This window comes from Vicugna pacos, chromosome 7 (assembly GCF_048564905.1).
Source record: "Vicugna pacos chromosome 7, VicPac4, whole genome shotgun sequence".
In the NCBI taxonomy this organism is placed as follows: Eukaryota; Metazoa; Chordata; class Mammalia; order Artiodactyla; family Camelidae; genus Vicugna; species Vicugna pacos.
In genome coordinates this window covers 43,830,701-43,960,289 of record NC_132993.1, presented here as the reverse complement: position 1 = coordinate 43,960,289, position 129,589 = coordinate 43,830,701, and the positions used below count along the sequence as shown (strand labels likewise).

At 42.7% G+C, this 129,589-nt stretch overlaps 1 long non-coding RNA gene and 1 pseudogene across 1 annotated transcript; both read left to right on the top strand.

Annotated features, from left to right (window-relative positions):
- The first annotated feature begins 9,504 nt into the window (after window positions 1–9,504).
- On the top strand, window positions 9,505–128,559 carry LOC102534476 (uncharacterized). Its single transcript, XR_012074710.1, has 3 exons — window positions 9,505–9,588; window positions 10,114–10,228; window positions 128,467–128,559. It is a non-coding gene; the product is annotated as an uncharacterized lncRNA (long non-coding RNA).
- Window positions 78,271–79,647, top strand: LOC116276548 (large ribosomal subunit protein uL4 pseudogene; annotated as a pseudogene).
- Window positions 128,560–129,589: the final 1,030 nt, after the last annotated feature.

Genomic DNA, 129,589 nt, shown 5'->3' with positions numbered 1-129,589 from the left:
GCTTCCATGCTTCCTCTCCTCCTCTGCCCTCTGTGCTCTCTGTGCAGTGAATTACTAATACAAATACAGATAATGAAATTTCTGATCCCAGCCTGCAAAGCAGACGCACATTCTGGAAGGTATCTGGGGAAAATGGATAGGTTCTCTTGATCTTGTTGCTTTATCCAGACAAGGAAACGAAGTGGGGAAAGTAATTACAGGGACATGTCTTTGAAGGTAGAATGAGTGGCACTGACAGGATTTCTTTTCAGAGGATCTTGTAGAGATGCTGTTTTCTTGTTAATACCAATAGGTATTTCCCTGGAAATAGAATTTACTTATTAAGATGTGTGTTCAGCAGATGGGACGCTGTCCATAGGAAGCGGAACAGGTTCAGTCCTTATGGCTTCAGAACGGAGTGGGTCGAGGGGAAGATGAAGTGTGCCCCCAGGAGGGGGACATCCCCCAGGGAAGCCATGATAGTCTAAATCCTAGAGGCAGGAGGAAAGCAAATTTGCATCTTTTGGTAAATCACTGCTCCTGAATACTCAGGAGCCACCAGTTTCTTACAGCAGATGCCTGACTTTGCTGGGCACCTGGAGGTGGTGGCTCAGTGGCCCTGATTAGGTGGCACTAATATCAGGAAATCTCCAGAATATGTTCCTATTAGCTATTAGAAATCTCCCTGGAGAAAAGAGTTGAAAAGCAACTTTTAATTGGGAACTTTTCAGGGTAACATTTTCTTATACCTATCCCTGCAGTGGACCGAAAGTTAATACTCTGGTAAGTAAGCAACTAGAAGTAAGCCCCATATTTTCTTAAACAATCAAATGAATAAACAATGAGGTTTTAATCGTCAGCATGCTATTTAACTTATGGCATAATGTGAACAACTTTGGTTCCACAAATGCATGTCAACTCTTTATTTCTTTCTCAGTAATCTTTGATTTTTACCTATTGTTGACCTTTTACCATATGTCATGTAGTAAATGCCAATTCTGTTTGTCTGAATAGGTTTTGAAACAACCCAAGTTTGTACTGACAGCTTGTATGAAAAGAACAAATATTTGCTTTATATTTCATGTAAATACGTGCATGCTGTCAAACAAGATGACGGGCTTAAAGAGGCTAAGATTTCGCCTTTCATGGCTCACTAAGGGACAGCTAATATATATCAGAAATAATTTTAGATGTGGAACTGCAGTGTGGAAAGTACAGATCTCCCACTGCTTGAAATGACATTTGTAGGAAAAAAAATTAGCTGGAAAAGATTGTGAAATGTTTATTTTCTCATATTGCTTAAAATATGCTGAGAGTTGAATAAAAAAAGAGAAATGGTTTGGAAGGCTGTTCTAACAGCTATGACTCTATTGGAAAGAGTTTAGTGGTATTGTAACAGTTTAAGTAGAGATATATAAAATGATATAACTTTACATTAGAACAGGGTTAAGTAAAAAAAGGGGATAGCATTATTTTAGATAAAGTAGGTTTGATTCCTTGAAATTACTGGTACTAAGGAAGTCATTGGGCAATAGCTGGGATGTTTGCTTTCTTTCAATTCATTCGTGGCTTATCCTTTATAGTCCATAATGAGGTAGGTAGGGGTACACTCTTACAGCTGCAGTTTTGTGGCGAAGGGTGAATGAAAGAAAATTTCCCTTAAAACTGAAGACAATGTTCATCCTAACGGTGCTGTGGAGGTTTAAGCTGGTATATGAAATTTGTTCACAGATAGAATGGATACCAATCTGAATATGGAATATTCATTATGTACCATATTGCTGCTGCTTGGACTCAGGCCGCCTGCCATTTTAGGTGGGATCGTGGACTGATTTCCCCCCCCCCCCCCGACTCTTTTCCTGTTTCCCGAATGGTGCCTGCTGTGCAATATCACTGGGATGTGTCAGCCACGGAGCTACCTTACTGGTGTGACTTTTGTCCCCACTTTCCTTTATCCAGCGCAGAATTAACTGTTTGGGTACCGCCATCTGCCTTAAACAACACTTCATAACACAGAAAGAGAATTTTAATAAGCCCTCCAAGGGATCTGCTGCCATTTTCAGAGGGAAGACTTCCTACAAAGGAAGTGCATGGAAACTCCCAAGAGAAAGCTGCTGAAAACACCCCCGGTGAGAGGAACCGGTGTCATCCCATTTTATTGTCTACCTGTCAGCATGGTCCTTGCGTGCTTCTGACAGGCTGCTCTTTTCTCTTGTAGCCAGTGCTGCTTAATGTCATTTTCTTGGTTGAACATCTTTATTTCTGACTTGTTATAAACCATTAACTAGTTTCCAGCTTTCAGTGTCCTGGCCACTTTTGACTAGTAAGTCATTTAGCATAACAAGGTTTCCCTTTATCTGCTTGTGAAAGAAGATCTCTACATGAAATGATCAATGTTCCAATTTTTATGAATCCTAGCAGATAGGAAGTGCCTGTCATGGGATGCAAGGCATCTTTTCTGAAGCATATTCTAGTTCACATAATAGAACTTGACAGACACACTAGGTAACCATGACAGTGTTTGTAGAAGGCTTCAAACAGTTTAGGTGAAAAGCAGAACATTTTACAAATATACTTTCTTGTGATGGTTTCAAAGAGAGATAACATTGTTTTTAATTAGATTTCCTAGATGAAATGTTTTCAAACATAAAATCCTTTAAACATCTTTTGAAAAGCATTCAGTAGTTTAACAGTTGTCAATCTCTATAAACATGCTGAGTTATGGGGAGCATTGCTAAAATGAAGACTGGCTGCTTTGGACATTGATGTTAAAAATAATATATACAGACATGTGTCTTGATGACATGCTGCTAGAAAGAACTTAGAAAGTTATATTAGAACATTAGAAAGAACTTAGACTTTAGTCTGCTTTTGCAGAAAGCTACACACACGTGAAATTAGTGTAACTAAAGCCATAGATAATCTTCTTAAAATACTCCGTATTATGCAAGTTTTAAAAGTATGTTTTTGAAAAAAATACAGTTAAATATTATGAGCAAATCTATAAATGAAACATTATAATATTTAAATCCTAAATAGGACTATTTATTGATTCTTGCCTAATTGATGGGTTAAGGAGATTTAAAAACTCAGTTACTAACCGAGCAATTCCACTTCTAGGACTCTGTCTCAGTGAGATAGTTGGGCAAGCACGTAGCCTATCTGTTCAGTGTATGTGGCATTGTTTTTTTAATTGTGAAAAATCTAAGAAAGCTTAACAATCTATTAATAAGGGGATGAATAAATGAGCCATGGTACCTTTATAAAATGGAATGCTATATTGTTTAGCAAACAAACTAGGTTTGTATATGCTGGTGTGGGGAATGTCTTTGATACATTGTTGAGTGAGAAAAGCAAATTGCACCCCGGGATGCAGCGTGTGATACCATTTTTGAGGGTAGGGGGAACTCTCTCTCCCCACCTCCTCCATCTTTGTATGAGCATAGGACACAGTCTGGAAGGACCCACACCTCTGGGTGTGAAGAAATGTAGGAAATTAGAAGGAAGACCCGATCTTTGGTTTTCTATACCTCCATATTGCTTGAGTAGGTTCTCTAATGTTTATAGACACCATGAGTTCACTTGAAAATCTGATTAAATAATTTAAAAAGGAAATTTCACAGCAGGGAAAGCATAGGCTGAAGAGACATACACATAGCTACTTGAGATTTCTAACAAAGAAGCATGGCGTCCTTCCATTCAGTTAGCTCTGGCACTTGGACCATTTGTGTCTCTCTACGTATTTTAACAACAGAACCTCAATATCTGCTACTCGTGCTGTCAACCCCAAGTCAGTGTCATTCTGGGCAGCAGCAGTGGTCCTCAGTTGTTTTCTTAGTGCTGTATTTCAAGTCAGCTCATAAATTATTAATAGTACATGTGTAGGTCAGAGACACACTAACCCTGACAATCATTCCGTAATATTCTCTCTTTGGCATCAGAAGAGAAGAGAACGGAGTAATCAATATGCAACATCAGAGGTACATTTCACACAGATATGGTGTATGCACTTAGAAAAAAAGAGTCAGATCTTTACAAAAACCTGTCAGCCTGGCATTAATCTTGTATTATGAATAATGTGGCTATCTATGAATCTTTAATATTTTTTAAATGATGAAATTGTATGGTATGCTCTACCAAAGCAAATTTGATAAAATGTGAGAATAGTTTGATCAATGAAGATGTTGATATACATGAATAAAAAAATTTAAACCTAGCTCATTAAAGCAGAAAAAGTCACAGCTATATTTTGACCTCAGGGTCAGTTTTCAGCCCCAGTACATTTAGTTCTGTCATTATCCATAATGCCTAGAAATTATTTAAACAAGTTATAAAATAATTGTTTGGTTAAAACCATCACCCCACTAAACAAGGAGCTCTGGTAACACACCACTGAGAACCAATGTGGTGCTGGCTCTTAACTTACAACTAAAGCTGTATTTGAAAATTCCTAACAAACATGCAGATGAATGTTTCATACATCAGATACAGCAGTGCTTGAGAAAGATTACGAATCCAGTGGCTAGTTAGATATACTGTTATACTCATTTTTTTTCTCATGAAGTAATCCTGGAGTAATTTGGTCCAGGTTTAATTGTCAGTGAAAGGAAGAAAAGTAGATCAAGAACTTTGATGACAAAATTTGCCTAATGAAGAGATTTTAATCAGTCCTTGTTGAACTGAAGATAAAAATATAGTTTGTTTCTACAGATTTGAGGAGAATTAACATGTATCTGATTGTTAATATTTGATTCTTGTTTAATTATTTATGATATCAAGGAATGAATCTGTCAAGTAAATAATGAAATGCATACATGCAGCATATGTAATTAGGTTAGGGGCATAAATCCAAAGTGTTCACTTTATAGTTGTCAGTGTACAATTTATTAATAATGAGAAATGTGTTAAGAAAATTCTTAACACAGTCTACCTCGTTAGTGTGGATTATAGCAATTGTTGGTCGAAGAAGAGGAGGAGGAGGAAGAGAGGATGAAGAGGCTTCATTTTCTTGTGCTTTAATTGCTTAAAAATATTAGAGAATTAGAGCACATTTTTTTTTCTGTTTAGAAGTGTCTGATTTGAACAAATGAGTTGTGGGCTTAAATATACGATGAAATGGGATAATTCCATATTGAAAAAAATCCAGGTGTCAGGCTTTCTAATCACTAAATAATTATTTAAGGGGGAAAATTCAAATGGACATTTGTGAACAGAAAACCTACGTTTATGATTGAGCTGTCAGAGTCTAATCTTAAAATGTGACTTTCAATCACTGCGATGGTGAGAAGATGGCAAGCAATGCATTGTCAAGTGCACTCTCCCATTTCTCCTTTCTTCACCTCCTAAAAACGCATGGGAGAGAGAAACACCTTACCAGGTACATTCCTTGTACCCTGGTTTTGCCTGGGCTGCTGGGACAGGTGCTGAAACAGGGATTCGAGGAGAGCTTTACCTGCGAGTGGGGCTTGATGGTACATAGTGCTAGTGGGCTTTCTGGATTTGATGGGCTGGAGGCTGGAGGACAAGCTCTGTGCCCCTGAGGATATCATGGGAATCCTGCCCCTGCAGGGACCTGGCTGGGTGGGCGCCACCAACTGTGTATTAAGGAATTTGACTTGATAATCTGGTTAGGCTCAGTTCTGTCCTTCATGTTAATCATTAATAGCATGCTGTGGTAGAAAGGGCAGTCAGCCAGAAAACAAGATAATGAGATCCTACACTACCACTAACTAGCTTGGGAACTTCCAGAAAATTCTTTAAACTCTTTCTTCACTTATCAAATTAGAGGGCTGTAATTCTGGCTTTAATGGTCTACGATTATGATCTACAGAGATGATGTTGAAATACATCCGATTCTGTGCTAACAGTGCCATGAGCTTCTTGGGGAAAAAAAGGGGAGAAAGGTAGCATTAATATATGAACATTCATCATCCGACTGGCTTATAGAGGCACTGTCATAGAGGCAGTTATACATTTATAAGAAGATGGAAGATATGATCACAAAAGGAAATCCATGTATTATTTTAGTAAATGATATGAATCTAACTATAGCCACCGCTTAAGAACTTTTTTTGCCTCAGATATATAAAAATTAAAAGGACTCGAAGGCCTATTTAGGATAAGGAAGTGACGTTACAAAGCAAAGAAGGTATGTTGCAATTTTCCTACCTGCCCTGATTAAAAGAGGGGAATGGTTATTTAACAGGTTTATCTTCAAAAGCTTCTGTGATTTACTGACTTTCAAAAGGGTAATATTCTGATGGCGAGTAATTCAGTTATCAAATAATTTACTAAATCAAAGTAATTATTTGCTATCCTCCTGATCTTAATTCTCAGATGTCTACAAACTAAAGAATTTAGGGCAAAAATGACTTAATTTAGTCAAGCATTATTATTGAAAAGGAAAATTCCTATATGGAGTCCATTATACGGCTCATTATTTAGGAAAAATACGAAAAAGTAAAAATGATTTTACCACCCTCTAAGAAAATTACCCATTGAATTGAGCCAATCAATTTACTATTGACTAAATCAATGAACACTATTTTTTGGGAACACATATTTTATAGAAAAGACCAATATAAGAATAATCTAAATATGACTATTTCTGACTTTCAAATGATAAACTGTAAGCTGCAAAGAGACACTTTCAGTTACCTACCCCAAAATCTTCCCTTCTTCCTTGGGAATCACACCCTTCTCCCCAGATTCTTAAGAAAAATATATATATTTTTTAATCCAATAAGCTTTGGGGTTGTTTGTATGCAGGAACAGGTGACTGGGAGATTGACTAAAATTCAACTTTTGTTTTGATATTGCCTGTTTTATTCCCTGTCTCCCCCCTCACATACCTCCAATATAACTCAGGGGTTAATCCTGATTAATTAGCAGTAGTGATAACCTCATCTCCATTGCCAGTGAAAGTTTAGAAACAGGCATGTGACCCAGTTCTGGCCAAAAAAAAAAAATGAGAAAAAATCCTCTGAGGGGTCTTCTGGTATCACTTCCCCACTCTTAAGAAGAAATATAGTTAAGACTAGTCCCACTTTTCTGGCTGGACTTTACCATGTCTTCAAGTGATGCCTGGAACTATGGCTGCCATTTTGAGACCTTGAGGAGAACTAGCTAAGGCCAAGGTCAGTAAGTTGAGGATGGAGGAGTGGAAAGAAGAGAAGAACCTGAGTCCTTGAGAACATTAAACATGAATTAATCAACCCCAGCATCTGCCACCTTGAGACTTCCTACAGGAGATCCAACATGTGCCTTGTTGTCTAAGCCAGTAGAGGCAGGTTTGCTATTATTTACATCAAAGTTATCCTAACAAAAACAAGAGGTGAAAAAAGCTTTATTTTATTGCCTCTAAGAGAACAGCTCATGCTTAAGCTGGGAGTGAGCTTTATTATACACTTTGCTGACAATATTTATAACCCATTTTACTTGTTTGCATAATAATATTTAAGTCCTCTGCTATTTGGACATGTACAGTATTTTTAGAATACTAGGTATCAAATACAAAGCATATGCTAAATATTACTGAGAACAAATACTAGATAACTCAACACTGTGTTGCTAAATGTGAGGAATGGGAAAGGCTTCTTGCAAGAAGTGGTATTTAATCTGGACCTTGAAAAGTTGGAGATGAGGTTCAAGGGCATTCTAGAGAATGTGGGCACCCAGTGTGTTAAAGTGTGTGTCACAAGAGAGGAAGTGCAACAGTGTGATTTGGGGGTATATAATGGTAGACACATAAGGCTGAAACTGCTTAGGCACAGATTGTGGATTGTCTTGGGTGTCTTGTTAAGGAGTTTGGGCTTCCTTTCCTCAGTGGTGGGAAACATTGGAGATATTTGGGCTGGTCATCACTCACTGATTCTAGATGAATTGTTAAGGCATATAGTATATATTTTACATAGTTTTTTTTGCATATTTTAATGAAAAGTGTGCATGACTTTAATGAAACAATAAACATCAATTTTCTATTCTAATTTGGATTCTTTGTTTTAAAGCAATTGCCAAGGGAAACAAGTAAATGACTGGTTAAGTAGTCATTGTTTTCCAAAATGTTCAAAACCAGATGCAAGTTCTCCACAGAGACTACTTGAAGGCCAGTAAACAACATTTCAAAGGCAGTCAAGCTCAGACAGCCGAATGTGCACGTGTGAGACAGTTAGATGGAGGGTCTGGTGCTCTGGGAGAGAAAATATGCCTTGCCTGTGTGGGCAAAAAGATGTCTTGATGAAAAAGGAGTTGGGGAAAAGCTGCTTAGAGCCTTGACAATGAATGAGGTTGGAGGTGCATGCCCAGGAAGAGAATGTAGAAGTGTGAGGTTCCATTTGAAGTTCCCGGGAGCAGAAGCTCTTCAGCCATTTTACTGATGAAGAAACGCAGAGACAGCAGGGAAGAGATATGAATAAACTTCTGGAGTTTTCATTTGTTAACTTCTTTATATTTTCTCTTCTTCCAAAAAAGAATGAACCTTAAATATAACTCTGAATAAATATGAAGCAGTATGATGTCACTGCTGGTAGAGATAGGACTAAAAATTGACTTTCCTCAACTTCAGCCCTCACATTAATTGTACTAAACCTTGCAAATCTGTCTCTGAAGAGAGCAGCTTTGCTGCTGGTTACCAGGTGGTGGACACGGTGTGACATACCCAGAGTCAAGATATTGTCCAGCAAGGAAGCATTTCCCAGAACCCCCCAGTAGCTGTCCCCCCACCTGGTGAGCAATAGGGTTGTTGTGGCAAAAACAATCTCAGTGAAGCAATTGGAATAAGGTTTTTGCGTAATAGGCCCTCAGTAGATGTTTACTATTATTGTTTTTGTTACTGCTGTTGTTACTATTAATACAAATGACCTTCTGACTCCTCAGAATTTCACAAGAAGTCCACATGGAATAGCCACAGCTGTCACAAGGCAAGAGGTGACTTCTTGCCAGGGTGTGAGTCCTCCTCTCTTTCTTTGCGTCAAAGCAAGGAGAGGCTCTGTAAGGACTGCTTTTCCTTGTGCACAGGACTTGCCCCCACTCCCATACAGACTGCTGAGCTAGGCCAAGGGTTAGGAAGGGCGTTCTGCACGGTGACCCAATAACGTCCTGGTGGCAGCGGGACCTCAAGGCCTGGGGAACAGGGCGCAGTACATCCCGTCCTTGCTCTACGAGCGAAAGTGGGGCGCTGGGGATGCTCTCATTAGATTTAATCACTATAGGCGTAGCGGTCAGGCCCAGTGAGGTCTAACCTCTTCCATCAGGGTTCAAGGTTAGGAATCCTACACAGAGTATACTCTTTTTCTGGTATTTCCATACGTTAATTCGATGCCAGTTTAGAGGCAGGGCACTTGCTTAACGTCCACGAGCGAACATTGTAAGACGAGCAGTTCCCACCCGCCCCCACCCGGTCCCAGCAGGGCTCGGCGGCAGGAGGCGCGGGGGGGGGGGCGCAGGCGGCGCTGCTCCGGGAGGGGGCGGCGCTGCGCGGGGGGGCGCGGGGGGCGCGGGGAGGGGGCGGCGCTGCGCGGGGCCCCGCCCGCGGCCGGCGGCCTCGCGGAGGCAGGCGGCTGAGACGCGCGCGCCATTTGCATTTGCCCGCAGTCATTTTTATCCGCGGAGGTAATGAAGTTGTCAGCGGCTCCCCGAGTGTGGCAGAGCCTGATATTCAAATGGGCTTGCCGGGCGCGGGCCCCCCGCCCCCAGCGTCCCGCGAGTCCCCGGATGAGCGCGGCTCCCCGTTTCCCCCTGATAGCCGCCGGCTTTGTCTGCGGCCGGCCCGCACCCGCTCCCGCTCCCGCTCGATTCTCTCTTTCTTCCCCCGAGGCTTTGTCTCTGTCTCCTCCTCGCACCCCTCCCGCTTCGTGTCCCTGGGAAGACTCAGCCTCAGACACCAGCCACCCGACCCGGGCTGACTGCCCGGGACCTGGCAAACCCCGCTGACTGCGCATTTGGGGAGGTTAGTGGCAACCCAGGCCGCCACCCTCACCCTGAGCGCTGTCCCTGCTCCTTTTCCCTTCCCCCAGCTAGCCCTCGTTCTCCTCTTCACCTCCATCTCCAAGAAAGAGGACCTGACACCGACAGTATCGCTTCGGCCTAAAGTCGTTCTTTTCCCCTTTCTGAATGCTTATTTGTGGTCCTTTTTAGGATTGTCGAACCCAAAACAGATCCACCCACTGAGGCGGCGGAGAAAAAGCGGTTCGGCGGGTGCAGCACTCAGGAAATGAGGTGGCAAGCTAGACACACACCTACTTTGAGACAGGTAGTTGACGGGGCATAGTGAACATTTAAACTGCTGGGATCCCATTTCCTCTGTAGCTGGGCGGTCCACCAGGGCGGCCACTGGATGCGTGTGGCTATTGAGCACTTGAAATTTGGCTGGTCCAAATGGAGATGTGCTGTAGGTGTGAAATACAGACTGGATTGTGATGACTTTGGAAAAGAAGAGTGTAAACTGCCTTATTGATCATTTGAGAATATTGATGGGCTATTTAAATGATAGTATTTTATACACACACACACACACACACACACACACACACACACAGAGATAAAATATACTATTAAAATCTATTAGGTCTATTTCTTTTTACCTTTAAAAAAAAAGTGGCTATAAAGAACATTTAAAAAGATGCCCGTGGCTCAGAAAGTATTTATGTTGGACAGTTCTAGTCTAGAGGTTTTAAGAGCAGGGAGCTTTCCTCTTAACCCTTTCACCTTAGTCTTGCAGGTGATTTGGAACCCAGTAGGGAGAGAGGAAGATTCTTGGATCTTAAGCATCAAATGCCCAGGCAGATAATTAGGAAGTAATTGGGATTATAGTGAAAACCTTGACGACACTGAGTGGAAGCAGTGGCTTAGATTGCCTTTGTTCCCTGTAAAGACAGACTCGCGTTCCTACCACAGTCGTGCCATAGTTCCACGGTCTAACCGTCCGTGTGTGAAGTTGGGCCTCTAGGAGGGTTTTGTGCCTTTTAGGAGTTATTTGTCGCACACTCAACTTGCTGACATGCCGTTTAGAAGAGTGAATACTGCGTATGCACTGTAACAGCTACTTCATAAGTATTTTGGTGTCCATTGTTCCTCAGCATGCACAGGGCTCCCGAAGTATGCATTGACACGATACGCTGCCAATGATCCGGGCCTGGGGGTGTCCCCGAGGGTGCATCGACTCCACACACGGCCACGGCTCCTACAGGGCTTTTATGGCACAGCTTGCCAATGATCCGTGCATTAAAGACTCCCGGAGTACTCATTGACACGATAGACTGGAGTTGTTTGGGTCTACCGTGCCGATGATCCGGGGATAATTGCGGTGTCTTAAGCGCTTTCATTGAGATCAAAGTGCTCCCGGTCCTAAAGGCAGAACCAGAACTGCCCCAGTTAAGCCCCACTGTGACGTCCTGTGTGGAGTGTGTGGATCTTTGACCTCTTGTGTCTTGACACTGCCACGTTGCTAATCTTTGCGGATGTTTTAACTGAGGCAAATGAGTTAGCAGTTTTTTTTTTTTTCAAAAGTACTTTTTGTAATTCAATACCTGGATTGAGGATCCAAGTGCTGATGGTTTCATCTGGTTAATAATAAGCTAAAGACCTTGGGAAGGTCATATTTAAGGTGGAAAAAGTGGTTTAGAGAGAATAAGATTGGGAGATGTATATTAGTTTGAGAGACTTAATATGCAATAAATAACCTCAGTCCTGAAAACAGAAGAGTTGGCTAAACTGAAATAAAACAAGAAGGTGGTAAGAAGATGGAAGACACTTTTATAAATCATAAAAGTAACATTCAGTAAAATGATTCAAACACTACAGAAAAAATGTATGAAAAATAATTCTCCTATCTCTTCTCTACTATACCATCCACTGTTGCAATCTCTGTTAATATTTTTTGTATATTCTTTTAGTAATTTTTATATATATGCAAAGACATGTATCTATTCTTTGTTTACACAAATGGATAATACCAAATATTACTCTCCAGTGCCTTGTATTTTGAACTAATAATAATATATTGAATGTCTCTCCTTCTTAGTGCATTTAAATTTGTTGTACCCTTTGTAATGATTGCATAGAATTCCAGGATCTGGATGTAACAGTTTAAAAATGTATGTTACTTCAACCATCACTGCAATGAGTATCTGTATAAATTTGCAGATTTGTGCAAATATGTTCACAGGATAAATTCTTAGTAGTGAAAATGCTGAGACTAAGAGAGATACATTTAAAATGCTGGTATATATTGCCAAGTTGATAACCAGAAAGACTGTACTGCCTTATACTCCAGCTAACAGTATGTGTGCCTATTTCCCCACTCCAGGCCAACTCAGTGTTTTACTGGGATTATTCGAATATGTGTGAGTGGATTTTTCCCCTATGTTCCCTGTGATAAATGCAGTGAAGTGAGGAAGTCAGACTACAAAGTAGGAAGTCTTGTTAATCAAGATAAAAAACGATTGCTCCACAAAACACACTGAGATCAGTTGAGTTTTGGTAATGTATTATCAATGTGGGAGAAATGAAGTTAGATCACATTAATTCATCATTCAACCAATATTTGTTGAGAAGTTATAAGTGACTTCTCCACTGGATTGTAAGCCCCTTGAGAGCTAAACCTTTGTCTTTTTAATATCTATGGCTTCCACAGAATCATGGAATGGGGCCTGGCCTAAAGTTTATTTTTTTTAATTGTTGTTGGTTTGTTTCTTTTAATTTGTCCATTTGTTGTCTACGATATACCTGGGTCTACCTGAGGCTCGATTTTCAAGACGACTTTTTATTTTTAATTGGAGGACAGTCAGTTACACTGTGCCAGTTTCTGGTGTACAGCATAGTGTCCCAGAAGATGACTAACATTTAATTCTTGTTCCCATCAGCTCACAGTGGGAGAGACAGTGGGATGTAAAGCAGTCTGAAAATTCACATAGTATGGGCAGAGTGAACATGAGCGACTAACTGTGATGGAGTTTCCAGACCAACTGGGAGGGACTTCTAGACAGACAAAGTCACAATAATGGGGTGGAGCTTTGTGGACGTGCTGGTGAGAATGGCTCACAGGGAGTGTGTTGGGAGAAAAGAGACCAGAAGGAGAGGCACCACCTACTTACAAGGAGGCATTGAGTCAGGCGTCCAGTCAGGCATCCTGGAGCATCAAGGGAGAGACACATAGGGAAGGAATGAGGTTCTCATGTAGGCTCTGTATCTGAATTATAGTGGGGCATTCTGAAGTCATGGGGATCCTGTAGCTTTAAAGTGCCTCATTTGTAAAATGGGATGTATAGGCTAGATAATTTCTAATATTTTTATTAGTTCTAAAATTCTATGGCCTTTGAACTATAGGCCTTGAACTTGCCTGTAGGGACTTTATCCTCTGTTCTGTGTGCCAAGAAGCAGTGTGTGATATCTTGGAGTGCTCATTTAAGATGGTAGTTAATGACTGGTTATAATTTTCTGGAACTAACTGCCATGGACACCCACTGTGATCTCTAACTCTGTAAGCACTTCTCCCCTCCCTCAAAAAAAAAAAAAGATACCAATGAGAATGAAGAAGAAAACAAAACAATAGCAGGCAGTATAAATCTTTTGATAATTACTCTTCATATGAAACTAAATCCTATCTTCACTGAAAATTGCACAGACATTGCTTAAATGGTTTCTCTAAAGTATATTGCAGAGTTGGATGTCAAGTGTCCTGTTTCTTGGGATTCATATGCTGAATGAATTTCATCAGATTTGATAAGCATGCCTTCTATGTCCTTGTCTGTGGCAGAGGGAAACATTTTGATTGAGGCTGAAGAGAGAGAGAACCCTGTGGCCTATTGATTAGAGACCTTCCTCCAAGCTGCCACCAGTACTCTTTGAGGATTACCCAGCCCATCTTGGCCCAAAGAATGAGGGAGTTGATTTAGGTCTGTGCTGACTTCCAGATGACCTTTATGTAATTCCCTCAATTCTTAGGCTCAGGGTATTCTAAGTTTTATTGGAGGCTATCTAGAAGCAAATAAAATAAACACAAGCAGACTTCTCATGGGATCAAACATATGCCATGATAACAACTCTTTTGACCACTGACTCATCTAAGATGAGGGATTTTGGTGAAATTACAAATTATTGAAGAAGGATGTTTTGCCAGCCCTATTAGTCACTGTTCAGAGCCTTGACTTCTGCAAATGCAAACAAGAGATCTGGGAGGCTCTGCAGAGACCTCACAGAGTCAAGCCATCTGCCACACATGTTGATATTGGAGATTTCCAAAATAGCTTCCTATGAGATCATCTCACATGTGGAATCCATGTCAGTGACTTCCAAGGGGGACTCCTGACTGATACCAATTTGATATTTTCATTGGCATGGAGCAAGGCCTGGACACTGAGAATAAATTTTTAATTTTCTCAGAAATCAAACAGCAGCACAAGGTTGTTGAGAGATGAAGAGAAAGATTTTTATTGCCTGGGTGAGCAGGTGCCAATCTCAAATCATTATCAGGACTTCAGAGACATGGAATCCTTGTTCAGATAGCAGAGTCTTTCATTGGTGATCCACTCCCAGATTCATGTAGAAGCGTAAAGATTGTTTTGGAAGAACAGTCATTGTGAGAAAGTACGTCCCTCAACCAGCATGAAGTAGAGCAACTGGCAGAACATGTCATGTCGGGTGGCAGGAAGCTGAAGTATTTCTACACCAGTGAAGACCAGGCGATCCAAAAGTACCCATCTGGGGGCCATGGGCACCAGGTGAAAGCAATGTTGGTTGTTCATCCCTCACTGGTATGGCATCACTCTAAAATTTTTTCATGGCCATTTACCGAGATTATTGAGACTCCCTTCACGGTAGTTGTATAGTTGATATTTCTGGAGCTATATTGTGATTGTGGAGTTTGGCTCCTTTTAGGGGAAGCACAAAATTACATCATTCAAAATTAGTTTCCAGAAATTCTTACGTGCTTATGATGTAGCAGAGTAACTAGACTGTATCTAGGTGTGCAGCAAGAACTGATCAAATAATTATTGAAGAGGGAAGGAATGAGCCAATGCTAGATAAACAATAAAAAGGTAACAATTGTTTTTATCTAGTAGAATAATACATATGTATGTAGTGCATTGAGTATATAAGAGAGAAATTTATCTTAGACTAGTCACTGGTCACAAGAGTTGTTATCGTGGCATGTGTTTGATCCCATGAGCAGTCTGCAATTTTTAAACATGTGGGTGATAGGACCTAACTACTTGTCACTAAAAGTTGAAAGAAGAGGAAAAACAATTAGAAAAAGAGATCAATTTCTAGGCATTCACATCCTTTGAAAACTCCAATTATAGGAAGATATCTCAAAGTGGACAGCATTTAAGTCTAGACATGCCATCAATTGACTTGAAATCTTGAATTTCTTAATAAGTCACTCATACCTAGTGACCTGTACTGGTGTCTCAATACTTCAAGCCTGTGAAGCTCCTAATACTGAAGTGAAAACTGAGGAGGGAAAGAAAAGCCAGTAGAAACTTGAAAAAGTCATTCCAAATTTATGAAAAAATCATATTGTCAGGATTAAACAGAGAAGTTCCAAAAAGAATCAGATTTTTTTTCACCTTAGAAAGCATATATGGCATCTTCAGTAAATGAAATTTGGACTGCACACGGAAGATTGAATTCCTCTAAGAGTCATCTGACTGTGGAAGACAGATCTCCCATACTTCACACCATGCAGCTGCAGAGAATTTAGTGTCATACCCCAGAATTGTTTTCCTGTCATAAAATGTAAGCCATCTTGAGGGTAAAACCTAGACGATAAGTTTCATTTGGCACTAACATTTTAACATCAGATCTTAAGGGGCCACCAAAGCTACAAGATAGAGAAAGCAATTCTTAATGGCCAATGTAGCTGCTTTAAGAAGCACTAGATATTTCTACATCACCTGGTAAATTCAGAGATAGTGTCTCTTTTTTGCAGGTTGAAATGTTCTGTGATTGAATATGTTACTGTAATAGTTTTCAAAGTGGAGTTAGCAGGCGAAATGTAACAAGATGCTTGTTAAATTTTAAAGGCAAATTCCTCTACCCCTGAATCAGCAATAAAACCTTCCAGGGTGATTCTGAACTGCATCCAGCTTTGAGACCCCTCCCTGTTGTTAGGGTCGCAGTGAATGGTGTGATCTAAAGTTACTGGTTGATTCCTTTTAAGTATTGGAAGTTATACATTAGATGAAATAGGCATGGTTAAAAATATTTATTTTAAAAATAAAAACAGCTTTATTATTTTTCTTAGTAGAAAAATGGTGTATGCTCATTATAAAAAAATCAAATAATGTTGGGAAATATAAAGAAAAATTATTTTATATACTCTTTTTAGATTAGTGGTTCTAACTTTAAAAGTTACATTTGTTACAAATATTTTTTATTTGTCATTTGTCCTTTTTTTTTTTAATTACAGAGGTTTTCTCTTTTTTTAAAATGAAATAAAATTTATCAGGTTTCCCCCTTTTAATTTCTGGCCTTTGACTCATGATAAGAAAGACTGTCATTTTCCCTGGATAATAAAAATCTTCATCTTTTTTCCCCCTTTACTTTATGGTTCTAATTTTTATATTTAAATTGTTGATCCCTCTGGAATTTAACTCAGTATAAAGAATGAGGCAGGCATCCAGCTCTGTGTGTTTTTTCCAAATGGCTAGCTACTTTTTTTTGAGATCATTTCTTGAATAATTTATCTTATTGCCACTGATATAAAATGCCACTTTTATTATGTACTAAATGTCCATATACACTGTCTGGGCTCTACCGTGGTCATTTGATCAGTCTGCATTTTTGTGCCAGGACCACATATTTTAATATCTCATTACTATTTGTTTTTAGAATTTCCCTGGCTTTCTTTATTCTTCCAGATGAACTTTAGAATCATTTTTCAAAGATTCATAAAAAATCCTGTTGGAATTTTTGTTAGAATTGCACTTATAGATTAATTTGGGTGAGAGAATTGGCTTCTTCACAGTTCTGAGTCTTATGTGAGAATGAGACATGATTTCCGAATTGCTCAAGCCTTTGTTTGAATGTCCCTTTGTGTGTGTGTGTGTCACAAACAGATTTTGCTTGTTTCCTGTAAAGTTTGTTTCTGGGTATTTTATAGGGTTTTGTTGGTTTTATGATTAACCATATGATTCTTAGGTATGTGCTTGAACAAGCTACCCTCTGGCATAGAATGTAAGCTTGGAGCTGGATTGCTGTTTTAGGGAGTTGGTATGCAGTAGAAGCCTGTGTTTTGGAGACAGACCCAAGTGGATCTTTGTTATAACTTCCAGATTGCCATGACGCTTTGGGTAGAGTCTCCTCTCTAAGCTTCTTTTCCTCATCTGTAAAAGAGAAACCTTGCAGGGATTTGTAAGCATCAGTGATGATACGCGAATCACCTAACGTAGGGCTTGGCACTTGCTGAGTCATCAGCTGTGGAAGCTGTTTGAGGTCCAGGTTTATTGCAAAATTCCTTACAAGGCTGAGATTCCTTGAGGCTTTCAAAAATGTATTTGTATCCAGCAGATTTTTAAATGATGCTCTGAATAAAAGCACTGTTCTAATAGCCTTCTCTCCCCACCCTGCTCTTCCCATGATAGAAATAGTTGATGTGAATAAGAGATCTCATCCCATGACGGTCTAGTTCTGAGCATCATCACTGCTGAAAGGTTTAGTCTCAGCCACATCACAATGGGAAGCCTGGTTATTTCTTCTTACATTGTTAATTAATGGTTGCTGAGGGAATTTGGGGAGGGGCTTCCATGTGTTAATGGCTTAGAAAAATAAATCTGAAGTGCACAGACCATTTGGAGTACCCAGTTAGGAATGATTTGCCACATCTAGGAGAGCCTAAAGAAGGCTTTCGCAAACATGGGCATTCAGCTAACCCAGTAGTTAGCCCCACATTCTTAATGGCATAATCACCAACATAACTGATTCAGCATAATGGCCTTTTAATACTGAAACAATTACTTTGGATAATAAAATAACACTTTTAATTTGCTTGACACCAAATTCGACCTATGTGGATCATCTGATGGTGAGGTGAGGGGAAGGAGAGTCTGTTGAGTTCTAAATACATTATAAAGCGATAACACTTGAAACATAAAAAAAAAAAGCGGTAACACATAATGTGCACAATGTACTGCAGGCCTGAGATGCTGTAGATGGCTTAGTGGGAAAGTAAAACAGTGATCAGAGTGTGCTGTTGCTTTGGAATTTAACAGATACTTCATAATTTATGTATTGATTTCCACAAATTTCCTTTGGAAGAAATAGTTAAACCTTGAAGTTGATGCACTTTGATTAAATTTGTTCATTTGATCACCTACTGGAGGAAGTGCTGTGGCAGATGCAATCAGCAATTTTTTGCTGAGTAAAAAGTATTGCTGTGTCCTGGGAGGAAAATGAAAACTAATTCATTGCTCCATCGTAGTAATATCTTTACATCTATCTTCTGGATGTTGTAAACTATATTCTGTTTTTTTTTAAATTGAATTATTTAAAATTTCATCAGTGTTTTCAAATTCTTTTGGGAAGCAGGTGAGTTTTAAATCCCAAATAATTTAAAAGCCTCCACGTATGTACTTCCTAACTGGGTGACCAAGGCAGCCACCTGCATTTTTGATCTCATGGTTTGTTGGTGTCGGCCAGGACTCTTGTTTTGTTTCATTTGGAAGAAATACTGGGACCAAGCTTGTGAGGCTCATGCCGTGTGCTAACAGGGATTCCAGCCAACTTCATCTGTTGTCTGATTTCAACGCACCTATTGCATAGCTGATTGAAATCTGACAATTAATTCCTTTCAGCTGTATCTCTCATTAAAAGGAAATGCTCTCTCGGAAATACTAGGAGTTATCAGTCATCTACACCTTAGCAAATGTGAATTTGTAACAGATTTCTTAAAAATAAGTTAAGAAGATATGAATACATATGCTAAGGAAAAGAGTGACATTAGTCAGTAGCTAAAATAATCTACCAATTACAGTTAAGGACAAGATATTTTGTAAAATCCTTTCTTGATAGCAGATTTTGATGTGTTGGAGATGGGTTCATGTTAGGTATATACTTTTATATGTTAATCTTGTTTTCTGTTTAACGTTATATCTACCCCTCAAATGGCTGTATACTGCTCCAATGAATGGCTTCACCAGAATTATTTTTCTGTTCTACTGTTAGACAAGTATATCTTACAGTTTATTGAAAGATGCTTTTAGGCCTGTGAACTACCTTTTTTTTTTTTTTAAATGGAAGTACTGAGGATTGAACCCAGGATCTCATGCTTGTGAAAAAAAATTAAGCATGCATTCTACCACTGAGCTATACCTGCCCCTCATGAACTACCTTTTTATAAATGTCTTTGTTTCCTTTTTTCCCTTTTTCCATCTGGATCTTTAAATGTTGGGCTTTCCTTCTCTGAGATGTCCTTGTATGTACAAACACTCATCATTGCTAAGTGGCCCTCTTGCCTTTTCTGGACTGAGGGCTGCAGGTTAAGTGTCCTGGATGAGTGCTGTGTAAAGTGTCATCTGTGGACCAGTGCCTGTCTTGGACTGTTTGCTGCTGGTCCACAATGAGACAATATGGAAACCGAGAGGAAATTTAGAATGAAAACCTTCCTAGTGATTTGACATTGCTACACCATCCAAGAAGTAGTCAGAGGATGGTCTTAGAGGCTTATATAGAGCAGGCTGGGTTACGAGTCGTGTGGTGGAATTCTGTCAGCACACTAGAACTCTTTATCAGTCCATGCAGTTTGGATAAAACAAACAAAACAAGCAAACAAACCAGCCCTTCACTTTGGACAGGCTGAGAAGCACTGTCGTGGGTCAGAGTGGAGAATGTGAGCACACAGGGCCTTGGAGTTCCATAAACTCTCGTAGAGGAGGGTACAGCCCAGTAAAAGACAGACTTGGTTCAGATCCCAGTTCTGCCCCTTATTTGTTCTGAGACTTTCGACAAATGACAAACACTTTGTGCCTTGGTTTCCTTATCTGTAAAAACAAGAGTAACAATAGAATTAACTTCATAATAACTTCGTAACTTCGCACATTGCCTGGCATGTGTCATACCATGTGCTCAATAAATGAAAGCGTCCATCATTATGTCACTAACTAGCACTCGAAGCAGAAATTTCTGGAAGGATTGATCTCTTTGTGCATTGTTGTAGCAAACACACGGCTCTCAAATGAAGCAGCACCCCTCCTCCCACTCCTCTCCTTTTTGTCAGCCTGTCTGTGATCCCAGAGCTGTTTGTGTTTATTTTCTACAGAGGGTGGGGCCACATCTCTTGCAGGGCAGCCTGGATCAGAGCTGACAGGCCAGGAAATCACAGACCCTTCCGAGCTCATCTCCGTTCCTTCCTGCACTGTCACCAGCTTATCAAAAGCTCTGAGTGTTTATCTTACCTTTGCCAGATGTCCATCTGTTCGCGATTGTTCTGAGTTTTACTGCCTTGTCCTGTTTACAGTCCTCATTGGGCACACAATAGCCCTGTGGTGGTACCAGGTTGAGAAATGTATCCATGACGTATCCATCTGCAGGGACACCAGGATCTGGTGGGTCTCTAGTTCTGCTGCTCCTGTTGACCCACCGTACACCCTGCATGCTTGATGCAGCAGGAGAGCTGAAAGAGGGTCAGGATTGATTTCGGCGATGTGGAGTCTTATCTTGGCTCTGCCACTTATGATCTTGGAGCCCCAGCATCCTCATCTGTAAAATGGGGCCATAACACCAAGCTCACCATGCAGCTGTGGTGACTGAATGAGATAGCTTTTAAAATGTGTTCTGATGCACATAATAAATACAACTTACCTCCCATCCTCCCAGCATTGGATTCCTTTTCTCTTCCCACTTTGGGCTGTGCTGAATGTATAAGGCATCGCACAAAGTGAATCCCTCACTGGAACACATGGTCATAAAGGCAGATACTTGTCTGTTTTTTTTTTTTAAATTGCTCTGTGTCCAAGTTATAGAACAACGCCTGGAGACAGTGGTTGCTCACTTAAGACTTGTTGAACAAATTAATTAAAGTGAATTATACAGTCACATTCCCTGCTGTCTCTTTTAGGATACTTTCAGCTCTGAGTAACAGAAAACCTTGACTCAACTTGCTAAACCAGTGAGGACATCTGTTATTTCCTATAACTAGAAGTTTAGAAGTAGAGAGATTCTGTGGATGGTTAATTTGATGGCTCGCTAAAATCGTGCCTGGCCCAGGTCCTTCTCATCTCTCTGCTCTGTTGTTTTCAACGTAGTTGATCTCATAGTCATAAATGGCTGCTGCAGCTCCAACACCACATGTAGACATAGTAACATCCAACAGAAATGGGGAGAGCCTCTCTCATCCTTGTATAACTTCGTACAGAAACCCGGAAACCTTCCAGCTGACTTTTGCCAGAAACCCTTAAGCTGACACTTGCTCACTTGCTCACACCACAACCAACCGCTGGGGATCAGTTAGGACTAATCCTGAGTTGTGTATGGAAGGGGTAGGTATCTGAACAGGTTCTGGCCTCTGCCAAAAAGGAAGAGCAGAGGGCAGCCAGCTGTGTCAGATATGCCTAATCTTTGGAGCCTCAGAAAAAAAAGTGATTAGGCAAAAATTAATTGAACAAGTGCATGAGCAAGTAAGTGTTTATGTCATATGCAAGTTAAGAACTGGGGCTAATAAGTGAAGAGAGAATTGCATGTTGAGGGTTGGAGGAATTTAGCCTGCCCAGCTGCCTGATTCAAGCACAAGTACGTTTAGGGTTGCCAAGTGGCTATGACAAAGGGGGCGCTTAAATGCAAGATGAAGTGGAACAGGATACATTTCACAGTGTTGCGGTGTCTCACGGATTAAGTTAGAGATGCAGACCCACCTTACTGTGGCAGTATGATTTCACTAGTGCATCCTCCATTTATTCAAATCGTGCACTCACTTGGCCAGGCTAGTATTTACTCTGGTATTTCCAAGGGAGAAATGGTTTGTGAAGAAAATGAATAGTCCAAGTAGGAGTATAGGAAAGGTGTTAACAAATTGTTTTTAATATCCTGGCATGTAAAACCTCATATGCAAATAATATTTATTTGTTTCTTTAAGGAGGTCCTTGGAACCTAGACTTGACACTCTTAATATGTTGTGGTGAAAGGCACTATATGCATTTGGAATTAACCAACCAGTACATTCTAAACTACTTTGTAATGCAAATTCTCTTTATTCAACCATTGCCCTCCCTGCAGTTAGGTTGGATTTGTGGGGTTTTCTTGTGTCCTCAAACCTCAAGAACTTATTGCTAATCAGAGCACAGGAAGCTAGCTACTGTGAAGGTCAGCTGTGGGCCCACATTGAGTGGAAGCCATAGAGGGCATAGAAGCCAAGTGTAAAAGCCTGGGCAGCAGGCTGCTTGTGTTCAAATCCTAGTCTGGCTAGGATCTTTGCTATCTGTGGGACTTTAGGTGAGTTGTACTCTCCATGTCTCAGTTTTCCCATCTGTAAATTGGGAATGATAGTGGTACCTACCTATAGTGTTGTTGAGATGAAGATATGAGTTAGTATATATAAAAGTTGTTATAACAGTACCAGGCTTACAGTAAATATGAAAATGTTTGCCATTTATCATCATATACAGAATATATGAATTCAGTAAGAACAGACTGAATCATATGTATTATGTTGTAAAGGGCAATATTTGACCAAGTACAAGTCACTTTCTTCCCAGGTCCCCTGAGATGCAACAGTTTCCTCAGTGCATGGGCAAATTGTGTCTAACGTGTCTTTGATAGACCAGCCATATTATAGCTGGGTAAATGTTTCTAGGAGTTGCAACAAATTTTAGTAAAATTACTGTTTCCTCTCAAGCAGTTTGCAGGGTTTTATTCCAGTGTATACTGATGGGCGTTCTCACTTTTGCCTCCCACTGAGTTAAATATAGTAGACATTGAATATACACTTCCAGCATTGAACTAAGATGAAAATTCTTGTTTAGGCTTGAACCTGGTTGACTTACTTTTGTTATCTGTTTAGAAATCATTGTTTCTTTGTTATGAGAGCCAAAAAAAAAAAAGCATTGAATAGAAACCTATTTAGACATTTTAAAGTAAAATTCTTCTGCTTGAATTATCTCAGAGATTAGGATGTGTCTGAATTTGCTGATGAATTGAGTCATCCTCTATTTGTGTTCTTGGATCTGGGACTCTAACGCTTTGCTAAGGCTGTTGATCTTATGCTGGTATATGAGTCATACTTGAGTTATTCTCCATATAGTTCTGAGTGGCTTGAAGCTTATAGGTAGTGGAGAGATGCTCTATCTCCTATATTCAAGCTGGGAGTCAAGGAAAAGAATTTGACTTCTGCTCAGTTCCTGGAATTCTTTCTACCCTTCCATGCAGCAGGGAGTTTTCTCATCTTAGGTTCTGGCTTAGTCTGCAATAGGAAATCAGTCACACGCAACACCATTTATGGTGCTTCTACACTGAACTTTCTGGGGAAAGCCAGGAGCTCAGAGTCTTAAGAAGACATTGGGATGGAGGCTCATTTCCAGCTCAGCATGGCTCTCTGACTATCTATGAATCAATCCTTTCATTGACCCTTTCCAGGGTGAATTTAAAAGCAGGGTACCCTTGAAGTCCTGCCTCCCAGGTCTAGTGCCCCTGTATTCTGATCTTATCTTCCTATCTGTTGTAGACCTTCCATGCTTTCCTAAGGTGCTTTTCACAAAATTAGTTGTCCTTTGTGTTTCTTTTCCTGAATGTTTGCAGGAATGAGTCAGATATCTCTTGTAACATATGAGCAGCTTGGAGGAAAATGCTGTTATTTTAAGAGCTAGCCAGGAATTCCTTTCAGGGAGGAGACTGTCTACCACCTTAGTGGAAGCATTTGGTTATGAAGATAAGGCCCCCAGGAGATAGTCTGGGCAGTCTGGAGCTAGGCTAAGAGATAGCAAATTGTTTTGTGGATGAAGTTTACAGGAATTTGGGAATGGGGAGGAGCACAGAAGAAAGAAGAGAGGAGAGGGATGAAGTAAGGGAGAAAGCAAGATGGCGGTAAATGATGGGACCCAATGAGAGACTTTTGAGGAAATAGAAAGTCTGCTCCACACGTATAGTTTATTGGAGTGGTGTTTGGCAGAAATCAAGTAAAAGGGGTCACCTTCAAGATCTGGGCTGTCATGGGGCAGCCATGAAAGATGAGAAACAGTGAGATCAAGAATTTATCCCAAGGAAGTCACTGGAGAGAGAGAAGTGACTGTGAGACTATAAACTCTCAGGAATTCTCAGAAATCTAGGAGAGAATATTGGACCTCCCACAGGATAATGGTTGGAGACATGAGCTGGTTTTTATTTAAATCTCAAAGGAAGGAGTGACCTTATCTGACAGCCTTGTTACATCTATCTGTACCAGGGACAAAAAGGTGTTTTAGAGTTAAAGAGTTTTTGGAATACTGCTACAGAGATGAATAAAACCTTAAAGTAAATTGTATGACTTATGTGTCTCATAAAAAGAAAAGCATATCAATAGCATTTTAAAAAATTATTTTAAAGGATTTCTTTATCCTAATGGATAGAGATTGTCTTTGGATAATATAAATATTCCAAAGATTTAATGAAGTTATGTGAAGCCATGTAGACATTAATTAGAGTTCTATAATTAGAATTATAGAGGCTTCCTACTGCAAAATAGAGGGCAATATGTTAATATTTCAGGTTTACTGTGCTGTTAGAACACAGTACCTGATGCATTTTCACATACCATGGCTTTAATAATTCTTTCTAAATAACCATCTTGATAGATATTTAATAGTTTTTTAATTAATGTTGGAGTAATTCCCATTTATATCTGTGCTCATCCCAGTCCTCCTCCTCTCACAAGTGAGCCGTCTGTCTGCTTCCTTGCACAGAGCCACCCGAACCCATCACGACACAGAATCCAATCAGAAAAGCAGCATAAAGATGAAAGGTCTTACCAATGAGAAGTGAACTTGCTAAAGTACACCTTTCAATGAATTTGGACAAAACTGAAAAATGTTGTTGATATCAGATCCTTAGGCTGATTACTGAAGCGTTCGATTTTTCAGTGTGTCAATTCATCACTGTCTACCTGGTTATATTTAACACTTTCTCCTGTTTCCAGCGTGTCTGCTGAGATAGGCAATCGCTGTCACATGATATCTGCCTCTCAGGAAGGTCAGTAGACCATTTGTGAGTCCGCGGTTTCTGTCCCCCAGCTGCCTTGATTCTTTCTCAGGTAGTGCTGACAGCGGATGGAGCCTCACTGTCTTGCAGGATCTAAAATATTAATAAGATTAGGGCTTTTATCCTTCAAACAGTTGAGTCTTTCCGTTTGAAGGCTCTGCAAAATGTCTAATCTTCTAATTTATAACACTGGCTCTCCAGGAAGACCTGCCACCACTTACAGGTACCCAAACCCCATTTTGTACCAGTGTCTTTTCTTTTCACTTTGTGGAAGTGCTGGTTCATATTTTAAATCACTCACATCTTTCAGAGACACTTGGATGAGTTTAATTCCATTTTGAGATGAGAGGTCTTGGGGTGCGTTTTAATAAATATTTGATGGGATGCTAGCCTTGGGGGTCATTCTCATTTACAAAATTAGAGATGGCATCTCTGAGGCCAGCTTAGCTCTGTGGAAGAAGCAATGTTTATAAATGCACAGTGCTCTCCTGCCTGGTGTCCCCTTTACTTTTCAGAACACAGTAGTTATCCACGGCTCCATTTTTTAGAAGTGCCAATTAAATTGCAGAATTCTGCTGTGTGATATCAATTAAATTAACCACTGTCTATTCAACAGACTTTTTTTTAATGGAAAGCAAAATTTACTTTTCTGCATATATCTGACAAAAATATATCATATGGTGTGCAATTTAGATCGTTTTAAAGGACAGTAAAGACATTTGTTTAGATATCCCATTGCAGTTGGGCAATGAGCATCAATTTTGTTAATTAAGAATTTTAGGCTCTGTAAATTTATAGTACAATTACAATTTACTTCTTATGGAAGAGGATCTTTACCCCATGCCACCATTAGCAAAATGTCCACTTTTTATTATTTGCTGACAATTTCAAAAGCAGATGAATTTTAGAGGAAGCGTTACCATTTCTTTTTTTTGCGTTGAAATTTCTCATTGACTGTCAATTGTTTGTCAGCACAATGCAACGTGAAGACTATTGACTTAAATCTTTCTTTTTCTTTTTCTTCTTTTTCCTTTTTTTTTTTTTTTGTTTTATTAAGAAAAAGCCAATTCATCAGGTAGAAAAGGACTGCCTTTTGCAGCCTCAGGTCCTGCCAGAGACAAATGACTGTAAAAATTTAAAATCAATCATTAACAGATTAGCTGTTGGTCCAAAGTAAATAGCAATCAGCTTATTAGGCATCAGGCAGAGTGAGATAAAGTGGAAGAGTTATTGAAAATGAGGATGTTGTCTGGGGCTCTGCTTTGGGGTAGCACACGAGGAGGCCATTTCTTTGCGACTCTAATTACAAATGGAAAACAAGGGAGTCGGCTGGATAAGTTGAGCCCCTGGTTGTGTTAAACAGAGTCCTGTGGTTTTCTGTTCTCTGTCGTGGCTTTATTCACCTTGATTAGCATGAGAGTTGGGTGTGCTCCCTGCTTGTCGTCTTTGCCTCCTAAGCAAGATCTGTCAACTCCTGTTCAGTCAACTCTGCAAAGCAGCCCAGACATTGCAGCTGAGATGCTTTCGTTTCAGGAACTGGACCTTCCTTTACCCCCTTTCACACTTAGTTCAGATCTCATTATTGGCTCAGTTGAGGTTGAGAAGCGAAAGGATGGTTCATTAGCTGCTTCCCTCTGGTTTCAGGTGTGAGCTACCCTTCGGCAGATGCCGCAGCAATGATTGCTGCAGGTAAGATCCACTGATGGGTGCTGACGTCAGCAGACGAAGGTCTGAGGAAAAATGGGATGTTTGTACAGTCACAAAGGATCTTTCTCAAGATATTTATTAATTACAAAGGAGAAACAGTAACTTTACAGTGCTGAAACCCAGCAGAGACCCTCTTAACCAAGTGATCAAGGGCAACATCTCTAGTAACAAGACAGTTTCCCCTACTCCCTACCCCCAAGATGACTGAGAAAGACACAACATCATTTTTGTGGTATTCTTACTAAAAATGCAAAACCTCACTCCCCATATGAAAAACACCAGACAAACCTATTCTGAAAGTGACTGACCAGTAATCTTCAAGAATGTCAAGGACATGAATGTTGAGGAAGACTAAGGCACTGTCATGAGTTTGAAGGGAGACAAAACATTGTGGGATTCTGGATTGGGTCCTAGAACAGAAAAAGGACTTTAGGAGGAAAACTGATGAAGTCCAAATAAATGTTAGCATTTGGGGAAGCTGGGAGAAGGGGATACATGAACTGTCTGTACTGTTTTTGTAACTTTTCTGTAAGTCTAAAGTTATTCCAAAATAAAAGTTTACATATAAAGAAGGAATGATGCACTGAAAGGAAAAAAGAATACTTGAGCTTCAGAAATTTCCACTGCAGAACCCAGCTTGTTGTCTGAGCCGGTTTTAACTTTTGTTCACAGTTGTGCTTCATTTTAGCCGAAGCTGGAGTGTTGTTTTCCCATTGATTTTAGTGGGAAAGAAAAATAAAACAACACTCTGTGTGTGGGGCCCCTATTTACAGTTTCTTATTATGAATGACACAGTACAGTTATTGTGTCATTGATAGGTGCAGTCACCGGGGTAGGCAGGGACAGTCTCAGTGTATGGAATGTTGGATTCTGCAATTTGTGTCACTTGGATTTCCAGTTTGTGTGATTTATATTACGTCGCTCATTCTCCTGGATCTGCAGGCTGGCTGGGGTCGGCTCTGCTACATCCTGTGGGCTTGGGTCTGCTCTGTCTTAGACCAAGGGGCTAACTGGGACTTAGTTTTCTCAAGATGATGGCAGAAGCACAAAGAGTGAGCCCCACCACACAAGCACATTGTAAGCCTCAGTCTGTGTCCTATCTAACATCTTCTTGGCCAAAGCAATTCACTTGGCTTTGCCCAAAGTCAAGGGGTGGAGAAGTCTGCTCTTGTCATGGAGGTTGGGGGGATAAAGTACATGTTTTGGTAATATGTCCAATCACTCACAACGCTTCTAGCCTTTGCTATCTTCACCATGTGGCTACTTCTGGCCTGCTCTATGGTATCCTCTTCCCTTGCTTAAGTGCAGATACTGAAAGACTGACCTGCCCCCACTGATACGATCAGTCTTCATGGGTGCTATGACTGCTTGGTGGCCTCCTTCCAATATGTTACAGTAAGAGTGGGGTCCCACAGCGTTGTTGCCTGAGCACTGTGGTGTTAAAGAAACGTATCGAGGCTCCTCTCTCAGTTCCTACACAGGTATTTAGACATGATCAGGTTAGCTGGGTCAGGTGGCTCCAGGTACCAGATACCACCAGTTGTCCAGGATTACCGCTACATCTGGCTCTCAGTCCTTCTTCTCAGACTGGCTGGCCCTGCCAAACCCCATCCCGTAGAATGAGTTCTCTCCTGCGGTTTCTCCATCTTTCCCCACAACTTGGCTTCTGATGTACTCCCCTCTCAAAACATGTATAAAATTGCCTGACCAACAGGTATAAAAAACTTTTCAAGTCTGTTGACTTGTTTGTATGGTTTTCCCCAGGAGGTTCCTTGGCTCCCCCAAATCAGTGGATGCAAATAGTTATTTGTCAGGAGACTTCGTCCTCTGTCCCAGACTACCAGTGTCTTGAAGCAGAGAGGGTAGCTTATGTATCTTCTTCCCATTTTAGCGAATTATGTATGACCCCAAGAAGTTTAAATGATCAAGTCATTTGTTCAGAGGAGCTAAACTTCTGCATCTTTCATAATCTGATCCAGCCACATTTCCAGCACTTTCTATCCACTCGATTTGGCCACTGTTCTCATAGAGTCACGTCACGTACTGCTCGTAACCATCGCCTTGCCTTGTCAGTGCCCAGGGTGCCCTCCTTTTCCTGCCTTCCATTCGCATCCTGCCTGACCTTCAGGGCTCCCCTAGAACCCACCTACTGCATGACACTTTCCCTGCTGCTTCTGTTTTAGGTTAGTTCTCCATTTTCCTGTGCTCTGCAGCGCATGTAGTCTCAACCAGAATTTGACCTTTGGTTATTCTTTGATTTTGTTTTTCTAGTTGCATACATAATATAACAACAAAATGACTTCAGGTAACTAGTTAGATTGTAATGTCTTTGTGGTCGAAACCCCTGCCCAACATGGCTTTTGTGTCCTTCCCAGCCAGGAATATGAATTTAAGCACACAATAGAAATTCAGAAAATTCACGATTAATTTCAAAATTTAAATGACAAAATTAATCCTTTGCTTTTTCCTAAGTTAAATAACAGACAAAAGCTAAGAAAGAGAATTTTAAAAGACCAGAAGAAATCATCTCAATATGGATATAAAATGTTTTTGAAGAAATAGTAGCTTTAAATTAGAAAGAAAGTCAGTACTTTGACAAGAAAGAAGACATTATTCACAAAGAAAAAGTTATTCTAGATTTATTTTTGGCAGATGATGAATCAGTACTAACTATTCTAAACTGTTATCTAAATGTAGTAATGGCTTCTATTTTCCCAGTATTTGTAGCTGAGTGAGGGCATGTTATCTCCTTCCATTTTATAGGAAGATAAGAAATCGAGGGTCAGAGCATGTATATACTTTGCCCAGTGTCACCAGCTGCTAAATGACAGAGCCAGGCCTAAGCTGTCTTCTGGCTTCAGGTCCAGGGTTCTTCCCACCACCCACGCTACGCTACAAATCTCTGCTCGTTAAGGAGGAATCCTTTCCTTCCCTCTCCTAGGGCTTTTGTGAAAGATCTATCACTCTGAAGATGAATTGAACTATCAGGTAAACATTTAAGGAAGGGGGAAGAACTAAGTTGGAGTGTAAGTGGATTCTGGTGTCGGTGGCTGCCTGGCATTATAACTGATGACACAATTATTTCCCATAACACGGAGCACCAATCACGGAATGGATGTAATAGACAGAAGCTCTTAAGTATTTACAGATTTGGATAAAGTGACCACCCTTCATTAATAAAGGCAGGTGCTGGAGTCTGCATTCCACTGTTAACTGGGAAGGTGTGAGGGTACTAAATTTCTGGTCCAGTCAACATTTAGGTCCTCTGTTACCCCTGTGACCTGCCTTTCTGGCCTCCCCTCCCCTCTGACTCCCTTTACTCAGCTTATTGTCCAGCTAAACTGGGATATCCAGGGTTCTCCAAACCCAGTCCTCCTTTTTTCTTCTGTCTCCCTGAGTTTGCACACCTCCAGCTCTAAGACCCAGCTCAAAAGCCGCCTCTTTCAGGAAGTGGCCCTGTTCTCCCGGCAGGAAGTGGTCTCTGCTTCTACACCCCCGAGCACTGTCTTTCCCTGCACTTCTCTTAAACGGTGATCATCAGGCAGTCGTGCACTGCCTTTATTAGAGCAACGCTTGTTTCTCTCTCCTTTATGACTGACTGGAAAACCTTAAAAGGTGGTTTATCAGACCCTAAGATAGAGCCTGGCACATGGCAGTCCTCCCTGTAAACACTGCTTGGGAAAACGACCAAATGAACAAATGAACCAATGTCTTATCTAGCCTGCTGGCTGGGGAGGCTGTTGGTGCATCTTTGAATCCTCCGCAGCACTGCTCTCAGTGCCTTACGTACAGCAGATGCTCAGTGTGTTTTTGTTGAAAGGAAAAAAAAAACCGTGTGAATGAACAAGGGAATAAAGAATGGATGAATAAATAAAGGATTGAATAAATGTCTGGGATACTGAGATGGAAAATCCAGGTGAACACAAGTCATATCAGATATCAGAGTTCCTTTAAAAAGATGAATAACATTTGAAACAAATGTGTGACATTCTAGATGTCAGAAGGCATCTTTTAAAATTTCTGCTCTTATTCAAAAATGTAAGAATAAGAAATGTGAATGCCTCTTCTCCCCCTAGTGACGGTAACACTGAGCGCAGTAAACCAATATTCCTTAGTCTGTGCTATTTTAAAGTGAAACATACCTTGGTGTTTCCTAGCATCTGATGTTTGCACTCTTTAAATAGGGCATTTAAAAATATGAAGTCAGAATCACTTATATCTTGATACACATCCAGGGCACGAGAAGCACATGGCGTTAAGCTTTCATCCAGGCTCACGCCCTCCCCTGCTCAGAGCCCTCCCAGCGTGTCCTGTTGCTGTGCTTCCCATTTCCTGGGGTGATGGTGATGTTGGCATCTCCTGTGTGGGTCACCTGTACCTTCCAGAGCCAGCCACAGTACCTGGCTTCTGACAGAAGGTGGGCAGCAGAACACCTGAGGGCTGACCCTGGTCCTCTCTCAGGTGGAACAGAGGGTGATGGTAACCATATCTTAGCTTTTCATAAAATGCTGATATCTTGGAATTTATTCCACATATTGTATTTTGTAATGTTTGAATACAAAATGTTCATATTATCAGTGTGATCGCTACTCTTTTTTTTTTAGAATGTGGAAAATAATTTTACCCAGAATATGCTTTTTCCTCTCTCCAAAAACTTTCCTGTGTTAGCAATTAAGGACATCCAATGGAAGAGGAAAATTAACCAAACTGAGGAATTCATTTAGTAAGTACTTGAAAATGTCCTGTCATTTTATCTTAAGACTCATTAAGGCAGAAAGAGAATTTTTAAAACGCTGGGTGTTGCACTGTTTCCCATGGATGTTCACTTATTTCAACAGTTGCACCAGATGTGAAAGTGACGTAGGGTTGGAGATCCTGTTTCTCTCCTTTTGAGAGGCTTCCCCAGGTGGTCAGCACATCTGCCTTTCTTCTGCAGTGTGCTGAATCAGAGCAGCATGTCCAGTAGAACTTTCTAAGATGATGGAAATGTTTGTTCTGTGTCTCCTCTGACTGGTATGGCAGCCACTAGCTATGTGTGGCCACTGAGCACTTGAAATGTGCCAGTGTGACTGAGGAACTGAATTTTAAATTTTATTGAAAATTAATGTGGCGAGTGCCTACAGTATTGGACAGGTCGGACTTAGAGCCTCGTGGCCCCTGGACCTGAGAAAGCATCAGAGGAAAGGGATCAGCTTCTATTCCCATTGTACTGGGGCAGCCTGGGGAACCTGCGGGCTTCGAAGACCACTTCCCTGCGCTGCTCAAGGCTGTCCCCAGCTGAGAGCAGTGAATGAGAGCAAGCAGGAAGAGCCAGGGTTTTGTCCACCTGCTTATGAGTTCAGTCTCGTTTGTCCAGCTTTTTATTTGAAGGCCACATGCTGACTATCAGTAACAACCTAGGGTTATAACAGTCCTGTCTATGCTGTTTTCAATTGTTTACAGCTTCTTTAATTCTCCATGATGATGACGAGTCTGCAGAGAATCTTTTTTTTTTTTTTTAAAGAACTGTTATCAAGCAGGGATTTCCCCGTAAAAGACTGGTTTCCAAATGAGATTCCTTCTACCACACAGCCCTTACCCCTGCTGCTCACACACACAGTTTTGTTGGGAGGGCGTCCCCGCCTCCCGCCCACCTTTTTGGTGAGTTGCCGTCACTTTGTTCTATGGGGTGGAGAATATTCATTCTCATATCGTAACTGGTGCCATTGCTGCCTGAACTTTATTGATATTCTGAAGCAAAACAACCGCTTACCCCTTTCCTAAAGGTTCTTGTTAATGAGGCCCACACTGGGGGCAAGGTGTTTGCATGAAGAAATAAGCCCACTAAATAAAAATTCTGTGAAGAGGTGAGGCTGGGAGAAAAGGCATACTTCTTCTTGATGCGGGGAGGGGGTGCCTTGGAGCCTCTCACAGAGCTTTATTCTCATGCATAAAGATGGAAATTAGGATGAAAAATAAGGAGAATTTGGTTTAGAGCAGCTGGTTTAAATTTGTGCTGCTTCCAGGCCCCTTAGCAGAACGCCAGCCATTTCCATGGGAGCACGGCGGTGTGGTTTCATTGTCCTTCTGCTCAGGAATAACAGCCCACAGCCCTCCTGCCCTCACCTTCAGATGCCACACGCATCCCAGCCCAACTTGCCACCAGCCTGGGCACCAGTAACAGCCGCTGCGACATCCGGGAGGACAGCATTGCAGGAATCGCGTGTTTGGGGGGAGGGGGTGGTAGTAATTACCAGCACATGATTATTTTATTTTGTCTGAATTATTTACAATGGAAGGAAGCAGTTGGGAGGGGAGGGGACGTTAGGGAGTGTGTTCAACCCCACTTGCATTGATTCTACCCAGAGTGAGAAGAACATACCTATTAAGAAGAAAAATCACTTCCTTTCCTTCCTCTCTTTCCCACCCCCAAGTCTTAGAAACAAATACATGATGCAAAGAGGGGCCCCGGGTGGCTGTGGGGAGGGACTTTTGTCCAGGACTTGTGCCATGATTGCAGGTGTGCACCTGCCGCAGCTGCCAGCGGTTCCCTTCTCTCCCTGCAGCTCTCATCTTGCACGTGGTGCGTAATGAACGCCACCATGTATGGATTTAAACCCCATTTAGAGATGTTCAGTTACAGAACCTGTGATCAGGAGAGTTGGGTTTTAATCCCAGAGGTACCATTCCCTTATTGTTTTATAAATTTAAGATTTATAGCTCTCCAGTCTCCAAAAGAACTTGTGGATGGTTTATGGAGGCGAACATAATGCACCGTTGGGATAAACAGAACAGAAGCCGCCTGAAGGAAGCAGAGCGGCTGTAGCAGCTGGGTGGCAGGATAGTGTTGGTTTGTGCTTCCATTCCTTCTCTGTCAAATAGGGAAAGCAAATCCACCTCCTGCTTGTGAGGCGATAGGTAGAGTGATGTTTGTGAGAAGAGGCGGCCACATCATTTTGGTCTAATATTGTGTTCTTCTATTAAGAAACCAAACAAAAATATCAATAGAGGCAGAGTGACTTCCTGACCAGACCCTACTGCACATCCCTAAAGAGAAACACCTGCCGGAGAGTGTGCCCCAGTACAATGAAGACGAGACCCTGGGGCCATGTCAGATTCCTGTGGCTACAAGTGTGTGTGGGAGCACCGCCTGAGAGAAAGGTGGTGGTTTTTATTTTTTCTTCTTTGAAGAGCTTTTGAATAAATGTTAAAATACTCACAAATTTCATAATATATGTGAGCTATAAAGCTTTGCAATACAATGATGGTCTCCATCCCACCCTCATTAAGAAATACATTGTTATTGCCACTGAGACTCCAAGAACACCCCTCTTACTCCAAGAGGTAACCACTATCATGATTTGGTGCACATCATCCTCCTGCTTTTAAAAAACAGGTTTTCCAGTGTTTGAATCATATGTAAATGGAATCATACAGATGTATTCTCCTATGAATTGCTTTGTTTACTCAATATTATATTTGTGAGACTTGTCCAAGTTGATATATGTAACATACTTTATTCATACTCACAATTGTTTGTTATTCTGTTGTATGAATACGCTAAGGCTTATTTATCCCTTCTCTTGTTAATGGCCATCTGAATCTCTCCCTTTTCTGTTATTACAAACCATGTTGCCATGAATATTCTAATCCAATAATTTAGTCTCTGGGTGCACAGGTCTAAGAATTTCTCCATTGTATATGCCCAAGGATAGCATCGCTAGCTCATAGGGAATGAGCATCTTCAACTGCGTTAGATGTTAGTGGTGGCCCAAGCTAACCCCCTACAACAGTGTTTAAGAAGGAACTCAAGAATTCAGATCAAATAAGGGTTGATTTAGCTGCTCTCAAATATCTGAGTGAAGAGAAAAGAGGGACTTCATGGCTGAGAGGAATCCACAGATGGTGATGATGGTTGTCATGATGATGGCATGACGAGGAAAACTGACCCCACTATGGTGCTGACTGTATGCCAGGCAGCATTCTGAACACCTCAAACCCAGGGACTTATTCCATCTTTACAATTACTCTGAGAGGTGTATACTATTATCCTCACCTACAGGTAAGGAAACTGAGGCAGAGAGAGGTTAAGTAACTTGTCCAAGTTATGGCTGGTTAATGTAGGATCTAGGATTTGAAGTGGTGCTCTGAACTCCACGCCTCATTTTAGCTGCTAACCTGTGAGTTCACTCTAGATGAGCCAGTAATAAGGGCAGCTTCGTGGCTGACGGGTGGTTGGCCACCCTGCCATTCAGAGAGTGGGACTTCCCTTTCCAGTCATACCCTCTTTCACAGTTCTCCCCAAGGAGAGTTTTGACTGTATTTAGATTTCATCAGAATTTAATTGTTAAGAAGCAAGAGAAAAGCAATTTTCCCTTGTGTAGCGTGGAATTTGGATGCCCTCTTTGGCTAATGTAAGAAAAAATGTGAGAAGGAAGTCTTAAATCAAAACACCCCAAATCTTGACCTAACATAGCCTCCCTGAAGTTGAGGCTATGGTTATTGGCATTTGACTAGATAAGAAGAGAAATAATTGTTCCTACTGGCCCATCCTCAGGGAGCTCGATGCTCAGTACTATAGTTTGTGTGGCAAAGTGATGGGGGAGGATATTGACTATTTCAAAAGCTGCTCAAAATGGCTAAAATATGACATAAAAATACTGTCATAAGGCATATAGGCATTGCTAATTTTTGTCATGAAAACATCAGCAGAAATGAAGAACCATACATAAATTCATAACTCAGGATCAATAAAGCTGTATTTTTGGGGCCAAATTATTCAAGTTAGTCTTTTACATGGTATCTTCAATCCTCAACTTCCCACTGTTCTTTGTCTGAACACAGACATTTGAATGGGGCAGAAAAGTGGTGTTACTAAAATGTAATACGTGGAATCTTTTTTTATGATCTGTCTTTAACAGTAAGCACATTGTCAAAGATGATTAATTGCAATGTTCTCAAGATAGTAATTTCTTTTTTTTTGTTTATTTGTTTAAAATAGGGATGTTCACATGAAAACCCAATACAAAGGCCAAATCATTGAACTCTTCCTAAGTCAAAGTAGGCATATTTTATGTTGAAATATGTCATTTTAATGCTGAAAGAAAAATTTGAAATATGTCATTTTAATGTTAAAAGAAAAAGAAGAGTGTCATTAAAGATTTGGCCTATGGAGTAAATTTCAAAATGGAACCAACACTGGTCCTGTAATGAGATGTAAATCGTAACCCTGACATTTATCTTCTCTTGGTGAGTTCCATTCCCTGTAGCCGCGCAGAGAGGAAAAGAAAATATTGGACCTGAGAGTAATAAAATGAATGCAGCAGGCTCCACATGTATGAATGACACTTTCTTCACAAAATGAGAGTAACTGGCAGGTCTATGTAGGACCCACTCCCTTTCTCTGAAAATATTCTGGACTTTTGGACTTGGACCAGTGTACTCTCTTGAATCTCACCAGTGGGAGGATCACGGGGCTTTGGGACAAATCCCTTAAAAAAGGCAGATATCTTGGGGAGTGTGAAGAAGCAGTGGGTCATTCATACATGAGTTGTGAATTGGATCATTCAGATAGTCTTCCTTTGGGAGCCAGCTGGGAGAGCCTACTTGGAGGCGTTCAGAGTTCTGAATTTGGGGGCTGAAATACTTGGAGAGAAGTGAGGGATGAGTGAGGCACAGAGGTGAGGGGTTTAGGGCAGCCATGCAGATACAGAGCTTGCTGGGAGAGATGGCAGCATTGTTGAGAAGCAGGTGAAGAAAGTGAGCTAGGAAGACGAGGTCAGCTTACTTAAAAAATGTGCCTGCATCATCTAAGTACCTGATTCCAGCTACTGTTGTTATTCCTCTTAGCATTAAATCAGTTTTTCTGAGCTACTGTGATAAACTACAATTAAAATTTTGTTTTTAATGGAAAAATGCATTCAAAATGTTGTAGATTGAATGACTGGCTCCAACACTTCACATCCTCACTTTAGCCTCATGTAGGCAGAGTGCCTTTTCCTACTCCTTGAATTGGGCTCATCCATAAAACTTATTTTGGCCAATCATGTAGGCAAATGTGTGCCAGTTCTAATCCTAGCCCTTAAGAGGCTTTGTCTTTTTCTACTTGCCTTCTTGTGCCTTTTTGCATTTCTGTTCTTTCTGTAAGAAGGGCTTTCTGTGAGTAGCTGCCTCCCTTTTAGCTGACCTGCAACTTGAAGCAGAGCTGGCATAAATTAGCTGACATCCAGCTGACTTGCAGATATGTGAGAATAAATGATAATTGTTTTAGGTCAATGAGCTCTGAGATGGTTTGTTATACAGCATGTTTGTGGCAGTAGCTAACCAACACATATGGTTCTAAAGAAGCCTCTTACAAGTGAACTCTTGGAATGTTAACCCATTAGAAAATTGGGATTTTCCTGCATTGCAATAAGATCATTATTCTCTTTTTAATGAGAATTTTGTCTACATTTTATTTAGTTACAGCCTAGTGACAGAACAAGAGCACAATTTTTACCCAATGAGACAAAGATTAACCAAGAGTGTATGCCTTGCATCTGTAGATAACCACTAATAGCTACTGGGTACAGCAGTGGTTTTCAAACAACTCTGTGATATTCTAGGGCCTCTAGGAGTTTTCACACAGACTGTCTTGGCATGGGAGTTCCCTCTCTCCCTCCTTCAGCTAGCTTCCCCTGCAGTAGAGCTAATTTTATTTGTTTTACATACTGGGCTTCTTTGTAAGATTCTGTCCAATTAAAAGGCTAAGATAAGTTTGAACACCTCCAGTGAACTCCTTCCTTTTCTTGGAACTCATGATTTTCCACACCTGTCCATGCTGTTCCTCTGCCTAGACTGCTCTAGGCAGTCCCCCCCATCCCCGCCCGCTCCGGGCTTCTCTGTAGAGAACTCCTGTTCATTCCTCAGTGCTCGTGGTGGTTTAAAAAAATATGTCCTTGAGTTCTTTGATAGTTTTTTCATCAAAGATGGAGCCTAATTGTCATCCCCTTAAGTGTGAGCCGTACTTAGCAACTTTAAAGGAATAGAATATGTAGAAAGTGATGGCATGCGATGTCCAAGGTAGGACCTCTGTGTCTCTCAGTTCCCTTGTTCCAGGGAAGCCCATCTGACGTTTCATGAGCACACTCAGGCAGCCCCATGGAAAGCACGCTGAGAGGAACTGAGTGCGGCCCCCTCCCAGCAGCCATGTGGATGATCTTGATTGCAACCTCATGAGAAACCTTGAGCTGGCCCACGAATGCCTGATGCATAGAAACTGTGCAAGAGAAAAATTTTGTTTTAAGCTGCTATGTTCTGGGAGTAATTTGTTATGCAGCAATCTATAAGCAATGCACTACTCAACGAAAAAGATTGTTTTCTGTGATTCTCTTCTGAAATACCTGAGTGAGTGTTCCCAATTTTCTTCTTTCTCATAGCCTTTAGTATATGCCTTGTTTGCAGAATTTACTTGATTGCATTGTCTATTTTCATATCTGTCTCCTGCATTGGGCTATGAGATATTTGTATTCTCAGGTGCCTGGCCAGTTCCTGGCATCTTATATATTGAATAAAGGACTAAAAAATAAATAAATAAATTGCCACAGTGCAAATCTGAAAAAAATCACTCAGAGAATCAGACAAAGGATAAAAATGTCATCTCTATCTCTGCCAGAATAATTCTTAGTTCTGACCAGAGATGATAAATAAACAGAAAAGTCCTCCAATGGAGTCAATGCTGTATTTTTTTCACAGCTTGTAAGCATATAAAGCAGTTCTCTGTGCTCTTGTTTTAGCAAATGATAGGTGTTCCTGTTCAGATAGAGTCACAGGATCTTTAAAAGACAAGGATCACTGTTTTGACTAGGTTTACAGGTGAACAAGTTGACAATCTATCACCATCCAAAACGAACTGTAGATTTGTGGCTTTGACCAAGTGTAACTTGAAGGTATATAATTTACCAAACTACAGGGGGTGTAGTTTTGAGAAGCCAGAGCTACAAGGCCACAGTGAAAATGGTGGAGGTGGTATCTGGTTAATTCCATGTGGACCCAGTGATTTGGGATGAGGATCTTCTGGGTATGTCAGACCACACAGGCCCTGAACAATTAGGTATTTAAAACTGAAATTTAATGATGCTGATGAGTTATGTTTTATTTGAATGATTATCTAAATATTAGCAGAAGAATATTCTGGAGCATCTGGAGGTCAATCCAGTAACTAAGAACTTCCATGTAGTTTCAGGTCCTGCGTTTGTGACTCAGCATAGCTCAAGTGGCCCCTCGAGTGACAGAGTTTAACTTCTCATGGACCACTTCTCAGACTGAGGTCTGCAGGCTTATAATTTCAAGGATCCACAAGTTCTTATATTTGGAAAACAGTGATAGAGACAATAAATGCTTCCTCTGAGGAGGGATTATTGATTTTTCATCCGTGTCGTCAAGGGGAGGTTTTATGAGGAGCTGGCATCTGAGCTGGCCCTCAAGGACAGGCCCTGGATGCTTTCTCTTAACAAGTGACATTGAGTGGTCCATTTAAACTGTCTGCCTGAGAAAATACCCTGCTTCCCTGGGCCATTCGTTATTTCCTGGTTATTCTTTGAGAGCCACTGTGTGTTAGTTATATTTAATTATAGTGTGGCCCAGGGAGCAGATGGATTGGACACACTGTGTGGAGGGCGGCACAGAGAAAAGGAAAGGGTGGGGCTTGAACAGGGAACAGGACAATTCAGGTTAACTGAAGTGCAGGGCAAATGCAGGCTACAGCCTAGGCTACAGTGCCGGCGAAGGTCTGTTGTGAGGGCCAGGGCTTAAGCGTGTGTACTTTTCCTGTAATTAGGCAAGGAAGGAGGACTTTATGCAGTTTTTTTGCAGGGATGGTTACTGTATATTGATAGGGATGACTGACAATATTGCAGCTAAACACAAATTCGTGATTATATTGTTGAACAACCATCTCAGCATCTTTAAAAAAATATTTTATAATTATTCTCTTAGAACCCTTGCTCATAGGTGAAGCTTTTGGGCATGTGGAGGATTTTCAATTCATGAGTCATCTTTGATCCTTATAGAAGACATAGAAGACATGTTTTGAGTATGTTACCCTCGCTTAAGGGGTGGACCTGGGCAGTCATGCTTAAATTGCATAACCATGCCCACTCGTACCTTCACCTGGCTGGTTAAATCAGCTGGGCACCAGACTGTGGGAGAACCTATCCAATGCCTGGGCTGAGCTACTCAGACTCTGCCTTAGAAGGATTTGAAATTTGAACATTGAGAAACTGAGTTTGTGAGATGAGGATGGTGCCAGAACTGTGTGCCAAGTTAAGCCATCTTGAAAGCAAGGGAAGCTTGCTGGACGAGAGACGTAAAGAAAGAAGAAGAAAAGTGTGGCAGAGATGAAATACATGGAGAGAGAAGAGAACCTTGGTTTCTGGTTTTTCCAGTTTTAGTTTGAGTTCTATTTGGCTTGCATGTGATTTGTTTCCTCTGTTTCCAGTCCTTTCACAGATTGCCTGTTGTATCTTTACAATAAAATCCTCTACACTTCAGCTAATTAGAGTGGGTTAATCTTTCTTTTATCCACACAGAACCTGTCTAAAATAATGCTGAATTTTCAAATGAAGCCATTGGTTCTCAAGAGACCATCAGGCTGAAAAAAGTAATGTCAGCTCACCGATTTAGGTACCAAACTGGCTTCCACCCATGAACAAAGAGGAAGACATGGATGCTTTGGTTTATTAGTGAGAGCTCTGGGAAACAAGTTGGCAAATGCAGCTTGATCTCTGCTTGATGAGATTCCACCTCTTGATGTGGCCGAGGATGGACCAAAGACCTCAGCAGTCACTGTGGTCTACACTGAACAAAGCTAAGAACATTTTGACAAAAAATCTGAGATGAGTAACCACAGTGACAACATATATATATATTATTTACCTTTAAGTTTCCATTCTTCTTTGTGAGTAACAAAATCTCACAGTTGAAGAAAAGCCACTGCCGTTCTTTCCAGTGTCTAGTGAAATCTAAAGATCTCTATACTAACTGCAAGATTTAATCAGGAGTGGGTAATATGCCTGTATGTACTATAATGAATTTCAGGTATTGCAACATGCAGAGGTTGTCAGGAATGAATTCCTGGGGTATGCAACTTGTAATTGAATATCTTTACATTTTAGTTCCACCTGTCATTTTTCTAATTCTATTCAAAGAATGTCTATCAAAAGCTATGCTTTAGTAGAAATGTGTGTCATTGGAAATTACTAACATCAAGATGTTGATAATTTGGAAAGCTTGATATTTTTCAGGGTTGTTGAAACTGTAGGAAGGACTTTCATCCTGATAAGTAATAAATCTAGTAAATATGAGGCAATGAGAAATACTATTTTAGGCAATGTCCTTTGAGATGGTGAGAATTTTTGTTTAGGTATACTTACAGCTGGAAATACCAGGGACTAAGCCAACAAGGGATGGATGGAGACCCCGGGAATCTGCTTTGCACTTTTTCCTTGAAGAAGCTTTGCCCTTCTGCTCTTTATCTGTCCATTTGTGGGACTTCTGTTCCTAATGGCAGCCTAATGAAGTTTTGCTTATCCTTCTCACGCTGGATTTCTTTGAGCATGGAAATTTTTCAGGGAACAACCAAACTGCCCCACAAAATGATACTGATATTATGGGATTGCATCAATAGCATTGGCTGTTTCATTTCCATTCACTTATCAGCCATATTTACTTCTCAGATATTTCCTTAACCGGAATTGACTGTACTATAATTGCCTATTTCTTTGGTCCATTGGCTGTTAACCTTGAAGTGACTAGGGTAGAGCTGGCGAGGCCTTCCCTGTCAGGCCTGACCTCTCACTATGCTGGAGAGAGCGCTGCCATGACAACGGCGACAGATGTCAGCTAAGCAATGTGCACCCTAGAAAGACTCCTGTATTGAGAAAATCGATCTTGTAATGGTGCCACGGAGCACATTCGCTGAACTGCCAAGTGTTCTAGGCTTAATCATTTATTTCATCTAGCAGAGAGAAGAAAACATAAAAGAAATGAAATGAATTTGACCTCTGTCTTTTGAGTGACTTTAGTGCTACACTGAATTCTAGCAAGTGCCTCTTATGAATTTTAAAAAATTACATTAGGAATAACATTTTGAAGTGAAATGACTCTTGTAATGCCAACCCTCCAGAAACATGTTATTTCAAATGTCAGATACATAATAGTCATTTGCTATTTTCTGTATATGTCCAGGGGTTAGCTCCGTCTTGGGTATGTTTCAGGCAAATTATTGTAAAGGAACCAGGAATGAAGCAGACCAGAGCATGCTGCGTTGGTTTTCTCCATTCTTCTTAGCATAAGGTGACTTCCTTTGTGCTGATTATCTCATATGGCGTCTCATACTGGCGGCTTCGAACCCCTCTCAATTTTACGATCCTCCAATAGCATGTTCCTGTCTCTGTCTCCAGAGTGGAGTTTGTCTCCCTGACAGTTAATCTTGGGACAGCCTTTCATCGCCTTGATAGGCTTGTCATTCATGCCTTGACACCTCTCATTCATCTGAGTTTGGCCTGCTGGATATGCAAATGATCTGAGGACCAAAAACCATAATCCTTCAGCCGTGATGGCCAGTACATCAATGTCACTATTCCTGGAACAACTATTCTGTTAGTAGCCAGGGAGTGGCGGAGGACTAAGCCAGGAGGTGCAGAATGCGCTTATGACCTTTTTTTGGGGTCCAGGTCAGAACTAGATTTAAAAAAAAGCAAACACCCAAACCAAGGCAAACTCCCCAAAGCCTAAAGATTGTAGACAAATCTCTTCGATAACCTTGCCCACGTAAATAAATATCATTGAGAGTGATTATAGTGAAAAGGATCTCTTAAGATTTTCAATGCGATATGTCTGTCTCTTGTGCTATGGGATATTTTATTGCATTTTTGCCCTCAAGTGGAGCTGACGGGAGCCAAGCTTGTAATTTAAATCAATAAGAACCCTTTACCATGGCCATAAAATACTTGGCTAAACCTTTGAAGTGGCCACAGTTGAATGCACAGTGAACACAGTATAAATGTTCCTTAAGATGTATTGTATGAGACCACTGCTAAAACAGCATTCAAAGGACCCGGCCTTAAGCATCTTCTGTGACTGAGGGGAGAGGGTCCTGACTGCATTTGATCATTTACATGCGCTGTTCGCGTTGCCGCGCTGCGCCACGCCACTCCACACATCACCCCCGTCGCAGCCTTCTGTTTTCTCTTCAGGCCTTTGCACCGTCTTGTTGGCGAGGTCTCTGGGATCTGAGTCCCCTTCTAAAACAATAATCCACCTCCGATATGCTGTTGTGTTGATCACTCTCATTCTTTTCCACCGTAGCTGGGAAAACAGAACAAAGGCTGGTTGTTTATACCCATCCAGGGAGCGCCGCACGGGTGTTTCAGCAAAGCTGGCTGAGCTGTGTGCTTTGTAGAAAACTGTAGACCCAGGGTGCAGTTTCCTTTGGAGAGGCTTGATTTCAGAGTGGAGTTCTTCTGAAAACTGTCAGACTTGAAAAGATAGTGTTTGCCTCCACTCTGTGCTTCCCTCTCTGCGCTCTGCCTGTCTCTTTCTCTGGCTCCTCCTTGCTGCCTTTGCCTCACCTTCATGTGGGTGGATGGATGGATGGATGGTTGGATGGACAGATGGCTGCTTCCATACGTTTGTCCTCGTCTATATCTCTGTCTCTGTCCCTCACTCTTTGTCTCTGTCTCTCTCTCTCTCTCAGATTCTAAAATCCGCTCTAATTCTGCAGTAACAGTGAATGGTAATCATGAGTTTGGAACGAGGCCTTTGGGTCACACTTGCTCATGCAGTGGCTTGGTAGTGTTGTGGTTTTGCCAAAGGCACAGGCTCAAACCCAGGGAGCAGTCATTCTCTTCCAGAATCATCAACTGAATAACTAACCTTCCTGTCTGCTACCTCACAGAAGCCACTCTTTCTTGGTGAGAAATCAAAGATAGGAGCCAGCATCAGCAGCCACTCTCTGCTGTATCTGATGGAATGCAACCTTCCCTGGAACTCAGGATGGGCCCGTGGCCCCAGTGGTTAAGGAGACAGGCACACACTCTGTGACCTCTCTTCTAGCAGTAGGCACTTTCTGAAGGGCCGTCTGGGTCTCTGGATCTGACTCCCCTCATGGGCCACGTGTACGAACATTTGCTGCAGGCATCTGGCCACATATTTTGCTGTGTAACCTTGGCAAACCCAACGTGGTTAGATGGCTCTGGACGTTTATAAAGTTGATATGTATCAGTGGCATTTAAAAATGTGTGTGAGGGTAAACCATCAGAGCTGAAATCAGATTTGGAGGAGATTCCAGTGATTCAGTGTTTAGAATTTGCTTGGGTTCTAGTCTGAACAAACTAAATGTAAAAAGTTTTTTTTTTTTTTTGAGACAGTCAGGGCCATTTTACTATGAACTTATGAACGGGTTATTAGATCATTTAAAAAATACTACAGGGAAAGACACATCTGGAGTAGAGAAAATCAGTCTGGCAAATGACAATAACTGTTGAAGCTGGGTGATGAGTAGAACGAGGGTTTATTATACTATTCTCTCTTTTTCCGCATGTTTTAAAACATCCTGTATTACAAAGTTAGAAAAAGTTAGCATGCCACCTCCAGATTGCATAGTCACCATATTTAATGAAATTTTATCTTTTTGGGCCTGAACTGTTTGCTCATTGGCCTTTTTACCTCGCATGTGAAAATCACCTTTCTATCATGGGACTCTCTGAATCTATATCCACTTGCCAACTTTGCAGCCTGAATGTCAACATTTGATGTGGGAATGTTTGCCTGCCTGCTCTTTCAAATTAGACTGTGTGGTCCTTAAAAACAGGATAGTTTCTTATCTTTTGGTGTTTCCTACCTAGGATCTCACAGTGTGAGGCCTGAAGTAGGCTGTTCTGTGCTGCGTTAACACCTCAAAACCTCAGGAATTTAATGCCATGAAAGTTCATTTTTTGTTCGTGTAAAGTCGGATGCGTGTTGGGCATCTCCTTTTGTCTTGTAGCTGTGCTCTCAGAAGCAGGTGGCCTTCAGGGAGACTAGCAGGGGAAGGAGGTGAAGGTGGCAGACTGGCTTCTGATTGCCTCAGCCTGGAAGTGACCCACAGAACTTTCCCCATGGCCGGTAGTCCGGAACTAGCCCACATGGCCTCCTAATAGCAAGAGAGGCTGGGAAATGGAAGGGAGCTCATATTTGGTGAGCATGCATTGTCCCTGTCACGAGGAGCTAAATGGTGTTTGTTGAAGCTGCTTCTTATCCCATATGCATAATTGCCTGGGCCAGAATCCGATGGCAGAGGTTCACCTAGGGTGACAAACGCAAAGGGCCTCAGAGACCACCTGGGGTGGAATGAGGCCGAGCTGCCCATCTGAGGCAGGAGCCAGGAGCTGTCAGGGGCCGAGCATCCCAGGCCAGGGGATCCCCATCTTTCTCCAGGACCACAGTGTCTTTCACGGCACTTCTGCTTCTCTCTGGGCCTTTGCTCCATTTTCTCTGTCTAGTAATGGGCTGCTCCTGATACCTTGTGGCGTTTTTCTCTCCAAGTGTCAGATTACATGTGGTTTTGGCTGGACATGGCCCTGGCTGGACTTCAGGCACCCTTTCAACTTCTGGCCAGTCTCATGGAATTCCTTTGTTCAGACTTCCAAGAGAGACATTCTAACTGATCCCAAGTTCTTTTTCCTCCACTACATCTTAGGTTCCATGTCATGGGTCACTGGGGAGCATTTAGGTCATTGGGATGGTCCAGCCCGCCATCATGGACTGGGAGTGGGGGCCTATGCCCCGTGTAGTGTATAATACACAGCCCCCCCGGGTGACCAGAGCTGTGAGTGGGGCAGGTTTCTTAGGAGAGGCTGTGGCACAGCAGCCTTACCGAGGCTGAGGTGAAGGGACTTGACTCTGCAGCGCCACCTTAGGGACGCTGGTCTGAGAGTCTCCGAAGGGCGGTGAATGGAGGGTGATATGGCTCTATTTGGCCCTTTAACAGGTCCCTGTGGCTCTGTCCCAGACAATGAGCTGGAGGGGCACATGGATGCAAAAGGAAAAACCAGTTAGGAAGGTTGGTGAGAGACAGTAGGGTGTCTGTAGAGACAGGAAGAACTGGGTGGTACTCAGTGTGTTTGGCAGTGAAGGGTAGCTATCTCCTGTCCCTGTCCTGGATACTTGGGCCCAGTCACAATCGTCTCCTTTTTAGTTCCTCACACTCGCCCAGCTCATCTCATCCTCAGGGCCTCTGCACTCACTGTGCCCTTTACTGGAACATTCTCCCCTCTCTCCAGCTAAACCTACCTATTCTTCAGTCTCAGCCCCAATGTCACTTCCTTAGAAAACCTTTTCAGACACCCCTCCACACATAAACTAGATGAGACCCCTAGTTTGCAATTACAGTTGTCCTAGGGGGTTGGTTCCAGGACCCTATTGGGTACCAAAATCTGAGGATGCTGAAGTCCCTTATATAAAACGGCATAGTACTTGCATATAACCTATGCACATTCTCCCATATACTTCAAATCATCTCTAGATTCCTTATACTACTCAATACAATGTAAATGCTATGTAAATAGTTGCTGGCACTCAGCAAATTGAAGTTTTGCTTTTTGGGATTTTCTGGAACTTTTTTTCTAAGTAGTTTTGATCCACAGTTGGTTGAATCTGTGGGTGCAGAACCTGCAGATACAGAGGGCTGACTGTAGTTTCTTAAAGTCTGTTTATTCCATTAAAATGAAAGTCTCGAGTTCAAAGCTTGTGCTTGTCTTAACAACATAAAAATAAAACTCCTGCACCAATATCCTGCTTGTTACATAGTGAGGCCTTAGTAGATATTTTTTGAATGAGGTATGCTGACATTTTCTCACGTTGTATTGTTCAACCCTCCTTTCAGTTGTGCAACCCTATTTTACTGCTGAGTAAACTGAGTCTCAGAGATCACAAAGCAAGGAAGTGGCGGATCCAGGATTTGAAGCTGTCGGTTTTATACCAAAGCCCTCACTCCTTATATGACAGCAGGAATAAAGTGAGGTTTATTCTGGTCAAGCAACCTAATCCAGCGTAAGCCAAAGCCAGAACACCAGGAATTCATTTTGTTTCACTTGTCCAGCCTACTGAGATCAATTCAATTCGCTTAGTATTTACGGAGTACCATGAACTCAATTCACTATGTTAATCAGGAGGGCAAGAAGGGGCAAACTGGGCTTCAGGGAAATGCCTTTAGTAAGCTGAACACAGAGGGCCTCAGGAGGAGCAGACGCTGGGTGCCTCCCAGAGGAGCAGCCTGGCCAAAGGCTCAGGTCACTGAGTTATTAGGAGTGGCCTTTGGGGGTGGCAAGAGCCTGCTGTCCCCGACCTTTGCTGAGATGGGTAAAACATTTAGGCTGACTGCTTCACAGAAAGGGCTTGACTTTGGAGTTACCCTCTGCTGCTTTGTAGCCGAGTAACTCTGGGCAAGCTATTTGCAGTCTCTAAAACTCAGTCTTTGCATCTGTAAAATGAAGATAACGAAACGTACTTTGCAGGGTTGCAATGAAGATTTTATGAGAAAATGCACAGAAAGCACCAGGCTTATTGCCTGGCATATGGTATTCAATTAATATTTGTGATTGTTCTTTACCGTTGAGCCACTGCATCAGCATCCTGTCTGCTCCTACCAAGAGATCAGCCTGGGAGTGGGGGTCACAGAGAAGCATTTCACCACGGGGAAGCCAGAAAGTCAGTGACCAGGAGTATTAGAAACAGTGACATGAAGACACCCCCACTTTTATTTTTTCCTTTTTTAATTGTTGAAGTGAAATTTACATAACATAAATTAACCATGTTAAAGTATAAAATTCAGTGGCATGTAGTCCATTCACAATGTTGTGTGACTACCATTTGTACCAAGTTCCAAAGTATTTTCATCACCCCCAAAAGAAACCCTGTACCTGGTAAGCATTCCCTCCCTGCTCCAGCCCCTGGAAACCATCGTTTGCATCTGCTCTGTGGATTAACCTATTCAGGATATTTCATATAAATATAATCACACGATCTGTGACTTTTTGTGTCTGGCTTCTTTCACTCAGCATAATGTTTTGGGGTTCATCCATGTTGTAGCATGCATCAATATTCCCTTACTTTTTGTGGCTGAGTAATATTCAATTTTATGTATGTATCACATTTTGTATATTTACTCATCCATGGATGGATATTTGGGTTGTTTCTACCTTTTGGCTATTGTGAATAATGCTGTTACGAACGTTCATGAGTGAGTATTTGTTTGAGTACCAGTTACCAATTCTTTTGGGTGTAGATCCCTAGGAGTGGAATTTTCTACTTAACTTTTTTGAGAAATCACCAAACTGTTTTCCAAAGCATTTTACATTCCCACCAGCAATGCACAAGGGTTCCAATTTCTCCACAGCCTCTCCAACACTTATTTTCTCTCTTTTTGGAATATGGCCATCCTAGTGGATGTGAAGTGGTGTCTCCCTGTGGTTTCAATTGGCATATCTCCCCATCTTTATTTTCTAAATGCAGAGGACTTGTTAGGTCTTCCTGGCTTCTTTAGCTCCTCAGGTCATCCCTGATGGCTAATGTGTTAAAGAGGCTTCCATGGGGAAAGAAGTCCGCTCATACATTTCTAGTTGGATTTTTAATCAGTACAAACTCTGTGGAAAGCCATTTGGCAGCATTCCTCATTGAAATTACAGATGCACACACCCTGTGACCCAGCAGTTCCAAGGCTAGGAGGCTGTCTTATGGATATACTCCCATGTGAACACAGTGATGTATGTATAAGGTTATTCACTACAATGTTATTTATAATAGCAACAGATGGAAAACAAACTAGATGCTCCTCACTGGGGGCTGGTTAAACAAATTTTGGCACAGCCACACAATGGGATACTGTACGGCTGTAAAAAAGATGGAGGCACCTCTTTGTGTGCTGATACAGAAGGAATTTCAAGACATATTGTCAAGTGAAAATAAATCAAGATGTAGAACAGTGTATAAAGAGGCTACCTGTCATATAAAAAAGAGAAAAAAGAATGGGTGTGTATATGTGTGTGTGTTTTCTTGAATATTCATGTAAAACCTCAGGGGAGAAGAAATTGGTGACAGGAGGACAAGGGTAGATGAGCTTTTGCTGTCTACCTTCCTGTGCCAAACCCTGTAAATACATTTCCTGTTCAAAAATTAATTAATTAAATGAAAATGAAGACAATTCATAAATACCTAAAGTATTTGGGCTCTGATATTTCTAATTTTGCTCATTTTGATAGGACGTGGAGTCTCATGTAAGATTTTCTATGCAAACTAACGCCAGAGATGGGCTTGCAGGAGAAATAACTCAAGCGCTCATCCTTCCTTTTCCCACTGCAGCCCTGGCTGCAGCCTCACTTAGCTGACTTGACCACAATTTGAACTTGAGTCAGCCTGCTGGAGGCCAACCCAAGTAACCTCTGGCAGTACTCCTCCCTCTGGGTCCCAGGAGTCCTACCCTCGGGGAGGAGGGGGCTCAGACTGAAACTGATGGGGACCGGGTGAGCGGAGGAGTGGATGTGGCGCTGGGCTCGGGATGCAGACTGTGTCCGAGGTAAATCTTTGAACCTGAGGCTTGGAGCTCAGTGCTACTCCCGTATAGCGCAATCCAGAGAACTCTGAGCAGACCAGCCCGCCCAGGGACAAGCTCCGCCACTTTCTGGCTAGAAAAGTGACTTGGGGCAAATCACCACGTTTCTGAACCTCTGTTTTCTTATCTCTGAATGGGGATAATAAATGCAAGATTGTGGCATATAAAGATGAAATCTGTCAAGAGGGCTTTCCTAATGTAAGCTCTACAGAATGAGAGGATGGAAGAATGGGAAGGGTCATCTTGAAAGTCACCAGGGGAAGTCCACATAAGCTAAACTACCATGCACTGAGATGTTTGAGAGCTGGGGAGACAACAAATGAGAGTCACACATTCTCCACCCTTCAGGAGTTTTGAGGGCTCACTGGCTGGTGAGAGAGGCGACTGTGGAAACAATTTGTTACAACAATATGCTCAGTGTAGAACAGAATAGAATACATCGTGTAAGGGGGCAGGGAGGAGGAGGGCATTAACTCCAGCTGGGACCTCAGCAAAGATTTCAGAGACCAGACTATACAAGGTTGAATCTGGAAAGGGAAGTAGAGGGTGGCTAGGCACACAGGGAAGATTCCAGGTGGAGGAAACAGTTGGTGAAAAGGCAAGAGGGCATCAAGAAATGAGTATCTTTGGGCAACTCCAAGCATCTGTCTGCTGCAGATTAAGGGTGTGTGGGTGGAGCTGAGGCTGAAAAGGGTTGAGCAGGACACATCTTGGAGGCCTTTTTATTGTAGGTCACAGCCAGGTGACGCAGTAAGGAATACGAGGAAAACAGATCACTGTAGAGAAGCCAGGATTGTTTTATAGGTCCCCTGGGCCAGACGTAAGACCTAGAAGACCCCAAGCTTTTTCACTCCAGGCACCAGATGAATCCAGCTCCCAGTCGCAAGGTCAGCCTGGGCTTTGAGTTTTCCTGGCTGAGATCCTAGACATCATGGAGACCCAGGGACAAGCCACCTTCCGCGCAGTCCCCTGGCCCCCTGCATCTGTGAGCAAAGGGAGTTGTTCTATCCTAGGATGAAGTCACTGATCTAGGACGCTTGGGGCTCTCACATTGATGAGGGCTGCCCTGGAGAAGAGTGTTCTGCTCACAGTGCATCCCAAGGTCAAACCTGAGCATGCCGCATGCTCTGCCATTGACCTTGACTTGGTCATGCCCCTGCCCCAGTTTAATAGCTGCCGTGAATCCTCTCTGACTGCAGAATCTGGCCTAAACTGCTTGGCCTGGTGCCCAGGTCCTTCACAATGGGCCCCTCGCCTTCCCTGGAGCCTCATCTGCTACTCTCCCCAGCAGCCCGTGCTGTCCCGCCTTTGCTGCTTGGGGAAAGCATACTCATCCTGGGGGCTGGCTAAAACTCACTCTTTGCAAAGCCTGCCCCAGTAGTGGAGGCCGGAATGAGTTGCCTTCTCCAGGCTCTCAGCATTTGGCACTTCCCTCTCATACAGCTCTTTCCAGATTCATTTCTGTGCCCATTTCTTAGCAAGTCTGTGGTTCCTTGAGGATAGAGACCATGTGTGACTCACCTCTGTAGTCCTGGCCCAGCTTTGTGTCCAGCTTATAGTAGGTGCTCAGTAAATGCTTGGTGTTGAAAGAATGGAAGCCTGGGAGGGAGGGAGGTGTGCTCCCTAACAAAGACGTGACAGAAAGCTTTCTGAAAAGGGTGATTAGTAAATCAGGAGCAGTCAGTGATATCCTCTGCTTCCTTTCAGAATCCTGTTTTTCTTTCATTCTCCCTTGTTGCCATTGCTTCTCTCAAATTAATTTTTTTCAGTAGCTCCTTCGTTTTCTAGAAATACCTCCCATGCTGGCTTTGTGCCTTTGGGACGTGGATACCCAGATAATAACCCCGCACCCCCAGATAATACCCCTGTACCAGAACAGCTACTTGGGCTATTGTGGTTGATAAGCCAGATTTCTATTTGCAGATTTCTATTTTATATTTCTTTGTTGAATATATTAGAGAAATATTAGTTATAATGAAAATGAGAGTTAGGAAAAACATAACTCAGTGTTCTGACACAAGGTGGTTTTCTATGGTCCACAGGCTAATTTTTTTTCGTGTTTGGAATTAGAAACTGATGGTACTTTCACTTTTTCCCTTAGGAAAATATTTATGGATTTAGCGATCTTGCTTTGAGGGTAATTCTCCAGTGATTCTGCCTAAATGTTTCTCCTTTAATTTCATCCTAAGGCCAAGCTTCAATGCTTGAAATGATTAGCTCACATTGCAGCTGATTTAGAATTTGAGTTAACGCAGACATAGTTTGCATGTATATTCTCATAAGAAAGATTTGAAATAACCCTTTATCTCCAAAGTTTCAAAATTTTACTTACAAATGTGCAGAATTTCATCCAAGGTTGTCACCATTTTACAAACCAAGGGCTTAAGAAATCGTCAAGGATAACCAACTATTTTTGAAGACCTTAATGCTTATGATGCATGAATAGATAATACAGGCCCATTAACAATTTCGATTTTTAGTCAGTTGATCTCATTTACTTATTAAGATCCATTTATAGAAAATCCAGTTCAACCAAGTATCTGCATAAGGTAATGTAGGCAAAGATTTTGTAAAGTGGTGAAAATTACACAACTTTTAGGTATTATTAATGTCTGCATGTAGTTGCAAATGCAAGATTACATTTTTATTGTCAATTTTTATTTAATTAAAAAATTGTATTGAAATAGTTGATTTACAATGTTGTGTTAGTTTCAAGTTTACAGCAAAATTATATGTGTGTGTGTGTGTGTGTGTGTGTGTGTGTGTGTATGTATATATATACTTTTTCAGATTCTTTTCCGTTATAGGTTATTGCAACATATTCAACATAGTTCCTTGTGCTATGCAGTAGGTCCTTGTTGTCGTCTATTTTATATATAGTGGTATGTATCTGTTAATCACAAGTTCCCAATTTATCCCTTCCCCCTTTCTCCTTTGGTGACCATAGTTTGTCTTCCATGTCTGAGTCTATTTCTGTTTTGTAAATAAGTTCATTTTTATCTTTTTTTAGATTCCACCTATAAGTGGTATTGTATGATATTTGTCTTTCTCTGTCTGACTTACTTCACTTAATATGATAATCTCTAGGTCCATCCATGTTGCTGCATATGGTATTATTTCATTCTTTTTCATGGCTGAGTAGTATTCTATTGTGTGTATATTATATATAATAAATGTATAAATATTATATATATATTATATCTATATATATCTCACACCTTCTTTATCCATTCATTACCTGTCGAGGGGCATTTAGGTTGCTTCCATGTCTTGGCTGTTGTAAATAGTGCTGCTATGAACATGGGGGTGCATGTATCTTTTTGAATTAGAGTTTTTGTCTTTTCCAAACATATGCCCAGGAATGGGATTGCTGGATCATATGGTAGCTCTATTTTTAGTTTTTTAAGGAACCTCCATACTATTCGCCATAGTGGCTGCACCAATTTATATTCCCACTAACAGTGTGTGTGTGTGTTGGGGGAGTTCCCTTTGCAAGGCTACATTTTTAAAAGTTGTAGACAATTACCTATCATTTCTGGTATTTGCTTACCATTCCTGTTACAAATAAATCTTTATTATTTTCTATATTAAGATAAACAAAACCAGAGAAGATATTTCTAGTTTTCATGTCTTTCTGTTTCCTTGGAAGAAACTAACTCTTACTTCCCAGTTACCTGCATTTTCAAGTTGGGTAACAACCTTGCAATCCAGTCTGAGGGGTACCCCACTTAAGAAATGACTTAGACATAAAATCCAGCACTATTATCCCCTGCTCCCTACAGTATGCTTCCTGATCATCTTCCAGCAAAGTTGGTTTAAAGGCTCTGGATTTTTGACTATGATTTCAGGCTGCTGCCCTGTGTGGCTGGTCTCAGAAAGTCCTCTGAAAACTCAAAGAAGCATCAGCTACTAGGGGATTCATTTCCCATCTTAAAATTACTCTTTAGAGGCAAGATTCAAACATTCACTTTCTTGACCCTAGAATTCTCTTCTCAAGAGCACTGGGTGGTTTACCCTGAGGGCTATGTTCTCCCTGCAGCAGCCACAGGGATCTTAAAACATGTAAATCATGTCCCCAGTGCGCCCAGAATGCCTCACTGGGGCCTGCCAGCAACTTCGGGATCCTGCCCTGCTCTTTCTGCATCCCTGCCCCGTGTCCCCCCCTTCACTGTCTGCTCTCGCTTCACTCCTGGACTGGCCTTAGGCACACCCTACTCTTTGTCCCTCCAGGGACCTTGCACATTAGGATTTCTCTGCCGAGCATACTTCTGTCTTGTCTTTATCACTGCGCCATCTTCATTTTCTTCCTGGACCTTTATGTTTGGCAATTACTTCTCTACTTACCTGTCTTCTTCCCCCTCAGACTGTAAACTCCATGGGAGCAAGTGCTACAGGTCCTCTCTCTTGCCACCATCCATCCAGCCGAGCACAATGCCAGGCTCAGAGACTGCCAGTTGTCCACCAAAGTCTGTTCTCCCCACAGTCATAAGATTTAAGCTGCACATTTCCAGGTGCCAGCTAGAACACCAGTTTCTTTTGTGGCTGAGAGGCTAGATGTCCAAGTCATCACCTGCCAAGTGAGAGAGGGAGTGAAGTGGATAACTTCTGCCTCATTTGCTTAGATGCCAAGCCCTAGCCCTTGACTGGTACTCACTCCCCTGAGGGCAGGAACACGGCGCTGCCCTTGACCAGCTTGACCATGTAGACAGAGGTGACACTCTGGATGGTAGTAGAACAAGTAGATGGAAAGACATGGACCTAAATGACCACATATGGCAGACCTTGCCTTGTAATGTTACGTGAGTGCAGAGTAGACTTATGCTTCTTTAAGCTACTGTATATGGTGGTCTCTTTGTTATTCAGTTTAGCTTTCAGCCTGACCATGCACTGTTGAATAAATAGTTGTTGGATGAATGAGTGACTCATCAGGGACTCACTGTTTTATTTGTGCCGTCCAACAACGAGGGCGAGAGAGGAGGCAGTCATCACCAGGAATCATGCACTGAGCACCTGGGAAAACACACGCCATGAACTGGTTGAGGGTCCTCTTCTTTTCCCATCTGAAAGCTCCCTTGTGGCTTGCAGTGTCTCACTACACCATTGACAGCTCTGGCTGTGCCATCCAAAAGAAACCAAACTTGAAAGAATGTCACAAAGCGTACAAGTAATGCTCTTTGTGTGAAGATTCTAGGCTGCTCAGTTATCAAAGTTCTTGTCTGAAACAGAAATGCCATCTCACAGCTTGTGGCAGCCGTGACCCCTATCACAGCTGAGGGCTCTGCCCCTTTAATAGTGCTGTCTGTACTTACTTCCATGGTTAATGTCTGTGACATTTCATACTTGAACTTTTAATATTAGACGAGATTTCCTGAAACTCCTGTTCAGGTGATGGTCATTGGTTTTGTTTATTTTATTGAACTTTTGGGGAACATATTCATCGGGAGTCATGACTTCCCTAAAGACTTGTCAGTTATGGCTTTAATTATGAAAAAAAAGTTTTGTCTTTCTCAATGAACTTTTCTACTTAGGTCCGGTATATTTTTAAGCTCTATTATGTTTGAAGAAAGAATGACATTTAGTAGTCATTTGGTTAACTTCTTACCTCGTCCCAGGGGTAGCACTCACGAAGATAACAGGGTTAGGCTTGCTTTAAGTCTGTCACTGCAGCAATCAGCCTCTGGGAAGAGGATTTGTGTGCAGAAGTTGATTGGAGAATGCTCTGGAAGCAGTACCCGGGAGGAGTGGGGGCAGAAGCATGGGGCAGAAGGAGGAGCTGAGTTGCCGTGAAGCTGGGACCGAGGGCTCAGAGGGCCCCTCACACTGTCCTCTATCGAGGCCAGGGGGCCGGGCTTTGTATCTCCCTATCCCACGGTTATATTGGTCATGAGATATGGTTGGAAGGAAATGTAACTTCTCATGAGGCATCCCCCTTTGGCCAAGGGCACGGCTTATGAAGTGTCTCAGATGTGAGGTATCAGTAGCCCAAACTGCCAGCAGCCAGGGGAGTGAGTGTCAAGGTCCTGAGAGGGGGTCTGGGCAGCACCCACTATGGGGCTTCAACATCAAATTAACATCTGAACAGGTCTCACCACCTTGCCCATCTTGTCCCCTGCTGTATCTCCTGCACTTAGAACAATGCCTAGCACCCGGCACATGGCAGACGCGCTATAGATATTTGCTGAATAAATGAAAGAAAGAGCAAGCAGAACTATGCGAAGGATATACAAATTAGGATACTTTCAGTAAACTTTGTCAAAATTGAAAAACCTTACTTGACTTTAAACTTCCTGAGTAGAGACTGAAATTTTTGTAGATATGTTAAAACTGTATGCACGTCATAAGCCCTACCATTTCCTGCATTTGGACAGATTGTGAGAAAATGTTCTGAGTCTGAGAGGTCAGGGAAGTGGCAAGTGAGTTTCTTTTTGGGCAAGAATAAGTCAACGCACTCAGGGTAAACTACTCTTAAACTCAAAATCAGGACATGTGATGTGATGGGGCTTGACAATAGGAGAGACTGTTTAAAATTGGGGCCTCCCTGGAGCATCCAGGAGGCATCTTTGCCCGACTCACAGGCTGAGGGTTCTGAGTTAGTGGTCATGACTAATTCTCTGAGAGAGTGGGTCTGAGTCATTGAGGCCGGCTCCTGACTAGCCTGTGGGCTGATGCCTCGGCCAAGGCCACCTTTCTCCATGCATGGTCACCATCATTAGCAGATGCAGCAGCTGTGGAACCTACATGTGGACAGCCCTTTACACGCTTTAACACACTTTAAAATTCATAATTTCATTCGATTGTCAAGTATAGGAATGGAGGGGAAATACTGTTTTTTTTTTAAAAATAACATCGCACTAATAATATAGACACAAAAGTCATTAACAAAATGTTAGCAAATTGAATCCAGCAGTAAATGGGATTTATCCCAAGAATGTAAGATTCTTTAAACATTTGAAAATTAATCACTGTAATTTAATAAATTACAGAATAAGAGAGGAAATCATGTGACCATCACAATGAATAGAGAAAACTCAACATTCTCAGTAAGCTAGGACTACAAGGGAACCTCCTCAGCCTGATAGATGACATCAAAGAAAAATATGCAGGTAACACTGTACTCAGTGGTGAAACATGAAACCCTTTCCCATAAGGGAATAAGAGAAATAGGTGAGGGAGATTGACAGGTATGGACTTCCAGTTACAAACTAAATGAGTCATGAGTATGAAACCTCAACAAGAAAAAAAGAAAAGAAAGTATGAGAATAAGGCAAGGATGTCCATTCTCACCACTTCCAATCAACATTGTACTGGAGGTCTCAGCCAGGGCACCAAAGCCAAAAAAAAAAAAAAAAGGCATACAGATTGGAAAGGAGAAAAGCTGTTTTGTAGGTGTATTTGTAGGTAACATGACTATCTGCATATTATTGCTGTTGTAGAGAAGAGGAAACTGGGGCTCGGGGAGATTAAGTGACTTACGTGAATTCTTGCAGGCAGGAAAGATGGAGCTGGCACTCAAACCTACATCTTCTGACTCCAAGCACTGACATAAAAAAGGGGCAATTTCATTTACTTTAAAAAAAAATTCAAAGTAAAGCTTCAGTTGTGCTTCTTACGAAAGGCCCAGTGGTACTGAAAATTTTCCAGAGAAAATCAACTAACATGAAAATGGGGATGGAAAAGGCTTATTGGTGCAGGACAGACTGGCCAGGCCCTTTGGCCCGAGTACATTTAAATGTGGGCCAGGATGTGGCTAGAATGAACATGGATCCATTCACCAGATCCTGAAATAAACTGAGGTCAGCCCTCAGATAAAACTGAGGATATTCCTCAACATTTGACCCAGGTAAAGTTAGGACTGATGAAAAATGCTTTTTCACAGTAACTAGGGTGACCATATCATTTATCATCATAACTGTGACTCTTATGAGTGAAAAGAGGTGCTATTAATAATTACCCTGTGTCAAGAGGCATAAAGCAGGACTGTCCTGGACAAATTGGGATATTTGATCCCTTGACCTGAAATGGGTATGAAGGAAACTGGCATGTTGGGGAGGGCTTTGGTAACATGAAAGTTCTGTGGGATCTGCTCAGACTCTGGCTTAGTCCCTCAGGCCAGGCGACCCAGAGATGCATGTTTGAGGGCCTGGAACCCCTACTAGGAGGGTGAACTCTTTGTTGACTCTTGGGGTTTTCCCTGCCCTTGCTGCTAACTAATAAACAAGAATAAGCTACTGTGTAGCGTCTGCTCCCTATAGGTCAGGCACTCTGAGAAGTGGTTTATGTGAGCAATTTCATTCACCACCTCTTAGGACAAGGGCACTCTTGTTACCTCCATTTTATAGGTGAGGACAGAGCCTCTCGGAGAGGTTGGGTAGCTTTCCCAAGATCACTCAGCTGGGAAGCTTTGGAGCTGGGATTTGAGCACAGACTTCTAACCGTGACATTAACCAGCCCTTATTTTTTCCCTTTTGGGGTGCAGGCCATTTCAAGGACCCAGGTGTCTGGCATGGGTGATGTATGGTTAGATAAACACCAGAGTGAAAACAGGGGGACTTGGGCCACTTCCAGCCTCTCTTAGTTCCAGGCCTGACGCTATCCCACACCAGAGGCGCAGAAGCACAAGGCAGGTGTGGGTGGCTGTCCAGCGCAGGCGTGGCCCAGGCTTCGGACCTGGGCCGGCAGCAGGCTCCTTGTGTTTATGACTGCACTGCGGTCTTGTGTGGACTAACGCCTGCGGCAGACGGGAATTGTGTCCCTCCAGATATCTGCATATCATTCCTAGAACCGCCAGGTCATCGCTGGGCCACACAGTCCACATTTAATTCTTTTCATCTCTTTCCATCAGTCAGTCAGAGGGCCTCCTTAATTATCTTTATTGCTTTTCTCTGAACTCTTCCATTTGCTGGCATATTGCTTTTCGGGTAGTGAGATACCAGAAGTGTTCAGAGAAATTAAAATCTCCTGTGCATGATGTAATGCTTTGGCCTGGGAAGTTGAAAATCACAGCAGTAGTTTCAACTGCCATTGGTATCATAACCTGCGATCAATTTGGTCATCTCCAATTAGCTTGACTTTTTTTCTTTTTCCAGTTGAGTGCATATAGCTCAAAGTCAATATAATTTATGTCTGGTGTATTCCAAGGTGTGCGTGTGTGTGTATGGGGGCATATTAAAAACAAAAACAATGAAGCAAATTCAGGAAGCAAAAAGAAAGTCTTTCTTAGTATTTTCTCATTTTCTCATCATCTGCTATGTGCCAGATGCTGTGTTCAAAACAATCTGATCCTGGAATGTTTTGAACGTTTTAAATATATATATATGTATTTTTTTTTAAATTGAAGCACAGTCAGTTATGATGTGTCAGTTTCTGATGTACAGCACAATGTCCCAGTCATGCACATACATATATATATTCATTTTCGTATTCTCAATATCTTTTTCATTAAAAATTACTCTTGTTTTCTGTGATACCCTTCTAATGATCACATTTTGACTCTCATGTCCGTATCTGTAGACTGATAGCTCTTAGTTTCTGGTGACAGTGACCCTTTTGCAACTTAGGTTATATATAACAATCTTTGGCTTGATTATTTTGAAGTTAAATATACTTTGGCATCAATAATTATATTGTACCAGGGTATCATATTAAAATGCTAATCATATAATACTCTTTTTCCATAAGTAAAAATGGAAGACTGAGTTAACTTGGAGTTTTAAAAAATAATTTGAATTCAGTTTAAGAACTTACTCACCCTCAGATTTAAGCCACTTTGATTATTTTTTTCCAAGTCTGTTTGCCCTTTTGAGCAGCTTTCATTTTTTCTACTTTGTGTTATTTGCCCAAAGATGGGCTCTATGAATATTACTTTCCAGATGGTGGGATTGTCTCATGATAGCAGATGCAGTTCTGAAATTCCAATATTTAAAACTTTGTTACAACATGATAAAAACACGAGAAACACACAGCTTCTCATTGAGGGAAGGTTACCGCTTACAGTCAATCACACATAAGCCGATCAGGGGACCCATCTTCCTTGTCCCAGGAAAGATTTTGAAACAAGCCTCTCAGAAAGTCAGGGCTGACCGCAGCTCTGTCCGCAGCCCCAGCTGCTGTTTCTTGAAGCTCAGTGATCTCCTGATAGGATGCTGATCCGGTTCAACTTTTCAGCCCCCACAGATTACTTCCTTTTGGAATGTAGGCCCATAAACACCTTCTCAAATGGTTTTATTCGCAGTGTAAGAGTTCATTTTCTTTCAAGAATCTACGTAGGTTTCAAAGTTGGCTCCATTTTCTGCAAGGTTAGCCTCCCCTAAGGGTAAGAGAGAGGTAACACAGAAAATGGAGTTCATGAATCCATTTTGCTTGTCAGTGACTGCAAAGCACAATCTTTGGTGTATATCTTTGGTTAAAAACAACAACACAGTACCACCACCAAATGCCACCTGAAAAACTTCTCTGCAAAGTCTCAACAGTACCCTCTTGAACCTCCCCTGATGCTGTGTCTGTCTGTAATACACAGTATAATTTATAAAAGTGTGAGCGACTGTGGAATTGTTCTCCTAATAGATTCTGAAGATTCCAATTTCCACTCTGCCACAGAAGACTGAAAATCCACTTGTGCTCACTTATCTGTATCTGTACCTCATCCCCACGCTGCATCAAAAATCAGGTTCAGGTGCAGGTTAAGAGCACACATTTACCTCCGGAATATGGGACTTATTAAATATCTCTCCACAATTAACATCACCATATCAATAAGAATTATCATTAGGTCCTGTCAATCAGGTGCTGAATTTTGCTTCAGGGAAACAAAACAATTTAAATTATAGCAAGTGCTCCCCTTCTTTTTTTTTTTTTAACATGCTTCTCTTTAAATTGGATAATTATGTGGCTTTTCATTAGATTCCTCTAAGCGTAATAGATCACGATATTCACCCTTTGACCTTGGTGATGAATGTCTCTGGTGAAAACATGTGACAAGCAGTGTTCTAATGAGAACAAAATACTGAATAACTGGGAACTTGTATAATAAAAGGAGAAAGCAGGAGAGCAACACAACAACCTTTAAGGTTGATGCACAAAATGTATTTGTAATGGAGCGATGATATGGGTTGGGGAAAAAAGAGGATATTTTTGGTTCTAATAATGTGGATGGAAATGCTGATTTTTCTTCTTTGGTATGTTAAAAAAAAAGAGAAACAGACATTTCAGGAAAGCTGCATATCAGAAAATACTGGTCTTGACTGAATTACAAGGACAGATGAAGTGAATCCACTGGCCTGAGGCAGGGTTCAGATGACTCGCTGCATCTTGGAACACCTGCAAATAGTGATCTGAGGGTACCTCTCTTTTTATTGCTGTCTTTATGGGAGTTCCAAATGCGAGGACAGCTTAAAAAAGATGTGATTTGGTCTTGGGGGATCTCTAATATTATAGAGGCTGTCAAGGAAGGACAGGAGGGGCCAGAAGACCCCTAATCTCTCCTCACCTCCCCTTTTCTTGACCAGTGCCTGGGCAGTCTGCCCTGCTGAAGCTCAGGTGCCCCATACATCTCTAAACTCCTCATCCTCTGATGGCCAGAGGGACCCCAGGCATCCTAAAGTTGGCCCTGAGATGTAGCCAGAGGTCAAGAACAAGCTGGTGGCCTCTGACCTCTCCTTACTTTCTTCTCCAGTCCCCCCCACACCCAGGGTCTCTGTATGACGAGTTGGGGGCTGACTCAGGCCCAGCTCTCCTCTCAGTGAAAATGCATGGGGATTTCCCGTCAAAGGAGCACATGACAACTGTGATATGCCCTGGGGTCATGGAAATGGGCAAAGTTTGCTTCTTTTGGATTTCCTAGATCCTTGCCTGTCCATTTAATTTTGGGATGTACAGTGCAACAGCAGCCCGTTCTAACACAGTTTATCGAAGGTGTGGATTTGCTGTAACTTCTAAAGACGTGGAGTTGGAAGCAGGAGTTACTTGTTAAATGCACCAGCTCGGTTGTGCTTGTTCAGCTGCTGAAGGGAGGCAGGAACCACCACTTACTAAGCTCCTCCTATGGGCCAAATGCTCTTCTAGGCTCTTGATACATGTTCTCTGATTTAATTCTCTCATCAAGCCTTATCATCCCATTTTATGATTTGGGAAATGGCCCAACCATGGCCCAGAATGGCCCAATAGAAGGGTTGAGATTTGACCATAGATCGGTCTGACTCCCAAGTCCGTGTTCCGTGGGTTAAAGGGAGCACATAACGTAAAACTATTATCTTCCAAGAACTGTGCATTTATCATAAACTTCTCCCCAGCTTACCTTCCTAGATCTCACACTTGGAATTGATTTGGGTTATTATGGACTTAATATTATTACTATCAGCCTTGCTAGTTGTGCAGTTTATTTTGCTTAAGAGAAGACATGCAAGAGAAGAAACATCCGCCTCCATAAATTGATTTCTTCCGGCGAGTTCCAGTTTGGGATAAGACTTTGCAGTGAGTGATGTGTGTGCTTATAGAGGATTAAGAAACTGACCAGGCTTGAAACCATGGTTCCCTTTGTTTATCTGCAGATCTCGTCTGCTTAAGGTAAAACTCACCCTGGGCCCTTGTCCCTGACCTCCACCAGGTGGGTTTGAGTGGAGACAACCTCTGGGCCAGCAATCCTTCACCTCTTTCCACAAGAGCCTGCCAGGAAGAGAAATATCCAAAGTCCATTTTGAGCTCTCAGCCCAGGATTTCCTTGTGATTTGTCAGGGATATTGGGCAATTACTGGCACACAGAGCGGAAGGAGAGCAGAGGGAGGGAAGGCTCAGCCTCGCCAGCGAGGTCATCCTCTGTGCATCAGTCACTGTTAGACACATCTCTGGTTTGCGTTCCCAGCTCAACTGCACAGAAGAGAGATCTTTTCCTTTCTCCCTAGTCACCCAGCTGCTGAGAAAGTTGGAAAAAATGGGTAATAGTAGTTGTTGTAAGTACTTGGGGGCTCTAGGAGGTATCCCCAAGAACTGGCTAAAGAGGGGCTGTCATTCTCTGAAATTTCAACCTTCAACACAAAATACACCAGAGTGGAGGTGCTTGAAGTCGTCTGCAGAAGCTGAAATAGTTCCCAGGCCCATGCAACTCAAATACAACCTGTTTGAACAGTTTATTAGAAAATGTAAAGAGTGATTTAATCAGAAAGGGGGAGGGTTGTTCGTCCATGGAAGCAGGACAAAGAGAGGGTGTCAGAGGCAAATGTTAGCAGGGCCCACCCAGACCTTGTCCAAGGGAGAGGGAGCTGAAGTCTGTTGACTTAAGGGATTTCCAGTCCTCTTGGAAGAGGCATCTCTGATATGGTGATGGAAGCAATAGGCGTTACATGTATGTAATCGGCAGACTTCAAGGATTCAGGTCCCTTTGTTGGAATGTCCTATCGTATCATGGTGCCACTTAAACATTTAGTTCTCCCTGTCTTGATTCAATGTTTACCAAATGGCATTCGGATTTCTTTTCATGATTGCCTTCTGATTGTTTCTTCCCATGAACACTTGCCAACAGAAGGCAGATGGAATGATGACACTGACTTAGAATATTCCTGGTAGTAATTTCTCACTAAAAATGTTAATGGTACATTTTGATCTTACATGTACACGTTGTGCTCCTGATGTGTGCCCATGAAGAGCTGGGTTTGTTCTTTCTGTGCTGACAAAGGCAGGGTTGTGAACCTCCAAGCTGAAGACCAGACCTGGGCAGTGGGAACACACCAAGCTGATGCATGCTGAGGAGTCTCCTCCAAGAAAGCTGCTGGCACTTCACCTTGACACTCACCTTGACACAGCTGCATTCCTGAAAGCCTTTTTCTTTTCCTTCTTTCCTCCTCTCTTTCTGTCTTTCCTCCTTTCTTTCTGTCTGTCTTTCCTCCTTTCTTTCTGTCTTTCTTTCTTTTTCCCTTTCTTTCTTTCTCTTTCTCTTTCTTTCTCTCTTCCTTTCTTTCTTCCTTTCTCTTTCTTTCTCTCTCTTTCTTTCTTTCTTTCTTTCTTTCTTTCTTTCTTTCTTTCTTTCTTTCTTTCTTTCTTCCTTTCTGTCTGTCTTTTTCTCTCTTTCTCTTTTCTCTCTTTCTCTCTCCCTTTCTTTCTTTCTTCTCCTTCCATTTTAACCATTTTTAAGCATAAGTCAGTGGCATTAAGTATATTCACATTGTTGTGCTATAATCACCACCATCTATCTCCAGAACTTTTTCATCATTTCAAACTGAAACTCTGTACCCATGAAACAATACTCCCCATTCCTCCTCCTCACAGCTTCTGGTAACCACTATTCTATTTTCTGTCTCTGTGAATTTGACTGCTCTAGGTACCTCATATAAATGGAATCATGCAGTATTTGTCTTTCTGTGTCTGGTATATTTCACTTAGCATAATGTCTTCAAGGTTTACCCATGTTGTAGCATGTATCAGAATTTCATTTCTTTTTAAGGATGAATAACATTCCATTGTATGTCTATATCACATTTTGTTTATCCATTCATCTCTTGGTGGATATCTGGGTTGTTTCTACCTTTTGGTTCTTGTGAATAATGCTGCTGTGAATAAGGATGTACAACTATCTGTCTAAGTCCCTGCTTTTAATTCTTTTGAGAATGAGAGAAAGCATTTAAATTTCTGCAGTAGTCATACCTGATCTTTCCAATGTGTAAACTATAGGAGTTTACAGAGCATGTCAGCATATTTATTTGATCCCATGAAGTAGATAGGTAAGGAGGTAGAGGGGGCTGTCACCCACATTTGCTTAAATTGAGGCTTAAAGAGGTAAGAGGGAGAGTCTGGTTGCCTTCTAACCACAAGCTTAGGGCTCTTTTCACCGCAGAGACATCTCTGTGAGGACAGCAGCAATGTCTACCTTATTAACTGTTTTACCTCAGGTTCGAGTTCAGGGTGGGCATCACAGGGACTCAGCAAACATCTGTTGAATGAATACTGCTCCCCCTTGCTCCAGCAGTCCATAGCATGAGTGCTGTGTGGATACTCAAGGGAACACATTTGTTAATGGTCCTTGTTTGAGGACCTGAGGGGGTCTTGGAGACCATTATAAAGTCCATGAAGAAGACCAACTAATTTCCTGACTGACTGAAGGAGACCCATTTCAGAGGTGGGTGATGACTGTACCCGCTCTTTTAACCCCAGTGGACTTCACATTCCCTATTTCTGTGGCAAGTGCCATATATGATAATTATGCTGAGGAGAGAAATGCTCCCGGATGTGCTGATTTGCACCAGGAGAGAATGTGAACTCACTGAGGAATGAGAGCTTAAATGAGCTTCCTCTTGCCCAGAGTTGCCCAAAGAGAGCTGCAGATTCATCCTGCTTTGGTCGTCTGGCAGCCATGAATCATGGCCCAGAGGGAAAAGGCAGTCTCAGGAGTTGAATTAGTATTGTCATCGTCTTATTTGGAAGAAAATGCCATGAGTGTTTGTTATGGCAGAGTACAAAGGGAAGGACCATTGAAAGTGGGAGAGATGCTATGTCTTCAGAAGTATCTCCCTTGTTCCCAGGTTCATTCATCATCAAAACTACACAGCTTCCGGCTCTCACTCACTTTTATAAGTTTGTTGTTGAGAATGAGCATCAGAAAAACTGTTTCCCCAACAAAAGACACGTAACTCATGCTGGACTCAACTCTGCCAAGCGGTGGGCTCATAAACAGTAGGTTTTCAAGAGCCGGGGAACTCCCACCATCAAATACAGATTTGGGAGAATTTTATTTATCAACTGTGTTGAGCTTTGAGGGTAGAGCCTGTTATTTCTTGACTGTTGAGGAGGCCCATGACCTGTGTCAAAGTCCTGGTTTCAGAACAGTAATCACAGAACTTTAGTCAAGCTGTCTAGTATAAACAGTGATTTACCTAAGGTGACGTACACAACCAGTTACGGGTTCTTTTCCCCTTTCTTTCTTTCTTCCTTTCTTCTTTTCTTCCTTTCTTCCTTCCTTCCTACCTTCCTTCCTTCCTTTAGAGGCAGCAGGGGATGGTGGCAGATTAAACTCAAAAGTCATGTGAATTATGTGTGCTTGTAAGGCTGTATTGGGGTGAGGAGATGTAGCCAAATAGGCACTGGGGCAGTGGTAACTGGACTAGGCCCTCCCACTGGACACCCCCCTTCCCCAACCCACGCCTCCAAAAGTATCCTGGAAAGTTCACAGGTACGTTGCTGAATTAACATATTCGTGTTTCTTGAATTCCAGGAAACACTGGTATAGACAATTTGTAATTCATTGCATAATTACTGGAATTCATTGGATAATAACCAACAGTCCAAGCTACTCTCCTCAGTTGAGACCTGGCCTGAGTATTCTCCAAGTCTGAACTTTTAGAGATGAACTCAGATCAATAAAGAGCTGAGTAATGGAGAGTTACTGTCAGAGAGCATTCCAGTTAAAGGATTAATGCCAACGTCCACATGTATCGATATTGGAGCACCGCATGTATATTTAAAGTATTATACCAAAGTGTAACACGTGCATTCTGCATTTGCAATATCCTATGCCTGTCATTTAAAGTTATTCCCAAAGTAAGTCATTTGGCTTTCTAACGAGGACATTCTCTTATTTTACAACATGCAATATATTTGTAATGACCTGTCATTTTTCTGAATTCAGTTCACCACCCTTGCAGGACAGAGGAGGGCTCATAAATGCAAGACGGGTGCCAAGGGCAGCCCATTCCTCTGTGGGCTTGTGGGAGGGAGGAGGGGGCGGGGGAGGAAGGGGGCGGGGGCGGGAGAGGGGAGGGCGGCCTAAACAGGCTTAGGCAGCCATTGCTAGTCCCCATCGGGCATCTCCATCTAGAGGGCTGTGGTCGAGTGTTGAGATAGAAATTGTGATTTCAGAGTGATTCCAAGGTTACCTTCTGATGGGAAGAGAAAGAAAACCAACATTTAGTGAGCAAGTACTATGAGCCAAGTATTATCCCTTCTCCATTTTAATTAACTCCACAATAACTCTAGAAGTTCGCTTTACTTTTCTCATCCTATTTTTAAGAAAACTGAGATTCAGGAGATTAAAAAAACTGAAATCACATAGTAAATGGAAGAGCCGAAATGCGACATCCCAGCCACTGTTTCCTAAGCTTAATGGAAGGAAACTGCTGTTCTTTTGTTTTGGAGAGAGGCAGCCAGGCAGCAGCTGGCAACAGAAAACCCATTTCCTAGGCAAGGGAACTGAGGGCTGGAATGAACTCACCCTGGTAATCCTGAAAGGTGTGGGCATGGAGGAAAGGGGATGCCAGCCACACCCTGTGTTCAGGATGGTTGCTGTGGCATCCATGGGAGTTACCAAGCCTTGGGTGTTGAGTCACCTGGCAAAGGATGGCTAGAGCAGAGAGAGTTTTTTTTCCTTGTACGTTGCAGGTGCATAAAAGAGAGGGTTCAAATAAATGCTGTTCACTCACTGAGCATTTCTTTGGCTCCTGCTACATATTAGGCACTACATAGCCCATGCCTCAAATCAGCTTATTTTCTAAGGGGGAGATGAGGAATGAGTGACAAGTAAAACGTGGGTTGACAGGTGGTGATAGGCTGAATAGAGAAAAGTTAAGCAGAGGAGGTAAACCTGAGTCCAAGCTCATACATCTAACCACACGACAGGCCAGTAAATCAAGGAACAAGTTACTGGGGCAAGGAATGGTGACTTTATTTGGGAAGCCAGCAGACTGAGAAGATAGTGGACTAGTGCCCAAAGAACCATCTTGCCCGAGTTAGAATTCAGGCTTCCTTTGTACTAAGAGGGGAGGGAGTAAAGTCAAACATTTCCTGGTTTCTAGTTCGCCCCTGGAGGAAATGTGTGAATTCCATCCTGCAGTCATTCATAGGTGGGCCTGGTCAGGATGTTTCCTGTGAGCTAAACAAAGGTATTTTAGCTTAACACTCATTACCTGGGGGGGGGGGCAGGGTTCCCAGAAATGGGCCATTATGTATAATTTAAGCTTATAGGCAACATCCCATTAGTGATTAACTTGTGACAAAAGCAGTAAAACACAAAGGTTAAAGTAAAAGAAACAGAGTCAACATGAAGTCAGATTTGTTCTTCCCTATTACAAACTGTAGGGCCAAGGTGTGTATGTGTTGTATATAGGGTGATCAGGGAAGGCTTTGCTGATAGGTGACACTGAGCTGGATCTGGAGGAACTGAAGGAGCAGGCCGTGTGACTATCTGGGAGAATTCCGTTTTAGCCATAAGGAGCAGTAAGTAAAAAGGTGATGAGGCTGGAGCGTGCCCAGCAGTGTGTTTGGGAAACAACAAGTGGCCAGCGTGCTGAGCAGTACGAGAGAGGGAGGGCAAAGATAGAGAAGGAACTGGGGCCAGAGAGTGTAGGAGTTTTCAGGCCTTTGTAAGATTGTTGGATTTTATTCTGAGTGATCTGGGAAATCATTAGAAGGCTTTGAGCAGGGAAGAGACATGATTTGCATTCGCTTTAAAAGGGTCGCTCTGGCTGCTGTGTTGAGCACAGCTAGTATGGGGGCCCTGATGGAGGCAGGGAGACCAGCCAGGAGGCTACAGCAGTCTTCGTGGTGAGAGATGGTGGTTTGGAGCAGGGAAATGGCAGTGGAGGTGGTGAGAAATGGTCTGAGTCTGGATAGAGTTTGAAGACAGAGTCAATTGGATTTGCTGATGGATTGGAAAGTAGGATGTAAAAGGGCTCAAGGAGGACTAAAGTTTTGGTACTGAACAAAGGACAGACATAGAGAAGGCTGCGGGAGGAGGAGAGCATGCGTGTGTGTGTTTCTCACAGGCGTGGGAGGTGGGGTGGGAACCAGGAGTTCATTTTTGGAAATATTAAATTTGAGATACCTGTTAGACATCCCAGTAGTGATCTCTCTGGAGTCTGGAGTGGTCCACACTGGAGTTATAAATTTGGGACTTGTTAGCAAATAGATGGTGTTCATAACCATGAGACTGGTTGAAACTAACTAGGGTATAGTTTAGAGAGAGAAAGGTCCAAGGGCTGGGCCTTGGGGCACTATAATTTTCAGAGGTTGAAAAAATGGAAAGAAACCAGTTGGAGACTGAGAAGGGATAATGTCCTGGGAGCCAGCTGAAGAAAGCTGCCAAGAGCTCAAATAAGATGAGAATGGAGGGTTGACCATTGCATTTGGCAGCACAGTGGTCCCTGGTGGCGAGAGTGGTAAGGTAGAGGGTGGGGCCAAGTTTGACTGGAGCGTGTTCAGGAGAGGACGGGGGAGAGGCAGAGCAGAGTGGCAGTGCAGACTGCTCTTTTGAGGAATCATCCTGTGAAGGGGAGCAGAGAAATGGCACAAGAGCTGAAACATGAGGGCAAGAAAGTTTTTTTTTTTTTTTGGTTTTGGTTTTTATCCTTTAAGAAGAGAGATTCCTGCAGGTTTGTATGCAGATGGGAGCAGAAAGGAAGAAGTTGTGGAGGAGGGACCTTGAGTAGGGGAGGGGGCCTATCCGGAGCACAGGAGGTCCACTTACAGCAACAGGAGGGCCGTAGTTTGTGGGCACAGGCAGGCCAGTGGGTAGAGGTGGGAGGTGTGTAGGAGTAGGAGGCAAGGTCAGCAGCTGAGAGAAGGATGCCAGCAGAGGTGCTGAATGTTTGAGGAGAGAGAAAAAAGCACACAATTGTCACTTGGAAACTAAGGGAGTGAAAGGACCAGGGAAATACCGTCGGATGGCTGGCAAGCACTGATGGCCCATTTGAAGTAAGTGGCTGTGGGTATAAAGTGAATGAAATTCATGAAAGTTAAAGTGAATCAAAATTTTAAACCCAAATGTGTTTTTTAAATATAGAGCTAATTTAATGTAGAGTGATTTAACTTTTTTAATTCCATGATTCCTCTTTTCTGAAACCTATGAGGATTCCCTTTAAATCCAGCATTAAATCCAAACACCACACCTGGTTTTCCCTGTGCCACTCTCTCTACTCTCACAAGCTTACTGACTGCTAGTTCCCAGCTCAGAGCCTGCCTTCTGTCTGGTGGGTCTCCTCCCTTTCCTCCAGGTCGCTGTTCTGTTCTGTTCTGTTCAAGTGTAAGTTCTGTTCATGCGGTTCCCCCTGCCTTTCCTTCAGCCAAGCAGCACATCCTCCGGGAGTTCCGGGACGGCCCCAGCTTTCCTTTCTCTGCATTTTCGTTAAGCTATAGGCTGTAGCACTCACTGATTGCTTTCTGATTATTTTACCCTGGAGAGCCTTGTTTCCTACATAGGCAGAGTGTGCTTGAGGTCAAGGACGACTCACCTCCTGCCACTGGGCATCTTGAAATATTTGATAATATAATCAAGGTGCAAAAAAGAAGGCAGGGCTGGTTGCTGAGCCCCAGGCAGGGCCCCTGATTTCCTTCAAATGGACCTGGTAACATGCAGTTCCAGAATCCTACAATACACCTTTGCAAATTCCAATCAGCAACTATTTAAAAAGGCACCCAGGTTAGAAAGGCATATACTTCTCCTCGGCCTCCCCCTTTCACAGCTCCTCAAGCGCCCGCCTGTGGCTTTCAGTGGAGTTGGAGGAGCTGTAGGGGAGTCAGGGTTGTTTGTGTTTCCTCTGTGATAGTCATCAGTGAACCAGAGAATCTGCAGCTCCCGAAGCTGGCAGAGAGGTGACCTGTATAGAGGCCTCTCTACCCCCTGGGTGGCATCCAATTGGGTCCCGTGCAGTTATTAGGGGAATAATGGGATTCATTTCTGCAAGGACTGGCTGGCTGGGGCCAAGCTTATTTTAATTTTCAATGTTAATAAACTTGTGGCTATTGCCTTTTTCACACCAATGTGCCTCACACCTCATTTCGCTTGCCCATTAGGCAGTTCCCAGCAGTGCCCCTGTTCCCAGCACCTCTTAAACACGGAGCAGTTATGCTTACTTGTGAATGATGATGAAACTTGGAGGAGGCAAATGCACTGGCATAGAACTTTCCCCCCAACTTCATCAGGTGTGCAATGGGCACATCCTTTTAGTGAGAAACAGGGCAGTGGTTACAACCTGCACTGTGGCAGAAACGCAGGGACTGTCCACTCCTGGGTCCCCATGGCCCCACCAGCATGCCACTTGAGCCGGTGCCTGCTGACCCGGACCTCAGAGCCCCAGCACTGGGCTCTGAAAACAGCCCACCCAGCTTGGGAAATGAGAAGCTAATGCTCTTCATTTATCTTGAAATGAGAAGTTTTCAATAGGTCTTAAGTGTGTATTAATGCATTGAGAGTAATGATCCCTTTATTTACAAAGCTGTTTAATTCCTCACTTTTCTGCTCCTTGTGGGTCTGAGTGGATTCTTCATTTACCAGGTTACTCTGTGATTTTCACAGCAGCTTAGACAACCCTCATTTCCCCCTCGCCTGGTCCTTTGACTGATACCCAAGCAAAGAGATTGTTAGCCTGACTTCCGACTCCATTTGCAAAATTTCCCTGGGTGTGAAGAATGGTTTCACGTGAGGGGACAGTGTGTACTGGAACAGGGAAATGGGACATAGGTCTCACCCAGAGAGCATTGCCCTCGCCCTCAGACAGCATCTCAGCTCCCCTGCCGCTCCACCCAACAGTCTTCCTCTGCCCAGTGTCATCCTGGTTGCCTCCACTGTCCCCAAGCCCCTGCTTCCCACATGACGAATTTCAGTAATCTTCAGTGATGGAGAGGCATGTATAAACTCCTTTCAGAACAGGGCTCTGTTAGCAATGGCGACATCACTTTAGTGGGTTGCAACTTGTTATCTTTTTAAAGAAATGAATAAGAGTAGAATAGAATAGAAAATATCAGAGTGCATTGCACCTGGTGATGGTGGTGGGTACTGTTTCAGTAAGGTTTGATTTTGCTTTGTTCATTTAAGAAATAGTTATTAAACTGCTACTCCTTAGTGGGCAGAGTTAGCGGGGCTGAGTTTCAGGAGCTGGTTTCAGTTATATGTTCAGTTTTCTGTGTCCACTTGCAGCTATATGTGTACTGGATCACAATATAAAATGTATCTCTTACCATAGATTGGTGTAGAAAATCTTGGTGAATCCCTGAAGTACCCAGCACGCCCCAGGATCCATGCATCCCCATCCGACTTCTGGCTTTGAGTTTCTCAGCCGGCCAACCCGAGCCTTGGATCTAGAATATAGTGCTCTTGGTTGCCTACTGCTTGCCCAGCAGGATTCAGTGTGTGCCCTTTGACCTTTTTCCTTACCTACTCCCTAGAGGGAGGGACTGGGGTCAGGCATTTTGAAGCACGTGGCTCAGAGAGAAGGTGTCATCAGTGATGGGTGGCAGACACCTAGGAAGCACACCAGCAAACAATGCTGGGCTTGAACCCAGCATCGGAATCAGAAGAGTCTTGGTTTGGGTGAAACATTTTCACAGAAGACTCCCAGGAGTCCAAGGTCAGTGAGATTCCCGTGGGGTAAGCTGGCCAGAATTTCTGAAAGCAACACTTAGGGAGACCGTCTTTAGTCCTTGGATAGCTTCAGATTGTCTCTGTGGCATTTGCTCCAACCACAAATGAAAAAGCCATTCATGTAAAGAAACATTTATTTTTTCTAATTGCAAAAATTCTGAATTGGTAGGTGATAGTGTATGTGTGGGGATGGGTGCGAGGAGGAGGGGATAACTTCGCAGGAGATCTCCATGCTAAGCTGCATCTTTAGCAACGTGTCCTGAATTTTCTTTGGAATCTCTGCCATTCCAAGTGCTGCGCTTGCCGTAGAGACTGAGTCTGGGATGATAGCTGGAGAGTGCATCTGTGATAACTCTGGGGCAGGATGGGGTGTGAAGGGATGCGGGTGCCAGCCTTACATTCAAAGAAGGCTCAGCCTAGCTTTTGACATCCTTTCAAACAAGGCTATGGGTAGAGTTACAGATGGTTTTCACACAACTTTGTTTCCTATTATAAGACAATGCTACTGATAGAGCTTTATAAATTGATATCTTAACACAAATCATGTCATTATATTATGGATAGCATATTATATAATATTGTTTTTTGGGGGGAGGCGTGGTGTTAAAAACTTGAATATCTACAATTCTTTTTGTGACTTTAGTTTTGTAATAGATTGAAGCCTGTGAGGTTTTCGTTTGGTCAGTTTGAGAAGGTTGATCCAGGGCCTGCTTGAAGGTCGATCCCACAGGGATGCTAAGTGGAGGCCATTCTTGAAAAGTTGTTTCACGCCACCCTCTTCATCAGCTAGGAGAAGGTGAAAGCAGGATCTACTCCTGTCTACAGAGCACTTTGGACGCTTCCAAGGCAATACTGCTATAGATGTTGGGCAATGTGTCCCCAAAGGACATCTTCACATAATACATGACAGTGACCCAGGGAGAGTGAAGCAGGGAGGGGAAATCTCAGGTCAAATGCTGCCCAGCACTGCAGCTCTGGAAAGCTCAGGAATTCTCCTTCCTTTTAGGTTACTTTTTTTTTTTATTTAAAAGAAGGGCTTCCAGTGCCTTCTCCTCTCCGTTAGCAACAGTCATATCTTCAGAAAACTTGGAAAACCCAAAAAATACCAAGAACCAAAGAAAAATAACCATCCATCATCCTTCCTGTCTCAGCCGCATTACACAGCCAGGCAAAGTGCACTACGGCAGCATGGTATATGGCCTTCCAGACTGTTTTCTTTACCTTTATAGAGACCTGTGGATTGCAAGGGGAAACATTCCTTTTTTTCTCCTTGTGTTTCCACCTGGGACCATTAAATTGGAACTTCCATCCCTGAAGAAGTATTAGGCAGAGTACTTCCACTTTCCCTCTGCTGCCTCACTTACTCCCCTACGCTCATGGGAAGAGGAATTATTGGCATGGAGAAGAGATTAGGGAAATTGTTTAAGTTTTCCCTCCTACTCTCAGATCCATGGATTTCATGCGAGCTTACCCTCAGTCCCTCTGGTGGTTCTCAGGGGGGCAGCCCCACTATCCGTGGTTGGGGTAGCATGTAGGAATATGTGGGGCAGGTTCTTTGTGGTCACACTGCTTGGGCGATAGTGTGGTATCTAACGGGTGAGGCCAGGGATGCTAACCACCTGCAGTGTGTCGGACAGCCCTCCCCAACACGCCATGGCCTGAGATTGAGAAGCACTTGCCAGGGATAAGCTTACCAGAGCTGGCGCTTCCCTGGCAGGAAGGAGCTTGGTTCTGGACGGGTCAGGATAGTTCACAGAAGGAAAGAGCAGGAAGCTCACTTTGCCTTGAGCTACCTTTTCCTCCCAATCAGAAGTCTTAGTAACAAAAATGGTGTGTTGCTCTCCATCTGCCTCACTCTTTAGTCTGTTTCTAACTCTGAGGGAAAGAGAGAAGTGCGATTATCAAACTCCAACATAGACTTAAAAAAAAATACAGCACCATTACACCACACATGTTGTTTTGTGCCTTGCCTTTCTTTTCACGTAGAAATAGATCACAAACATTTTTTTCATGACAATAAATATTTTGTCTGCAGCATGACTTTTTAATGGCTGTATCACATTCCAACATATAGGTGTGCCATACTTTACCTAGTTAATCATCTTCTTTTAGACATTTAGGCTGTTTCCATATATGTATATGAACAGTGCTGCAGTGAATGCCCTGATAACACTACATCTTAGCACAGATTTCTGATTCTTTGTGACAATTCTTAGAATTAAGGTGTATGCATAATTTTTAGACTTTTTGTTTTTAAAAACTGCTTCATTGAGATGTAACTGGCCCACAGTAAACTGCACATACTTGAAGTTTTGACATGTGTATGCAGCCATAGAACCGTCATCACAATCATGACAGTAAACATATCCATCACCTCAAAAGTTTCCTGTGACTCTCTGTAACCCCTCCCTCGTGCCCTCCCCACCCTCTCCCCAGGCAACCACTGATCTGCTCTTTATCACTATAGTTGGGATTTTCTGGAGTTTTATATAAATGTAATTATACTGTACATACACTTTGTGTTCAGCGTTCTTATTTTAAGATACATCTATATCGTCAAGTGTATCAACAATTCGCTCCTTTCTATTGCTGAGTAGTATTCCATCCCGTGAACAGAACACAGTTTATTTATCCATTCATCTGTTGATGGTTGTTTCCAATTTTGGGCTGCAGACATACCTCAGAGATATCGTGGGTTCGTTTCCAGATCACTGCAATAAAGTGGATATCGCAATAAAGTGAGTCACTCAACTTTTTGATCTCCCAGTGCACACAAAAGTTATGTTTACTCTTCGCTGTAGTCTGTTAAGTCTGCAATAGTATTAATGTCTCAAAAAAGTACATACCTTAATTTAAAAATATTGCTAAAAATGCTATCATCTGAGCCTTCAGCAAGTCATAACATTTTTATAATAGTAACATCAAAGATTACTGATCACAGATCACCATAACAAATATAATAATAAAGAAAAAGCTTGAAATATTCTGAGAGTTACCAAAATGTGACATAGAGACACAAAGTGAGCAAATGCTGTTGGGAAAATGACACTGATAGATTTTCTTGACACAGGGTTGCCACAAACCATCACTCTGTAAAAGATGCAGTATCTGCAAAGTGCAATAAAGCAAAGCATGGTAAAATGAGGTCTGCCTGTATTGCAGATAAAGATGCAGTGAACATTTGTGCCCAAGACTATGCAGACTCCAGGTTTCATTTCTCTTGGGCGAACACCTAGAAGTGCATTGGGTAGGTCATACGGTGGGTGTACGTTCAACTTTTTTGGAGACTGCCAAACTGTTTGATGAAGTGGAGTTACCATATTAAGACTTTTGATATTTAGTTTAAAATAATGCGAGTGAATCTGAATTAGTTTTAATTGCTTTTAGAATAGGAGCATCAGGTCGTAGGACATTGGAGCTAGAAGGAACTTGATATCATATCCAGGTTTTTGCTTTACTGAAGAGGAAACAGTGATCCAGAAAGGTTAAGTGATCTTTCCAAGGTCTTTCAGCTCACAGGCTACTCTCTTTGATCGTTTATAAAACCCGGCGATTGGGGAGTCATTCTACAAGTGATGTTGCAAAGAGCATAGAAAGGGTAATGAGCGTATAATCTACAGGGAGTCATCTCTGACCACTCACAGAATAGCAACAGCAGTTCAACAGCGGGGAAAACAAAAATGTGCTATCATCAGTAACACTTGGTGCATGGAGGGAGCCACGTGGTTTCTGAGCAAACTGATGCACCCCAAGATTAAGGGTACAGTGCGGTCCATTAAAAATGAAGAAAACAGTGTGCTGATTCCCCGGCCCCTTCAGCTTCCCTTTCCAGCTCCCCCTCTTATTATCATATTCATAAGCATTGTCCCTAATCAGTCTCCCTGAGTAAAGTTAACAAGTAGATGTGCGCACTCTCTTGAAATTGTTTTGCTTAGCCTAAGAAGCTGTCACGGTGTTGAGAAGGCTGCCGCTTTAACCAGATTTCATCTCTGTGTGTCACCGCTCATGTCAAAGTAAAAATGCACTCAGACATAAGAGTTGTCCTGCTTTCATCAAGAGCGCCAGCCTGCCTGAGCCTCGTTCCACTTGGTTAAGCCTGTTATTTAAATTGTTAAAATTGAGACATCGGCAGTAAATTTCAGAGAAGATATAACAATTATTAGATACAAGCTGGGCTCTTGTACTTGAGAATAACCATGCCCTCCATCCACCAGCAGAATTAGCCACAAATAATTTACAATGGTTGCTTTAAGAAGTGTGCCCTCTAGTACTTGGATGGCATTAAATCACAGCCCGTCCCCCCTGAATCATATTTCCAACTTTTAAGAAGATTTGATTCCAGTCAGCAGAGTGGCGGAGCACTCCAGGGGGCCACCTTTTAGTGCCTCTAACTCTTGAAGAGCTGAGTGAGGATTCCCCAAGCTGCCTTCCAGCTATGAGTTTTGTGTTTAGGTGACTTTATATACCAGGCAGGGGAGCCACAATCCAGAACAATCGGCCTTTGAGGGTGAGGTGAAGGAAAAGCTGGGAGGCTCTCTGAGTGACCTTGTGCTATTCAGTCATCCCACTGAAATCCTCTAGGAGCACTTGACCTTGTGGCGATTGTGCCCCGAGCCACAATCTGCTTGCACTGAGACAAAGGCTAAAGGGAAGAGATAAGTATGAATGAAGCCTGGAATCTTCTGAAGGCTCATCAGAGTCACTCTGCTCCATCTTCTCCCTCTCGCTCAGTGAAGGAGCCCCAGAAGGCACTTGCTTATCTAGCAGTTGATTCATGAGACTTTGGGGTAGGCAGAAATCCCAGAGTTGGCTGTTGTTGCTTTAACGTACATCACTCTCAAGCCAAATCTCCCCTAATCCGCACTTGTGAAAAAGATTGCGTAGACCCAGGTGTCAGGCTTGACATTGAGTTACGCTAAATTTCATCATACTGATTTTGGGCCATTATTTCTATTAATAAAATATTAAAAAATTCTGATTCTGACATTTAATGTATCAGATTTGTGTAATCTTTAAATTTTTATATCTTTGTCCAAACCATAGAGAAAAATAGAAATTTTAGAGCTGAAGGAAAGCTTGGACATCATCAATCCAATGCTCTCAGTTTAAAAGCCAAGAACTCAAGAGGTTAAGTAAATTGTCCCAAAGCCACACATCTAGAGAGTGGCAGTAAACTATGGATACTCTTTGAGTCTATGTTGTCTTATTATTGGAAAACTGACTCCAGTGCAAAATGAGTACACATTTCCTCACTTTATCCATAAGGCTGCTCCAGGAAGCTTTGTAAACACACCTCTTAGAATCAGAACCTGATCTGGGCACCTCCCTCCACATTAGTTTTTGCTCAGACATCACCTCTTGCCTGAACTGTCTCCCAGCCCTCGGCCGCTTGTTTTGCCCAGATCGCCACAGTGACTGTCTTTTATGGACAGAACCCACAGTGCCTGCCTCATGCCTGTCTGTGAGCCACCCTGTGGACACTGATGCATGAGACCACTTGGAACCCCAGTCTGTGTCTCTGCAGCTTGGAAATACAGGGGTGTGTTCGTCAGGGTTTTCAAGGAAAACAATCAATGGGATGTGTGTTTATGTAAAATGAACTGTCCCACCTGGTTACGGAGGCTGGTGAGTCCAAAATCTGCAGCATGGGCTGACCCAGGACTGGCTCGAGACCCAGGGGGGCTGATGGTGCACCTCCAGTCCGAAGGCCAGCAGGCTGTTACTGACTGAAATGCTAATCCCATCCAAAACCACTCTCCAAATTGATACATAAAATTACTCATCCCAAGGGGTTAGTACCCTGTGAAACAAAACTTCGATGCTGAGGTATGGGAATCCGTGGTTCAGTTATTCTTCCTGCACTTTCCCTGCCCTGTCCCCAGTAGACTGCCTGGGATGCAGTCATACACGTGGCCTCTCCGAGGACCCTCTGCTCTGCAATACCCTCTGTATTTCAGTGGCAGAGCCCAGCTTGGTGTCTCACCTCCTTCTCTGGCTCACTCCCCTCTGCCTCACTTTTGCTTCCCTGGGATTGCACCTCCCCACAAAGTCTCAGCACATCAGCTTTTGCCTCAGACTCCAGTTTTTAGGAACCTGGGCTACCATACGTTTTTACCAGCTAGCAAACCTGTTCTCAAAACTGATTAAAGCCACAAGCCCATTGAAACATGCCCTCTCCCTAGCTTTGTATCTTGTGCAAATTTCAAGAAACTCTTATTGCCAAGCTTCAGCTGATTCCCTTTGACCAGTTAAAGACCTGGTGTAGGTTATATACCAAGCTTCAATGTCAGGAACTATTACTTCCCACTATTACTTCAGAGTGCATAGACTCTGAACTGTAACTTTGTCAGCTTGACTCACACAGCCCAAATCAATCCTCTGTGTCTAGACAAAGCAATTTAACTTCTTGGTAACTTACCAATTACAGAGCACTTATTTATTGGCGAATTCAAAAGCACAACACATGCTTTTCCTGTGGGAGCCACTGGGTTGAGAGGAGCATGGCTCTCTCCTCTCCCCGCCACAGCGTGTCCTCGCCCACTGATATCAGTGTACTCTGAAAAGGGGGAGTCATCTGGCAAAAATGTCACTTTGCCTGCCGTGTTCAAGGCTCCTATTCGACCAGATATTGTGAACTTTGTTCACACCAACTTGCACAAAAACAACAGACAGCCCTATGATGTCAGTGAATTAGCAGGTCATCAAACCAGTGCTGAGTCTTGGGGTACTGGCAGAGCTGTAGCTCGAATCCCCAGGGTTCGAGGTGGTGGGACTCACTGCTCTGGCCAGGGTGCTTTTGGAAATATGTGTTGTGGGGGGCACATGTTTGCACCAACCAAGACTTGGCGACGTTGGCACCGGAGAGTCAACACAACGCAGAAGCGATATGCCATCTGCCCTGCACTGGCTGCCTCGGCCTTATCAGTGCTGGTCATGTCTAAAGGTCATCGTATTGAGGAAGTTCCTGAACTTCCCTTGGTGGTTGAAGATAAAATTGAAAGCTACAAGAAGACCAAGGAGGCTGTTTTACTTCTGAAGAAACTTAAGGCATGGAATGATATCAAAAAGGTCTATGCCTCTCAGCGAATGAGAGCGGGCAAAGGCAAAATGAGAATGCCGTATCCAGTACAGGGGACCCTGCATCATCTATAATGAAGACAATGGTATCATCAAGGCCTTCAGAAACATCCCTGGAATTACTCTGCTTAACGTAAGCAAGCTGAACATTTTGAACCTTGCTCCTGGTGGGGATGTGGGGCGTCTCTGCATTTGGACTGAAAGTGCCTTCTGCAAGTTAGATGAGCTGTATGGCACGTGGTGTAAAGCTGCCTCCCTGAAGAGTAACTACAACCTCCCCCATGCACAAGATGCTCGGTACAGACCTTAGCAGAATCTTGAAAAGCCCAGAGATCCAAAGAGCCCTCCGAGCACCATGCAAGAAGATTCATCGCAGAGTCCTGAAGAAGAATCCACTGAAAACCCTGAGAATCATGTTGAAGCTAAACCCATATGCAAAGACCATGTGACGGAACACCATTCTTCGCCAGGCTAAGAACCACAAGATCCGAATGGATAAAGCAGCGGCAGCACTAGAAGCCAAATCAGACGAGAAGGGGGTTCCAGGCAAGAAGCCTGTGGTGGGAAAGAAAGGAAAGAAGGTTGTTGGTGTTGAGAAGCAGAAGAAGCCTGTGGTGGGAAGAAAGGCTGCAGCGACCAAGAAGCCAGCAGCTGACAAGAAGCCCGCAGAAAAGAGGCCCACCACAGAAGAGAAGAAGGCTGTTGCATAAACTTAAATTTGTTTATTCCGTGGAGGTCAAATCATTTTGGACAGCTAAGTTGGAATAAAGTTCTGATCAAAGTGGTAGTGAAGAAAAAGAAAAAGCACAAGACATGGTGAAGGTTATGAAGAACAAAAGATACGATTTCTGCTCTTCAAATTGCTTACAGTCTACAAGCATGTTTGCTTTTCATTCCCTCATCAGATTGAAAGTATACTTAACAGGTTAGACATGCAAAATATTTCTATAAATGTCTTTTGACCAAGATGTTTCAAAATTCAAATAATTCTGTTGGAGTCACTGAAAAATCTTGGTGGCCATGAACTAGGAGGTGCAAACCCAGCTTGGAAACTGCAGAGGAAAAAGTATAGTAGCTGGTGCCAGTGAAAGATCATTAACTGGTTTAAGTAGCCTTTTCGTCTAGTTGCTTACTGACATTTTAAGGGAACTTGAAGGAAGTAGACCCACGGATAATACAAAACCAGCAAGCAATCCAGAGAGAATGCTGACTCTGAAATATACAGAATAACTATTTTTTTTTTAGTGGTAGATTTATAATCCAAATTAAAACTCATTGAAGCCAACGTTATGATTCAATTGCATTCTCCAAAGCACGAGATGGAGGAGCTAAACTTAGGCTGTGGATTTCTGTATCTGCCTTCTATCTGGCTGCCATAGAGGTACAGATAATACACGTTAATAGCATTATTGATGGTTGGTGAGAAGCCTTTGTCTTCATATTACCCACTTCAGTTTTAGATACATATCTTAGCCATTTTGTACTTTTTACCCTATTCCTGCATCTGTCCAAAAAAATTTAAAATATGCAGATAGACTCTCTTGAAATAAAGGACTAGACAGAAAGCCTTTATGAACAGTGTATTTCCTGTATTATAGAGGTGCTACCTCCACATATCTCTGAACTGTGAAAAATTATTATAAGATCTGATATCTTCAAAAACACCCCTTGGTTCTATTATACCTTTCTATAGTTGGACTTGACCCTTATTTGGGCAAAACTCCCACTGACTTTCAGTTGACTGAGCTGATTTGAGTTGAATCACATCAGCTACAAATGGTCCCCTTTCCACTCTACATTCTGATCGTGTGATGCAGTGTGTCATAACGTGGCAATGATACATATTGGCAATCTTATACTGCTGATTAATTGCTGGGAAAGTAATTTCTTTCTAACTGCACTAGAATGCTTTTGGTGCCTGACATCATAGGGGCTCAGGCACACTGGCTTAGAATGACCAGGGAAAGCTGACTCCCATCCCACCTAAAAACGATCCCAAGTCTTTGAAAATAATAGTAGCAGTTAACATGTGTTGAGTGCTGACTTGTGCCAGGCACTGTGTAAAACATTTGCATGCACTGCCTTATCTCCTGCCCTCTTCAGCAGAGCCCCATGAGGCAGGTCCTCTAGTCTGGCGTCACTGTCCCATGTGGAGACCATTGGAGACCATGCCTGGCTCGGCACCCCGGCACTTTGTATTCCCTCTGCCTGGCCTGCTCCTCCTGCTTATCACGTGACTGGGTTCTTTTCACACTTTAGGTGTCAGCCCCTACGTCACCCCCTTGTGCGGGCCATCCCTGATCACTCCGTTAGCCCCCTGGCTAACTGGGTGAACGTCAGTTACTATATCAGCGCTTTCCTTTATAGCATTTATCACAATGTATCCTTCCCTTTTGGGAATAGCATTTTGTTTGTTTATTGGCTCCTACTGCAATGGGAGTTCCATGAGGAGAGCAGTTTTGTCCGAGTTGTTTATCTCTCCAGCCCTAGTGTCCAGGACAGGGCTCAGCCACTGTCTGTTTAATGATCACAGAGCCAGGTCAGCTGGGCAAGGCTGCTGTGTGTGCGGCTGGGCAGCGTCTCCCGGTGGAAGAGGGCCAAGGTGCTAGGGAGGGCAGCAGGCGTGGGGCTCGCTTGAGGATGAAGATGCGCTTGCTTTCAGCACTGCCTGCTGTTCTGTGTTTGCTTCCGGCCTTGTTCTCTTTTTTCCCTCCAGGCTTACCCCCAACCCACCCTACACCTCTCAAGCATTTTCTTGCTTTAGAGCGGAAATACTTCCCCCTGGGCTATGGGAGATGTTGAAATTGAAACTGATTCTGGGTATCTCTGAACTGGTGGGCACTGGTATTGCTTGGCAGGGTAACTGAGAACACTAGACAATCCAGGAAATACAAGGAGACAGCTAACCAAAGGGACGTCAGCACCTTTAAGGCTGGACCGAGGTGGGGCTGCACTTGGCAGGGATGTCCACTGACCACACACCTTGAAGGGTGACACAGCTCATTACCAGCCAGTCTTCTTGGTGAGAAGTGACAAGACCCTAATGCTTCAGTGTGAGCATGCTGGCTTGGGACGATTGGTTGATCCTAACTAAGTATGAAACGAGATACGAGACAAAATACTTTTCTACCCCAAGATGTGGGAGGGAAATTGAGAGGGTTCCTTGCACCTGCAGGATGCACTTGCTCCTGTGTTCCTGCAGGCGCACAGCAGGGCTATAGCGTCTCAGGAGCCCCCAGTAAGCACATCACACTCGTCCTCCAGGTTCAAAACCCATCCTCGCAGCCCACAGCCTTTCAAAATGCCTGACATCTTTTCAAGTTAGCTGCTACAAAGGCAAATGCAAACAGAGTGTGTTTCGGAGGTGTTCTGTCACTCAGCCCTCAATCTGTATGTTCTCCCAGACACTCCTCTCCTGCCTGATTTATTTCATATTAAAAGGGCTGTCAATCTGCATCACAAGAACAGGTGGAGAAAAAGTGAGTGATGTTTGCCAAGTGGGTTTTTTGTTGTTGGTGGTTGTTGTTAAAAATGATGGTCTCCTTCTCTTTGGCCATACTCTTGACTCCCCCTCCACGGCTTTCTCAGTCCCCACTTGCCTTCTCTGTCGGTGTCTGCATATCAGAGGTGGGAATTCCACGTACTAGACACATTTACATTAGAAACGCGTTTTGTGAGGCTGTGGCAGACCCTTTGTTATTATCCATCAAGTAGATCTCTTTTTACCATCTGATGGCTTGGCAGCAAGACCATTCTTCTTTAAAACAAAATAAATGTGCCTGCAACGTGGCAGAATATTCAGCGTTGAAGAGGCTGTGCCCTGGCTAATGCGACTTGCATTCTGTGGGCTTCGTTACGACGGGACACCAAGGATGCAATAGACAGTACCAAGTGGGACCACCAGCTGCATTATTGCTTTATGTTAAAATATTGATTATTGCCTTCTTTTTTCGCTTAGGCCAGCTCTTCTTACTTTTACCTGCTCTTTTGGCCTATAAATAGAATTGCTCCACCGATCTCGAAGGTGCCTGATTCTTAGAGAACCAGCCGAAGCCTGCTTCACCTGCCATGTGAAAACTCCCAAATTACGTGGTAACCTGAGGTCAGATTGTCTCCACACACAGGGTCTGTTTTGAGCATGCATGGGAATGACCGGGGAGCTTGTTGAAAAGCAAACTCCTGATCCCCAACCCCAGAAACGCAGACAGTGTGAGGTGGGGCCCAGGAATCTGCATTTTAAACAATTGCTCAGGCGATTCATGGAAAAGGCTTGAGGTGGTGGTGGGGGCGGAGTCAGGAGGCGGTGATCAGGCGGTGATCAGGCGTTGGCTCGGAGCTGGCAGGAGACCCCCCCAACTGTGCCCCAGGCATCACTTGTGATGCAGCTGACCCAGCCTCACCTCCTCCTGGCAGGCCCCCCCCAGGCTCCACCTCCTCCCCAGGGCTTCCATCAGGCTCCACCTCTTCTGTCTCTGCTCTTAAGGAGTGTTTCAGAGAAGAACATGAGAAGAAAAGCCCGAATCAGAAATAATATAAATGCTGCTCTCTCCATTCCCAAAAGAATTAGGCACATAATACAATTTTTGGTGAAGAGATGGGAAGGAAAGGAGAGGAAGAAGAATATTCTAGAATCAAAATATATACCAAACTGCTGCTTGGGAACAAAACCCTCCAGGAGCCCAAGGAAAATGCTGCCTCCAACAAAGCAGCAGACCCCCCCTTCCTTGAGGATGTGTCACTGGAAGACACCCTGGGAGGGTCAGATGCGGGAAGGTGCTGCTGGTCGAGGGATGCTCTGCTGCTTCTGCTCTCAGGTAACACCTGCTGCAAGGGGGCCCCTGAAGAGGATGGAGCAGCTCTACGAGGACCCACTGGGCCTTGGGAAAACTCATGGAGCACCTACAGTTAGACAAATTATATTAAAAACAATAATAAATACTCAAACTCATCAGTTCCTGATTATTTTACTCTATTTTCCTATTTGCACTTTTGAGGTGATTTATGTCTGTTGAATCTGTACAGCAGAAATGCTATGCATCGGTGGGCCACTCTGCGTCTTATATTCTTGGTGGCTTGAAATTGACCATGGTAGGTGTATGTAACACCAGGCATATCAGCAAATGCTGTGAATCAGCACTTGGTTTATTGTTTTGTGGACTATCTAGGCTTGAGAAAGTGTTGGAGAAAATGTTAATAATGCAGGTTAAACTTGTAAGTGTGTCATGTTGATAGCTGTTACATTGTGACTAGCACAAAAATTTGAGGAAATACTCTTCCACTACTTGAAAACCATTATCTGATTCAGCAAACTAGTCACTCACATCACTGACAAAAGAATATAGTTCTGACATATGTCTTCATTGTTCACTTCTGTCCTACTCATTACTGTAAATGAAAATATCAACCACTATTCGTGTCAGAACTACACTTCATTCATCACTTGCAGCCTAGGATGGTGATGGACACAAAAGTTCATAAGAAATTGGCAAAGCCTCTGAATATGTGGAATTACAATAGTTTTGCTCATTTGACTTTTATTGGTAAATTATGTGCTGCACATCCTTCAAATTTATAATAAACCTGCGCACACATATATACAGGCAACCTCCCTGCCACATCCCTCACCCCTAAACCAAGAGCTGGTTGTTAAACATTTACCAGGACATCACTGCCTTAATCCCACTTACAAATATAAACTAGTGAATTCTTCTTTGGAAACCCCAAGTAGAGAGCAGACTTACTCAGAGGCAGTCATCTTATCTACTGGATTATGTGCTTCTTGAGTAAAGAGCCCAGTCCTTTATCTGCTTTTTTGCCTAATGCAGAACCTATATTCAGCAACTGCTCATAAATGCTGAATGGATAGTATACAGTTACCCCTTGTTATCCACGGGGGATTGGTTCCAGGAGCCCTGCCTTAGACACCAAAATCCAGGGATGCTGAAGTCCCTTATAAAAATGGTGTAATACGATGAGTACAATTGGTCCTCTGTATCTGTCGGTTTGCATCGTGGGTACGGAGGGCCACCTGTATCTCAACACAGGCATGCCAGCTATTGATTAGTTGCACAAAGTACCCATGGTGAGAGTAAAACACAGGAAGACTGGAAATGGGGCAAAGAAATGTAGACTCTGTGGTCCATGATAATTTGAAACTAGCAGTTAGGATGAACTTGCTTTTTTATTTGCAAGAAACTCTCTGATAATTTACATTTGGGATGGGAGCTGAGCTTGACTCTTCCATCCCTCAACCATCTTCTCTGCTTATGACCCAGTCCTTCCTTGAAAGCCACCTTGTGGCTTGTTTTTGGTATGCTTTTGGTCCCCTGTGCTAGGCCATGGGAAAGACTGAAGCTAGCACGAGGAAGTGAGGGGAGAAGGAGCGAGGAGGGGAGGTCGAGGTTGTTGTTAGTTACACCAGTTACACCAGTGCATGTGATGTTCTTGATGGGTGCCAGGGACCTGCTGCACATTCTACAAACGGTGTTTTATGTAAACCTCACGACCGGCTTTGTGAAGCCATATTGCTAGTCATCTGAGAAAACAGGCTTTGTGAGGTTAAACAACCTAACCAGAGGGTAGCAGAGCTGGGATGCCCACTCTGCAGACCTGATTTGGGTTGTATTTTGATGTTTTTGAGTCTGCCCCCAAGAGGACACATGTTTGTTTGTGGGTTTTTTTTGATTTTTTGTTTTGTAGTGTTATGTATGACTAGCACATTGGGAAGTTCTCTGGAGTGAGAGAGGTTGCTGCAAGGCTCTGCTGCTCTGAAGATGGCTTAATGGCTTCCGGGCTGGAAATTTTCCTGGCTTCTTTCTTGGAGGTCAAGGCCTGGGTCCTGGAGAACGAGGAGGTTATGAATCTGTTGCGTGCCAAGCTTGTCCTTAAAGCGCAGCTCCTCAAGTGGCTTGTTCCGCTGTTTAACTGTTTTTATTTCTGAGAATTTCTCGTTTACGTCTGCCGTGAATTTCTCACCAAGTTTTAGTACATTTCCCATATCGAGGGTGCCCTGTTATCGGAGAACTCACACAGCAGTAGTCCTTGGGGATTTTGTGGATCTTGGGTTCTGAGAAGTTCTCACGTGTGTTAGTATAGAAATGTCATGCTCTCAGACAACTCTGCAAGCCTCCTGACACAAAATTTTCACTCAAGCCAGGCCGGAAAGTGCTGGCATGTGAGTGGCCCACCATGTGAAAGGGTGGTCACTTCTCACCACGTGGGTCTAATTGCAGCGCCTTTCCCAATTCTGCACCGGTTCCTGTGATACTTGCTGCAGTAGTGGGCCTCACAATGGACTCATTTGGTATTAATGTGAATATAATATGCCGTTCCTTAGGAGTTCCGCTGTAATTGAGCATTCATTAATGTCCACTTATGGTAAAGTGTTGCAGGAAACACTTTGTCCCCCACAAATTGCCAAAGTAATTTCCGCCTGTGTGTCTATATATATGTGGTGTGCGCCATTTATGAGGTCCTTGTGAACTCGGGAACCCTAGTAGATATGAACTTCATATAAGGTCCCAGGTCATAAATCAAGCAACTATTGCAAATGACCGTACTGTCTAAAGGTCAGATGTGCTGGGTCCCATCAAAGGACTTTGATCTTTTGTAGTGTCCAAGGACATCCAACACTGCTGCAATGGCCTCATTTCAAGGATTCCTTCAGCACATGAATTTCCTGATCTCTGCTGGGAGCTCCCAAATTCCCTCAGTTGGCCATTTCTTAGGTTTCTATCCCGACAGCCTCTCACATGGGCAGCCACGTTCACCTCTCCCGTTCACGGGAATTTTCCACTGTGACTTCTGAATACTAAGTGAACCAGAGCTGTTTGAACCCATCCTACTTAGAAGCTAAACTCCTGTTGCAATAGTTTCAGCTAGATTTAAGACTGAAGGCAGAGGTAAGAGTCAGTGTAGCAATGCAAGGCATTAATCTCTTACGTCAGTTGTGTTCACTGTTGCTTTAAAAAAAAAAACATTTCAATAACTTGACGGATTATTCATTTATGTGCAATAGGAAGCATTTACTTTACTTCGTGCCACACATTCACCAGTGCATCATTGCAGGGCTTTCTTTTTTTGTTTTTTTTTTTTAACAAAGGTCATCTCTGTACTAAAAATAATCCCAACAAAAGAAATGCAATACACCACACCCCTCACTCTTCTTTTTCCTTTTGATCCCATTTTCTCTGTGATGTAACTGAGTGATTTTGCAGCAGAAAGCTCCCAAAATTAAACCTGAACTTTCCAAATAGCTTCCTAATAACCGTTGCCCAAATCAATGGGGCTCCATGAATATTTTGACACAGTTTAAATGGGTTTGTATCCTCACCACTGAGATCTGGTGATTTAGCCTGTCAGGCTGCAAATGTGGAAATATCACCTCTCACTGAGCAAAGTCCAATATCTCATTAGAAATGAAAATAGAAGAGAAGGGAAGCACAAATGCTGTCAGTGGCGGTGAGGAAAGAAATTAAACCTCCGGAGGCCTGTATATCTTATACAAAAGATTATGCACTGCCAGGCTGTATAAATCATGCCAGGGCTCTGGGGCTGCAATGGACTAGAAAATAAAAAACCATAAAAGTGTCATATTGAAATACAGTCACTGAGAATTCTTTTATGATGAGTCTAAATTCGCCTGACATTCTCGCAAATTCAGGGGCCTGCTTGGGTTGTTTATACCCGGCCTTTCTCTGTCAGTCACGAAGTCCCAGTTTCCACAGCAAATTATTCTAAACAGGGCTTATTATCAAGGCATAAAAAAGTTAAAACACAGATGGCTGGAGAGTTCCTGTTTAATTTAAATGCCCTGTGGCCCACATCAATGCGAGTCTGTCTTGTCCTAGATTTACTATCAATAAATTGGCTGCACTTATTAGGTGGCAAAGCCCTAAGATGTTGGTGGGGAGTATTTCAAATAGAATTAACATGAAGAGATGCAGGGCCGTATCCCATCATCTATGAAATATGGAGAAGGACAAGCTGTACATAAACAGGTGTGACCACTGGTACCCAGGTCTACCCGGGCCAGTCTGCCTGCACCTGGAGGGGGAGGAATCATACCTGTTACAGAAATTAATTACAGACATGGGCTTAATTACCAGTGGCATCTTCTGCCTGAGTTAAAATAAATAAATAAACGATCAGCGTAATACAGGCAAATGGTGATCCAGACTTTCAGAGCCAATCAGGGAGGTTTGGGCCCAGAAAACCAAACAGGGTATATAGAAGCATTTTATGTGGAATGACACACTGCCAGTTTGTGAAAATACGGGCCGGCTCTCTCCCTGGCTGATTTATCTTTCAGCTTCGCTTGTACGGCAGCCAGTCAGTTGGCAGGGTTTTTGCTGGGTTATTATCGTGTTCAGGGCAGTGGAGCAGGTGACCGGGAAGGCTGAAAAGACACAGAGAGACCTCTGTCCTGGAGGCGAACTGTTGGGGCCCTGGGGATCTGAGATGGGCATGGAGATGAATGGGATGCTGGACGCATCAAAAATGGCCATGAAATGTCCCTTTTACATGAAAGGTGCAGGGTGGCCCTGGGAGAATTGAGGCTTTGTAACCACTAACAGAATTGGGCTGGAACCTGGGTTCAGATCTTGACCTTGCTTTTTACTGGGTGTGTGGCCGCGAGTCCATGGCAAGTTCTTTGTTTTCTCTGATCTTTGATATCTCTACATAAAAAGAGAAGAATCTGATCTGCCTCCGAGGGTGCTTGTGAGAATTAACTGAAAGAACACCAGCAGGGACCGCGCAGGGTGCCTGGCCCGCTGTAAGCGCTTGGTGACTGGGCGGTGGCCCCTTGCCATTCTGACCCTGCGGTTGTGGAGAACTTTCCTGATCCGCTGAAGGAAGCAGTCAGACATCCAGTTAGAATGAGAGACTGGTGCAGTTCCTTGTGCCCTTAGAGCAGCACTGGTCAGTCTCCTTGTGGAATGCTGCACCCCAGATCAAACGCCTCCTGCTCCCCCTTACACACAAGCATTACCTCCTTTTGGAAGTGACAGCACATTCTAACATTTGGGAGAGAACACGTGGAGAGGCAGTGGCTAACTCCAGTCACGTGGCCCAACTTGCTCCCATCACTAATGGTTACTAGGTGTCTCTGCTAGACCTTCTCTTGGACCCTTTCAAGATTTCTGGTCCTGTTTGGAGAAATCTCAGTTTAAATTGGCCTCTTGGCCATGACCTTCAGTCAACCGTACTGAAGACAATGAGGGTTCCACCGTGCTGTTGGTACTGGAGTCTAGCATGAACTATCTCCTGGTCACCCCCCAACACTGAGCACTACAAAATGTGCTGCTGCAGAACATGGCACACCAATTCCCAATGCCAGAGAGGGGGCTCCAGCTCCATGTAGGAGAGCAAAGACCATCACAGTGCCAGCCACCGGGAAGAGAAGTCCGAGCACTTCCACACAGCATCTTGGTATCAAGTTGCCAAGGAAAACACAACACAGAGCAGCAGTGGATGGAACAATGCTTTTACTCACTGGGGCATCGAGCATCGACTGGCCAATGTGGGGGGTACAGAGACCCAGTCCTCTTGCCACAGTTGGGCCAGCTCCGAAGGGCTGTCCCAGCTCCGGTGGGGCTGCCCAAGGCCTCTGTTGTGACTGTAGCACAGCTCAAACCCTCCTTCTGCCTAGCCCTCTCCCCTCAGGCACTGCAGCTGTGGTTCCCAGTCCACCCTCCAACAAACCTCCTGCCCCCAGGCTCATCTCAGAGCCTCCTTCCTCAGGAACCTGAGCTGTGACAACACTCCCAAAGTCCCCTGGGAGGAGGAATTCCTGGTGAGCAGCGAGGGAAGGAAGAATACTGAGAGGGAGAAAATGCGATGACAGTCGTTATCATTGATATAAATTCAATGTTCAGACTTTATACCAGCTTCCCCTCCTTCTTTCCTAGGTGGGTGGAGGGAGAATACAGCTATAGGTGGGATTACAATAAGGTACACACTAATGAGGCGATTGGCCCATATTTCTTTTCCTAGAATGCCGTCACGATTTGAAAAGACCATATCTGTTAAAGCCTTTAATACATCTCAGGCAAATTTCCATGTTTTGGGGAAACCTAAATATGAGCCTGTGGGAAGCATGAGGGCTGGTCTGTGAGTACCTGGTTAATAGGTCACCTTGTGTATGTGATTTGAATGAAATGGTACCATTTTCTTGCATTACATCTAAAAATTCCAACAGACTTCTAATATTTGAGTTTTGAAAACTTAGTAGTCTGCTATCAGTATGCAAAATAGGAGATTTAGAAGATTAATCATTATCACCTGTTAGTTTTCAGCTAGCTTGGAGCAAGTTAGAAGGGAGTTGGGATGTGGGGACCATAGGCATCCAAGGTGAGGTAGGAGGGAACAAAGATGAGCTCTACTTACTTTATAATTTACTAGCTGAGCACTATGCTAATATGAGTTAAAACAAACATTTTCCTAATGTGATGCTCATACCCCTGGTGGAACCAAAGGGGATTTTAGGTGGTATAAGATAGAAAAATAATGACTATTTTCATTATTGTAAGTGTATAGTGACAGTTACCTTCTATTTTTGGCAAGTGTTTCAGGTCTTCTATTTATGGGGAATGGTTTAAATTTTCATTCTAAAATAAATTTACTTAAATTCAAAATGAACCTACTTAAAATATTTACTAGTACCAGTGGCTTGCAGATATTGTAAAACAATTCATCACAATGGCGGTTTATGAATAATGAAAGTTTAGATGTAAAATATATTGGTTCAAGGTGCTGAAGAGAATTAAATAAGATTATCCAACACATTCTTAGGGTTTGGCACGGGTTAAATAAAATACCAAATGACACCATGCAGGATTCATGTTAAATTGTTAAAAACTGCTTACATTTTTGTTGTTGCTTTTGATATGTTCCTAACTAAACTAGTTCCCTCATCCTCATGTCATATATTGTGCAAAATTATTCCAGGACTTTTAGTCTCTAGCACCCTTGCACAGTCTGTAAGATTTTTGTCACTTATCACGTCCATGATATTACTGCCCATTAATTGCACACCCGGCACATATCAGGTATTATTAAAGCCCATTCATTAAACTAGAGGGTTTAAAGGGAATTTGAAAGAAAAATCTCCCAGACTCAATAAAGAAACTTGAGACAACTAGTGGTTTTCAAACTTTTTCAGCCACAGAACATTCTGTTCACATAAATCCTACTAGGAAACCCAAAGTCCCAGAGAAAACGTACACAAAACTGCCTGGTGGCTGGGGGAACTGGGGTCATGATAGTCCTTGTGTGATGCACAAACTGTCCCCTCCCCTCTCTTCTTGGCACCCCACCCCCACCCCTGAGGCTTTGGGGATGTCATGCTCCTTTTGCAACCTCTGACCTGGAACAGTTTTCTCTTTCTGTCTATACCTGTTATTTTGTGTCTGTGGCACCATCAACCGGCTTCTATTTTATGATACAGCGCGGTAATTGTATATTCTCTCTGAGACTACTACAGACGTGTCTTGCCCAAGAGCCAAAACAAAAACAAAAACAAAAACAAAAACAAAAACAAAACCCCCCAAAAGCCCCCCTGAATTTAGGGGGAAAACAAAGGAACAACCAACTTCCTAGACCATAAACTCCATGCAGGGCTTCGAGCTTCTGGCTTGTTTCTCGTTGTGTAGCCCTGGCATCTACAGGACTCCCCATATATGGCCAGTGAACAAATGAGAGAGTGGACAGAAAAGGAAAGGCTATGATGCATTTTGAGAAATGGGGTCAGTGGGTCAAAGGATGTGCACACTTTCCAAACTTTCAGTGGATGAGTTATTATAAAGAGCAGCTGGGGACAGTGGGACAGGTCATGGTCATCTGTATGCAGTGAGCCCTGAAAGTGATGATGCTTGGGGGAAGGTAATAGTTATGAAATAGGAAAGGAAATGTGAATCCAAGACACTCAGGAAAGAAACAATACTGGTGATGGGTAGGATTAGGGAACCTGAAAGGCTTGGGCCAAAAATGATTTTTTTTCCATCATAAAGTTTATGTTGGAAATGCCATGTGGGGGATTGGAAATATCATGATAATTCTTCACAAAGCTGATCAGAAGCTTAGGTCCTGGTGTAAGTCGAGAGTTGCCTTAAAAGACATAAGTCATTGGCCTCTGCAGTGGCTTTGGATGTGCAGTGTCATGGAGATGAAAGTAGGAAGGTTTATGCCCTCAACATCTGCCTCAGTGAGTTTTCCAATCATAGCCAGTGACTGTCTCAGTCATTTGGGTTAGGATGAAATGACAGATAAATGAACATTCTCAGGTCATTGTACAAACTCTCTCCCCACTTCTCTCTGCTGCTCTACCCTTCCAAGCCATCCTGCAAGGCACTGGGTGGTTTCTACCTCTCCTCCAAACCTTCCCAGACAGCCCAGCCCTTATCCCAAGGCTTGACCAGCCCCTGATCACTCCTAGTCTTGGCTCGTGGTATTTATTTCACACCTATCCCTGCTCACTGGATACCTGTGTGGGCTGTCTCCCTGGATGAAAAGGACATTAAGGGCTGGGTCTTGTATTTCTTTATTTACTCCATAGCACTTTTTCCCAGACTTCCCACAGGACAGGCACTGAAGCCATGCTGGTCGATTGAATGATGCGGGCAAACTAAACAGGGGCAGTTCACTCCCTTTCCAGTTCCCTTCTCACCCATACCATTTTTTTGGATTATCCAGCCCATGACGGCCCACAGACTGGATCATGAGCCACGTTTCCCAGGAGACTGAAGGGGAACTTGATTTATTGGTCTTGGAGTCTCAAGGCAAGCAAGTTCCTGGAGGGACATCTCCTTGTGGAACATTCCCACCCAAAGGTGTCCCACAGTTATATGTATGCTGAAACAGCTTGTTCCACGAGGAGAGACGTCTAAAAGCTCTGCTCGCATAATCCCAGGTGGACATTTTTGTCTGATCTGCCCTGAAGGGATACGCTCATACAATGAGATAAGCATGTTGAAGGACTTAAAGACTCGTCTTTCCTGGTTGGGGGGAAAAACCTGGTAAATGAAATGATAGGGTGTCATGGATGACATCCTCCTTCATCTGAGAACCATAATTTGAAAATGTACTTCCATGGATCACCCTTCCCAATTGATTCTCCTGAAAGGTGCATCTCAGAGGCGGGGCAGGGGTGGGGAACGGGAATACCCCGATTGACAGAGCCTGAGGGAGTCAGGTCACTCAGCTGGGAACAAGCAAGACAGCCTCCCCTGCGCCTCTGGAACCCAGCTCCAAGGGGCCATTGCCAAGGTTGTGGGTGGAAAGTTCAGCTCACTTTCTGATCTTCCTTCCTTCGTGTATTCTGATTCCTATTCCTGCCCCCAAAGAATGAGAGGATAGAGAAGCAGTATAAAGTTGTATTGAAGAGCTCCATCTTTGAACACATCGGGAGGGATCCGGATTTAACTTCCTGTTAACACTAGGTGGCAAAGTCTGGAATAATTTGTTTCATGTCTCTTAGCATCAGTTTCTTCATCTGAAAAACGAGGTTGATACTTAACCTGGCAAGGTTGTTTTGAAAATGAAAAGAAATAATAGTCGTAAAATTCTCAGCACAGTGACTGACATGTAGGAAGTGCTCATTAAGCCTGTTTAGTCAGCAGATATCTATTAAGCACCTATTATGTACCTGGCATTGTTCGAGGCACCTGGGTCACATCAGTGGATGGCAGTTCTTATGGGATCCTAGTGGGATGGGCAGACTGTGAGGTTAGAGAGAAGCTTGGCTCAGTTTGTGATATGATGACCTCAGTGTGCTACTACAGACATTCCAGAGGGAGCAGTAGGGGATGGGGGGAAGGAGGGTCCACATTATTGCCCACACCCTGAGAGAGAGGCCCCATTGGGAGCTGGCACTTTGGCACAAAAAACTCCCACAGCTGAGTCTAGTGGCTGGGTCCCCTCTCCTCTCATGGGATGGGGGTTATCCAGTGATGTAGCAGATGCATCTCCCACCCCGGCTTCCGTCTCAGGTCAGCTACCGCTGCCCACTGCAGGAGCCTGCTCTCGGCCTGCTTCTGTCCATGTTCTAGGTCTCAGGAACACTGTCAGAAAACTGGGTCTCGGTAGGGTTGGGATCTTACTCAGACTCCACTTGGAAGTAGTTTCCAGATCTTTTCCCTTCATCCACTCTTTCTCTACTTGGCTTCCACACCCGGCTGGTGTACTCCAGTGCCAGCCGCAGCTCCCACGGTTACGATGGTAACAGCGAAGAGACTCCAGAACAGAGGTGATCCCGTGGAAATTAGGGTGGCCCGTTCATCAGCATGAGCTGTTCCTTGGAACAATAACCACAAAAAGGAATGGAGAAGACAACTGTGTTTTGAGCCACGGATTGACCACACCCCAGCGGGAATTGTTTTGCTGCTTGGAAATTGAGATGTCATTTCCACGTCAGTCGAAGGTGGGAAACCAGCCAGCCCAGGGCTGTTCTCGGTTCCTTTCTGTTTGGGGACATCTGTGCAGCCTTGCTCTTCTCACAGACAGAGGTAGGAAAGTCCCCTCCTAACACAGGCCAGTTTGTGTTGACAGAGCTCAGGGAGAAAGGCGTGTATGGGGTTTTCTGACAGCTCCTGATACCTGGGCTTGGCTTCAATGAGGCTACTGTCTAGCCTCCCCTAGACCCTGCAGCAACAGGGATTTAGAGCAATCTGTGCTCAAAAGAACAATGGCTGGGGCCCCATGGGAGCCAAGGGGCTTCTTATTGGTTGGAAGATAATTGGCGTCTTGAGTCACTACACACTGGAGGAGCTGAGGTCCTCAGTCAAGATGATTTTCTTAAACACATTGCAGCATTAGGAATAGCTTTGGGACACACTGAGATCTTTAAGCCCCAGGTAGCAACAGCGAAATAAAAACCCTTTTCTCAGTCAGGATACCCCAATTCACTACCAAGAGGCATCTGAGATTTCTTCTGGAGGAGCTGTGTCCCCAGGCCCGGGAACATCTTCCCAAAGCTGCCTGCTACTATCTGGGGAGCCCAGGTCTCATGCCACTGCTGGCCTACAGTTTTCTGCTGCACATGCACTCTGGCCTGTTTTCTCAGGACACAGTGTCCTTCCCGGCCTCTGCCCACAAAGCAGATGACCTGGGCCTTAACAAAGCAAGCCGCCCACACCACATGTCTGAGGCCTCTGCCAGGAATGGGAAAACTGAAGGCTTTATCTCTTGCAGCAAAAAGCACACATTTAAGAATAGGTACGCTGGGGCTGGATTACCCTTGAGGCTTAATGACCAGAACTGAAATCCAGAGTGTCTATCAGGGGCTTTTGTCACCTTGCCTGACAGTTAGATGCCTTTCAGTGCAAGGAAGCCGCCCAAGTGAGACTGAAGGCCGCGGTTCATACACGTCTCATTGGACACCGGCGCCTGCTCACCTGCTCCACTTGGCTGCCTCCCGCCGGCCTCGCTGCTCAAACCCTTTCTTGACTTGGCAGCACTACAAGACAGAATAAAAACATACACTTCTACCCAAACTCCTGTCTCCTCTCGTTTACACAGGAGATGAAATGATTTCTTTCCTTGTCTTCGATTGCAAGGGTTCTTACTGCTCTGTTCCTGCTTTCTCTACATCAGCTACAAGGAAAAAAAGACTTACTGAATAACTAAGATGTCACACCTTTTCCCACATGGTTTTCTTAATGAATAACCATTCTCATTTTATAGATAAAGAGAGTCATCAGCATAACATCAGTCCATCATCCACACCCATCCATTCACTTCTCTACCCTCAAAATGGTCATTGAGCCCAGCAAAGTGCTACTCACTGTAGACTCCGAATCCAGTGCTCTTTTCACTGCACCATAGACATCTCAGGAGCAGACCCCTTGATTGTGAGGGAGCTTGATTCATTCAACAAACATTTTGGGGCACCTCCAATGTACCAGCATATTTTAAATGCATATAGCAAAGCAAAAAAGGGAAAACAAAACTCCAAACAAAAATCCATTCCTTCATGGAGCTTACATTCTAACTGGGGGAGACAGACAATAAAAATAAGAAAAAAGTAAAATATAAAACGTGTTAGTGACATGTGCTCTGGCAAAGAATAAAGTAGAGAAGGTGGAGGGGGTTCTTAACAAGTGTCATGTAATAAATTATTTCCACAAAATGAATGACATGAGAGTAGACATAACACAGTTTGGGCCACAGTAAAATGTTCCTTGGTATTAGTGGTTTCCTCCCCTAAATATTTCAGGAGCTGCTAAAACTTCTCTTCCCCCTTTTTTGGGCAGATTGTGTCCTGTGACGTGCCTGCTGTTGTAAGAGTTTCCTCCTGAAGGAAAATAGAACTTCTGCTTGGCTCCTTCATCCACAGCAAAGGCATTAAGAGAGAAATAGCTTCTGTGCATTTCTCCTGCTACATTCAGTTGTTACGCCTCTTCTTCCTTTTTTTTCCCCGAAAGAGGTACCATAAAACCGTATTGATTTAGCTCAGCAGCTTGGAATTTATGATGCTTTAGAAAGGCTTTGGCTTGAGATCGCCTTGAGGTCAGGTGGATGTAAGCAAATTAAGAATAAAAATAAGATTGCGACCCATCACACTACTTAAGGGAGTAAGTTGCTTCTTTCTTATTTTGAATAAGTTGTTTTAAGCATATCAGAAAACGAAATCATACTTGACTGATATGCTCATTATAAATAAAGCAGGAGCCAATTATATACTGGCTACCTCGATTTAGACTCATGCTGCTGTGCTTCAAGCCCGTTTTGATTTGAGAGTAATAAGATGGCTTTTTGAAAACAAATATTCTCAAATTCTCACTTCATTAAATTGAGGCCCACCTTTTACCCAAATCTAGCTAGATTTTAATGTATAGCACACATCTCCAGCCTGGCTTTTCCTATAGCCTATTTCAAAAGACAGACTTGTTCAGCCTTATCAGTAAAGTACTCAATCATGCTTCCCTTGTATCAGGCACTTCAAGGGCAGGAGATAACACACAAACGTGCTTGATTTTTAATAGGTAGAAATATGTCTACGTAAGGTTGACTGTATTTACCTAATGCCAGATATCTGAAAGAAGTGTGAAAAATTAAGGTAATGATTGGTGTTTCCAAGTAGCTGGATGTTGGAGTCACATTTGCAAAACACAGGTTATAGGTTATGCTGTCATGTCAGAGTTGAGACACTCTGGGAGGTGGGGAGAGGATGGAGTGGTGGTGGATGGGGAACGGCAGACTGAGTGGGCATGCAGATGGGTGACACAGCTGATCCACAGAGGTGGGTAGGTCAGCGTATAGGACACATCATGTCATTCCTGAGACACTCACTCCGTGGTTGATACTCCAGATCTATTTCATCTTTTCTTTTTATCATTTTTAGGAAATACAAAAATACATCAAGAAGAAAAAAAATCACCCTAAATCCCATCAAAAAGAGATAGCTACTGTTAATGATTTTGGTATATTTCTTATAAGTGTCTTTTTATTTTTGCCTAGCATAGACACATTTTTTAAAACAAACATTGGGGTTATATTGTTTATACAATTTTATGTGCTGCTGTTTTCATTATTACAATTAGGGCATTTTGTCATGTTAATAAATACTTACTGAAAACATAAATATCTAATGGTTATGTCATAATTTATTCAACCTTTCCCTCGTTGTGGAACATTTAGATTGTTTTCATTTTTTCTTGATTATATATAATAAACATTCTCAAACATATTTGCATATTAACTGCTCTGACAAATTACTCCAGGTACTTATTCTTGGTTACTTTCCTTATCTTCAGAGAGGATTGTGGAGACACAAAGTGTCCCCAGGATCCAGATGAGAGACTAAATATTTGTGGCAAGAGTGTTTTAGAGTCACGTTGACCCAATCACATTTAATCAATTAATTACTTCATATGCTTATTCAACAAGAATTTATTAAAGCCACACTCTGTGCTGAGTGCTGTGGGAGACTGTACGGAGACTTTGAGGACTGCTCCCCTCTATTGGAAATACATGCTTAGACAACATAAAGAAACCCTTGGTAATGACTGCTCACCGTTAAGACAGAACTTCCTGTGTGTTGTTCTCGGTGTTGTATGTGTGTTTACCCAGCTCTCACAACAGCTCGGCATCCCGTTTTACAGTGAGAAGATCAAAGCACAGAGAGATGAAGTGATATGTTCCCAAGGTCACACCACACAGCTAACAAGTAACAGAGCCGTGACTTGACTCCAGGCACTTAAGCCGCAGACTTCATATTCTTCACAATCCACACATATCCTGAATAGACCAAGGCAGAGGAAAAATATTATAGAAGGGTTATGTCTAGGTAAGCATTTTCTAGAGGTGATTTTTTTACTTTTGCATTGCTTTTGTAAACTTTCTGAAAAAGAGCACGTTAGGGTTTTATAGTCAAGGCTCTTCTGATGCCACTTTCCCTAATGCTTAGAATATCAATGAGAATTGCTAGCGGAGCAAATTGTCTCTTCTGACTTGGGTAAGTAAATTATTTGAAGGTAGAAAAGTCATCATTCCACCTGTCTTGTCTCAAGGAACTTCTATGGGGAAGTGGTGGAAAAATAATATTATTTTGTAATGAACCCAATAGGGCATTTGATTTGTAATAAAGAACTAATGTAGTGGATACCTTGTTCATATTCCTAGTATTTAAAAAAGTTTGTTAAATGAACAATACTTTAGGCTGCAGGGCTTTCGGATGAAATAGTGCTGTAACCCAGACTTGGTGGTGGGCTGGTGCCAGCTACAGAACTCAGGATATGCTACCAATTAGGGCTTTTTTGTTTCCTTGGTGAGCTGGTGGTTAAACACTTACCAGCACACCGCTACACAGGCTTGTTAGGCAACTCATAAGTGAGAAGAAGTTCTGTGACTCCAGGGGGAGAAAGAAGGAAGTATAATGAGTATTAATTTGAACCCTTTTCTCCTCCTGGGTCTTGAATCTTTATGTCTGTTGCTTTCCTTAATTGGGTTATTTCAGAGTCTGGGGAGACTTTATTAGGAGAGTTGAGATAATAATTATCCAAGCAGGGAAATGTTGTGGACACCCATCTGGGAAGTCCTGGTTGAATGTCATTTGCAGGCGGGGACAAGGAAATGGACATGCTCAAGCTGGAAGAAAATCTTACACATCATCTGATCCAATCCCCTCGTTTCCCAGATGAGGAAAATGGGCCCCTAAGAGTGTGGACGGGAGTTTCCCCAGGTCCTGGTCTAGCCTATCGTGAGGACCTGGGTCAGGCTGCCCGGTGTGACTTCGGCTCTCTGCTTCCTTGCTGTTTTGACTTTGGACAAATCTCTGTGTGTTTTTTTCAGCTATAAAATGAGAATGTTGTGAGGATTAAATAATACATGTAAAAAGCTTACATGTAGAGAGAGCTCAATAAATATTAATAACACAGAGCCTTTTGTGATAACACAGATTTCTGTTATAGTGAGAGAGAATTCAGAAAAGATATGTTAATATGTTGAAAACTAGCATACATGTTAGTAAAACATTAACATGTTGAAATTTCCAGTGTAAGAATTTTCCCCCAGACCAGATTGTGCAGGTGTTTTAGTGAATGATTCACCAATAGAATTAGTTATAGCATCTCCTGCCCTCACCCCTCACCCCCACCTTTTTTTAACTTCAAAGAATTTCTAGCTGAATGAGGGGCCAAGTAATCTCCAGACATCTTTTGATGGGCACATGCTCTCATAAACCCTTTCTCAGAGACTGTTTGAAGAAGCCCCTCCCCTACCAGTTACGGGGGAAGGTCACATGCCCTTTATATTGACTGTGACTATATCTGGGGCTGCATCTTCCCTCAAGGTCCCTACCACCAGCAGTCAAGGTCAGAAGGAGAAGGCCCTGGCCCGGGGCATACCTGGTTTGTCCAGTGTTTGGGAGGAGCTGAATCAAGGGCTCACCGTGAGGCCAGGGGCTGGGTGGAGGCCTGGCAGGGCACCCCCTCACTTAGCGCTCTCCCTACCCAACTACAGATCATGCTCGAAATTTGTTATCAGCCGGGAGGGTGTGTGACACACCAGATGTAGGGTCTGATCCCGGAGACCGACTCTCTGGTTCCTTTCCCAACTCTATCACCTACTCTCTCCGTTTCCGTAGGCAAAACACATGACCTCTCTGAGCCTCCATTTCTCATCTGTAGCATGAGGGGCATGGTCCCTGCCTCATACGATTGAGAGGATCAACTCAAGTAATACTCGAAAAGCATTTAGAACAGCACCCGGCACATAAGAAACACTTGTTTTTATTTCTTTGATTTTTATTGTGGCTAAATATCCATAAAATAAAATCTACCACTTTAACCATTTAAAAATTCAGTCACCTTAGGTACATTCACATTGCTGTGCAACCATCACTCCCATCCATTTCCAGAACTTTTTCATCATCCCAAACTGAATCTCTGTACCCATTAAATAGTAACTCCCTATCATCTCCTCCCCCTCTACCTCTGATAATCTCTATTCTGTTTCATGGCTTTATTAATTTGACTACTCTCGGTACCACATACAAGTGGAATAATACAATATTTACCCTTCTGTGTCTGGCTTATTTCGCTTAGCATAATGTCTTCGAGGTTCATCCATATTGTGGTATGTGTCAGAATTTCCTTCCTTTTTAAGGCTGAATGATATTACATCGTATGTAGGTACCACATTTTGTTTATCCATTCATCTGGCAATGGACGTTTGGGTTGTTTTCATCTTTTGGCAATTGAGAATATGCTGATATGAACACTGATGTACAGATATCTGTTTGCATCCCTACTTTAAAATTTTTAGGGTATACACCTAGCAGTGGAACTGCTGGATCATGTGGTAATTCTATGTTTAATTTTTTGAGGAACCACCATACTGTTTTTCAAGCAGCTGCACCATTTTACATTCCCATCAACAGTGCACAAAAGTTTCAGTTGTTCCACCTCCTCACCAACACTTGTGACTTTCTTTCTTTCTTTGAAAAAAATAAAAGCTCTCCCAATGGCTGTGAAGTGGTATCTCATTGTGGGCCTGCTTTGCATTGTCTTAATGACTAATGATGTTGAGCATTTTTTCATGTGCTTATCAGCCTTCTGTATGTCTCCTTTAGATAACTATCTATTCAAGACCTTTGATCATTTTAAAGTTGAATTTTTCTTGTTGTTTTGAGTTGCAACACATTTTAAAGGAAGTTTTAAAAGTACTCTGGATACTAAATCCTTATCAGATATGAGATAGAAAATATTTTTTTCCCATTTCCCATTTTGTGGGTTGATTTTTCACTCTCTTGACAGTGTGCTTTGATTTATAAAAGTTTTAAATTTTAATTAGTCCAAAGTATCTATTTTTCCATTTGTTGTCTGTACTTTTGGTGTCTGATCAAAGAAATCATTGCCAAAGTCATTGTCATGAAACTTCTTCCTCTCTTTTTTCTAAGAGTTGTATAGTTTTAGCTCTTATGTGTAGGTCTTCAGCTCATTTTGAGTTAGTTCTTATACATTGTGTGCTGTGAGTGTACAACTTCATTGTTTTGCCCGTGGACATCCAGTTTTCCCAGCACCATTTGTTGAAAAGACTGTCCTTCTCCCATTGGACAGGTTTGGCACCCGTGTTGAAAATCATCTGACTATATATATGCAAGGGTCTGTTTCTAGGGTCTTTATTTCTATTCCATTGGTCTTTTTGCCAGTACCACGCTGTGGGTTTTTTTTTTTTTTTTTTTTTTTTTTTAGAGGGAAGGTAATTAGGTTTATTTATTTATTTTTTGGAGGAGGTACTGGGGATTGAGCCGAGGACCTTATGCATGTTAAGTATGCACTCAACCACATGAGCTATACCTTCTCCCTGTACCACAGTGTTGATTGCTGTAGCCTTATAATAAGTTTTGAAATCATGAAATGGTGAGTCTTTTAACCTTGTTCTTTTTCCAGGCTGCTTTGGCTATTCAGAGTTCCTTGAGATTTCATAATGAGTTTTAGGATGAGTGTTTCCATTTCTGCAAAAAAAGGTGTTGGGATTTTGACAGGGATTATTTGAATATGTAGATCACTTTGGGTAGAACCGACCTCTTAATACTGTTAAGTCTTCCAATCCATGAACACGGAATATCTTTCCATTTATTTTTGCCTTCTTTAATTTCTTTCAGTAGTGTTTTGTTTTGCAGTTTTTAGTGTACCAGTCATTCGCCTCCTTGGTTAGTTTATTCTCTAGTTTATTTTTATCACTACAATAGCGCTTCATTTGGGCCACCCCAGACCCTCTGACTCTTCCCTTCCATCCTATAAACTCCTGGAAGGCAGGAACCATAACGTACTCATCTTTGCATCCCAAGCACTCAGGATACTGCCTAGAACTGAATAAGAACTGAATTGAATTGAATTGACTTTTTTCTGAGCCTGGAGAAGAAATAATGTGAGAAACAGGAGGAAGAGGATTACAGGACTGCTGACTTTAAACAATTAAAACGCTATCATATAGAACAGGAAATTCTGTGTTCCTCACAAAAGAGTAGAAACCTGGCAAATAGGTAGATTTCCAAGGAGATAAATTTGAAATCCATATAAAGGAGATTTTAGCAATTATATCTGCCTAACAATGGCATGGATGTCTTGAAAAGTATGAGTGCCCCCTACTGGAAATGTTCAAGAGTAGGACCTCCATGCCCATTTCTCAGGGATTCCTGCTTTGGCAAGGTGCTTGGAGCACATGGTCTCTGAAAACCTCCTGACTCTAAAGTTCCATGATTCTAGATGCAACATACGAAGAATAATTTCACAGTGACTCAGAATTTGCCCTCAAGAGCTTATGGTTGTCTCACCAACATGTTTTCTTGTGAACAATGACTTGAAGAAATACTTTTGAGAACCAGAGTATAGTTGGTGGTGGGTGGGCATCCCTGGGGATGAATCTGAGATTCATAAATCTGGGAAAGCCTCAGGGGTTGATGACAGTGACACTTGGGTGGCCCACTCAAGTCAGAACATAGGTGGGCAGGGGCCTGACTTCCAGGAGTTCCTCCAGGGAGCATCCTAGGTGTGATCATGTAAATGAACAGAGAGGATATGACGTGTCATGGGAACCTGGCTGCAGGTGAATGGCAGACCAGGATGGCTCTAGAGTGGTCTGACATTAGGTAACACTGGGACTCCGGATTATAGAACAGCTGGCAAAAACAAGCCAAGATCCTACTCTCAGGCAAGTGAGACGGGGCGGGGCAGGGGAGGGGGCAGGGCAGGGGGCAGGCACAGCCCTGTGGCAGAGCTCTGATTGCTGGGGCTAGAGAGTAGGTGGAGGGCTTGTTTACACGCATCCTTAATAATCATCAGCCACATTTAAAGATCAGAGTGGGACCACAGTTGGAAGTTGGCTTGGATGCTGAATCACCCTCCTGATGGTCTGGACCTCTTCCTTACCCTACCTTTCAATGGGAACAGGGCTGGTTTCTCCACTGGGATAGTTTGAGCTCCTTCTGCTGAGGTGAAGTGTCTACACCTATGGAAAGGGGAGAAATGTAGAGACATTAGAGTTACATCTTCACAGTTTAGAGATTAATCTTGTAGGTCATTGACTTGATGGAGCCTCAGTTTGAGAAAGAGTTCCCTCTACTGGCTGATCTAAGCCGGAGTCTGTTGTCTCAGGGTACCTGTTCATGGTTGAAGGTATATTTACGATAAGGAAGTTAAGCTACTGAGTATAAGAAATCGTTGCTAGGCTTTATTTTGTTTTTCCGATTTGGGTAGTGGTTCTTGGAGCCTTCTTTTTTCCCTCGCTCTTCTTTTTTGAGGTATATTTTACACAGAATAAAAAGCACACACACATATACACTGATGTAACCATCACCATCACACAATCAAGATACTGAACATTTCTGTACCCCTAAAAATTTCCACTGTATCTTTTTGCAGTCAGTTTCCCCACTCCTGATTCCTTATGTCTCCAGGCAGCCAAAGACATACTTTTTCTTGGACTAGATCACATTGCCTGTTTTAGAATTTTAAATAAATGGAATCACATAGTTTACTCCTGTGTTTCAACTCTGTCACTCAGGATAATGTTTTTGAAATTCATTCATGTTGTATATGTCAGTGTTTTTAATCATTCTATTGCTGAGTAGTATTCCATTGTATGAATGTGTCAAAATTTTATGCTTGCTAGTTGATGGACATTTGGGTTGGTTATTTCCAGTTTGGTGCTATTATGAGTAAAATGCTATCAACATTTGTATACAAGTTTGTGGACATGTTTTTATTTCTCTTGAGTCAATACCTGGAAGTGGAATTCCTGGGTCATATGACAAGTGTATGTTTAACTTTATAAGAAATTGCCAAGCTGCTTTCCAAGGTGGTTGTATATCCCACTAACAGTGTATGAGAGTTCTAGTTCCTTCATATTCTTGTCAACACTTGCTGTTGTCAATCTTTCAAATTTTAGCCATTTTAGTGGATGTATTGACTATATGAAAACCATTGTTAGGTTTTGTTTTGGTTTTGTTGTTCTTAAGGTAAAAAATTCTTGAAGACTTTATTAAACTTTTTATCTTGCAATAATTGTAGATTCACAGTATGACTGTAGATTCTCAGTAACAAGAGAATCTATGGCTCTTTTACCCATTTTCTTAAAAAACTATAGCACAATGTCACAATCAGTTGGAGCCTTTTAAAAATACACACCTCTCAAAGTTTAACAAGAAGTAAACAGAAACCAGGCACGATCTGATCACGCCTTGTGCTCAGTTATCAATGAATCAGGTGGAGTATGGAGCATTGGAAGCTGTCCGAACCATAATGCTGATGAATACTCTGAGCATCACATTTCAGGGACTGAAAGAACCACTAATCTGTTAATACTGGCAGCACTAACTCTTAGTGCTTCCAATCTGAAAATGCAGTATGTGGAATTTCAAATTAGACAGCTCTGATGAGAAAGCAAGACTCAGAGTGAAGGGCAATGAGGTAGTCAAAGTTGTGACACAAAAGATACTGACTTAGAGCTCTGCCTTTTTTTCTCACATAGACATTTTCATCTTTCTGACTTTGGGACTAATGGTGGGTTGTCGTTTTATCAGGGATAATGAAATAACTATGAACTTCAGCTAGCTCCCAACCTCATTGGTGTTAATAGCTTCAAAATATTTGGCTAGGTCCCAAAGTAAGTAATAAAATGAACTGGTTTGGGTTTTTGCTTTTTGTGCTTCCCCTGCACACATCTTGTGGAAGGACCGATGAGCAGTGAAATGGCTAAAATGCAAGGAGTCTGAGGAGGGAGATAGAGAAAGACCCAGATAATCTTCAGGCTGGATAATTAGCCCCTATGGACTCTAGAGTTGATGGTTATAAGAGGAAGCAAATCTTTTGAGATAAAGGTTATAAGATACTCCTAAGAAGTAAAGATAGGGAAAGTTGAAGAACTAAATCTACTTTAATTATAAACACAATTTTTAAAAACCAACAAGAAAGGAAAAGATGCAAATTTGCTTGATGAAAAATGAATGTAGTGTCTCTTTCCACATTAATTCTAGCATCTTCCTTCAGAAGATCACTGTTTAGCACAGTCCCCACACTACTGTGATAGAACAGTCACCCTCTTGGAGGTCATTTTTGACATTCTGGCAAAGTCAAGGTTACCAGTTGTAAGTCCTTTCAACATCCCCTTCTCCATCTCAAAACGGGCTGCACCATCCCTTCCCCTCTTCCCTTGTTCCTGTCTCTGAAGTTTCTCTCCACCTTCCCAGTGTGAATTTGTCCCCCTGTGCCCTTGGTCCTCCCTGCCTGCCCTAGAATCTCTCTTTATCAGGAAACAGATGCCCTCCCTGCATCTTCCGGCTCTCCTGTCCTGGGACCTGCAAGCATGCTCCAATCTCCCCCATCCTGCAGAACACGACCCTCAAGCCTGCTATCCCCTTACCTGACTGACCCACACCTCTTCTCCTTTCACTAGACGTCTGCTAAAAGGACGTCTACACTCTTCATTCACTTTCCTCATCACCCGCCTGTCTCCTTGACCTTGGGCGTGTTGCTGGTTGCCTAAGTGTTGTCAGCATCCTCCTGAACTCCAGGGCCTGTGATCTCTCCTTCTGTGTCATCATCCCAGTCTTATTGGACACTATGGACACATCCCTGCCACTTGTCACCTGTGCTTCCTGGGATCCTAAGCTGCTACTCTCTTCCTTTGCTCCTTTTCTAGGACATCTTTGCCACTTCTTCTGCGCCATAGATTTAAGCCTTGCTGAAGTCTCCTTCTGGGCCTTTTCCTCATCTTTCCCTGTAGTCTTGTCCCAGTAATGTCGTCTGCTCCCTCCATTTCAATTAAAGCCTCTAAGCAAATGTCTTTGAACTTCATTGGTTATACCTTTCTAAGGGCTCTACTTGGCGCTCTGTATACCTGTCTGAATGGCAGGGTTACATCAGCCTTGTGCTTTTAAATTTTTTATTTATTTTTAACTCTTTAAATTGGAGTATAGTCAGTTTACAATGTTGTGTCAATTTCTGGTGTACAGCATAGTGTTTCTGTCATACATATACATACATATAATCGTTTTCATATTTATTTTCATTATAGGTTACTATAAGATATTGAATATAGTTCCCTGCTGTACAATATAAACTTGTTTATCTATTTCATATATAGTAGTTAGTAACTGCACACCTTGAGCTCCCAATTTATCCTTTCCCATCCCCTTTCCCCCCAGTAATCATAAGTTTGTTCTTTATATCTGTGAGTCTGTTTCTGTTTTGTAAATAAGTTCATGTATATGTTTAATTGTGTTTTAGATATGAGTGGTATCATATGGTATTTTTCTTTCTCTTTCTGACTTACTTCACTTAGAATGACAATCTCCAGGTCTATCCATGTTGCTGCAAATGGCATTATTTAATTATTTTTTATGGCTGAGTAGTATTCCATTGTATACATAGACTACAATTTCTTTATCTGGTCATCTGTTGATGGACATTTAGGTTGTTTCCATGTCTTGACTATTATAAACAGTGCTGCTATGAACATTGGGGTGCATGTACCTTTTCGAATTAGAATTCCCTCCAGATATATGCCCAAGAGTGGAATTGCTGGATCATATGGGAAGTCTAGTTTTAGTTTTTTAAGGAATCTCCATACTGTTTTCCACAGTGGCTGCACCAAACTACATTCCCATCAACAGTGTAGAAGGGTTCCCTTTTCTCTACACCCTCTCCAGCATTTATTATTTGTGGACTTTTTAATGATGGCCATTCTGGCTGGTGTGAGGTGATACCTCATGGTAGTTTTGATTTGCATTTCTCTGATAATTAGGCTTGTGCTTTTGATTCATCTTTGTATCCCCGGCACAAGGTCCTGAATAAAGCAGAACCTCAGATGCCATTTGTTGAATAGCGTTACCTTGCCCATTGGATTTTGGGAGCCCTCATTTTGATGGCCTGTTGACATTGTGGTGAAGGGGGGGCAATTAAACCCATAATCCCTCCCTTCCAAGATATCCCAGGTACCACTCCCTGTCCAGGACACTTGGTAGTCCTCCCTGCACTGGTTCTCATAAATGACAGGGAAGACTTCAGGAGAGAAGTCCTGGGAGTAATTGAGTCATGATTGGCATCCCCTGCACTGTTCGGAGCTGACAGCAAGCGGACATGGCAGCATATGCCTCTTCCAAGTGGCATCTAATTTCTCGGAGGTGACTTTATATTGCTTTACAGAGGCTGGCACGCTGATTCGGGAGAGCCTTCTGGGAGTTGCACCTGAGCCTGGTGCCTGACTGCAGCAGACAGCTGCCTAGTTAAGGCGAATTTTATAGTTAAATTGTTTCTGCTTCGGAATTGGAAACTACTGTGGAAGGACAAATGCAAATGAGATTCCAGTTCAGGGCAGAGGCTTGTGAAGAGACAGCCCAGCCGTCTCTGGGCTTTGTCTTCAACTATTGTTCTGGGAAAACTTATGGGCCATTTTCCAAAGGGATTTTGGAGAGGATAGCAGCAGCCTTGGTGCTGTATGAAGAATGTGGTCTTTGGGGTGTGGTTGTGGCTTCGTCCTAACAGGCACAGGCACGGCCACCTGGCCAAATGCCGGTTCAGCCCCCTTAGGGCAGAGAGCCTGGCGCAAGTTACTTTGAATTTCTGAGCCTCCGTTTTCTTATCTGGAAGCTGTAAATAATAATACTTACCCTGTTAGGATTAAAAATATCGTAGCCCAGCAGGTGGCATATAAGCCTTCAGTCAGTGCTAGCAATTTCCTCATGTCTATTATTTAGTAATTGTGAGACCTTGGGCAGGTCCCTTAACTTTGTGGTAGCCTTCTCCATCTCTTGGGGTAATTGTGAGGATTAAGTGATAAAAGATAGGTGAGGCGTTTGGCACAGGATGGGCCCTTGGTAGGTGATGGCTATTATTATTAACTATTTTTTTAAACATTTTTATTGATTTATAATCATTTTACAATGTTGTGTCAAATTCCAGTGTAGAGCACAATTTTTCAGTTATACATGAACATATATATATTCATTGTCATATTTTTTTCTCTGTGAGCTACCATAAGATCTTGTGTATATTCCTCTGTGCTATACAGTATAATCTTGTTTATCTATTCTACAATTTTGAAATATTATTAACTATTATTTTAATGACCTGGATATCAGCAAGCATGTTCCACTTACCTTAAAGCAGTGGGCACCTGCTGGTTAAGACTCCCCGGAGGAACACAGCACCCCCAAAAGGGCAGGAGAAGCCAAAGTAAGCATCGGGTTTAAGAGAAAAGGTTTTCAAGTCAGATGAATCTGAAAAACAAGGCTAGTGATGCAGTAACTGCATTTATGTAGAGCTGGGGTAAGGTCTGTGCAACTGTTGCATGTTGGGTGCTGAGCAGGGACTCCCATTCACTGTCAGTCTCCATAAAATATCGCTGTTGTTATTGAGAATGTGGAGATTCTCGGGGAAGGGCTGGAGAGAGGAAGTGGAGGGAGGGAGGGGGAGTGTAACCGGAGAGGGAGGAGAGAGAAGTTGGTTAACAGAACCTAACGGAGGTCCCAGGGTGGAAGAGTCAAAGCTGAGTGTGGGCTGACACTGCCTTTTACTCTCTTTACATCCCCTGCGTGTATCTCCCACGGCGCCAAGCATAATGTCTTATACACGGAGAGTCGTCAACAGATATTTATGGAATTAGAGGTACACTAGCGACAGTTTAGCTAATTTGAAGTTACCCCGGTGAGTGTATACGTGTTTGACCAATGCTTCAAGGTTCTGAAACTCAAGACTGTGAGGGTGCAGTGCCCTTCTGGAAACTCTGTGTCAGGGAGGATGGTGGACACTGGAACAGCAGTCATCCCTTCCCATCTGCTACTGTGGACCCAGAGGACTGATAGAGCCCCACGATGATGGTCTGATTCTTCCCCAAAGCGAGTGGCATGAACCCAGAAGTGGGTCTGCGGTGACAGCAATGATCACCCTCATCCAGAGTTCACATGCAAAGTGTCCCGCGGCTCAGCAGGTTACGGCCCCAAAGGAGAAAAGACGTGCAGAAAGAAAGGAGCCAGTCTTACCGTGTGACAGACACGGACCGAGGCTGCTTCCTCCTAGGAAGGCCCGCTGCAAGGAGGAAAGCTCCTGAACCCAGGACAGAGGAGTCCTGCAGCATCTGTTCACTGGGCAAATTGCGATGGGACGGAAGGGCTGTTTGTTTTCCTCCCAGAACAGGAATTCTCAGAAAATCGATTCTCCCTCATTGACAATGCATACTAAGTGATTGAAAGGCCATTAAACCCATTAATGGGATGCTCTTTAAATAAAATAAGTCCCTAAAAGGGATCTTAGACTTGGCAAAGTAAGTAGAGCTGACAGAGTGCTGGGCCAGCTCAGGGACCATAAATACAACAGAATAAATATTGAGGGGGTGGGGGGGGAGCAGGCAAACAGTGGCTTGGGAATCAGGAACCACGAATAGCTTGGTGCATAAAGGACAAATGTTGCCAGACAAGCTTAATGGCTTGTATTTTATTTTTGACAGGGTTTACAAAATGAGTAGATGAGGGGAAGTTTGCATCTTGATTTCAGTTAAATATTTGGCACTGCCTCCCACCAAATTTCATGCACAAAATTAATTCAAATTGTCTTGGACGGAAGCGTGGTCACATGGGTTGAAAATTGGCTGGCGCTCCTTGAACAGCAGGGGGAGGAGGGCGGCCCCCTGTGGCCAGCCTGGTGGTGAGGCCTCATTCTAATTCCTATCAGGAACTGGGGCTCCTCTTTGCTAGCTCCCCCAATAATAGTAATAATCATAAACAGCAGCGACATCAACTAACAATAATTGTTCACATACGATGTCCCAGATGCTTTATCTTAATGAGACCCTTTGTTCTTGTGGCCTCCAATGCTTCTCCCCCTACTCTCCATCTTCCCTTTCAAGCAGCTAGTCCGTCCGTTGTGTGGATCACCTCAGGATAAAGGTGATTAGCGTGTAGAGAATGTGTGGTAAAGAGAACGTGTTTGGGAAGAGCAAGAAGAGAGAGGAGTTTCCATCCTCTAGCAAGACAGTAAGTCTCCTGAGAGGTGGTACGTGTGAGTAGAGAGGACTTTCGGTCTGAGTGGGGCTCCATCTCTGGTTTCCCGGGCAGAGCTGCTGCCTGGGTGTCCCACACCCCACCGAGAGAGAGTCCCTGGGGACAGTCACAGACACTGCTACCACTCATATGGCTCAGAAGCAGAGAGCGGCCAGGTCCAGATGGACCATTTGGAGAAGGATGTAGACCTCTCAGAGGGGACTGCGGATGGTGAGCTGTCTGCCTGCTGCCTCTTCCTTCCTGGAGAAGTGAGGGCTCACAATCAGAAAGGGAGTTGAGTTACAGGAGAATTTTTATATCTGGAGGCATTAGCTCAGTGAGTCTTCACAGCACTGCTCTAAAACACAGACCAGGAAACACGCATAGAAAGGTAAAGTAGTGGAGCTAGACAGAAACCCAGGCAGGAGCCCCTTCTCCTGAGACTTTGCCCTCACTGCAGGATGGTAGGAACCTCCTGGTTCTAGTCCAAGCTGCTGTTTCACATAAGGGAAGGACCACTTGGAGACGACAGTGAGTGCGAATAAATTTTGGGAAATAAATAGCTGCGCTGGGGACACAGCAATATCCGTGGAGCTCTGTTTTGTTTTGTGGCGCCACGATAAATTCATTCATTCACTCATTCACTCACTCATTCGTTCTTTCTTTTGTTTATTAAATGAACATACAAGAAAAACTCCACATCTTGACCACATTCTCCAAGGCTCTGGAAAATAGTGATGCATTCATCACAAAAGTAAGAAAGACTAGAAATGGAAGCGCTCCCTTACAATCTTTGAAAGAATCACTCGATTCCTACTTAATGAGTTTTTCCCCTCTGCTCAGATGCCCAGGGGAAGTAAGAAGCTGTTCGCTTATGTACATAGCACCACACAGTCATGAATACTAAATTTGCTTCCTCCCCTTTCCTTCCAGAATTTTCGTAGTTGTATAAAATGTGTAACAGATTGGCTTCCCATTAGAGCCAGGAGAAGGAAAAGGGAATTTCCATACTGGCTAAAGAGATGTGTCAGATGCAAATACAGCTTTCTTTTATTGTCTAGTGAAATGGCAAAGAGTTTAGACGTAAATATACTACATGTTTTGCTTTGAGCATTATAGTTCATTGACAAATAGCGTGAGTTGAATAACATAGGCTGCTGACATCTGTTATAAACAAGGCTCTGGAAAAGCTTTGGGGCACTTTGCCTCTTTGCCAAAACCTAGATCAGAATGCCTCAGTGCTGTGGGATGGTTGCCCACGCTGTGCTATGGAGCTTACATAGACAACAGAAACTGCACTGAGGGCTTCCAGGAGGAGGAGTCCTGATGGTTCTGAAGGAGAAGGAATTCGCTGTGAAACTAAGCTAAGTCACCCTTTTGGAATTGGGTAAGTCGGCAGGGGTGAATCTTTTGGTTTTCTTTTTGAAGCAAATGGCCTCTTGCATGACCCATGTTTTAGAGAACAAGAGCAAACTCCAAACTGTGTGTCTTGTTGGTGTCTCAGGTTGTGAAACAACAGATTTGATTCTTCCTTTGCAAGTACCTTAAACAAAGGATCCCTTCCCCTCACCTGGGCCCCCATCTGGACCCAGGCGAGCAGCGTTCATTGGTGATTTGCGTGTGTTTCTGGATGAGGCCCCCGTGGATCAGTATTTGCCTTCACCCCTGCCTGTTTGGGGAGTGGCAGACAGACCCAGCTGGTGCCTGGACACTAGAATTACAACACCGCCCGACGTAGCTCTTTATTAATGTGTTGGGGTGAGGGCGGTTGTGTGTGATGTGAAGCAAGGACCTTTGCGTCTCTGCTGTGGAGATCTGTTCCTGGCCAAATATCTTCGTGAATACAGGAAGCTATTCTCCCAAGTAACAATGGGTAAGAGAAGCCCCAAAGATGTTCAAGGTCACCTCGTGTGGCCAGCACCCTGCTAGGATTTCATCTGCTTTTGTTTTCCTTCATACCGTCTTCAAAAGATAGACATTTTCCTAAGATAAATCCTAGCCCTTATCTCTGCTCTTGACGCTCGGCAATCCTGTACACCCCATGACTTCATTTCTCACCCCTATCCAGTCTTCTGTCTGACACTGAGTCTGTGAAGGCGAAACTAACTGGGGTGGGTTGGTTCCAGGACACCTGCAGATGCCAAAATCCACTGATACTCAAGTCTGTTACAAAAAATGCATCATGTTTGCATATAACCTATGTAGACCCTCCTGTAGACTTTAAATCATCTCTAGATTACTTCTAGTAGCTAATATAATGTAAGTCCTCTGTAAATAGTTGCCAAAGCAGGAAAAATTCAAGTTTTGCTTTTTGCCACTTTCTGAATATTTTTTCCAAATATTTTCAATCCTTGGTTGGTTGTATCCACAGATGCAGAAGCTGCAGATATGCAGGGCTGACCTGACTACACTATGATTTTTCCCTTCTGGAAACCACTAGTTGAGAGTTAAGATTCAAACCCCTTTTCTGAAGTGCAGAACTTTTTTTTAGAGGACGTGGTATTCCCCATACTTCTTTTAAACATGCCCAGGCTAATCTTGTAAATCACACTGTTCTAGCTGTTCTTCACTATCCCAAGTTCACCTTCTTTCTATAAGCTCATCCTTGGAGAAGTTGTTTTGGGGACTTTCCTGTCCTACCTGCTGGCCTCCAGATTCCCCCTTGATTCCAAGGTGACAGTGCCTTTCCTGAAGTCACCTCAGCCCAGCTGATCAACTCCCTGAGTTTTGCCCAGAGAATGTCCAGACTGTCACACTTGTGGTGTCCAGTGTTTCACTCCTCTCCTTCGTGACCCTGAATCTAATTCCCTAAGTGCTCCGGAGCCTTCCCTCATCTGTCCGTGTTTCTCTAGCTCCTTGCCCTCACCTTCCCCACTGCCCCACAAGAGTCTCCTGCCATCTTGGTGACACAGGTGTCATGTCCATTTCCAGGTCTCATTGTTTTCTACCAGGAAAGCTTTAGTGCATCTAAAATTAACTCTTTTTTGTCTTACATTTTGAGTAATCCTAGGGTTTTTTCCATTCCATCTATCATGAGAAGCCCTTGGCTTAAATGTCTCACATGGTGAAGAGTTATTTTTGCTCAATTCATCTACATGTCTTTGCTCATATTCTCTCCTATTCCTCATAGAAACTGTTCCCTGGAGCTCCCTCAGATAAATCAAAGCCCAGACTTTCATTTCACAGACATCAATATTAATTGAGCACATACGATGTGCCGAGCATTGTGAATAGTTTGGTGAGGAAGACAGCTGTGTGGGAAGGACTCCGGGTGTTTAGTGCCCTGGGAACGGGGGCAGGGGATGGAGATGTGTGCTGGGGGAAGATTCATCCAGGAATTGATACCTGAGTTCAGTCTGGAAGGAAAAGATGGTGATCATGGGTGCCTGGCATGGGATGGCAGGAGGCGGGTAGGCGGTAGTGGAAAAGGATGGCGCATTCCAGGCAGAGTGGAGAGAAAATGAAACTGGTCTCATATATGAAGCCCTTTCTCTCAGCATTCCCGCTCTATTGCCTTGGGTGTTTCACTTAATGAACATCTAGTCTCATCTGCTCTATTTTAAGTGTCTTAGGAACAAAGATGCTGCCACTTCCTTGGGATTCTGTGAAATTCCTAGAAAGAGCAGTCACCATTAAGAAGAACAGGGGAGGACGATGGGAAAGGATAAACTGGGAGTTCGAGATTTGCAGATACTGACTGGTGTATATAAAATAGATAAACACGTTTGTACTGTGTAGCACGGGGAAATGTATTCAATATCTTGTGGTAGCTTATGGTGAAAAAGAATATGAAAATGAATATATGTACATCCACGTGTGAGTGAAGCCTTGTACTGTACACCAGAACTTGACACAACATTGTAAACTGACTATACCTTAATTGAGGGGAAAAAAAAAAGAAGGAGAACAGATACAGGGTAGGTGTTGAGGGAGTGAAAGGTCTGCAGGGTGGGCTCCTTTACATGGAATGAAAGGTTTTGTCCTCCTGTGTAAAGATAACTCCACTCAGGCCTTGAAACGAAGTGTGAACAGACGATCAATAGCTTCTTGCTCTGGCCTGGGTGTGGTAACGTCCAGGCCATTAGTATGCTGTTGGCCCCTTTCCACGAACATTTGTTTCCCGAAGCCTCGCTGCAGCATTTCCGAGCTCCTTGGCTTCCTCTCCAATCATTTGCCCACCCTCCGGGAGGAAGGGCTCTCTCTCTCGCTGTTTATGAACAGGGTAATGTGTGTCAAATTGCCTTGGCTTAACCAGGCAATTGTGCACCTTTAAAAGGTATGGGCAAATGTTTCTCTGTGGTCAGATTGGCCCATTATGCACATCTGTTCTCTTGACCAAACTCCAGCAATCTGCCCTCGCTGAGCTCCAAACTCCACAACCTGCTCCTGGCTGGCGGCCCAGGCCTGGCGGGAGAGTCTATGTGTGGCCAGCCTGCTGGGTCCTGGCTGTCCAGGGGCTCAGGACTGTGGCATTCATTTATGGGTCCCCACAGCTTTAGTGGATCCCCAGGAGATCGCCAAAGATCTTGGGAGGGACCCAAAGGGAAAGGAGGGGGAAAGGGAAGGGGATTTGCCTAAACGGAAGGCGTGGGCACTGCTTGTGGGAAGTTTGGAAACTGAAACCAGTATCTGCCTAGTTTTTCCTTTTAGAAGATGACCTGCAAGAGGGTTAGTTTGATTAAAAGCCAGACATATTTTTGTCTTTCCCCCAGCTCTGGCTTTCCCCCAAATTCTTTGCTTGGGCCTCCGCACTTAAGTAAATCCCCGTAAATAACATGCAGCCACGATGGGGAACAGTGCAGAATTAAGCCCAGCTGCCTTCATGAAGGATTCCATGTCCAAAGACCTCCAAGATATCCAGCGCCCCCACCCCGTGATTTCTCCCCAACCCAACGCGCCCTTTCCTAGCCGCTTTCACTGCTCTCCTGGACTTTCACACCTGCCTTCCTCGTCTGCCCTTCCCACCACAGTCTATCCTCAACACAGGTGCCAGAATTTGCTCCTTAAAATGGGGCAGCTTGGGAATATAGCACACATTATATAATAACTATAAATGGAGTATAACCATTAAAATTTGTGAATCACTATATTGTTCACCTGTAATTTATATAATGTCATACATCAACTATACTTTGATTTTAAAAAGTAGGGCAGCTTTTGTCACGTCTCTGTTCAAAACTCTCCCATGGCTTCTCACCCGATGCAGAATAAAAGTAAGATCTTCCTCTTGGCCATTAGGACCCTTGGCCACCCCTTCCTTGCTACGTCTCTAACCGCAGTTCCTCCTTCCTTTGTAGCTCACTCTGCTGCAGCCACGCTGACCTTCTTCTGTCCTTTTGTTGGAATACGTTCCCTCCGGATGTCTTTGGGTCTTTGCTCAACTGTCCCCGTGGGTCACTCCCTCACCATCTTCTGGTCCAGTGCTGGCCTCTTCCACTAGGCCTTCTGGTCAGCCTCGTTTGAGGTTGTCCTTATGGCCACCTAGCACTTCCTCTTCCATTTCCCTGGTTTAGTTTTTCTGCAGTACTTACCACCCTCTGACATGCTAGATGCTACTGTTTGGTTTTCTGTTTATCTCCAACTTGAGCTTTGTCTGCTGTTGATCATTGCTGCATCCCCGGTGCCTGGAACAGTGCTGGGCACAGAGTTGGTGCCCAGTGAAAATTGGTAGAATGAATGGATGGCTGAAGAATTTGAATCAGCATGAGCAGAAGATGTAAGGTAAAAATCTTAAAAATCTGAGAAGATGTAAACAATGAGGGCTTGTGAGAACGAAAGAATGGCCTAGACTCACTCTTAGGTTGTGAACTTTAAGTGCAAGAAATGATATAGGAGATGACCGGGTGGAGATTGTAACGGCACAAAATTCAACATTCTGGGTGAAGAAGATACACACTGCTTCTTGCTCAATTACGAAAGGGAAACCCTGTGAGGTGCAGCCATTAGTCCTGATAAGTAGAAAGGAAGAGGTAAACGTGAACATTCATCTGCTTTTTCATTTAATAAATATTTAATGATTATCTGCTCTGCGCCAAGTCACTTTGAGGAGGCCACAGGAGACTCCCAGACAAATCAGCCACTTCCCTCTGGCCATACACACACACTCACTTTCAGAGGATAAGGTGAACACACCTTTGCCAAAAACCCAAGGAATGTGACAGGTGCAGAAGTTACTGTGGTCAGATTCAGGGAGAACTGAATGGCACTTGACCTGGGCCCTGAAGGCTGTGTGTGAATTAGAGGTCAGAGTGTGGGAGGTGGGCATTCTGAGCTGGGGGAGGGAATGGTTTTAAGTAAAGGGACCCATGCCCAAAGAGGGACTCACTCATGTGTTAGCCTGTCCCCATAGCCACCTGGCTCCGTTTTTCAGAAAAATCGTTTTCACAGCTACCACTGAGGAGGAGGTGATACAGAATAAATTCAGCACCTTCCCCTCCCATGCTCTCATCTGCAGTTTCAAAGTGCGGCCCCTGGATCAGCGGCATCAGCGATACTTAGGAGGTTAGAAATGCACATTCTCAGGCCCCGCCCCAGATCCACTTATTCAGAAACTCTGGAGTGGGGCCCAGCAGTCTATTCTTTTAAAACAATTTTTATTGAAGTGTAGTTGAGTTACAATGTTAGTTTCAGGTGTTCAGCAAGGTGATTCAGTTATACATATACATATATATATTTTTTTTCCTTTTCAGATTCTTTTCTATATATGTTATTACAAGAAATTGAATATAGTTCCCTGTGCTATACAGTAGGTCCTTGATGTTTATCTATTTTTTATATATAGTAATGTGTGTCTGTTAATTCTTAACCCCTAGTGTATCCCTCCCCACACTTTCTCCTTTGGTGACCATAGTTTGTTTTTTATTTCCATGAGTCTGTTTTTTTGTTTGTAAATAGAATTTGTATCATTTTTTTTTAGATTCCACATATAAGTGATATATGGTATTTGTCTTTATCTGTCTGACTTACTTCATTTAGTATGATCATCTCTAGGTCCATCCATGTTGCTGCAAATGGCATTATTTCATTCTTTTTCAAGACTGAGTGATATGCCATTGTGTAATATACCACATCTTCTTTATCCAGTCATCTGTTGATGGACATTTAGGTTATTTCCATGTCTTGGCTATTGTAAATAGTGCTGCTGTGAGCATTGGGGTGCATGTGTATTTTTGAATTTTATTTTCCTCCAGATATATGTCCAGGAGTGGGATTGCTGGATCATATGGTAAGTCTATTTTTAGTTTTTTAAGGAACCTCCAAACTGTCCTTCATAGAAGCTGCACCATTTTACATTCCTACCAACAATATAAGAGGGTTCCTTTTTCTCCACACCCTCTCCAGCATTTGTAGACTTTTTGATGATGGCCATCCTGACTGGTGTGAGGTGATACCTCATTGTCGCTTTGATTTTCATTTCTCTAATAATTAGTGATATTGAGCATCTTTTCATGCACCTGTTGGCCATCTGGATGTCTTCTTTGGAAAAATATCTATTTATGTCTTCTACCCACTTTCTGATTGGGTTGTTGTTAGTTTTTTTTTTTTTTTTGATATTAAGCTGTATGAGCTATTTGTATATTTTGGAAATTAGTCCCTTGTTGGTCATGTCATTTGCAAATATTTTCTCCCATTCTGTAGTTTGTCTTTTCATTTTGTCTGTGGTTTCCTTTGCTGTGCAAAAGCCTTTAAGTTTAATTAGGTCCTATTTGTTAATTTTTGCTTTTATTTCTGTTACTCTGGGAGCTGGGTCAAAAACAAAACTATTGCTGAAATTTATGTCAAAGAGTGTTCCGCCTATGTTTTCCTCTAGGAGTTTTAGAGTATCCCTTCTTACGTTTAGGTCTTTAATCTATTTTGGGTTTATTTTTGTATGTGGTATCAGAGAATGTTCTAATTTCATTGTTTTACAGGCAGCTGTCCAGTTTTCCCACCACCACTTATTGAAGAGACTGTCTTTTCTCCATTGTTTATTTTTGCCTCCTTTGTCATAGATTAATTGACCATAAGTGCATAGGTTTATTTCTGGACTTTCTATCCTGTTCCATTGATCTATGTGTCTGTTTCTGTGCCAGCACCACACTGTTTTGATTACTGTAGCTTAGCTGTATAGTCTGAAGTCAGGGAGCATGATTCCCCTAGCTCTGTTCTTCTTTCTCAATTGTTTTAGCTATTTGAGATCTTTTATGTTTCTATACAGATTTAAAAAATTTTTTGTTCCAGTTCTGTGAAAAATGTCATTGGCAATTTGATAGGGACTGCACTGAATCTGGATATAGCTTTGGATAGTATGGCCATTTTAACAGTACTGATTCTTCAATCCAAGAACATGGTCTATCTTTCCATCTGTGTCATCTTAGATTTCTTTCATCATTGTCTTATAGTTTTCATAGTGCAGATCCTTTGCCTCCTTAAATACTTTTCACAAGCATTTTAGGTGATGCAGAGAACTGCTACTGTGGTCCATTCCCCATTTATGGTCCCCAGTCAGCAGACATAACTCAGGAGTTCTGAGGTCCCCAACAAAGAGGTCTGGTCCAAAGTGGAAAATGCCAGGACCGTGCTGCAGGGACCCATCACCATCCTGGCCTACACCAAAAAATGGGCTTGGGGGGCGAGCAGGCTGAAGAGTGGGGCAATGGCCTAGGCCATCCCTTTAGGACTTTCAGAGAAGTCATTTCACTTCATCTTTCACAAATTCTTAATGCCTGTCTGCTCTAAAGATAAGAGGAAAAACACCTGTACAATTTACATCTTCCTGATTGTCAAAAATTAAGCAGTTTGAAAATATAAGTGTAGGGGAGGCTGAGGATAAATGGGGACTCTTGTACACAGCCAGTGGGAGTATAAATTGACACTGTCGCTTTGGAAAGCAGTTTGGAACTGTCCAGTAAAGTTAAATAGACAAATACCTGACAACCCAGCGATTCCACTCTTGGGAAACCCCTTCGCACAGCAGCTTGAAGACACACCAAAATATTCACAGTTAATGAATGAAAATAGAAAACAAAACAAAACAAAACTGGAAACAACACAAGTGTTGAGTTGAGTAACTGGTGGTTTTTGCTTCCGATGCAGCAGTTTATAGAAACGAGGATGAAGTATGACTCTGTGCAGCAACCTGGCTGAATCTTAGATAACATAACATTGAGTGAACAAGGCCAAGTGTCAGCAGGCTGCTTAAAGTATGATATTAGTGTTTAAAAGCTCCAAAAGCCAAACTGAACAATATAGTGTTTAAGATCATATACATATGATTATATATGACATATGTAGCATGTATATAATTTTATATATGATACAATTTTTTTTAAATCAAAGAAATGAAAAGCACAATTCAAGACAGGAAGGGGAAGCAGATCACAGATGTGTGCAATAATATTGATAATATTCTACTAGAGTTAGGTGGGAGATTCACCAGTGGTTGTTCATTTTATTGTTTTGCTCTGTAATTCATATTGCTTGCATTACATGCATTCTTGTATCAAATACTGCATAAGAGCGTTTTAGAGTTTGGATTTAGAAATAGACAGGCGGGGATGTGAAAGCCGTCTTTCTTGTGATCTTGGGTGTGTTACTTCATTTCTCAAACCTGTAATAGTTACATATATCACTCTTTGAGAGCTGACTGGATGCTCAGCACTGTGCTAGTACTTTTCATCCATTACCTCATTTAATCCTGCAAAAATCTGTCTAATGTGGATCGCGTTGTCCCCATTTTACAAATGATGATCTGAGGCTGCATGAGGCCTAGTAAGCTCACCCTGCATGGCAGGGTGAGGACTCCAAGGCAGCCTGACTCTAACCGGATACTGTAACCCTTGGGCATATGTGAAATCGGGATCAGTTCTCACTGCTTCACAGGGTTGGTCTGAGTGCTGAGTGTGTGTGTGTACCTGTGAGCCAGGAGACACGAGTGTGCCAGCATTCCATTGTGTTAGGGCCACACTCCCCCACTGCCACCCCCAGAAAGAAAATGGCCACTTGTAATGGATTTGATTATTATTCCAGATTCCCCACCTTGTTCCATAATGGATTATACCGCCTGTCATTGGCAATGCTTCCTGATAAAGTAGACAGAACACACACTCTTCTGTCATTGAGTTTAGGCTTGTCCATCCTTAGTCAATGGACTGTTAGTGGAGGCCATGCAGGTAGAGGCTTTAAACGCCTGGGTGATTTTGCTTGCCCCCTTCCACTCCTGCCTTCTACTGCAAGATGCTCATGTCCTTGAATGAAATGCTCATGTATGACAATACACAAATGTTTCTTTTAAGTCCAGTACAAAGATGTGAAGATATCAGCCTAGAAGCACTGTGACCCCAAATTGTTTCAGTGATCATTTTGGGGGTAGCAGCTTTATTAAGATATAATTCAATGTCATACAATTGACCCATTGAAAGTATACAATTCAGTGTTTCTTCATATGGTCACAGATTTGTGGAGTCATCACCATGATCACTTTCAGAACATTTTCATGAGACTAAAAAGAAACCCCATACCCTTTAGCAGTTACCTCCACTGCCCAACCCCAAGCCCCCTTCTCCATCCTTAGGCAACCACTAATGTACTTTCTGTCACCATGGATTTGTGTATTCTGGACTTTTCATATAAATGGAATAATACATTATGTGATTTTTTGTGACTGGTTTCTTTTACTCAGCTTGATGTTTTCAAAGTTCATCCATGTTGTAGCATGTATCATTACTTTGTTACTTTTTTTGACTTGTGTGGCTGTGCCACATTTTAGTTATCCATTCATCAGTTGATGAACTCAGTGGTACTTTTGAGCACCCACAGAAATACACAGAAGGAAGAAGAGTGTTACAATGCGCTAGTGACTTCATGGGACAAAAGACTGTATTGTAATGTACTGACTGTGTATACAGGACTGTACTATCCACACAACAGTTCCATTTCTCATAGTAAATAAATAAGTTGGCATATGATTTAATACACCAGTCTCTCTGAGACTTGCTAGCATGCAACAGTGTCCTCAGGTGCAATCAATTTGCAATCATAAATGCAGTAATGTTTCTATAGAGTTGAGGCCAAACTCTAATGGATGAATTTACCAAGGCAAATGCCACTTTCAGTCTAGGTGACCAGGTAATCTTTCTGGGCCACAGCCTGTGGCATTTATTAATTAAAAAAAATTCTGTATAACTCACGGAGACTGAAAGTTTCTTTCCTTGAAACAGGTAATTAAGTCATTTCTTCCATGTGGTCCATTGTGTACAGTGATAGCATCAAAATTCTGAGTGTAACTTCCTCCTCATGGCCTGAATTCTTGGACGTCTTTATTTTACTGAACCAGCAGTTTTACTGATGCCGAGGTTCAAACATATTTGTCTATATCACTCACATTACACCAAGGAGCTTTGTCATCTCGATTACAATGAGGACACTGCAGTGACTAAGGACTCCTTGGGTCCCACCAGACTAGAAATGCAACATGTCAGACTAGAGCAATTTTCTCTGGAGCAGTGACTGTCGACCCTAAGGATGGAGTGTCACTATCTCAGGAAGGCGCACTTTGAAAACAGAGCAATATTTTGTCCCCTTGTTTTGATTTATTTTAGTCCCAATATTTAATTTAGATCAAATGTCAATTGTTATTAAAAGAAGGCAAGAGGATTTTATCTTATCCAAAGTGTTCAGAGACTTGCAATTAGTGGGTAAATAAGTCTTGGAGATCTAATCTACAGCATCGTTATTATAGACAACAATACAGTATTATAAACTTCAAAGTTGCTAAGAGATTAGATCTTAATTGTTCTCACTATGAAAAAGAAATGACAACTATGTGGCATGCTGGAGATGTGGCTAATGCTACAGTGGTAATCATACTGCAAGATAGCAATGTATCTAATCAACACGTTGTTGTACATCTTAAACATACACATATGATACATATATCTTACACATATGATATATGACAATATCTCAAGAAAAAAACAAGTCTTTAGTGACAAAAAAAAAGTGTTCAAGGGAACATGGATTTAGAAAGTTTAAAAATACTACATGACAAAAAAAAAATGCTACATAGGTTGTAAACCCCAATGTCTACGGGACCAGACAGGAAGAGCCAGTCAGATGGATTGAAAGGGACTACATCAAGCTGGAGAATGGAGATTGGCCATATTCTCTTACTATAAGCTGGTAACATTAGACACAAATAATCAAAAAGTGGGTAAAAATATACGTAGACAGTATGAAATAGACTCCTGAAAAACCCTTTAGGGGGAGGGTATAGCTCAAGTGATAAAGCGCATGCTTAGCATACACGAGGTCCTGGGTTCAATCCCCAGTACCTCCTCCAACTACAAATAAATGAATATACTTAATTACCTCCCCCTTATAAAAAACAAAATAAATAATAAAGTGTGGATCAAAAAGAATTCAGAATCGAAATAAAAAAACACATATATATAAAAGAAAAACCCTTTGATAAAAGAGAAAATTGAAAGGTAAATTATGAATTATCTGAGAAGCAAGGGGAAGTGGAACAACCCCTCTGAGTCTCTGGGACAGAGTGAAAGCTGAACTCGGAAGGGGAAGTATAGCCTTCAATGCTTTCATCGGGGGCAGCAAACTTTTTCCGTAAAGGGCTTGAGTTTGGTGGGCCACATGGTCTCTGGCACAGATTTTTTTTTTTCTGAAAATGTTTTAAAAATGCAAAAACCATTCTCAGCTCCCAAGTTGTACAACAACAAACTGTGGGTCTGATTCAGCTCTTGTGTAACAGATTGGTGACCCTTCCTTTTATTATGAACGAGGATTCCTCTCCCCCAAAACTTCAGTACCAATCTTAAGAAGTAGAAAAAAAAACGACAGCAACAAATAAAACTGCAAAGAGAAATTAATAAAGATAAAAGCTGAAATGAATGGCATCAGAAACAAAAAGAAAAGAATAGAAAGAATTTATAAATCCCAAAGCCGGTGGTTAAGACCAATAAAATAGAGAAGCCCTTTGAAGTTTGACTAAGAAAAAAGTGAGAGAAAATGTGTACAAGATTAGCAATGAAAATGGAGACGTAGCTATAGGTACAGGAGGGATTTTTTTTTTAATCTAAGACAATACTACACATGCAATTCAATGGCAATATGAAAACCTAAAATAAACAATTTCCTGGCATACATTACCAAAATTGATCCAAGAAGAAATGAAAACTTGAGGAGACCAAGTACCACAGAAGAAAGATGATTAAAGGTTTACTCTTTAAAAAGACACCAGAATCAGATGGGTTTGGAGGTTTACGTACTCTTTAAAAAACGAATAATTCTACTGTTCTTTTTTTAACCATCCAGGCAATTAAAAAAGATAGAAAATTCTGTAACTTCCTCTTCTTAGAAAGTAAGGGGCTAAAAGTCCTAGAACAGGAGCAACACCTACATTTTATCTTGAAGCTCAGATCAATGGGTAGTGTCTGCTCGGAGACCTTGCAGAAGAGATTGTGAGACCCAGTTAAGATCCAGGGGAGAAAAACTGGGATTTGATTTGCCATCCTTGACCCAGCCTGGAATATAAAGTCAAATGGATCTTATGAGGAATTTTCCAGGAATTACTCTATGATGTCTTCTAGGATTCTGATCAATGTATTTGAGAAAACTTGTACATTCAGTAAAATTTATATTCCTGTAATGACCATTCAGCTAGCATATGAATATCATCTAGATTAAGCTTCCAGACCAAAATCTAACTTTGTATGAATCCTCACTGCTCTGGGTGCAGCAAATGTTACAGAGGGAAACCAAGCTCATGGGATACTTTTCAGTTCGAGGACCATCACGAGATCATCTTCCTGTCTTTGGTGCCTTTGCTAATCTGTAGCTGAAAGGAAATATTCCCATTCCTTTGACCCAACAGCGACCTCAGGGCATTCTTTTCCTAATTCACCAAATGTAAAAGCAACTAGAGGGCAGCTCTTCCATTCCCAAGGAGCAGCTCATTCAAGTGACTGCACTGACCAGCCCCGCCAGGGCTTCCATAGTCCACCGCAGCTCCCCCTGCAGGCAGACGGAGGGGAAAAGGGCCAGACTCAGTAGAAGAGGAAGAAAGGAACTGCCCAGGCAATGAGTAAATCTCCATTATTGTAAAAAGGGGAATCATAGTTTCACTCTCCTCATTTTTATGATGAAGTAAGATCAAATGGAAAAGAAGCAAGAGAAATGATTGCTTTGGAAATGGCCTCAAACCTAGCACGTGTTTATTTAAGCGTCTCTGTGCAAACATAACCCTGGGTGTCGGTTAAATCAGCAGGCATGTCAGTTGGCACTTCTGGTTACAGACCATTTTACGGTCATACATCATTCATAGCCTCATAGCCGTAAAAGCCATTTGCCCTCTGTCACCCAACCAATCAGGACCCAGCCAAGAGGAAGCAGAGCAGGCAGGAGCCGGGCAGTTTTCTCCAGGCTCCTCTGAATTTCCACAACCTGGTTCAGCAGAACTTCACTGAAAATGAACTCTCCTGGGTTAGTAAGAACCCTTCCGCTCCCCACTCCCCACTAAAGAGCAATGTGTGATTTTAGGCTAATATTTATCCCATCACAAGCAACACCTTGTGACGTCCAGGGCAAAAAGACAGTGGGCATTGCACATAAATCCAGTGCCATCTCTGCTGCTCTGAAACACTCAAATGAAAAGACACAGACGGGGCGCTGTTCGCCCGCGCCTCAGCAATTCACTCCTAATGCCCACTCAGAGCAGATTTGAAATTGCCGTCAAGCATCTAAGCCACCCAGTGACTAACCTTGATCTGCCCTTGCTTCACTCTTGCTTCACATGTTTTCACTCTTCGCCTCCTCACTATTACTTTGTTATTGAAACTGAGAAGCCTTGATGATGGCCTCGGGCCTTGCAAACCACGCGTCTTTGGGTTCTTCCCAAATGCCTTTGCCTCCGGGATGGTATTTCGCTTGAAATGCCTCCCCAAATCTAGGGTCTTCCCTTTGCACTGATTATTGCTTAACTCTTTCTTAGTGCAGACCTTCACTGATGAGTAAGTCCCACAGCGATTGTCATAACCCCGGTGGGCGCCAGGACAGCCCCATCTGGACACCCCACTGCATCTCTGCTTGGGCATTTTGCGTGTCTTTGGCCTCTCAAGTCATAACAGGCTAGGATCAATTTTCCAGTGGCAGCTTGGAAATAATAGGGCGAAATGTATAGTAATACAGAAATATATTGTGAAACTGTCCTTAAACAAACAAATGAGCCACTTTAAAATATTACTGCTATAAATGACCATGACAGTGGCACAGCACATACAATAAAAAATAACTGCTGAAGAGAAGCTGCTGAATTACTACAGTAATAAACCAGATGTGATTATTATCATTTAACACGGTCATTGAATACCATGAATCCCTGAAGCCATTAAAATATTTATGATTAAACATTTGCTATTCCTTACAACAGAACATATAGTTGGGTACTAAAAAACTGTTAAAGTATTATTCCAGCTAATATATGCCAGTTCTGTAATAGAGGTCAACCAACATTGCCTGAATCCTTTAAAAGAGGGATGAACAGCTGCCTCTCCGTATCTGGACGTATTTCAGGATGTTTATGCTGCTATTATATACTCTCATGGTGCTGGGGAGGGTGTATTAACTCCACACTACTAAGGTAAAAATATGTTTCTATTCTGTACGTTCATGAACAGATGTGGGCTTGGGGGCTGTTCTGGTCATTCTTCTAGGAAAAAAGCACATATAGCAGATGCTTTCAAAGCCCTGCTCATCTCCCCCTTCCGCTTGGTACCTGTCTGGAGCATCCTTCAGCAGGCATCTCCACCAGAAGGTGGGAGCCTGAAAGGGCCAGAGAATTAACGCCCCTGGGAGTGGCCCTCAGCCCTGGTGGATGGCAGCTGGAGAACAAACGTCTTGGCCAAAATTACAGACATACCTCTCTTTTGAAATCTGCCCCTTGGCTATGCTCTTGATACCCTAGGTGCTTCCCTGATGAGTGTTCCAGTTAAAACTCCAGTTACGTTAAACATGTGATGGGGTTTGTTTTACTGAAGAAAAATATTACAACCAGTGTCTTCTCAAATGTAACTAGAGACACTTCTGCACCGTAGGGTCCATCTTCTGGGGTGTTTGCTTCTCATCTCTCTCCCTGCTTCTCCGCAGTTCGAGCTCCAGCGGTGGATGAGGCTTGTTGTCAGGAAGGGAACTCATCCGTCCACAGAGCGTCCTGGTCATGGCCTGGGAGTGGAGGGCTCAGTGTGGGAAAGAAAAGATGAATGAGACCCCTCCATCGCTGTGGCTTGGGGCTTAACTGAATATTTTAATTATTCATGCTACCAGAATTGGCTGTTTTTTTTAAAAATTATTACCAAAAGTAATCACCTTTCCCTATTATCTTTAGAGACAAACATTTTCAAGAAATAAGATGTTTTGAGTTGAACCCTGCTAGGGAACAATGTGGTGAGAAACAAAAAAGCAGGAATTTTGGAGAGAGACCTGGATTTGAGTCCCAGATCTGTGTCTGACCTAGTATGTGTATATATATATATAAAAAATATATATATATAAAATATGTGTGTATATATATAATATATATGTGTGTGTGTGTGTGTGTGTATATATAAAGCACATGTTGTGTAACACTTTCGGCCTCCTAACTTACCAGAGGCTCAATTTTCTCATATGTGAAATGACCATGGCATTGTATAAATTGATATAATGTATATAAAGCATTTAATACATATTACCATAGGAGTAATAGGTATTTAATAAACATGAATTTATTAGATGAGGAATGAATAGTGAATTTACCTACTCTGAAACTGTTTCTACACTATCATGGTGACAATTCAGTTTTTGGCATAAGATGTCACCTATTTGGAACCCACTTATTTCCCAGCCGTCTCGCTCTAGTTCCCCATCTCATAATTTTGGCAGTTTTACACATGTCCGCCATGGGGGTTCCATATTTGCCCTTATACTCCCAAGTTATATTTGTAGGTCCATCCCATTCTTGCTGTGGTTTCACATTTGTAGTTTTAATAACCTGGGCTGTGGTCTGATGTATGTACAGGAAAACTCACAAAGCTTCAGAGTGGAATAAAAAACATTTTCAAAGACCCCTGCTGGCTCAGTCAACCCTAATGAGCTATTAGGTCATTAGAGACCCTTTGCCATCAATTAATCATTAGATCAGCAACCAGCAACCATTCATTGATGACAGGCTTCTCCTACTTAAAGGGATAGTACTGTTAGAATGCAAAGGAGCCTTTGCCGGCATCTGTGAAACTGAAAAAGTAGCTCCATGTAATCTTTTCAACTTGTCGTTTACTCCAAAACCTGACATGAGGGCTCATCCAGTTTAGTGCTTAAATTTTCAGGTTACCTTGGCTTAGGAAGAATCTCCAATGAAAGAAGAATTAAGGGTTTGTTATAATTTATGTGTAGACATATAGCCCGGGTCAGGTAAAACGGGCTGAGACCCTCTCGTCCATGTGCCGTATGAATATCATTGCTGTGCCCACGATTTCTGTGACTTTCTAAAGGCTCATGTTCTTGGGAGTCTCTTCCTGTAATACGTTGTTCCTGCTGACACCTGGATCTCTCTCGGACCCTAAGGCTGCTCTTTCTTCTCTGCCCTCGAGCCACCAAGCCACATCCTAAATAACTACTCATATAATGCAATATAGAGAGACCTGTGGTGACAATTCCGTGTGAGGATGGGTGCTCGCACACAGCAAATGTTACCTAGCAGTCCGGCTTGGCCGACAGCTAACTGATTACTAAAAACTGAATATTTGACATCATTTTTGGTAATATTGCCTCTGTCATACCCATATCAAGGTGACCTCTTCGCCAGCCTTCCTCCTAAACATCTCCTACCTGCTGCTCTGTCCCCATCCCTCAAAATACTCTCTGCTTTTGAGGTCACTCCCAGAACCTCAAAATTACTAAGCAGAGCAATTCACCTCTGTCTTGGGCCGCATCTGAGGCACCAAAATGGCCCATCTAAGTATTTGCTAAAATGAAGGCAGAGCTGTCTCCTGAGACGAATTCTGTTATAGCTAATAGATGATTTTCTCCAAACATTTGTGACATTTGTGTAAGCAATCAAAGAGCATGCTCACTAATGCTTGATTATTTTATAACTTTCAGGAATTATGTTGAAGAACTTCATCACCCACCTGGTATCCACCAAGACATAGCCCTTCCTGGAATGAACTATGGTCTCCTAAAGGCGGTTTCGTTTCATGGTATGTGGAAGCCAAAGTTTGTCTCTGTGGGAATTCATTTCTGAAATTAGACTGAGCAAATATAATACGATTCTCAATGTATAAATACTCATTTAAAATTTGTTTTAATGTTGTACAGACAGCATTATTGTTTAGTCCTCTCTATTAAAAAAAAAACAAGAACTCTGTGTTAATTTCTTTGGGAATCCTGAGATAGTACTCAACTATGACAATAACTGCTTTCCCATGTTTTTTTAACTAAGTTTTTGCTTCACGTTAGGAGCAATGTAAAGCCCTACTGGACATTATCACACTTATCCTCACAGCGCCCCCATGAGGCAAGTATTATATTACCTCCTATTTAACAGTGGAGGAAACTGATTTCATGTCATTTACATATCACTTTTTTCTGGAAGGCTTTCCTGGTTTCCCCTATTACCATGCCTGACACATTTAACTGTAATGTTTGCCCATCTGTTGATGTCACTAGACCAGTATGGGCAGGAACCATGCCTATGTTGTTACCTGTTACTCACTGTGCCTAAGTCAGTGCCTGGCATGTAGCAGGTGACTAACAAGTATTTGCTGGCTGACTGGCTAGATCAATGAATCAGTGTAGAGAGGACTGACTCACTCAAGGACACTGGGTAAGAAGTGGAACTGACACTCAAACCCATGGCTCTTAACTGTCAAGTCCAAACTCTTAAAACGTCACGTAGAAGTTTCCTCCACCCCATGCCCAGCACCCAAATGAAAACAGTATGTCGACCTGAGCAACAACGTGGAAATTTAAGCCCATGGCAAAGCATCCTTCATCACTGGGGAAAGGCTGAGTTCCCCCAGGACTCTGTCCGGGAACCTCTGTACCAGGCAGGGTGTGAAGTGATAAAGGAAGGAAGAGATAGAGGCTGTCTTCAAGAAGGGGGTAATATAAAGCCCTGGGTTGTTGCTGCCCTGAGTGGTGTAGAGAGCCCCCCATCCTTGGTGCCCCCCGGGGCACCCCAGGCCAAGCCCCCTCCAGTCTAAGCTCTGAAGAGATCCATTTA